Source organism: Mesoplodon bidens (assembly GCF_964165515.1).
Source record: "Mesoplodon bidens genome assembly, chromosome: 12".
In the NCBI taxonomy this organism is placed as follows: domain Eukaryota; kingdom Metazoa; phylum Chordata; class Mammalia; order Artiodactyla; family Ziphiidae; genus Mesoplodon; species Mesoplodon bidens.
In genome coordinates this window covers 54,634,704-54,778,882 of record NC_138168.1, presented here as the reverse complement: position 1 = coordinate 54,778,882, position 144,179 = coordinate 54,634,704, and positions in this window count along the sequence as shown.

Below are 144,179 nucleotides of genomic sequence, written 5' to 3'. Positions count from 1 at the left end.
GGGAGTATGGGATTATAAAACCAAGTATCATTAGCTATCCTACAGTCTGCTTCATATTGATATGTCATTTTTAGGTGTTCATGCTTATCTCTTTCTGAAGTGGATAGGAATTATATTCTCTTATTTGTATCTCCCAAACATATCACCTCACAGTGAAAGCCGTGTTGGTGATATCTTGCTGACAGGAAGAATGGTCTGTGCCAGTGATAACAACCACGTTCCTATTCCCTGACCCTGCTATTTATCTTCTGGGTGCCACCTTTCATACCTTCTATAGGCTTTCTGGGCAGATTTTAAAATGACCATGCTGTCAACCTTTTCATGTGATGAGGACATCCAGACTGCCACCCTTGCCAAATACAGAAATTAGCACTTGCAATAGCCCAGAAGTCACCTCTGTTCTGACTCAGCTGTGACCAATGACACAGACTAAAACATGTGAGAGAACTGCTGCTTGTTCTGGGAAGATACACATACATGTTTTCTAAAGAAAGAAAACTATTTTGGAATTTCTGCATGTGACAACCTTTCTTGTTCACACTCAGTAAACACATTAGCTGGATTCTTCTGATTGTCAATTAGCAATGTTTTTTTTTTTTTTTTTTTTTGCCAGGAATACTGGCATTGATGCTGTTCTTAGCATTGAAAAATCCTGTGGGAGAAATGAGGAATTTAGTTGTAGGTGTTATGATTCCCGAGTGTCTGACAGTCTTCTTAGAACAATTATAACTAATGAACTTTTCAGTCAGAAAGACTGACTCTTTTGCTGTTAGGTTTCAAGAGGAGTTTCTTTGAAAAACAAGGGCTCGGATTTAATCTACTTTCGGAGGCAAGTCACATCTCACATTATTGAGCACTTGGACTGGAGAGCTCGCAGGGCAAATGAGGCCAAGGTCAGGAGTCTTCAGACATCAGCAGCCAAGTGCTGTCTTGTAAGAAGTGATTCTGTCCCTGAGTTACAGTTCTGCCCCTGGCCCTGACTTGCTTTCTCACCAAGAGATGGTGGTTGTACCTGACACAAGGGAGACCAAGAAAGAGATCGTGAATGGCAGTGAAAATCATCATGATACTGAAATAGAGCAGAGAGCTAGACTGAATATGGATTTGTAGCTTCCCCTTTGCATTAAGCTGAGCCACACAAAATTGTCAGTTTCGTTAGTCCAAAAGTAAAATAAGGACAATTTTATACTGTTCAAAAACTTACATTTTTCTGACGATAATATAGAAAGGAGAATTTAGAGAATTCTGTTAAGTCAGCTAGTCTCATTCTTTTTCATGCAAATACAACTTTCTCAAGTTAAATGATCAGACTTATATTTTTAATATGTGGTATTCTAAAATAAAATTTTAGTAGAAACAAGGTTATACAATCTAATAAATAAACTATTTCTCTTAAGCCCAGTAAATTATGGGGGCAATATTATGTGATTATGACTACCTCCTGAAGCCAGGATGCAAGGTTCAAATTGCAGCTTGGATATGTAGTACCTTCACCTTGAGCAGGTTACTTACTCCATCTGTGACTCAGTTTCCTTACCTTTAAAATGGGAATGATAATAGTACCTATCTTGTTAGGTTGCTGAAAAGATTAAATGAGTTAATCTACATAAAACATTTAGAATGGTACTCAGTAAATATTAACTATTATAAATATTGTTACTGATAATTGCCAATCACCAAATGAAGCCATGGAAGAAAAATAATTAAATATGCAAATCCCTGTTGCTGTCATTGTTGCTGTTGTTTTCAAAATAGATTTTTGGTCTAGAGCAACTGATCTTAGAGCCCAGTACTATATTTTAGGACTGGCTGTTGGTGTTAGGCAAAGCTCATGTGCATGTTGGGTGATAACATTGTCAAAGATGACTGAAGCATTTCACATGATGAGCTTTAGAAGAGCCAAGAACTCCAGTGAGCTCTAAAGATAGATCATCAGCCTGCACAGAATTAATCTCTGCTGGTTTACAGATCAGAAGTGCAATAACCTCATGGTGAGTCTTTTAGAGGATAAGTTCAGTTGGATGAGGACAATGTTAGTGACTTGGTTGGTCAACACGCTCTAGCCCCTATCAAATCTTTGGTGTCTGAAATTTTGTCACACTGATTCCTGTCACCAGGAAAAAGGGAGCCAACTCTGTCTTGTTCAGGAATTATGTGAGGTTCAACAAATACATAGCAACCAAGTTTTTATTTGAGCAGGGTGGCAGACAAGTTCTCAATATGCTACTAGAAGAAGAAATACCTGAGATAGCAGTGTTTATGGTCAGATGACTGCTGAAAATACAAGAAGGTGGAATCTAAAAGCCAAGAGGAATTTTCAGGGCAGCAGACCACTACATTTCCCTTCTTCCACTGAAAACTGTGAGGTCATGGACACATAGCCATAAACTCTGGAAAAAAATGAGTTCCTTTCATACTGTATTTAGCAGTGGATTTGAAGCAAAAGGTCCTTGGTAATTGTTTTATTCTGATGATTTTAGGGAGAGAGGATGGTTGTGAAAACACTCGACCTCCCTGCTTCTCTCTCACTCTGTCATATTTCTTTGTTTTGACAATTCCAGAACCCTGATTAACTATACAATTACTGCTAGTTAAAGTAATTGAATATTGCTGGGGAAGAAATTCACAACTCAGGTAAATGGTTTTATTTTAAATTCACAATATTTCTCAAACGGGCACTCAATACTCCCCTACAATCCTATGAAATTTCCCCAGAGTGTTCACTTTTCCTATACCCAACACCACTATTTCATGTTCTGTCCCATCCTCTCCTCTTGTGTTCATCTGCTGACTTTCCTCATGCTTCACAAAGAAAACCAAAGCCCTCTGATGGGATTACCTTTTTCTTCTCACCAGCAAATCAGGAACCCATCTGTGTTTTTGCCCATACTCTGCTTTTCCTCCCAACCTGTCTGCTCATTCTGCTTCTCTTCAAGGGCGTAGATCAGCCCTGTTTCTTTTACATCACTAACGTATTCCTCTCTAATGGATGCTTCCCATTGGAATTATAACCTTAAAAAAAAGTCTTGATCCTCGTATCTACAATCCACTAACACATTTTTTCCTTCTCTTTACAGTAAAATCTATTGAAAGAGTTGTTTATGTTCTCTATCTCAACTTCTTCTCCTTGACCCACTCCAATAAGACTCCCCTCTCCAGCCCTCCCCTAAAAATGCTCTTGTCAAGGTCAACAGTGACTTTTGTGTAGACACATTCAATGGTACCTATCCTCTCAGTTGCATTTGATAGAAAAGGCCCCTGTCTTCATCTCCATATATCTCCTTGTTTTCCTATGACCTCAGTGCCCATGCCCTCTCAGTTTCCTTTGCCAGCTTAACTTCTTCTTCTACCTTTCAATGCTGGTATACCTTAGTATTCAGTTCTGTGGCTCCTTCTCTTTTCCATGTATTACATTCAGTCTCCAGGTAATCTCGGTTATGGCTTTACATGCTGATAAATCCCACACTTATAGCTCTTGCCCTGGACTACACCACAGATCTCTGGACTCATATATCTAATTGTAGACTTGTCATACACACTTGGCAAGTAAACTTTCAGTGTTCTAAGCAGTGCTATTAATGTATGTTTTCTCCTTTCCCACATATCTGTTTCTTCCCTATTCTAGTAAATACCATAATTTACCCAGGTAGCACAAAACAAAATTATACGTCAGCCTGTTCCCTTTGTTTTTTCACTCCTCATATCCAGTCCACCAGGAAATACTGTCAAGTGTTCTCTCTAAATTTTCCAAAGGAATTTGTACCAGATTAGTGATATTTCTTCCTTAAATATTTGGTAGATTTAGCAGTAAAACTAATAGCCAGGATTTTTCTTTTGGGGAGGTTTTTGATAACAGTTTTGCTTTATTTGAAAGATGGCTGTTCAAATTGTTCTATCTCTTAACAGTTTTGGCAAGGTATTTTCAAGCAATTTGTCAGTTTCATTGAAGTTGTCAAATTTGTTGGCATAAAATTGTCCATATTTTTTGTTATCATTGTCTGACCTGTAGAATCTGTTGTGATGCATCCCTTTCAGTATTGATTTTGGTAATGTATATTCTTTTTCCCCTTTTTTTGGTTTATCAATCTAGCTAGGGGTTTATCAATTTTGTTGACCTTTTCAAAGAGCTATGTTTATTGGCTTTATTAAATTTCTCTGTGTTTGTTTTCTCTATTAAATAATTTTTGTCAAGTTATTTTAAGTTTACTTTGATCTTTTTTTTTCTGACTTCTTAAGGTAGAAGCTCAGGTCATTGATTTTTAGAGGTTCTCAAATTTTGGGTCTCAGAACATATTTGCACTCTTAAAAAAAACAATGGAAGCCCCAAAGAGCTTTTCTTTTATGGGTTATATCTATTGACTACCTATGATTATATACCGTATAATAATTGAAACAGAACTGTTATAAATAATTAATTTTGTTAAATGTCAATAATAAACCCATTACTTGTTAACAAAGTAACATATTTATGAAAAATAACTATATTTTCAAAAACAAAAACAATAGTGAGAAGTGACATTACTTTAGATTTCTGCATATCTCTTTATCATCTGGCTTTATAGAAGATAGCTGAATTCTCATTTCTGCTTTTGTATTCTGTCCTTTGAAATGTATTGTTTTGATTGGAGTTTATGAAGAAAATTCAGCCTCACACAAATATGTAGTTGGGTTTTATTTTAATAATTTATTCAGATAATGGGGGATATTCTCCTTTAATATTACACCAAAACTTGACAATTGTTTTTCAAAGGTTACTTTCAGTGTGTAATCTGAAACCATGCCTGTGAACTTTTCATAGTCTTATTTTAAAATCTACTCATCTACCTTGAACTTTGAATGGAACTTTGAATCTCTTATCAATCTTTTTGTTTGTTTTCTGTAGTAACAGCATGCCTTGTTCAGCAGAAGATTATCAATTCACAGAGTTACACAAATCTTCCAAAGATTGACACATTTCATTGTACAATATGAAAAAAATCTCATTTGTTAATACCATCACTGATCTCCATTGATAAGCTTTTAAATATTTGGTGTTTGCAGTGGCAGATACCAGTTTCCCAAAATTATGTTTCCTATGAAAGCTTAAATTCTTTATTACTGGTAACAGTGTCAATTGTTTTCCTTGAAGTGACAAGCTCACTTCATTTATTTTTGACAAAATGTCTTCACAAGTCTGATTAACCATTCCTTGTCTATCAGTCATTATTTCAAATAAAAACAATTCCATGAAAAATGTGGCTAGGTCATCTCACAACACAAACAATCACATAGGTGCTTTTCCTCAAGACTGTCATTACATTTTGGATTTTGGTATGCACCAGAAGTGCTTTCTGTGTGATCTCATTTTGTCACACAAAATAATCAATACCTGTATACACCAGGTTTTAGATTTAATAAAGCTAATATTTTTACTGGTTTATCAATGATATTCTCAAGTAAAACTGGCATTTTTTTTCCTTTACTGCAAGTGATGATGCAGAATATAATGACTACTACTATTGTTCGGTGCCATTGCCTTGACTTGTGCTAAAGCACCAGCAGTTTTACCCACTATTGCTTTTGCACCACCAGTGTAAATGTAAACATCATGAAAAAAGCAAAGAATAACTTATCATTATTATCAATATATTTTTCTCAAAGTGTCTTGAGTGATCCCCAGGTTTTTATGGGCCACACTTTGAGAATCTCTGGCCTAGATTAATAAGAACAGGTGTGTGTGTTTATATATATATATATATATATATATATATATATATATATATATATATATACACGTTCCAAAATGCTTTTTCTACTAAAACTTTATTCTTTAATAAACAGTATTTTTAAAATTTATTGGATATAAACTTAGATATATAATATGAGCAAGATATAAGATGATTCAAATATCTAGAGAAAATTTAAGAACTTTTTCTTAGGAGTCTTAATTCTTTAATCACTCTGTAACCTAACTTCTTCTTTATGGTTGTTTTGCATGTGTGCTTTGGACAATAAATCCTCAAAGGTAAGCTTTTTACTAGCTATTTTCACTGATTTTAATAATAGTACCTGCTGTATATTAAGCTATTAGTGTATGCCTGGCACTGTATTAAGTACTTTAGATTCGCTAATTCATTTGGTTTTCACAATAATGCTATAATGTGGGAATTGTGATTCCCATCAAATAGATGAATGCCTGATAACTATGCAGCAAAACTGTGTTGAATGAATAATTCACTGCGTAAGGTTCCTCCCTCCTATAGTCACCTCCCCTACTACCACTCAATAAATGGTAGAACCAAGACTCAAACCTGGCTATCTATGAAGCCTAGTCTTGTTCCCTATCAGATGCTGTTAGGTGTCCTGATAGAGCAAATGAACTATGTTTGGCCTCTTAACTCCACAAATTAGTTTTGAAGGTTAATTTTCTGGCTTTTTTTTAAAGCAGAGAGGGGTAACTAAGTAGTTGTCATCTGAAAAACCGCTTCCTCTGCAAAAGCCCAAAGCCATTGTAGCCCAGCCCTGTATCCATGACATCACAACCCCAGGTAGAAGAAACTTCCTTTAGTAACTCCATCAGCTCACTTTCCAGCTTACTACTCTAATCATTCCAGCTGATTAGCTTAATAAATATGTTTAATAAAATGACTAATGGTTTTTTAGAGTTGTATTTTTGGAGCTAGATGTCATTTTCAAAGATTTTTTATTAGTTTCCCTTTTATTATTTCCCTCCTTCTATTCTCTTCCCTTATCCATAGTCTACACTGAGCATCTTGAAACATACAATGAACACAACTGAAGGACTTTTAAAACAAACTTAGAAAACATTTTTCTTCAGGGACCTAAACACACATAACATTGTTGGAGGAAAAAGTGCCATTAAGTTTGCTTTGACTTTTAAAGTGCCTAGGGGCTCATGGGGGAGAAATACTCAAAGCATGCAAATAAAAAGGTTTTATCCTAAGATACCTGAAAAGCCTTTAGTAATATATTGCATTTATTTTCTCTCCTACTTTTCCATATGGCAAAAAAACACAACCCCACACTGTAATAAATACTTAATTTTTTCCTCTTTCCTCTGATCAAAGTCTAAGACACTTACAAAGAAATTCTCCTCCCCAGCTAAAAGAAGAGCAAAATTCTCAGACGAGAACATAAAATTTGATAACCTTATATCTCCCAGTAGACTGAAATTTATTTTGAAACCTAAGATGATAATGTGACTGAAAATTCAACCTACTAAAACTAATGACACTCCAATATTCCTGAATGTCTAACTTTAGCATTTGGCTGGTGCCTATGAACTCACCATTTCAATAAAAACAAACAAGTTAAATCTCCTTGTCCAAGAAACTTAAGATTTAAGTGTGTTTCCTGCACATCTTTACTATGATATTTAACAAGCTAAAAATGTAGTCCATTGTTGGGAAATAAACTAAGAAAAAGTCACATAAAAGCTGTTTGAAGTCTGAAAAATGTGATTACTTTTGAGCCCATCAGTGGAAAAGTGACAATTTTTACTGCCCCATCAAGACTTCTGGTAACTTAAGTCTGTTTCTCGTTATTTTTTTCTCCATTATGCTTTAAGGCATATTTCTTTCCTCTTCTTTCCCTTTCTGAATGAGATTACTACAGACATTACCTGCCTTAGAAACAGTGGTGGTGGGGGGGGGTATATCAGGGCTGACCAGATCCTGAAGTTTATGGCATAGCTTATTCTGAATGTTCTTCAACAAAAAGGCATTTAATATTCAGCACTTTGAATATAAGGAATTGTGTTCCCTTCCTTGTGATTGATCATATTCTTATTTGCCATTGAGAAGGTGTATTGTTTTCACTTGTCAGCCAAAAAATAAATCCCTGATGAGATTTACCTTATAGTTGTCATCCTGTTGGAAAATTTAGAGGTTATAAGTAAAATTAATGTGAACATAAATCAAACCCAAGCATTTTAGGGTTTTTATCAAGAGTATTAGTTTTTTGAAATGACATTGGTTTAATGTGAATTAAAGCAAATCTAATTTATATATTTTCAAACTGTTTGTCACTCCACCTGATCCTACACTCCCTGTAGGTCACTATTTAATTTCTCCTAAGGTCATCATTTGTGAGAGAGGCTTTCTTTGATCAAAAAGACCCGCTATCTTGGCTATTTATATTTCTACAGGGCCTGTTTTCTCAAAAAAATTGCATATTTGACATATATACTTCCTAGAATTTTATAATTGTGTGAAGATTTTTCCCTATACATTTTAATTTTTTGTATCAGAAGGTTAAATTCCCTGTTCAGAATTAAAACGTTTATAACCATTTAATCGACCCTACTCTACTCAAATTTTCCCCACTGTAAATAAAGCAAACATTCTTATTCTGTGTTTCACTTTGATAATTAGGCATAGGGGGTCAATGTTGGCTCATCTATGAAAGCTAGTATGTTTAAAATAAGTGAAAAAGATTTTATGGAACCTGGAGAGTATTTGGTTATCAACACTCATGAAGACAAGTAACATGGCTAAATTTAAATGTAACCAAAGTTATTTTAACAGCCCCTTTTTGTCTGAAGATAAACAACCATCAGGACACAGATAGTCCTCTGATCACTCTGAGAGATTTTAGTTAGTGAATCGAAATCATCAGGGTACAGAGCTTTCCCTTGTCTCAGAGAGTACATCAAAAATTTGTTTCACAAGACAGAAATAACTGGATTTTTAGCAAAAATATAATATGTATTGCTATTCGAAACAAATTAACACAAAATGGAAGAAATGTTTTAATTTTATTTTCTAAAGTTACATGGAGAATAAAGAGATAAATAGGAAAAGAGAAGAGTTATTAGCTTATCCAGAGTTCTGTGCTTCACTTGCTGTTGCCAGTAAAGCTACTGAAAAAAAAAGGGTTGGGGCTTCCCTGGTGGCGCAGTGGTTGAGAGTCCTCCTGCGGATGCAGGGGACACGGGTTCATGCCCCGGTCCGGGAAGATCCCACATGCCGCGGAGCGGCTGGGCCCGTGAGCCATGGCCGCTGAGCCTGCACGTCTGGAGCCTGTGCTCCGCAACGGCAGAGGCCACAACAGTGAGAGGCCCGCGTACCGCAGAAAAAACAAACAAACAAAAAAAAAACGGTTGATGGGAACCTGGGATTATAGAAATTAAATTAGTTATGCATTACTTGGAGTACAGACTGATAATGTAACAAATATACCTAAAATACAGTGGCTCGAACAAGAAGGTTTATTTCTTTCTAACACAACAGTTCAAAGGTATGTGGGTGGTTCAAGGTCTCTAGGTGGCTCTGCCCCAGTAGGTCTCCCAAGAATCCAAGTGTCCTTTGTCTTGTTACTCTATCCTTTTCGAGGATGTTGACCTTGTCCATATGGTAGAAACTGGCTCATGGTTAAGTGCATTCTAGACAGAGTATGTGGTTTAAGAGAATACTTAGAGCAGAGAAAGGAACAGTGAAAGACTGGGCTAATATGATACGGGGTATAAGGATACGAAAGAGTATGTGGATAGAAGGGGGGTGTAGGGATAGAAAGAGAAAGGGAATTCAAAGATTCTGAACAATTTTAGGAAAAAAAGTTTTAGAATAGAACTAAAAAATAAGGTGATCTTATTAAATAATGGACAAGGCAGACTTTAGCAGTTATACTGAAGATGACTCAAGATGAGGTAGTATGGAAGATGAGATTTCTAGAGAGAAAAATAGTGCCACCTGGATGGCAGTTTTGTACATCATAAGTTGCTGAATAAATATTAATGATGTGCAGTGGCATTGGGATGAGTAGCCACTTTCTAGCCACTGGGTGCCATGTAGCTCCCACTGAGAAGGAAAGAGCAACATGGCTCTGAATGTACTTAGGCTCTTATTATTGAATTTCTGAGAAACACACTATTTCCAGGGATCTGCAAGAAGAAAGGGCTGGAGAAGGAAATACTCAGGCCCCACAATTAGTAAGATTGAGTGGAAAACAATCCTTTGCAACAGGGGTCACCAAACTTTTTCTGTGAAGGGCCAGATAATAAATATTTTAGGATTTGTGTACCACACAGTCTCTGTCACAGCTACTCAGTTCTGCCATGGTAGGGCAAAAGTAGCCATGGGCAATATGCAAAGAAACGAGCATAGCTGTGTTCCAATAAAATTTTACTTATAAATAAAAGGTAGAGGGCTAGATTAGGCCTACAGGCCATACTTTATTGGCCTCTGTTCTAAAACAATGAAATGGGAGTAATTAGGCAAAGGTTTTTTGAATTGTAAGCTTATAAAAGTTTATAAATAAGTTGCACTCTACTAGATACAAACTATTTAGAGAGATGGTAGAGAATAACTTAGAATAAACAAAGGAGTAGAATCAACAGTAGGTAATGAAGAAGATTAATGCCCTCAGAGGGTGCAGATGCTTTGGAGTAGAAGATAATAAATGTGATTTTCATTATATATAAATATTGTTGCCTCTGTAAATGTTTGGATCCTAAAACAATACTGATAAACCAGCATAAGTTTTATGTAAAAAACTATAAAACATTAAAGTTATACTTTAAATAATTTAAAGCAAACATAAACAAAAGAACAATTATTATATATTTCATTCTAAGTGTTTCTTCCTTCCCTCGCTCCCTCTTTCTTTCTTTCTTTCCTTCCTTCCTTCCTTCCATCCTTTCTTTTTTGTTTGTTAAAATTAATTTAGTCAGTCAATCCTTCTAAAAAGGACTCATCTGGTAGAGATAAACTGATTCTAAATCTGATTCCAGACCTTCAAAATGCCTTCATAATATAAAAAGTTATATCAGGGAAAGGTACAGAATTCCAGGTAGAATAAAAACTGAAAGCTATTATTCCCTCCAAAGGATTTTAAACATAAATGTTTTTTATTTATACAGCACAGTAGAGCCTAAGAACATAAATACTATTTTAAAATATTACAGTAGAAAAAAGTTTCCTATGTAATAATGCTTGAGACTCAAACAATATTTTTATAATACGTACCACCACATATTTTTCTCTCAGGTAATAAATATCATCAGATATAATTGCCTTAACTACTTTGGAAAGTGACAGTCAAGTGAATAATAGCAATTGTTTCAACACTTCACTCTAGGATGAAAAGGGTAAAATTTTCTCTGTTTGTGAAAAGATCTGCTTGCCTGAAAGTCCTGCTCTTGGTGTGTTAGCCACTCTGATTCTTGAAACTCTTAGGCAGGAGAGTTTTCGATCATGGTTGCTTCTTCTAAGCAATGGCTTGATAGTAAGTGTCCCTCTGTACTGGAGATATTATTTCTCACCAGTGAAGACTCCAATTTGGAGATCTTTAGAAAGTTGAGTGGCGTTCTGTGATAATGATGGCCTACACTTGAGGTGCTTTACACTTTATAAAATATTATTATCTAAATGATTGAATTTCAGACTTCAGACCGCTCTTTGGGGTGGACAGGGAAAAGGATGTGTTTCTTATTTTCTAAAGGAAAAAATAAATTCAAGGAGTTGAAGAAAACTGCAGTCCATAGCTATTAGAAAGAGCTGAAACAAAGACAAGATCCCAAGTTTTCTGAGACTGCCTGTCTAGTCCTCTTCTCTGTTTCAAGCCTGTCAATTTTTCTATCCCAATATATCCAAAGTCCACGCCCCTTCTCTACTTGCCACTGAGAACTGTGAGATGAACTTTATAATAGTTAAACTGGGGGGAAAAATCACGACCACAGCTAAGCATATCAAAAAGTGAAATGGCAACTATATGAAGCCTCCCATTACCAAACCTCACTATCAGCCAAGAAACTGGAGTTCTTGGCTCTGTTACTCTGATTATTAATTGTGTGTCCTTGGACAAATCAAACAACCTGTCTGGCACTCAGCTTCCTTATCTATTAGATGAAAGGATTATATAAGATCCTTCTACACATAAACATTTGAAACATTAGTAAAGTGATACACATTCCAAAATAAAATTGTGCTGTGTTGCTCCCTCTTAGAATTGCTGGAATGAACTTCAGAGTGCAATATTAGAGCTGCCAATTCTTTAACAATTTGGACTGTGTAGCACTAACTTAAATCCACCTGTGGGAATAGAGTTGGAGGCAATATACCATTTCATCTTGCTCTGTTTGTATTTTCAAAACCATTAAGGGAAGTTGGGCTGAAACAGGTTTTGGAAAAATACAGAAACTCTATATCAAACTTGACAAGAAAGCTAGCTCTATGCCATATTAATGACTTTTGATTGTATTAATAATTTCCTACTGCATTGCTTTGAGATTCAGTTATGTTGGCACAAAATAAAAAACAATATGGTTACAATTTAATTTAATATTAAGACTCCCACATGGGACACAGGTGCTTGCTATTTGAATGTATTTAACTAGTACAGTTTTAAATTTACATAATTGATAAATTACATGCTTGATTAGACTGACATCAATAGAAGTGTCTGACTAATCTGCATTTTATGAATCTCTCTGGGGACTCATCTTTCCTCTCTTATATTTGTTTATCACCAGGCCCGGATTTTAGTTTGAAGAATTTCCAAAGATAAAATGGTCAGTCTCAATAATCAACATCATCAACTCCATGCCTCTAATTTCCTCTCTCCTCTTCTCCTACTTTTTGACTTTTGAAAAGATGATTATAAGAAGGACAAACTTCCCAACAGTATCCAGCACTGCTGCCCACAAATATAGCTTTGGATCCAGCAGACAGGCCTGTGGTCAGCTCCTATTTTGCCATTCCTTTATAACATAAGGTCATCTGGTTCAATTCAGAGGCTAGATGCTGAACTGCTACTTCTCTAATTCCAGGAAGTAGCTTGCCATCCAAGCACATAATTAAAGAGGGCAGCAGCATGTGTTCCAGAATAGTGATGCAATATTTCGGGGAAGAGTGTGTTGGTGAAATCAGTAGCACGCCCACATAGCCCCTACCATATTTGTCTAACAGAAGGCTATTTTTCTTACTCTGTGAACACTTACGGTCAAGTCTATTAATTGTTTCCATATAGTATGAGTTCAATATTTGTCCATATCAAAATTAATCATATATAATCTAATGAATACCAAACTGTGTGGACTGCCAGAGAACTCATGTGTCAGCTTCCCTGGTGTGAAGAACTTTCCAGTGACCTTTATCAAGTTATTCAATCTCTCTTTGCTTTAGAATTTTGGACTCTAATCTGTAAAATGTAATGCATACCTCTTACTTTACATGGAATCATAATTAAACATTTTTAATGAATCTTAAGCCTGTTAGGAAGAAGTTGTGTATAAATACGTGATATCTTCCCACTAATTCAACTCCTATAATTTGTCAATTCTAGCAGTTAATTTTCCCTCTATGTTTTAATTAAATCTTTAGAAATGTATGTCTCTAAAGTGCTTTATTTAAAGAAATGTCTTAACAGTCCCCACTACCAAGACCCTTTCTTAAAGAATATCTGTGGAATTTACATAAGAACAATAGAGATTGTCAACCAGAAACTGGCAAGAAATTTTTGCCTTCTTTGTATCTTAATAGGGAGTGTATTTAAATACCGAAGTGTAATTTTATTTATTGTGGAAGCCGAAAGCAATTTTTTACTGAAGAACTTTCAAAATCAGTTACTGATGCACAAATGAAACACTGTCCATCCTCTCTTTGCCCCCGCCTCCAAATACCATGTCTCTTTCCTGGAAAGCACAGCATAAATAGGGAAAAAGGAAATTTAACTCCTATTATGCACTTCTTAATTACAGGGTTACATTAGTATTACTAAGAAATTCTGTTTTTTTAAAATTATGATTCCAAAGGAAAGCAAACCCAGGAGCAGATGAGTAACGGATCAGGTTCAGTTGGAAACTTTCATGTGTGTTACTTTTTAAGAAATTCTGAAAGCCTTCCCTGTACTAATGCTGCTGGTAGAGGGGACCCAAAAGAAGAAGACAAGTATGTGATGGGCTGATCTCTTACACTATCTGTAGTTGTAAGCATCCCTGGTCCTTCGAGAATATCTCTGGCAAGAGTATTTTGAATCATACCACCTCCTTCCCTGTCTGCAGTGCTTCAGGAAGTTAAAGTACTTTTTAAAAAATCTTGGGAGAATTGAGACCATCTAAACCTATCTTTCTAGACTTTTCTACACATCTAGTAGAATGAACTCCCAGCAGACTAGTCTTTTCTGAAAAGAATAGAACTTGTCATTTGCTGACAGAAGCTGAAGGACAAACTTTCCCACCCTTTCTCTAAGTCTAGATAGAAAAAATGTAGTGGAGAATTATTAAAATTCACATGATTCTGTTGAAGCCTCTTTGGAAACTGTAAAAATGGATTTTGGCATCTCTGCACAAAAATTATCTTTGACGTGTCCCTGAAATGAAAGAGATGATTAGAAAGGAAAAAGGGCAGGGAAGTGGATGGAGGGGGAAGGAAGAAGTTGCATGGCTGAGATACCATTTCAGAGAGACCTTTCTCCCCAGAGAGTATCTTAACTTTCTACTTTATTTTGCCTGTGTAAATACAGCCTCTGCAAGCTTTTCTTCTCCTTTCTTCTCCTTCCCCACTCTGGAAAGAAATACTCATTTCTCTGTAGCTGCATTTCTGAATGTAGCAATTTGAAAATTCATTTTATTATATATTCAAATTACACAACTTATTACATTGGTCCTATTTATCTGAATTTTCATTTTGGTAAATGTGAAGCAAACCATATGGAGGTTCAAGGACAGGTAAAATGAAGGGACAACTTTTCAACACTTAACCATCCTCAAAAACAGAGAACTTCATTGAAGCATTTCATTGCCTTCATCTGGAATATTTCTTTTTGATAGGGTCAAAGATTTGACAGAGAGGAAAGGCCCCCCCCCCCGCAATTTTACACAGAAATATATATCAACCAGGAAAAACTCCTTAAGTGAAAACATTCCTATAATAGCCTTCTTTATTTCCATCTCTTTATCTAATAAATTTTCTGAGACACCTTAAAAAATGAAATGGAAGAAAGGAAATGTTCTTTATAGGTGGTTCATATTATGACTGCATTCAACAAGCAGATTAAAAAATATGGTCAACACGGCTCTTTTTTAAAAATCTGCAAGTTTGTGTCATGTACACCAAAAATTCAGATGACTAAGAAATATTCCATTGTTATTAAGATATTTGGCACCATGCTGAAATAAAATCGGCACATAATTTATTGTTCAGACAGCTGAGTAGAAAGGTAAATTTGAAATATGCTTTTAGATTCCTTTAAAGGCCCCAATGACTTTCCTGTACCACTGAGGACAAGCCATATGCACATTCCAACTCTAATCTAAACAGAAAATACATCCTTTATTTTTTCACACATATAGATAGTTCTGTGTCATATAGAGTAAAACATGTATATTGTCGGTATCTCATTAGCAGGGAACACTTACAAACTCATTTGCTTTATTTTTCTTACAATAAGAAAAATTTATTTTTATTGTAGAAAACAGTATATAGAGCTACAAAAAGGAAGAAATGAAGTATCACTTAGAACCCCGTCCTCCACCACTCAGAGATATTCACCTGCTGCTGCCCTGAAGTAGGGGGAGATGCTATTAATGTGGGTTTGGGTTTAGTGTCCATGCGAGGACTGAAGAGGGCCTCGACTCATTAAGAGAAGGGAGATTTGAATAGAAATCATCTATTAAAGCCTAGATTATTTACATATTTCTGCACAGCAAATGAAACAGTTAACAAAATGAAAAGGCAAACTACAGAATGGGAGAAATATTTGCAAACCACATATCCAATAAAGGGTTAATATCCAAACTATATAAGGGGCTCAATAGCAAAAATCCAAATAAACTGATTATAGGGTAAGTAAAAGACTTGAACAGACAATTTTGTAACAAGACATACAAATGGCCAACATATATATGAAAACATGCTCAACATTATTAATCTTTAGGGAAATGCAAATTAAAACCACAGTGAGATATCACCTCAAGGTTGTTAGGATGGCTATTATGAAAAAGTCAAAAATAACAAATGTTGGCAAGGATGTGGAGAAATGGGAACTTTATATACTGTTCCTGGGATCGTAAACTGGTATAGGCATTATGGAAAAGAGTATGGAAGTGCCACAAGAAATTAAAAATACAGCTACTGTATGATCTAGCAATCCTACTTCTGGCTATATATTCAAAGGAAATAAAATCACTATCTTGAACTCCCATGTTCATTCACATTAACCAAGATAACAAAAACAACCTAAGTATCTGATGACAGATGTATGAATACAGAAAATGTGATATGAGATATATATATGTCATACACATATATATATAATAAAATGTTATTCAGCCTTTTAAAAGAAGGAAATCCTTTCATTTGAGACAATATGGATGAACCTGGAGGACATTATGCTAAGTGAAATAAGCCAAATAGAGAAAGACAAGCACCATATAATTTCACTTACATGTGGAATCTAAAGAAGTTGAACTCATAGAACCAGACAGTAGAATTCTAGTTACCAAGGGCTGGTGTGGGGTGGGGGAGATGCTGGTCAAAGGGAACAAACATTTAGAATAAGATGTATAACTTCTAGAGAACTTATTTACAGCATAGTGACTATAGTTAATAACAAGGTATTATATACTTGAAATTTGCTAAAAGAGTAGACCTCAAGTGCTCTTACCACACACACACAGAATAGTAACTATGTGAGGTGATGGGTATGTGGACATGTTAATTAATTGGATTGTGGTAATCATTTCACAATATATGTGTATATAAAGCCTTATGTTGTATACCTTAAATATAAACAATTTTTGTCCATTATACCTCGATAAAGCTGGGAAAAAAAAACTTAGTTTCTCAAAAGTTTTCATGTTAACAGAAAATTTAAATTAAAACAAAACAACTGCACAGAAAACATTTGTTTCTGTCTGGGCTCAGGGTTAGGGGCCTCCCCTGAGGAAAATAAAATCCCTGAGTTATCTTCTCCATGAATTTGAGGTTTGGGATCCCCAAAAGAGAAACTAAAAAAATTAATATTTGTTTGGGCCACTTGGAAGAAGCAAATACACCACCCATTTTGGAAGAGCTCTCCCATGGTAGAGTTAAAGTGTATCAAGAACTTCTACTCTTAGGAAAACAGTGAAAGATAATATAAAAATGTATGTTTACAATGATTAAGTACCAGAATAAGGAACAAAACATAAAGAGAACAATAGCAAACTATGAAGAAAAATAGGCTTGAAAAAGAGCCAAATAAAAATTCTAGAAGTACTTCCTCTGCTTCCCAGAGACTTCTTCATATTGGAGACTCCTCAAGACTTAGCTCTCAACTCTCTTCTCCATATTTCCTCATGCTTTTAATTATCTCTTTCCCTAAACTTCAGGCTCCTTCAATACCTTCCCTTGAATATCTAACAGACATCTCAAACTTAATATGTCCACAACTGAACCGGATCTTACCCCCAAATCTGCTTCACCCACAATCATTCCCATCTCAGTTAATGGCTCCACACTTTTTGTCACATCCACATCGTCAGTTGTTAAATCCAGTTGGCTTTACTCTCAGGCTCTTCTCTCAGGATAGAATTGTGCCACTTCTCACCAACTCTGTTAATCTCACCCTGTTTGGAGCCCCATCATCATGTCTCTCTTAGATTACTGGTCTCTTGGCTTCCATCCTTGAGCCCTATAGACTGCCCTCAACATAGTAGTCACAAGTTAATCAGATCTTGCCATTGTTTGTGCAGAATCTTTTGGTGCCTCCTCATCACACTCAGAGTATAAACCAAGTTCTTTAAAGTTCCTACAAAGTTCTACTCATTCTGGCCACCATTATTTTCTAAGCTCATCTCAGGCTAATCTCTCCTCACTCCCTCTGGTCCAGCCACACTAGCCTCCTCTCTGCTTCTCAGAAATCTGGATCCTTTTATTAGCTGTTTCTTTTACCTAGAATCTCCTTTGCCAGGTGTCCTCATGGCTTCTCTCTCACCTTTCTCAGATATTGGCTTACATACTAACCTCTCCATGAACCCTTTCCAGAACACCCTGTTAAAATTGCTGCCTCTTGCCAACACTCGATATCCCTTGTCCTTTATTTTTCTTTTCAGAAGCTATTCTTTCCAATCTACTATAATTTGCTGATTTGTTTATTGTCTCCCCAAATGGAATATAAGCTCCATATGGGTGAGGCTTTTGTATGCTTTGCTCATTGCTAATGGCAATTTTTAATTTATATTTTTTCATATAATTTATATCAATTCACATGATATCATGAACATTTTTCCATTATAATTAAGTAGTGTTCAAAATATTAATGGCTACATAATATTTAATAATTTATTTCATAATTATACATTTATGTTGACTCCATGTTTTCACTATTATAAACATTCTTTTATGTTAAGTTTTGACACTATTAAAATCATTATTTAGAATATATTACTGGAAGTAGAATTACTGGGTCACTGAGAAAGAACATTTTTGTTTTTGTTTTGGCCTTGATTTTTTTTTTATTGAGGTACAGTTGATTTACAATATTATATGTTTCAGGTATACAACATGATGACTATATTTTATAGTTATTATAAAATATTGACTATATTCCATGTGCTTTATAATATATCCTTGTAGCTTATTTATTTTATAACTAGTAGTTTATACCTCTTAAAAAACCCTTGATGGGCTTGCCCCTAATAGTCTTAAAGACATGGCTCTCTGGGATCAATGAGAAAAAAACACATTATTTTAAATAAAGTTTCTTACACAGAGTTGCACTTGAAGAAATATTTTCAAAAAACAGTATTCTGTTAGATAAAGAATGATGAAAAATAAAAAGAAAGCTAGTTTATATTTTAAACTAGAAAACTGGAGCAGAGAAGTTTACTGATAAAGGTAGAAATACTGGGAATAGCTGTTACTTTGAGTTTGAAGATGGCAACTTTGTTCTTTATTTTGGACACAGCTGTCTTTCAGGTATTTAAAACAAAATGTTTTGAAAGCACCTTGGTCTTAGATTGAAACTCCTCTCTTTTTCTCACTATAAAAATTTCTCAAGTTTAAAGGTAGTTTTTTTTTTTAAATTGTATACATTTTATAAAAACATTTGGACGCTAGGGACCTTGGGAAAAATGAGTCTCTCCCAACTCCTTCAAAATTAAATTTTAAATGCTTTCAGTTTAGCTTTTCCCCGTCTGTTGTGAAATGTTCTTTTTATCACAGGACAAAGGAATAAAAATCTGATAGATTTTTAATGGAAGTAACACTCTCAGTCATAAAAGTAAGTTAAACAAAGAAAAATTTTTGAGGGAAGTTTTTAAGGACGGGCATTTAAAATTTAAAGCCTTCATTATTCTTTTGTTGATCTTTTTCAGTTCAATATATAGTCTTTAATTTTGTGCCAAAAGACTTCTATTTTTGATTTAGTAAGAAGTTGCTTGATGGATGATGATATAGTCCATATTCTGGCTAGTGATCCATCTCAACATTGTTCTGGTGAATTTTGTACAAATAATCTTACAAAGGCTCATTCTGTTTCTTAACACCTCCCATGGGACCTGAGGTTTGGCAGCCTTCTTTTAGTGATTATAACATTTAGCGTGAGTTGAATCAGGATACAGACTGTGATGTATTCTATTTAAAAATCCATTTGTGGAGCATTAGTAGAAGGTTTATGAGAGTATTGTAATAATACTGTTTAACAGAAGGTAGGAATGTCTGTAGCTATGTGAATAAATAGAATTTGATTAGATTTCAAGAAGTGATTTAAGGTTCATTATTTCCTTATATATTTGAAAAGGCACACACACAAAAAAAAAAAAAAAAGAAAAAGAAAAAAGGGCTTCCCTGGTGGCGCAGTGGTTGAGAGTCCGCCTGCCAATGCAGGGGACACGGGTTCGTGCCCCGGTCCGGGAGGATCCCACATGCTGCGGAGCGGCTGGGCCCGTGAGCCATGGCCGCTGAGCCTGCGCGTCCGGAGCCTGTGCTCCGCAACGGGAGAGGCCACAACAGTGAAAGGCCCACGTACCACAAAAAAAAAAAAAAAAAAAGAAAAGGCAGCCAATACTTTAGTAATAGAAAAATTCAGGTATTAACTTTTGAAAACTAGTTAGAGGTATATTCTTATGGGTTATATGTACATGAGGCAGAAATATATCCCTAAATAGGTCAAATTTCTTCCCACTTTTTGGAGGAGGGTTCGGGGGGCTGGCTTTTGTTTTAGAGTGGCTCAAGCAAGGCTCAGTCCTTTGGTCTCTTCGCTTCGGTAGCTGTACTAATTCCCTTTTGCTCTCATCCAGTCCCAAGACATTAAATATACTGATGAGACTAAAATTTTTATCTCCAGTGCAGAACTCTTTCTGAACTCAGAAACATGTCCCATGACCTATATGCAATCGCTCCTTAATATTTCATAGGCCTATTAACCTCAGTATATCCAAAACTTAGTTCCTTATTCCAACTGCGCCACCTCCAATCAAACTCCTCCTATAATCTTGCCAACTCATTAAGTGGTAGGATATCTATATACCTGTTTTACCTATTTCTCAGCATAATTATTAATAGCATCCTCTTTAACTTTCAAAAGTACCTACTTTAAGTTTCAAAAGTCAAGATATATGCTTACAGATGTTAATGATAATTTTATTTTCCATGCTGTTTAGACCCCCAGGGAATAACTATAATGCCTTTCTGTCTCCCATATCCCACAACTACTTTATCAGCAAATCCTATGGGGCTTACTGTGAAAATATATACAGAATTTGACCATTACTCACATGCCCATTGTCACCTTGCTGATTCAAGCCAGCATCATGTTTTAGCTGGGTGATTGTGGTAGTTTCCTAAACTGGTCTTGCTGGCATCCAGTGTTCCCTATTAAAATGAATGTTGGATGATGTTACTGCTCAGCTCCAGAACCTCAGCTAAGTGACTAAAGTCTTGTTACTTTTTGATAGACTTCCCTGAAGTCAACATTTTGCAGCCTGCTTAGACTTAGGAGATGTATCCCCTCTACCACAATTAAGTTCTCCATCACTGTATTTTTCTTACCTATTGGAACAACTACCACCTCTATCTTGCTCACTTGCCCAGACTGCAAACTGCTACTTGATTCCTGGTCACCAAGGTTACCAGACTGGACTTTGGATCCTATACTTAGCATCCACAGCTGTGTCTACCCTCTTCCTTTGCTCTTGTTTGGCCCAGCATGTTGGGTAGGCTTTGAAGGGCCCTAATAATTCTCAGTACAGTCCATCTTGCTTTAGGTAACAAGGCCAGATCCATTTGGTTTCTTAAGACCACCAACATCTTGAAGTAAAGGAGAAAGCCAAGTTCATTAAAAGGGTGAACTACTTTGAGTACCAATAGTAGAAGTGATAATGATATTTTGCTCAAATGTAAAATTACTGCAAAATTACTTGCCCTTTGAATTTATTTGAAGAAAATATCTAGACTTGCATTTCAAATTTACAGTATAATTTTATTATTTTCAAACACCAGGGCTACCTTTTAGGTAAATGTTTCTTGGAATGGTGAATTTCCACAAAGATTTTAAAGAAATTTAAAAAGTGAACTTGGGGAAAGTACATAAATATTTCATCAAAATAATCAGTCCAAGAGAAATATAGTCTTATAAAAATGATAGTAGGTAGTTTACTAGAACCTGAAATTTTTATTCAATCCTCCTTCCTAATAAAACAGTTACGATGGCTTTTGCAAGAAATGATGTGACATGCCTATTTTTTCAATCATGCCAAATTTTTGTTCTAATATTCAAAATAAAACAAAAAATAGAAAAATTTGATGTGCCTTTGATTTCTGAGTAATTACTTAGTAGATTCAAGTTCCCCAGTTCTTGAGATTTTTATTTTACATCCTGATAAATACCTTTAAATTAATTGCATATAATCTATTTAAAATATATCTTGATTTTACACATAATGTTTCTAAACATGAATCAGTGAAGAGATTTGATTAAGCTTGGGTTTCTTCAAAATCACAGTGCCAAAACTTTTTGCCTTTTTGGAAGGGAGTACTAATGTTCAGATTTAGTACTGTCCTATAAATCATCATACATGGAAATAGAAGTTAAGCTGAATGACATCAAATTTAATTCAAATAAATGAGGTCACTTTCTTAACCCTTTGGTAAAGTGAGCAATTTGTAAAAGTTTAAAAATATACCTAGAAAATTTTTTAACAAAGAATGAGGCCTGATTTTATTCAGGTTCTGGGACAATTTACAATAGAATTAATCGATGAAGGACTAACCTTCAATCCATCATGATGAAATAGTGATTTAACTACTTTTTATGTTTTGATGTAGTCAATAAAACTTGAATGCTGGGCTTCCCTGGTGGCGCAGTGGTTGAGAGTCCGCCTGCCGATGCAGGGGACAGGGGTTCGTGCCCCAGTCCGGGAAGATCCCACATGCCGCGGAGCAGCTGGGCTCGTGAGCCATGGCCTCTGAGCCTGCGCGTCCGGAGTCTGTGCTCCACAACGGGAGAGACCACAACAGTGAGAGGCCCGCGTACTGCAAAAAAAAAAAAAAAAAAAAACTTGAATGCTGAAATTTTAACCAAGTCTTCTAACCTCATCATAAAGATTAGTTTTATTTATGGTATTAGAAATAATCAATTCTTCTTGTAAATCTACCCCATATTCCAATTACATAGTAGAAATTTTAGATCAATCCCCATGTATCTATCAGAAGCACTTCTTTACAGATAAAGAACACAGAAAAAGAATTCATTACTTATATTCAAATCCTTAAAATGTTATCAATAAAATACTCTGGTTTTGCTCCTTTTATGAATTAGCTAAGGCATCTAATAATTGGGAAGCATGTTTCCTGTGACCTTAAGGAGTGGGAAGAAGCATCACAGGAGCCTACTGTAATATCTTCAGTTTCTTACAAGATTTCAAATCAAGATGCAAAACATTCTGTCACCAAAAGGGTCCATCATGTGCCCTCTTACAGTCATACCCACTTCTCTCCCCTTTCTTCATACTTAATCCCTGCAGCCATTAATCTTGTCTCTAAATCTACAATTTTGTCATCTCAATAATGTCATATAAATGAAATCATACAGTGTTTAACTTTTTGAAATTGGATTTTCCCACTCATTATATCAAAAGTTTGTTCTTTTTATAGCTGAGTAGTATTCTGTGTTCTGTGTACAATAACTTTTTAACCATTCACCTGTTGAAGGGTATATGGACTGTTTCTAGTTGTTGGTTATTACAAATAAAGCTGCCAGTTACATTCATATGCAGGTTTCTGGGATAAGTGACCAGGAATGCAATAGCTAGGTTGACTGGTAATGGTATGTTTAGTTAAAATCTTTTAGAAGAAATTGCCTGTTTTCTAGAGTGGCTGTACCATTTAACATTTCCAACAGCAATGTGCAAGTGATTCAGTTTCTCCGCATATTTGTCAGCATTTGGTGTTGTCGCTATTTTAAAATTTTAGCCATTTTTCTAGGTACATAGCAATATCTCATTGAAATTTTAATTTGCATTAGCCTAGTGGGTAATGATATTGAACATCTTTTATTGTACTTATTTGCCAAACTTATTCTTTGATAAAATGTCTGTTCATATTTTTTGTCCATTTTCTATTTGGATTATTTATTTTTTAGCTGCTGGGTTTTGAGGGTTCTTCATATATTCTAGATAATAGTCCTATTAGACATGTAGTTTGCAAATATTTTCTCCCATTATGTAGCTTAGCTTTCCTAACCTTAACAGGGTCTTTCACAGAGCAAATATTTTTTAATTTAATGAAGACCAATTTATCAGTTTTCATTTTTATGAATTGTCCTTTTGGTGTCAAGTCTAAGAAAGAATTCTTAACCTAGTCCTCAATTCCAAATATTTTCTCTTATTTTTTTCTAAAAGACTTCTAGTTTAGCATTTTGCATTTGTGTCCATGCTTAATTTTGAGTCAATTTTTTATTATATAAGTTGTGACAGTTAAGTAGAGGTTCTATTTTTTTTTTTGGCCAGTGGCAGTCTGCTTGTTTCAGCATCATTTATTGAAAAGGTTATCCTTCCTTCATTGGATTGCCTTTGCATCTTTGACAAAAAGCAGTTTAGCATATACGTATCGGACTATTTCTGAGTTCTCTATTCTGTTCCACTGATCTATGTGTCTACCCCTCTGGCAATACTATATAGTTTTTATCATACCTATATAGCCAGTCTTGAAGTTGGGTAGACAGATTCCTCCCACTTTATTCTTCTCTTTCAAAATAGTTTTTACCTGTTCTAGTTTCTTTGCCTTTCCATATAAATTTTATAATAACCTTCTCTTTATCTAAAAAAAAGTCTTGCTGGGATTTTGATACATAGAACACTAAACCTGTATATAAATTTGGAGAGAATTAGTACTTTAACTATTTTGAGTCTCCCAAACCATGAACATGTTGTCTTTCTATTTGTTTAGATCTTCTTTGGTTTGGTTCATCACTGTTTTGGGGTTTTTGTTTGTTTGTTTTGATGGTTTTCAAATAGCATGCTACCTGAAGTACTGTATTTTTGTTAGATTTACACCAAAGTATTCAATTTTTTGAATGATTGTAAATGGTACTGTGTTTAAAATTTTAGTGCCCACGTGTTCATTGCTACTATATAGAAATCCAATTAAGTTTTATATGCTTATCTTGTATCCTGAAATCTTGCTGAACTCTTTATTAGTTTTAAGAGATGTATTGTGTGTTCCTTGGGATTTTTTACATAGACAATGATATCACAAGCCTATGGTGACTGTTTTATTTCTTCCTTTCCAAGTTATCTGACTTAGATTTCCTTTTCTTGAATTAATGACTGGCTAGAACTTCCAGCACTGTGTCGAACAAGAGTGGTGGAAGCAGACCTCCTTCATTGAATTTCAATCTGTTTCTCTCTCTAGTTTATTGAGTTTACTCCCATCTTCAAATTTTATTTAATCTTTAAGCATTCTGACCAATGATTGCTATTACTGTTGTGTGTTAATTTGCACACAAGGCTGCTGACTTGTAAGATAAACAAGCATGACTTCTATTCCTTTCAGTTCCTAAAGACAATATTAAACATTACTACAAAAATATGACTTGAGAAACACCAGTTTTAAGCTCTCTTGTCTTGGCATAGACAATACTGAATCCTTTCTGTATAAGATCATTGATATAACAGTAATAAAATAGTCAAACAGGAAAATTCCAATGGAGCCACAAGTGAACAACTCAACTGCTTCTATAAAGTGAGGTAGGAAAGGGAAGTAGGAAGAAATTTGATAGTATAAAGCAGAGAATAACTACAGAGTGAAGGTCTCACTAGTAATGACAGGAAACTCTTTAGGGTGTATGGAGCCTAGAAATTATAAAATAAACAGGCTGGGACCCAGAGGTTATTCATACTTTAGCTCCATCAATAACTAGTATACAACCTGGGCACACGTCTTTACTTCTTGAAGTCTTGCTTGATGTCTTTAATTTTAATATAAGGATAAAACTATCTACCTTAGAGAGTTAGTTTATGAATTAAATGAGATAAAGTATAATAGTTATATGGTATAATTAGTCTGGTACATAGTATTCAGTAATGATTTCATTTTCCTTTTTCTCCCATTGTTCTGCTAACCCAAAATGTTTTATAAAACTTTGCTAGTACAAAGAAACAGAGAAGATGGCATCTTGTAGAAGGTACTTGACATCATGTGAAATGAACATAGTAATGCTGTTCAGTAGAAAGTAAAAACACAAATACCTATTGATATACACATATTTGAGATATTATATTTTAAATATATGAACTGAACATCTTTATTTATTTAAATATATCTATTGAACCTCTATATTTAGATATATATACTGAACATCTTTAGACTGATATTTCTTACACAGTGAGGAAACAATCTAATATTGAGGGTGAGAAACTATGAAATAAGAGAAGGACCAACTGGTAACTAAATGAGCAAAAACAGGAGACAGACAATTGAAACCATAGTGACTCTGTCTAAGATTTACTCTAATGAAGAAAAATTGGTAGTTTAATCCAGAACCGCACTAAAATTATTCTTAATAAAACCGGTAGCTGACTATTCATTGTTAGGCTATAGCCTTATTGTTCCTGGATCTTGATAAATGGCAGATACTGATGAAGGAGAGATATTTTATTATATTTTATTTTTTATTTTAATTTTGAAAGCTTTTATGAGTTATGTTCTCTCTCTGTGATGAGGACCTGTACCCTTTTGGGTGTGACACTGCTTATATGATTGTGTTGGGTTTATTAAAAACTAAGCCATACAGGAAAGACTCAAAATTATTGCAAATGTATGGTGGTGGGATGAACTGGGAGGTTGGAATTGACATATACACACTAATATGTATATAATAGCTACCTAATAAGAACCTGTTGTATAAAAAAATAAATAAAATTACATTTAAAAATTTAAAAAAAATATTGCAAATGTCAAAGAAGATTAGAGTTGAAGTTTACCCCTGAGCAGTATTACTCTGTCATTAAAAAGTATTCATATTTACTGACTGAAATTATTGCTTCAAAAACAAGGCTGAAAGAGTGCATTTTTCTGGGTGGTTTAATAGCTGATCTTTGACTCTTACCTCTTCCAAATTTTATAAAATATTTTTGAACATTCCCAATAAAGAACTAGGTTGCAAATCAAGATGCTCCATCTGCCTGTTGCCCTTTTAGTTGGCAGGGGCTGATGAGCTGTGTAATTAGATGTGTTCCCACCAATAAAAGGGGCACATTAATGTTTTTCATCTTTTCCATTATCATACACTTAACTATGAAGCATACACTCATTTGGCATTCTAAGCGCTTTTGACTGATTTACAATGTCAGTAAAATTTAAAGATTATGCATTCCAAAAGATAGGAGGGAATTAATGTCTTAGGAAAAGTTTTTAGCATAGCCCCTCTTGCCAACATTAATTTTTTTAGCATTAGTGTGTCTCAGTGTACAGATGCAAGTAAACATGAATAAATGTAATCCAAATTAAACTGCTGAGAATATTATTTTCCATTTGGTTTGCTCTGGGTTTATAAGTAATAGTTCTTGATGTATACTTTGAAGTATGTCCTGACTTTTATTAGCAATGCCAAAATAATGTTCAAAATGCTCCATTACATGTTGTCACATGTTCACTTTGGACATGCTAGTTTTTTCTTCCCTGCAACACATAAAGATTTAAACCAAATGAAAATCAATAAAAAACAATAAAAGAAGTATAATATGAATTTCAAAGGTGGAACATCAGAGTACCTCTTGGTATTCTGGAAATTATATGTTGTCTAATAAGAAATAATCTGAGATTTTCCTCAATCTATTTTAGCTTTACTTACAAATTTAATGCACCTTATAATAAAAGCTATTCAAACAATTGAGAAAGTTTAGCTTGAAAATCTAGTTGACCAAAAGATTTGCCAGTTATATAAAATGCTCCCTACTCTTACTTAAATCACATTATGGACATATCAGGAGAAAAATAATATATGTTATTTAGAGTGTGTTATATATTATTGAAAGTAAAAATCAATATTTTAAAGTTAAGGTTTATATAAGCTTGGCAGGACTTTGCTTTACAAAATAATTAAATTTGGCTTTTAAATCATTCTTTCATTCATGATTTATAAAAGGCAAATCTGCTATTTTAGGGGTTAGGTGAGTTTTTAAACTAAATATTTAGAATCTTAGAAAGGCATTTTTAGCTGTCAGGGAAGAAATCAGATTTTTAGCTAACAAAGGATCTTCAAGGCCTGAGTAACTTTTTAGTCATGTTGCATTTTGAGTAGATGCAGACAGAATTGCTTCATGGAAATTTAGCTTGAAGAGTGTGTGTGTTTGATGCAGACAGAATTGCTTCATGGAAATTTAGCTTGAAGAGTGTGTGTGTTTGATGCAGACACACATCACTCGGTTTTCGGAGAAAATGAGTATCCACATAGGATTAGGACACATGCATTCCTAGTTAAGGAGTCAATGAGCGGAGATTGTTATGTGGCAAGTTTTTATTATGCCAAACTATAACCAAAGGTGATTTTTCTCCTTGGGACTGTAACTGGCTATTTATTTGACTCTTGAAACTCTCATGTACTGGATGAGAAGAGAATTTTCTTGGTTTTATTTGTTGCTTTCATTTTGATTCATTTTGAGTCATTATTTTAAGTTCATTTCTCATCAGATCTGGAGGAATCATTTAACCTTTGATTTTAGAATCTCATGATGTAATTATTCATATTTTCCTTAATAAAAGTCCAAACAGAAAAGCCATTAAAGAATTGGTTAATGAAGAAGCCACAAAGATTTTACACTTACCAGGAATTATTCAGGTATATTATGAACTAGACCAGTGTTTAAGTGTTCTGATAAATCTCTGGGAATTTATGAAGCTTCCCCAAATACCCCTGTGAAGGAGGGGTGTTTGGGTTAAGAGGTGGAGACAAAGTGGACAGTAATGGTGTGGATCCCCTGCTTCATTCAGAATAATTCCACCTTTATCTTTTACATATTCATCTTCTGTGTAGGCTGTCATTTAAGAAAAAGTTCAGATGAAATTTAAATACTACTGGCTGAATTCTCAAATTTGTATGCTTTGAGAAAAAGAAGATATTGACTAGAATTTAATTCAATGCAGTTCATCAACAAATCTATCAATTTATTGTCTCCTATGTGCCTAGTGTTTTTCTGAGTATTTTAAATTATTCAAAGAAATAAAACCATAAAGTATATTCTATGATTTAATAGTTTTTTTAAAAAAAACCAAAGGAAAAACTGTAACTGTAGAGATGTCCACTGAATTCTCCTTAAGTAGAGAAAAACCTTTGTTTAGAAACAAACTCAAATGGACATATGTGGTAAATCCTGAAGCCCTTATTGATTTGCTTTTCTTAACAGAGGACTAGTAAATAGTTCAACCATCCTAAGAAATAAAGAGGACTTTAAGGTAGGGGGAGTAGTTAGAGAAGAGGGGAAAAGAAGTACTCAAGGTTATAATTCAGAGAAAGAAAATGCAAATTCAAGAGAGAAGAGATGTAGGAAACAAGAAACAGTTCTGAATAAACAGTTAATACATCTGAGTAGAATGTATTAAGTTAAAATAAGCTATGACACATAATAAAATATTTCTATCTGAATTTTAAGAAATAAAATTTCTTAATTTTGTGTGGAATGCTGTGAGGAAGCCCAGGTCACATGGAGAGAAATGAGAAAGAATGCCCAAGTGACAAAAATACGGAGATAAATAACGGATTATGTTTTTGTGAAAAAATTCGCAAAGCAGACCAAGTGTAGAATATTGAGAGGACAATGTCACAAAGAAGGAATATAGCACACAGCATTTCAATATATTTGAATATTTTATTATGTAAATGGTTATCTGATTTCAATATCATGAATAGAAATAATAAGTCAATGAATATACTTGAATTCAGTTATTCAGTGGTCATTCAGACTACACAGCACAGGATCAGAGGCTCGCAGTGGCTTTCCACCAAAGCAGGGAATTGAATGATTTTCTCTTCACTCTAAATTGAGGCTCTATTTTAAGCTACCTCAGCACCTCCTCCTTTTTCCATCCTATACTCTTGAACTTTTCTTAGTGCTAATACAACCCTCCAGTAAGCACACACAAAAATAAATGTTGATGAACGAACCTCTCTAGCACATTGACAGGTGCTCTCTTAGGTGCTAAGATTACACACTTGAATAAGAAATGATTCTTATCCACAAGAAACCACATTTCAGCAGACTACATCAAAATATCCCACTCTTTCACCTGTATCTATTTTGAGGATTTTGTCTTTTTCTCAGTTGACTTTTTACCTCTTTCAACTCTTTCCTTGACATTATTTCAACATTCATGACAGCACAGTTTTCACACAAAAAAGTCTCATAGAGGGACAGACAAAGATTTCTCCAAAATCAACTTCATAAACTTATGAAAAGATTATTTATCTCCCTTCACACAGATATTCTTGGATATTGGATGGTTAATATCTTATGTATTTTATATTTTCATACAAATGAAGTATCTTTTGAAGTACCTATTCCACTGTAGCAAATAAGAAAATGAGTGTTATAATCAAGATTTATTAATAGTAATTCTTTATGACATAAGTGAGAACATCACTACAAAAAAAATTCAGATTACAAGATTTTAGCCTTCTGTGGTCATGTTCATACATGAGCGAAAAGCTTATTTTAAACCATACCATATTAAAATGGTCAAGAAATGTAAAACCCAGGTGTAAAGGAAAATGCTTCGTTTTTACTGCTTTCTAAGCTTTCGTCCAAGCAATCCTAGAGTATAATGGTTTATCTTCATATGAAACATGATTTAGAAAGTTAGAAAAATGCAAAATCTTTCAAAATAACAAGTTTGTGTTTTTTAGACTCTTTATAAATATAATATCGAAATAATCCCCTCAGACTGGATGGGCTTTAAGCATGAACTTTCCCTGTAGTAAAATACCACTGCTTTGTTTTTTGCAGAAAACACAAAGTATAAAATGTTCAATAAATTGTTTTAAAACGTATTCCCATGCTGTAGAATGATGAAACAGATTTGTAAGTTCACTCAGAGTAACAGCCTGTGTTATGAATTTGATCACAGAGTCAGGACAGTCTAGATTTCTGCCAGATATCAGCTGAGGATCTTGAGCAATTACTGAACCTCTCTGTAAATGGGATAATCACACGACTTACCCTATGGGGTAGTCATGAAGATTAAATGAGTTAATATATGTAAAGCCCTTAAAACAATAACTGACACATTGAAAGTGGTATTAAGAATAGTTTTTTGTTTATGCTTATTGTAGTATATTAAAACAAAATATAAGTACCATTGATTTGCTACATAGAAATCTCATTTCTACACCTCCTCCAGAAAGATGTTAAGAGTTTTGTACACAAGGTTTTTTTGTTCTTAAATTTTGAATCCTTTTCCCCAGCTATAGGTACAGCTCTCCCTCTCTCTCTCTGTCTGCCTCTGTCTCTCTTTCTCTTTCTGTCTCTCTCTATTTCTCAACAGGGAAATGTGCTGTAACATCCTCTTTATCTATTAATTTATTATGGCTATGTATGCTCCATAATATTACACCTAAATATTTGTAGACAACCTTTTAACTTGGTTTGCAATATTTGTTGGAAATATTTTCCTGGTTTGTCAAGGTTTTTTCCTAATTTATAAGATTTTTGACATACAGCCCTTTTGTAACTGATTTTCTTAACATATTCTTCAAGGAAAGTGTGAAAGTGATGAAATTTTGGTTGCCATCATCTCCTAATATGGTGTTACTCTTATCATTCTATCATTTTCTCTGAGATATCCTTTGGGGGAAAATATGGTCAATTATTCCTAAAGACATTTAAATTGCTGGAGGTATACAACTTTTCAGTCTTGCTTATCTGGCTGTATGAGCCCACATGTGAAGATCGGGGAGCCAGAAAATACTCACAGGCAGGCTTTGGTCTCTCTTTGTCACACTCTTTCCCATTGATGGTGAGCAATGTTATGAAAAATGTAAAGTTTAGGTCACTCCTATGAGGTGGCTGTGCTATAATTTGTATGTGTGTATGTGTGTACACAAACCAGTTTTTTCTTATGATAAATATCTGTGCATGAACTTATCAAAATTCTTGATTATCTCCTTATGCTGGGTTATAAAACTTGTGTCAAAGGTAACACACGTAAAGGGACTTTTTGTATCTGTTCAACACCTATTGTTTGGACTGTGCAGCACCTCCCTGCTGCATCTTTTGGCAATGGTGCATCATCCTTTTCTAATCATGTGATTCCCAAAGAACCTTCCATGTGCTTATTTAACTCTGCTCTTGCAGCCACTGTTCATTGGCTAGGGCCAACAATTTACCCAGGATAGGTCATTGAGTGTCTTCCCTGCATTTATGGACAAGGGGCTAAGGTGGAGCCAGGTTAGCACAAAATGTAAACACCAAAGCTACTGGAAGCCCTCATTTCCACAATGCAGAGCAAGTCAAAGTGACTTGTATTGAGTCATAAAAACAAACTGTTTTTCAGAAACCTGTAACAATTAACTCCCACTAGAGCAGAAGATGAGGGTGTCCTGATGGAGTGTTTTATTTCTCTCAATTTAATGGTAATTCCATTTTTAACTTTTTGAGGAACCACCAGATAGTTTTCCACAATGCCTGTACCATTTTACAATCCCACCAACACTGATCAGGGTTCCAATTTCTAGGCAAAGCACTGTGTTTGGCAAATATTAGGTACTGTAGCAATGAATATGTGAATCAAGGGCTTTCTTTGTAAACTTGGAGATTTCTGAGTAGTCTTTTGGCATTCAATTCACTTTTCCCTTCAGAGTTTGTGAAAGTTTGTGAAAAACCCTGTAGGCTCCCCAGAACAGCATTAACATCATGCTCTAGGAAACAAGTCCTCTTTGCTCATATGGAAACTATCTCCTCCTGACTTCTTTATTTACTGAAACCTAATAGGGCTACATCGCATCTTAGGCTGCTCTTTGTAAACTGGCTGATTTTAATCTATTGGGTTGCAGAGTGCAACCTAAAGTGTTTTCATAGCTCACACTGAGGACATTTTTACTGAATTCTTATATAACATGAGCCATATAATAGGTCCTACGAGTTCATCAAGAGGTTGATGCTACCTTCATGTCATTATTATTATTATTTTGCTTTTTGGCGCATATTGTGGGTGAGTTCTATACATGAGCTATAGTTATTTACTCCTGACATTTTACAAAATAATGCTTAAGTGATGGAGCTTGCACTTTAGATTCAGACCACATGGGTTCAAAATTCAGCTTTGCCACTTACCAGGTCTTTGATTTTATACAAATCACTTTATTTTCTAAGAATCCATTTCCCCATATAGAAAACGGGGATATATCAGGATAGTTGGGACGATTAAATGATATGGTTTATATTAAATATGTAGCGCAGTGTACGTTACAGAGTAATCAGTGATTAATATCAAACTATTGTTTTATTATTAAATATAACATTTATTTTTCCCTACTTAGCTTACCTTTAGATACTTAACTAATGTATAACATTCAAAGTGAGAATTCAATGACAAAGTTATCTCTATTTTTCTTGAGATCCAGACATCATATCATCATCTAAACAGAAGTAATTTTGGTTATTATGGTTAAATCACATGTTGTTAGTACTTTCAAACTTGAAAACTACTCAGCTTGACTTAGATATATATTTAATCCTGATTTAACTTTTATTCCAGGTTCAAGTATACATGTTTCATTTAGGGAAGACAGCTAGACAAGGATTACTTTTGGTAGATTTTTAAAAGAATTTTTCATGAAGAAAGAACAAAATAACGTCTGGACATCTGGTATAATTCTAAGCCTACAAACACATAATTTTAAACATTTTTCTTTTCCTACAGAGAACTATAAAATTGCCACACACCCTCAATCCTCCCATTTCTCATGCATAATGTATCAGTAACTTTCTTAAGGTCTATTGCATTAAGTACAGAATTAGTGAACATAATGTACTTAAAAAAAGGCTATACTTTTCTTTTTCCTTAGAACCCTCCACACATACTCCAAACAGGTTTACCCTTTTATGCTTCTAGAAAATCACTAAGACATGGGTTAAGATTTGGGGATCATGTCTCCTTGGCTGTGGTTGGGCGAGAAAACATAAAAAGGAATTGTTGGTGAGGGATATGCAGTCTATAAGTATGTACTTCTATTAGAGATAGAGGAGTCCCAAATATTGTAAGCTATAAGATCCTGCTCTGGTTTGCACTGGGCAGGGAAAGTCTAAATAAAGTCAATATAAAGAGTTCTTTGAAATTTTATTATTTTGATTAACTTGTTTTTACCATTTATGTTAATTGTTAAAGTTTCATTTCCAAAATCAGTGTACTTTGAGTGGTGATCATGCAGATGGCTCTGGCATAAGGATGGCAGAAGCAGGATGTCTCTTCATTGAGAGATGGGTATCAGCTGTGACTTGGTACCTGGAATCCAGTGCCAGTAACCAACATTTACATTTCCTGTTTTGCCTTCCTTACCTATTTTCCTTTCCTGTCTTCCAACTCTACTCTAATATCATTGTTTCCAACAACTTGTGGGAACCACACATTATTCACCTTCACTTTTGCCTCTGCATTGTAGATTCTCTATCTTAGGTACCAGTCCCTCTTGCTAGGTCTATAAATATACTAGCATCTTTACATCCCTTCACTCTGACTTCTGCTCAACCAATTTCATCATTCTCTTCCATTTTGATTTAAATTTCTTGATTAAGTAGTCCATATACTCTGTCTCCACTTTCCTTCTTCCCATTTATGCACACACCATTAAAATTCAGTAGCTCTTCTCATCTTTTTAATGAAATTGTTCTCTTACAGTTCAGTAAAATATCCTAAATATAGTAACTAGTTAACTCATTATAATATGGTTAGTATGTATGTTCATCTCTGTGGCCAAACTGTGAGCTACTTGAGTCCAGGAACTGTGTCTTTGATTTTTGCGACCCAGGCACCTAGAACTGTGTCTGGCACATGATAAACACTCAATAATTATCTGTTGAATTAAATATTCAAACTTCTTGATGAATAAAAACTTCTGACATTCTAGTGGGGAAGAAAACCAAATCTGAAGTTACCTTTTAAAATCCTCAATAGATCTTGTGGAATAAGTTAACTACCATTATCTCTGTTAAGAAGTGAAAAAATTTGTTAAAAGTAAATTAATATTTCTTGAGTGCTTTTTCCAGGTACTACTTTATGGGATTTACACACATTGTCCCATTTATTCTCTCAACAATCCTGGGTGTTCAGAATTACGATTTTCATTTTTACTATTAGAAACCTGAGACTCACAGTTTAAGTAATGTACTTAACATCACACAAGTTATGAGCAGCAGCAGGAGGATTTAAGCCAATATCTGATTGATTCTAAAGCTGATATTCTTTCCACTCTCCTTTCCCAACATGTTTAGTAACATATGTCAGCAGCCTTCCAACTTGGGTATGAGTACTCCTGGGATATCTGAAGACTTTCCAAGGGATTCATTGCTCTGGAGAGTTTTAGGGACTCAATTTCTAGCCAGGGGTGTCATGTGGGTTCTGCTTTCTACCTTTCCTTTCACATCTACCATTCTTCCCACTTTAAAAAGAAAAAACATCCTAATCTCTAATCTCACCATGGAATATTGTCCCAGAGAGTAAAAAAAAAACAAAAAGCAACTTCATGGTGACAAATAAAAAGAAAGACAGTTGACAGTCCTAAATATCAGTGTCTAGGAAGTGTTCTTTCTTTATTAAGGTGCCATCCGTGTCTCAGTTATATTTTTTTCATGGAAAAGGAGCTAACATGTTTCAAATCTACTGATGAATCAGTATTAAATCTTCAAGTGTAAGAAAAATAAGTTAAATGAATAACTTATAAAAGTTAACTATAATATAAAATAATATTCTATATTTTCTTCAACACTATTTCCTACTTCTAGATAAAACTATTTCTTCACTATTTTTTCTTAACATGGGCAAAAGTCTTCTGTCCACTGTCACTCCTCACCACTTTTTCCTCATTTATCAATTCATGTTAGATTTTGATCAATTTAACATGATGTGTGTTATGTAAGACTTAAAAACAATGACTAATACACCTTTGGCAAGCCACGCCCTAAAGTAGCCAAATACTTTCTCTTCTTTATGCTATTTTTACTGAATCCTTACTCACTCTAGCAACAAGAAATATTTATTCATGAACACATCAACCAGTTGGAAGAAATCTCCATCCATTTTATTATTAAACAACGTATTCCTCATAAAATTGTACTTTTCTTATAATAACTATCAATGTTTAGATTATACTTATATTGTTTTGGTCAATTGTACACCTATAATATTTGAAAAAAATAAATCTTAAAAAAATTTTTAACTCACAACCTGAAGTAGTAGAAAGTTAAATGAAAAACATTCAAATATATGTATGTTTTTGTTACAGCAAAGTAGCTTAGAGTGATTTTAAGCATAAAGAAATGTTACAATAGAATAAAATTATATGGGGGAAAGTGGAATGGAAATATGAGTTCAGAGAGAGAAAGGGAAGAGGTCAAAATAGTAACTTTAAAAAATTTGCTCATGTCTTTTAAAAATGAGCAATGATTGGTGTTAAAACGCTGCAATATATGTTACATTGGATAGATTAAAGTGAAAAAAGTTTATTTTAAAATGTCTATATTTAAACTGCATCAGAAATTACCACATTTATAACTATTTAAGCTTTGAAAAAATACAGATGTTAACTTATAAATGTGCCAGGGAATAGAAGTGTTTTCGGAATTCTTTTAAGAGTTACGCAAGCCAAAATTATGAAGACGACTTTGTAAAAGTGATAGAATGTGGTGGGGAGTGCCCTGAACATACACAGAAAACTCTTGAAGTCTCTGGCAACTTCCACCTTCCCTGAGGACTCACTAATCCTGTGAATTTGGGCAAGTTACTTAACTTCTGGGTTTCGTTATCCTCATCTACAAAGTGGGGATAAGCACATCCGTCTCACAGGTTGTTGGAAGAAGGGAGCTCATCTATGTAATGCAATTAGCACAGTCCTGGCTCACAGAAGCATCTCAGTAAATAATGACTACAAGTACTTTTACTGGTATTATTGTTATATTTTAACAACCAGGCTCTAATGGCTCTGGTATCAATTTGCAGTGAATTTGCAGGCACTTAGGAAGGGCAGGCCTGTATCAGTTCTCCATATCCAAATTTCCTTCACTTAGTGGGGGTACAAATGGTCACATTTTGCTTAAGTGCAAATCTGTTTCTTGTTTAAAATTCTTCTGGCCTTTCCTGTTACTGCCTCTCCAGTGCTCTTCCTTCCCCTCCCCAAACATTGGCCCTAGGCCCACTCTAAAGTTTCTCTCTTCACTTTTATCGAGAACTGCTGGTCTCAGCATGACCTCTCTACCCTGTTGACGGCCTTCATCTCTCCCCATGCTCAGTCCTGCACCCCTCCAACACAATTTAGCCTCCCTCCAACTTTGCCCCTTGGGCCAGTGGAGCCCTCATTCCATCTTGAGCAAACTCCTCATTTTTATGGAGTAACTCTATGCAAAAGTATTCTGAAAGTAAAGGTTATGCATCATTATGCATCATGTTTTAATTTGTTACAATGTTAAAGTTGTCAAAAGAAAATGCTGATAAACAGGCTGAGTTTTAAGTCAGCTTCTCAGCAAAAATGCATTATGTCAATGAAACAGCAGGAAACCAGTAGAGGCTATTGTACACTTTATTCACTTTTGGTCACTTTAGCTGTGAGCTATATCTTACACTCAGTCATGTGATGAAGCAGTAATATCTAGAAATATGGTAAGGGATTGGTAAAGAAGGAGTCTCAAATTTCTGAGAAGTGTAGAAAATATAACAACACACTTCTTTTACAGCTTTATTAATAATTTATCTAAATAAATTTATATCATATTATTAAGTCCACAAGGACAGCTGCAAAATGTCAACAGAGAAGTAGAGGAGATAGCTGTACCAGAAACATGGGATAAGAGTTTTCTTCCATTAAACAGAAATGTAGGCACCTTCCCTTCATTTGGCAATTTGACATGCCAATCCTGCCTTCTCCAGCCCTTGCCCACTTGAAACACTGTATTTTATATTTGATACATACAAATAAATATACATGCTATATATGTAAGTTATGAAGCATAATGATGATAAAACCTTTGTGAATTCACCACCTAACTTTAAATAATAGAGTATTATTTATTCTGTGTTATTTCCCTGTGCCCTACCCAACTTTTTTTTTTTAATTTTTTTAATTTTTTGCTTTATAACAAATTTAATCAGTTATACATATACATATGTTTCCATATCCCCTCCCTTTTGCGTCTCCCTCCCACCCTCCCTATCCCACCCTCCCTATCCCACCCCTCCAGGCGGTCACAAAGCACCGAGCTGATCTCCCTGTGCTATGCAGCTGCTTCCCACTAGCTATCTACCTTACGTTTGGTAGTGTATATATGTCCATGCCGCTCTTTCACTTTGTCACAGCTTACCCTTCCCCCTCCCCATATCCTCAAGTCCATTCTCTAGTAGGTCTCTGTCTTTCTTCCTGTCTTACCCCTATGTTCTTCATGACATTTTTTTTCTTAAATTCCATATATATGTGTTAGCATACAGTATTTGTCTTTCTCTTTCTGACTTACTTCACTCTGTATGACAGACTCTAGGTCTATCCACCTCATTACAAATAGCTCAATTTCATTTCTTTTTATGGCTGAGTAATATTCCATTGTATATATGTGCCACATCTTCTTTATCCATTCATCCGATGATGGACACTTAGGTTGTTTCCATCTCCGGGCTATTGTAAATAGGGCTGCTATGAACATTTTGGTACATGTCTCTTTTTGAATTATGGTTTTCTCAGGGTATATGCCCAGTAGTGGGATTGCTGGGTCATATGGTAGTTCTATTTGTAGTTTTTTAAGGAACCTCCATACCGTTCTCCATAGCGGCTGTACCAATTCACATTCCCACCAGCAGTGCAAGAGTGTTCCCTTTTCTCCACACCCTCTCCAGCATTTATTGTTTCTAGATTTTTTGATGATGGCCATTCTGACTGGTGTGAGATGATATCTCATTGTAGTTTGGATTTGCATTTCTCTAATGAGTAAAGATGTTGAGCATCCTTTCATGTGTTTGTTGGCAGTCTGTATATCTTCTGTGGAGAAATGTCTATTTAGGTCTTCTGCCCATTTTTGGATTGGGTTGTTTGTTTTTTTGTTATTGAGCTGCATGAGCTGCTTATAAATTTTGGAGATTAATCCTTTCTCAGTTGCTTCATTTGCAAATATTTTCTCCCATTCTGAGGGTTGTCTTTTGGTCTTGTTTATGGTTTCCTTTGCTGTGCAAAAGCTTTTAAGTTTCATTAGGTCCCATGTGTTTATTTTTGTCTTTATTTCCATTTCTCTAGGAGGTGGGTCAAAAAGGATCTTGCTGTGATTTATGTCATAGAGTGTTCTGCCTATGTTTTCCTCTAAGAGTTTTATAGTGTCTGGCCTTACATTTAGGTCTTTAATCCATTTTGAGCTTATTTTTGTGTATGGTGTTAGGGAGTGATCTAATCTCATACTTTTACATGTCCCTATCCAGTTTTCCCAGCACCACTTATTGAAGAGACTGTCCTTTCTCCACTGTACATTCCTGCCTCCTTTATCAAAGATAAGGTGACCATATGTCCGTGTGTTTAACTCCGGGCTTTCTATCCTGTTCCATTGATCTATCTTTCTGTTTTTGTGCCAGTACCATACTGTCTTGATTACTGTAGCTTTGTAGTATAGTCTGAAGTCAGGGAGCCTGATTCCTCCAGCTCCATTTTTCGTTCTCAAGATTGCTTTGGCTATTCGGGGTCTTTTGTGTTTCCATACAAATTGTGAAATTTTTTGTTCTAGTTCTGTGAAAAATGCCAGTGGTAGTTTGATAGGGATTGCATTGAATCTGTAGATTGCTTTGGGTAGTAGAGTCATTTTCACAATGTTGATTCTTCCAATCCAAGAACATGGTACATCTCTCCATCTATTTGTATCACCTTTAATTTCTTTCATCAGTGTCTTATAATTTTCTGCATACAGGTCTTTTGTCTCCTTAGGTAGGTTTATTCCTAGATATTTTATTCTTTTTGTTGCAATGGTAAATGGGAGTGTTTCCTTGATTTCACTTTCAGATTTTTCATCATTAGTATATAGGAATGCCAGAGATTTCTGTGCATTAATTTTGTATCCTGCAACTTTACCAAATTCATTGATTAACTCTAGTAGTTTTCTGGTAGCATCTTTAGGATTCTCTATGTATAGTATCATGTCATCTGCAAACAGTGACAGCTTTACTTCTTCTTTTCCAATTTGGATTCCTTTTATTTCCTTTTCTTCTCTGATTGCTGTGGCTAAAACTTCCAAAACTAGGTTGAATAAGAGTGGTGAGAGTGGACAACCTTGTCTTGTTCCTGATCTTAGTGGAAATGGTTTCAGTTTTTCACCATTGAGGACGATGCTGGCTGTGGGTTTGTCATATATGGCCTTTATTATGTTGAGGAAAGTTCCCTCTATGCCTACTTTCTGCAGGGTTTTTATCATAAATGGGTGTTGAATTTTGTCAAAAGCTTTCTCTGCATCTATTGAGATGATCATATGGTTTTTCTCCTTCAATTTGTTAATATGGTGTATCACATTGATTGATTTGCGTATATTGAAGAATCCTTGCATTCCTGGAATAAACCCCACTTGATCATGGTGTATGATCCTTTTAATGTGCTGTTGGATTCTGTTTGCTAGTATTTTGTTGAGGATTTTTGCATCTATGTTCATCAGTGATATTGGCCTGTAGTTTTCTTTCTTTGTGACATCCTTGTCTGGTTTTGGTATTAAGGTGATGGTGGCCTCGTAGAATGAGTTTGGGAGTGTTCCTCCCTCTGCTATATTTTGGAAGAGTTTCAGAAGGATAGGTGTTAGCTCTTCTCTAAATGCTTGATAGAATTCGCCTGTGAAGCCATCTGGTCCTGGGCTTTTGTTTGTTGGAAGATTTTTTATCACAGTTTCAATTTCAGTGCTTGTGATTGGTCTATTCATATTTTCTATTTCTTCCTGATTCAGTCTTGGCAGGTTGTGCATTTCTAAGAATTTGTCCATTTCTTCCAGGTTGTCCATTTTATTGGCATAGAGTTGCTTGTAGTAATCTCTCATGATCTTTTGTATTTCTGCAGTGTCAGTTGTTACTTCTCCTTTTTCATTTCTAATTCTTTTTTTTTTTTTTTTTTTTTTTTTTTTTTTTGGCGGTACGCAGGCCTCTCACTGCTGTGGCCTCTCCCGTTGCGGAGCACAGGCTCCGGACGCACAGGCCCAGCAGCCACGGCCCATGGGCCCAGCCGCTCCACAGCATGTGGGATCCTCCCGGACCAGGGCACGAACCCGTGTCCCCTGCATTGGCAGGCGGACCCCCAACCACTGCGCCACCAGGGAAGCCCTCTAATTCTATTGATTTGAGTCTTCTCCCTTTTTTTCTTGATGAGTCTGGCTAATGGTTTATCAATTTTGTTTATCTTCTCAAAGAACCAGCTTTTAGTTTTATTGATCTTTGCTATCGTTTCCTTCATTTCTTTTTCATTTATTTCTGATCTGATTTTTATGATTACTTTCCTTCTGCTAACTTTGGGATGTTTTTGTTCTTCTTTCTCTAATTGCTTTAGGTGCAAGGTTAGGTTGTTTATTCGAGATATTTCCTGTTTCTTAAGGTGGGATTGTATTGCTATAAACTTCCCTCTTAGAACTGCTTTTGCTGCATCCCATAGGTTTTGGGTTGTCGTGTCTCCATTGTCATTTGTTTCTAGGTATTTTTTTATTTCCTCTTTGATTTCTTCAGTGATCACTTCGTTATTAAGTAGTGTATTGTTTAGCCTCCATGTGTTTGTATTTTTTACAGCTCTTTTCCTGTAATTGATATCTTGTCTCATAGCATTGTGGTCGGAAAAGATACTTGATACAATTTCAATTTTCTTAAATTTACCAAGGCTTGATTTGTGACCCAAGATATGATCTATCCTGGAGAATGTTCCATGAGCACTTGAGAAAAATGTGTATTCTCTTGTTTTTGGATGGAATGTCCCATAAATATCAATTAAGTCCATCTTGTTTAATGTATCATTTAAAGCTTGTGTTTCCTTATTTATTTTCATTTTGGATGATCTGTCCATTGGTGAAAGTGGGGTGTTAAAGTCCCCTACTATGAGTGTGTTACTGTCGATTTCCCCTTTTATGGCTGTTAGTATTTGCCTTATGTATTGAGGTGCTCCTATGTTGGGTGCATAAATATTTACAATTGTTATATCTTCTTCTTGGATCGATCCCTTGATCATTATGTAGTGTCCTTCTTTGTCTCTTCTAGTAGTCTTTATTTTAAAGTCTATTTTGTCTGATATGAGAATTGCTACTCCAGCTTTCTTTTGGTTTCCATTTGCATGGAATATCTTTTTCCATCTCCTTACTTTCAGTCTGTATGTGTCTCTAGGTCTGAAGTGGGTCTCTTGTAGACAGCATATATATGGGTCTTGTTTTTGTATCCATTCAGCCAATCTGTATCTTTTGGTGGGAGCATTTAGTCCATTTACATTTAAGGTAATTATCAATATGTATGTTCCTATTCCCATTTTCTTAATTGTTTTGGGTTCGTTATTGTAGGTCTTTTACTTCTGTTGTGTTTCTTGCCTAGAGAAGTTCCTTTAGCATTTGTTGTAAAGCTGATTTGGTGGTGCTGAACTCTCTCAGCTTTTGCTTGTCTGTAAACGTTTTAATTTCTCCATCAAATCTGAATGAGATCCTTGCTGGGTAGAGTAATCTTGGTTGCAGGTTTTTCTCCTTCATCACTTTAATTATGTCCTGCCACTCCCTTCTGGCTTGTAGAGTTTCTGCTGAGAGATCAGCTGTTATCCTGATGGGGATTCCCTTGTGTGTTATTTGTTGTTTTTGCCTTGCTGCTTTTAATATGATTTCTTTGTGTTTAATTTTTGACAGTTTGATTAATATGTGTCTTGGCGTATTTCTCCTTGGATTTATTCTGTATGGGACTCTCTGTGCCTCCTGGACTTGATTAACTATTTCCTTTCCCATATTAGGGAAGTTTGCAACTATAATCTCTTCAAATATTTTCTCAGTCCCTTTCTTTTTCTCTTCTTCTTCTGGAACCCCTATAATTCGAATGTTGGTGCGTTTAATGTTGTCCCAGAGGTCTCTGAGACTGTCCTCTGTTCTTTTCATTCTTTTTTCTTTATTTTGCTCTGCAGCAGTTATTTCCACTATTTTATCTTCCACCTCACTTATCCGTTCTTCTGCCTCAGTTATTCTGCTATTGATCCCATCTAGAGTATTTTTCATTTCATTTATTGTGTTTTTAATCGATGCTTGATTCATCTTTAGTTCTTCTAGGTCCTTGTTAACTGTTTCTTGCATTTTGTCTCTTCTATTTCCAAGATTTTGGATCTGGGAAATAGAATCTTGGATCATCTTTACCATCATTATTCTGAATTATTTTTCAGGTAGACTGCCTATTACCTCTTCATTTGTTAGATCTGGTGGGTTTTTATCTTGCTCTTTCTCCTGCTGTGTGTTTTTCTGTCTTCTCATTTTGCTTATGTTACTATGTTTGGGGTCTCCTTTTTGCAGGCTGCAGGTTCGTAGTTCCCGTTGTTTTTGGTGTCTGTCCCCAGTGGCTAAGGTTGGTTTAGTGGGTTGTGTAAGCTTCCTGGTGGAGGGGACTAGTGCCTGTGTTCTGGTGGATGAGGCTGGATCTTGTCTTTCTGGTGGGCAGGTACACGTCTGGTGGTGTGTTTTGGGGTGTCTGCAGACTTTTTATGATTTTAGGCCACCTCTCTGCTAATGGATGGCGTTGTGTTCCTGTCTTGCTAGTTGTTTGGCTTAGGGTGTCCAGCACTGTAGCTTGCTGGTCGTTGAGTGAAGCTGGGTGCTGGTGTTGAGATGGAGATCTCTGGAAGAATTTTGCCGTTTGATATTATGTGGAGCTGGGAGGTCTCTTGTGGACCAGTGTCCTGAAGTTGGCTCTCCCACCTCAGAGGCACAGCACTGACTCCTGGCTCCTCAATTTGGGATGATGTGTTGTCTATTCATGTATTCCACAGATGCAGGGTACATCAAGTTGATTGTGGAGCTTTAATCTGCTGCTTCTGAGGCTGCTGGGAGAGGTTTCCCTTTCTCTTCTTTGTTCTCACAGCTCCTGGGTCTCAGCTTTGGATTTGGCCCCGCCTCTGCGTGTAGGTCGCTGGAGGGCGTCTGTTCTTCGCTCAGACAGGACAGGGTTAAAGGAGCAGCCTCTTCGGGGACTCTGGCTCACTCAGGCCGGGCGGGAGAGAGGGGCACGGAGTGCGGGGCGAGCCTGCAGCAGCAGAGGTCGGCGTGACGTTGCACCAGCCCGAGGCGCGCCGTGCGTTCTCCCAGGGAAGCCGCTCCTGGATCCTGGGACCCCAGCAGTGGCGGGCTGCACAGGCTCCCGGAAGGGCGGTGTGAGCAGTGACCTGCGCTCGCACACAGGCTCCTTGGCGGTGGCAGCAGCAGCAGCCCCAGCGTCCCCCGCCCGTCACTGGGCTCCGCGCTTTCAGTCGCGACTAGCGCCCGTCTGTGGAGCCCCTTTAAGCAGCACTCTTAACCCCGTCTCCTCGCGCACCAGGAAACCAAGAGGGAAGAAAAAGTCTCTTGCCTCTTCGGCAGCTCCAGAGTTTTCCTGGACTCCCTCCCGGCTAGCTGTGGCACATTAGCCCCCTTCAGGCTGAGTTCTCGCCGCCAGCCCCAGTCCTCTCCCTGCGCTCTGACCGAAGCCCGAGCCTCAGCTTCCAGCACTGCGCGCCCCGGCGGGCGAGTAGACAAGCCTCTCGGGCTGGTGAGTGCCGCTCGGCACCTATCCTCTGTGTGGGGATCTCTCCGCTTTGCCCTACCCAGGTATGTGGGGGGTTTCTTGCCCTTTGGGAGGTCTGGGGTCTTCTGCCAGCGTTTAGTAGGTGTTCTGTAGGAGTTGTTCCACGTGTAGCTGTATTTCTGGTGTATCCGTGGGGAGGAGGGTGATCTCCGCGTCTTACTCTTCCGCCATCTTACCCGGAAGTCTGGCCTACCCAACTTTTCCTATACTTTCCGCCTTATCTCCTGCCATTCTCTATTTGCTTGAGTCAGAAATGCTTTATGTAGCCTCATCCAAATGTTTCTACTCGTTCTATTTTTTTCATCACTTCTCTTGCTCTTTATCTGTTCAAATTTATCCCGTTCATCATAGGCCATGTCAGATGCTAGCTTTTCCATTACAGTCTTCTGTACCACACTCGCTCAGAGCAGTATTCCTTCTGTGTAGCAGTATTCCTTCTGTGTACCTGCTACTTCCCTTCCTGAAACAGTAACTCATGTTAGCTAATTCTTGGGTGCTTTCTGTTCATTCCTTCAGCAACTTACTGAGCACCCACCAGGTGTCAGCGTTGATTGGTCTGTGTGCATGCGATTAGGCAAGAGCTGGGCGCGCTCCTTAATAGGCATCATCTCCAGCCCTCCTTACGGTCATCCATCCTGTGTGCCAGCCCTGGTGTTATCCACAGTTTACAAATGAGGACACTGTGGCCTGGAGAAGCTAAGTGACTTGCTGAAAGTCACACAGTGAGTAAATAAGTGGGGAAACTGAGATTAGCTTCAGAGCCCACGTACTCCTAATGCCAGACTGTTCACTGCCACAGTGACCCAGCTGGCTGAAAAGTCACAGCTTAGACTATTAGACACATAGACACATAGCTGTCTTTTGGTCTGAAGCTAATTCCTAAGCCTCCTGGGTACAATCTGTTCTTGGTCAGTGTTCTTTTGAGTCTTTCCTTTCTCTGTCCAAGCAGCAGTTTTCTTCCCATTTGGCTAGTGCTGGTCATTTGTTGAATGACACTGCTTTAAAACGCTCACATTTTCTTTGATCCCTGTGGTCTAAATGGCTGCATTTTACAGACTCAGAAGCATTTAGTGTCTGTTAAGAAACAAGATAATAACCTTCAAATCCCTAATTGCCTTTCCTAAATTATTTACATATTTCAGTTACCAACTGAAAAGAGGGCCTTCATTCAAATATGAATAAAGGAAGTGATGTGGCATTTACTCAACGTTTCATTTTTTCTTCTTGGTTCTTTTTACCTCCCAGCTGTTCAGTGTCCTTTCTCTTATGTCCCCACTGTATAGCAGCCTTACCAGTCTTGGCAGAGGAGAGATGTCTATCCCAAGAGGAAAATTGGACTTTCTCCCATCATTTGCTTACAATTCACCTACCCTAAGCTCTGTTTCCAAGGATACTGGCCTTTCCATGCTGAAATGACTGTAAGTGCTAGAGGGCTCATGCATTTTCTCTTTGAGACACATCAGTACATTAAAAATACGTTCCATTTATAGCTTATTCTGATTATAAGAATAACATGCATTAACTAAAGAAAGTTTGGAAAAATTGGGAAGTATAATTTCCTTCCTCCTTATCTTTCTGCTTGTTTTATTTTTACAGAATTAGAATTATATTGTTTATATAGTTTATATATTTTTATACATGAACCATATTTTCTATTTAACATTTTAGTAAGAATGTTAAAATAATACGGTAGAATCCTGTAGGAAAATATTAATAAATTTGGCCATATAAAATTGAAATTCTTTCAATAGAAAAAATGTTATAGAAAAAATGTTAAAAAAGACAAACATCAGAAAAATATGAAATCTATAATAGATAAAAGAACTGTAAACCAAATAAAGAGCTCCCACAAACAGATAAAAGAGACGAACAAACTAATTAAAAACAAAGAACGTAAGCCATCAATTCATAGTAGAACCGCACCCTAACAGCATTGTATATTTCCAATCTTTAAATCATTTTCAATCAGGCTTTTAAAAAAGGTACATTATTATTTAATTTGTAATTCGTTCATTATTAGTATTAGGTCACATTTTTTTTTATTAGTCTCTGCTTTACAACAAAGTGAATCAGTCATACATATTAGGTCACTTTTAATATAACATTTACAAAAGGAGTTGTGGTCATGACTGGAATTTCAGAATAAAGGCAGAGAAACTATTTGTCAATGGTAACTTGCAATTATACCATGTAGGTAGCTAACTGCTTGCCTACTGGTCTGCAAGTTCCTTGATATCAGGGACCATTTCTTTTTTCTTCAGCATCTGATTTAGAGCATGGGGATAATATACTCCAGCACATATTTTTGGAAGAAAACACAGAAAACTGATGTTATCAAGGCTTTATTATATAAAGTGTGCATTGTCTAAAATTAATTGGTAGTGGTGTCACCATGGAAATAGTTGCTGTTTTACTCTTTGTTCAAAGAAATTTAATATTTCAACTTCAGCACATGAGGCATAGGGGTGTGATCAGCAATCCATAGAAATAGGGCACGATCAACATGATGTTGCTTAAGGTTTATCTGATTAGATTTTTGGCTAAGTCATTATAAGTGACCTGTAAAAGGAGACTTGGGAATAAGACGATTATGAAATAAGGCAGAGTACAAAAAGAATAGTGGAAAGAGAGGATGACCAGAAATTAACTGAAAAGTAGGGGAAATTTTAGCAAACTAAGCAAAATAACTAAAGGCAAGGAAGAGCAACTAATGAGTTATACAATTGGCATCTATTCTGCTTTATAGACTCATTCAGTACATTCATGTCTGTTTGGGCCCAGATACTGGAGTCATGGCTGTTCTTAGAAGCCATGTGGCTGGAAGCTGAGAGAATGAGTGCCCAACTATGACAGCATTGGCTGACGTGTTGTTATTTCTGTGTCAAAGGTGATGGCATGCTGAGGTGCTACCATTATGTTGCTGCAGCTTTCCTAGGAAATTTGTGATTAAATTTTAGGATGATTTTTTAGATTTTAGTTAACAAAACATAACTCCTTACTCCTTTAAGTGTGTGCTGTACATAGTGACTTTTTTTTCAAAACAGTTTGAAAGGGGAGAAAAAGAGTAAGTTTATAGTGGAGAAACTTGACAAACTCTACCTCAGCTATATAATCAAGGTTAACATCCAAGGTGGTAAGTCATGTTGATAGTATGAACCCTTGATATGATGTGGTGAAAAGCGTACTTTGCCTTTCTGTTCTTCCTTCTAATCCCAGTCTAAACATGGAGAAAATATCAGACAAATCTCAACTGAGAGACATTCTAAAAATGGTCCAGTACTTCTCAAAACGATCAAGGCCATCAAAAATAAGGAAACATAGTTTCACCATTAAGGGTCGGCAGTCTTGCTGCTGAAAAGGAGGGTTAATAGAGACATTATATTAAAAATCAAATTTTGAAAATCTTAAAAAATAAATTTTTTTAAATAAAAAATCAAACCGGAGTCACTTTTACAAACAGGGAATTGCTAACAATTTCAAAGTTGTGTTAACCTTTTTTATTATTTAACATGATCTGATCCCAATTTTTACTTATCAGTAAAAGATGTCTTTAAATATCACAAGTATTGTCAGTTATACTTTTCTTTTTCTAGCTGAATTATATTTTCTGGTACTTTATAATTCTAGAAGACAACACAGATTTTACTTAAACTGGCAATTTAAAAACAAATTCTTTATAAAGAACAAGTATAAGTTTAATTTTCTCAGAGTAAGTTTTCTGTTAACAAATTTTTTAAAGAAAGAAACTTCTCATACACGTTCTTCCTCTCACTGTACCTCTGGGTCTACTAAAAACACTCCCTAATGAAAACCTGCAGTTTTCTTTTTCATTCTGCAATGTTATGTGGAGAAGCCATTAATCAGACCACTGTTGATTTAGTTGCATGCACTGGCCGTGGTGTAATTTATCACTACAAACCTGTGCTGTGGTCCCCTTTCCTGTTGTTTCCTGGATGTTTCCTTGCCTATGACAGCATGATGATTGATTTTTTTTACTTTCTCCAGTGTAAAAGTGGTAGACACATGTTTTTGTTGCCTATGCTTTTGTATTTTATGGACAATATTAAGAATGAACACTAGGCTAACACAAACTTGAAAAAACATTGTTTTGTAAACATGTTAAGAAATCAAAAATAATTTGTGATACAATCTCCTAATATATTTCATCATTGTCCTTGAAATTAAAGTCATAATTGGAAAGCCAAATCACCATTTCTGTTCTTCTATTGCTATGTATATGCTTAACATAGAAGGAACATAGAAAACAGATTAATCCCATTGGTTTTATTAATTGGTATTCCCAAATACATATACTTGTGGTACCAATTGGGATATCAATTTTTATCTTATAGGTCTGTATTTTAAAATGAATATTCTGAAGCTCATTTTAAATTTGGTAAGAGGTCCTATTGGGACTAAAATTAAAATCAATGGTATTTGATAAAAATGTAATGAATAATGAATTAAAACAATGTCATAAAAGCAGTTAGAAAAACTCCTTAACATTATCTTGCAATAAAAAACAATAATAAGGTTTAAAGGTGCATAATAGTATTTTTGGACAATAGAAAGAACATATAGGAAGCTAGCAAAATACAGAAATAATTTTGTTCACCATGTTAAGTTGACAACATGTTGACACTCCATGAAAGCATAGACTTCCAAGATCTCAAGGACTGGAAGGAAATCCCAAGGTCAACCGCTGCCTCAACTCAAGCAGGGCTTGAGACATGGCCATCCATTCTTTACTTGAACTCTTCCGGTGAAAAGGCTGGTGACATGCTTATCAACAGTTCTTTTGTCTTGAACATCATGATGGATAGAAATTCATTACATTAAATCAAAATCTGTCTCCTTGCAGTTTCTATCAGTTTTTCCAGGTTCTGCCTAAAGTGGCTAAATTTTCCAACCACAACACTGTGAGAATCATATGGACTAATGTATAAATTGCTGGGTAAATTATTTCTCTTGTTCCTTTTTTCTTTCTTGAAGCACAGCTTTGATTATATCATTCTGCAATACAGACACTTCCAATGGCTGCCCCATTGCCTACGGAATGTAATCCAACTTCTTTGATTTCTACAATTGATAGTGACCAATATCTATCCCAAACATCTGCATTGTTTTTTTTTATTTCTATCTTCCTTGAGGCATTGATCTCTTTCTCCCTTGTATGTCAGTTATTTACACATATGTCAGTTCTCTCTTACTCTACTGTGACATCCTTGAAAGTAGGGTCTCTGCTTGATAAAATTTTGTACTCCTATGATCTCAATTTTACATGATACATTGTAGCTACTCAATAATAAAAGAATAAATCATGGCCTCAAAAAATGGACATGATCCATATGGCTTTGATCAAAACAGAACACAATAGAACCATCTCTTCTCTTGTCCTTGACACTGGACTATTATTAATGAAGCTTAAAACTGTTTTTACTATTTTAGCAGCTAAATCATGCTACAAGTTCATTCTGACCTTGCAGTCAACTCTAACTGCCAAATTCTTTTGCATGAATTGCTACTAATCCTGTATGTGTGAGGTTAATTTTTTTTTTAAACCAGAAATGTAGAACTTCATGTTTCTAGCTCTTAAATTTCTCCTTGTTTTTTCTGATCCATGCTGTCAGCCTGTTGAGAATACTTTGAGTCCTGATTACAACATCTCTCCTATTAACTCTCTCTTCTAGTCTTGTGTCATCTATAACCTTGATAGTCATGTCTTCACCTTCTTCATCCAAGTGTTAATCAAATGTTGAACACTTGCCTGGCCAAGGATGGAGTTATGGGCACTGTAGCAGACAGACCGATAGCCTTCCAGATGGCAGCAGGCCAGTCTTCAATGTTTGTTTGGTACAGTCAGTCAATCAGATATGACTATGTCTAAGTACTATCACCAAGTTCAAGAATTTTTCACCTTTCATCAAATATCAGGAGAGATTTTATTAAATGCCTTGTAGAAGTCACAATGTACTACATAATAAACTGTAGTTCTTTGAATGCCTATTTATTAAAGTCCTTGAAAGTATTGTATTTATTAAACACCTATTGAGTTTGAGACACTCTACTAGACATGGCGTAAAATTTACCTTTTTGAATACTATTAGTTCTAGACATTATTATCCTGATTTCAAAGATGAGAAAACAGAGTCTCAGAATGGTAAAATACTTATCAGTGATTTCACAGCTGTCAGTTGTCAGGACTAGGCTTCCAACCTAAGGTCCAGCTAATGCAATGCCAAGTCTATACTTAACTGTTCTCTTTGTCTTAGTCCTCATACCCAGTCCATCAGCAGCAAGTTCTGCCAGCCCCACCTCCAATATCTATATCCCAGATTCAATCTCTACTTTCATCTCCACATACTGTTCTGGTCCTAGAGGATCATCATCTCTTCCCTGGATCCTGCAATAATTTCTATCTGGTCTCTCTGTTTGCATTATTGCCCACTTATAGCCAATTCTCTACAGAACAATCAAAATGATCTTTTAATGCTAAATCAGATTATGTCATTCCTCCACTTAAACATTTCCAGTGGCCTTTCATTACATTAGCAAAAATTTTAAACATATTTTTATGAACTATATGTCCCTAAAAAAATTAGCTTCTGATTAACTCTCAACTCATTGCTACATTGCTTTCCATTTCTCATATTGTGGCCACACTGAGTCTTTTTGACATTCCTTACATATCAAAAAGCTTACTTCTTCATCCTAGAAAGTTTTTCTAGCATATTCTTTTGCTGCTGGTTTTATCTTCTATCATGTGCTCAGTTTAGAGAAGACTTCTCTCATCTCCCTATCTATTTTTCTCCTCCCAGTTGATCTTTGTTATTTCGGTCTGTATTATTTTATTCACTTCTCATGTACTTAGTTAAAATTATTGTACTTATTGATATGTTTTTATAAAAACAGTTTTTCCCTCTTAGGTATAAGCTCCATGATGGTAGAGAATTCTACTGTATTTTTTCACTACTATATTCCCCCAAATCTAGCTGATAGTAGACTCTTGGGAAATACTAGTTAAATTAATAAAAATAATTTTCTGATTTCATAAGAAACAAACTAAAGTAAAAAGTCTTTCTCCTAAAAATATCAAGCATTTTATTAGCCATGTATGTAGCAACTTAGATTAGAAAGAAGGGGAAAGAAAAAATGAGTGGGACATAATTTTAAAAAAAAAAGGAAAAAGGAAGAGCACATTTTATACCAATGATTCAGAAATACAAATGAAAATAAAACCACATTGAGAAGGAATGTACTTTCACACATCCTGACAGTATTTTTCAATTTCAGGATGTATTATTTCTGGCACACAAATCAAAGAAAATAAATGCAAGTGCAGTGATGGGTAAGAGAAGAAACGCAGACAAAGGGAGGGGGATATTGCTTTATTTCTTATAAGCCAACATTTAAAATCTTTCTTCAATAAATTACACAAATTGATCTGTAAAGCTAAGGTCGTATAATAACTTAACAGGCATTAACATCAGTGACAATAGCTCTCGAGTGTTTTTTCTATTTAAAATAATTTTTAAAACTTTTACACTTAACAAAGTCATGTTCTATAACTCCAGGAATTAAGAAGGAAACTATGATTATTGTACATCTAAAAGGCTTAAATATATGTAAATATACATAAATCTTAGACATAATTTTATAGCAAATCATTTATTAAACTTCTACACATTACTTTGTATGTTATTTATACCTAAGAATTTTATGCTGGTAAAGAGAGAGAGAGAGAGAGAATACCAAAGTACGAATATTAGGAATGAGAGAATGAACATCATTTAAGTTCTTACAAACATGAAGAGGTTAAAAGAGGAATATTATGACCAAGACTATGATCATAGATTTGACAGATTATATGACATGGGAAATTTTCCATAAAATCTACCAAAGCTCACTCGGATGTGCTCTTCTTTGGTTTTGGCCTTATTTTCTCCTATCACAGAAGGGCTTCCATCATAGGGTGGTAGTGCCAAGTATTTGTTTCTCTTTTTCTTTTTTCCTGAAAGACAGCTTTTTTGTATGTCCGTAATACCTTCCCCCCAAAAAAAATCCCAGAGAAAAATGCTGATTAACTTTTTTTGGTCAGGTACCTAACTTTTGGCAATTGCAGTGACAATTACTTCTGGCAATTACAATTACAATTCCTGGGTCACAATATTCACCCCTTTGGCCAGCAGTCTACATACTGTGATTGGAAGATTCTCAGAGCCACAAGGAGTGGGGCAGGGCATTGCCTCCAGAAAAGGGACAGGTGTCATCAGAGGAAAGGAGGGGGGTGTTTAGCTGGCAAAAATCAACGTATGTTCCAAGGAGATCTATAATTAAGGAACTTCTGTGGGAAAGTTTGGGATGCTCTACAAAGATCAATTCTGAGCAATATCAGTTTGAAATTAAGTGGTTTGCCAGGGAGTCAGACAAAACCATATTTTGTTTCTCTAGTGAATAGAACTGAAAAAGCAAGCTTATTTCCCTCAGGCTAGATAAGGGTGAATCATTAATAAAGTAAAAGTCATTGCTTTATTTGTCATAATAAATAATTGGGGACAAAACAAACCAAAACAAAAATTAAAAAAAAAAACTTATACGGCCCCTGAAAGGGTTATGAAAACATCATTTTAATGATTATAATGTACATAAGTAGAATAATGATTATCATACCACCGTCCCTTGACATTTCTGTCATCTACTAATGCCTGGGTCACTTGTTGCATTTCTTAGTGATTTTTAGTTCCTGATTCACTGCTACTTTCCCCAGTACTATTACTATTTTAATTATTGGCCATTTCAATAAACATGACAGTAATCCCTTCAATACCTCACATCTTAGATATCTGAGCCAAGATTTAATGGGTGCCAACTACAATATCCACTGAACATATTTCCTCAATGTCACTTTAAAAAATTCTCCTGGGGGGCTTCCCTGGTGGTGCAGTGGTTGAGAATCTGCCTGCCAATGCAGGGGACACGGGTTCGAGCCCTGGTCTGAGAAGATCCCACATGCCACGGAGCAACTGGGCCTGTGAGCCACAACTACTGAGCGTGTGCGTCTGGAGCCTGTGCTCCACAGCAAGAGAGGCCTGGACAGTGAGAGGCCCGCTCACCGCAACTAGAGAAAGCCCTCACACAGAAACGAAGACCCAACATAGCCAAAAATAAATTAATTAATTAATTACTTAATTACTTAAAAAAAAAATTCTCCTGCATCCAGATAAGGGGTAAGCTCTTCTGCTACAGCCCCTTCAGAAAGCATCATTGTAGTATCCATCCATGAAATGGCTTTCTGAGTTTCGGAGGTCTCAGAAGTTTTGCTTCTCTAAAGATGTTGAGGAATTGCTAATGTATCAGTAATTAATCGTCCATAACTCCTAACATAAGACAACCACATGCATTTATGTAGCATGAATAGGTTACAAGGAATTTTCATAATCTCTTTCCACAAATGATGAAATGGAAGCTTAGAGAGTAAGTGACTTTGTTTAGATCAACTTCCTTAATCTCAGCACCATTGACATTTGGGCCCAGATAATTTTTTGTTGTAGGGGGCTTTGCTGTGCCCTGTAGGATGTTTAGCAGGTTCCCTGGCCTCTACCCACTAGTACCACACCACTTGCAAAAAGCAAAACTGTGCTGGTCATTGCCAACATTGCTAAATTGCCCCCAATTGAGAACCACTGGTCTAGAAGCTGGCAGAGCTGTGACCCAAATGATCTTTTAGCTGTTTATTAGTAGGAACTTAAATGTATCTTATAAAAATTATTTTCTGAACATGAAATAAATTTGATGCACTTAAACATACAGATACAGAAACTAGGTATTTCTTAGGAACACTCCAGTGAGGGAGGTCTCTGAAAGTGCTGATATAATGCTATGGCCCAAAGTTCCAGTAAATTTATTGAAGTCCTGGATCCAAATATGTGTGTGTTTTGACTAAATAAACAATAGAAAGGCACTTTAAAATTATTTAAAACTTTGTACACTTAGTCCAATGACAAGTTAGATTCTCCCCAAGACTTAAAAAATATATATATATTTCTTTAGTGAAGTAGAAAAGGAAAGAATCACGAGAGAAAATGCAATGACCGGACCAGTCGGCCCAGCCCAAATAAATATTTCCTCTCCTTTTCTAAAACAAACACAACTCAACCAAAAGTTTATCTTTTCTTCATTTGGAATTCTATTGTGGTGCTCACATCGCACAGAAAATGTGAAATGTTAGTGAACAAGCATGCCTTGGTAGAGGAACATAAGGCATTTATTACAAACGAATTCCAAATAATTAGTGGAGGAGATCATGAAATGTTCAGAGAGGAAAAAAAGGGCTGAATTTCAAACCAGAGGGGGTCTGAGCCATTAATGGGTAATCTGCACGACTTTTGTTAATTCCCTGGGGCTCCTGTTACAGGTGGTTCATATTTCTAAGCAGTGAGGAATGTGAGAGGAATGGAAAATTTCTCCTTAACATTTTCCACTACCAGCCTTAGCATGAAAAACTGTAGAGCAGATCGGGCAGCTGGTTTATTATAACTTCTAATTCAGAGATGAATCACCACCCAGTATGCCCACCACTTGGTACTCACCAGAGATTTTCCTTTCTACATTTCCCTGGTGTAGAATTTCTTTTAGAGAAAGTTTGCAGTTAATTTTTAATATAGACTAGAAATGTTATTTAGGTTTGAAAAGACTGGAGTACTTGAGTCCATGTTCATATTTGTTAGTTCTGAGAAGGAGATTTCATGTTTTCAAAGAAAAAGTTTACATGTATTTTAATATGAAATGGCTCAAACCTCTGCCAATAGTTGCAGTGGAGATGAATTAGAAAGATATGGATTACTTTTCCTATCAATATCATCTGAGTTTTAAAAGTCCTGAAGAAGTATGTAGTGAAATGAGTTTTTAATTTTATCAAAAAAATTACAAAATATAATTTAGATGAGGTAGATTGATGAATGTGTGAACACGTACAGAATCAAGAGCTAAAACAAATCAAAACACAAGAGGTGTTTTGCTTGCCCCTGAACTAGGAAAAGAAAAATGTTGGCACTTTCATCTTTCACATTCAAATTATGCTTATATTTATTCCCATGAGCACCAACTACAGTCTCCAATTCTAGTGAAGCTGGTCTTATTTTATGAAAATTCCATGTTTCTTTCTCTGCCAGTGCTATTTTACTTTTCTTTTCCAGAGGCCTCTCACTCTCCCTTCAGCACAACTTGCCTTATACTACTTTCCTGATATGAATTAATCAAAAGCTATTTGCTGTCAGTTTCTAAATATACGTAGACCTACAGCTTTGCTCCATTCTCTGGAGATTGAAACGACGCACAGCCTGGGCTCTAAGCCTGGAATCATTAGAGGAGACCTCAAGGAGCTGAGAGGCAAAGAGGACTTTAAAGATATGGAGGGTACTTTAATAGGAAAGGAAGAATATAAACAGCATCGTTGTATCTGTTTTTTTTTTTTTTTTTTTTTGCTGTACGCGGGCCTCTCACTGCTGTGGCCTCTCCCGTTGCGGAGCACAGGCTCCGGACACACAGGCTCCGCGGCCATGGCTCGCGGGCCCAGCCGCTCCGCGGCATGTGGGATCTTCCGGGATAGGGGCACGAACCCGTGTCCCCTGCATCGGCAGGCGGACTCTCAACGACTGCGCCACCAGGGAAGCCCCGTTGTATCTGTTTTTATGTTGTTTCTCTCCTCCCTTTTTTTTTGGTAGTATCAATTTCAAACTTTTTAAGTTTTATATTAAAAACTTGGAAAACACAGTCAAATGCGTCCTTAGTGCTGTTAATGTATGATGGTGGCAGCAATTTGTGAACTATTATCTCCATCTCCAATCTCTTTTCTTCTAGCGATTCCTTCTCTCCATTGCCACTAAAATTCTTTTGTTGATATGCACATTGTATTACATCACTCCTCTGCCTTAAGGATTTCATTGGCTCTCTTTTCCCTGCAGAATAGAGTCCAAACTCCTTAGCATGTTATGCAATTAAGCTTGTTCACCGTTTGATCCCCACTCACTCTACAGCCTCATTTTCTGCAACTCCCCATCTCTTTTTCTGCACTCAAGGGCCCAAATATTTGCAGGTCCTCAAAAACATCCTGATGTTTTACATACCTCTATAATAATAGCTAATGCAGTTCTAAGTACTTTCTGTAGATTATCAAGCAACTCTTTGAAGTAAATACTATTATACACATTTTGTAGAAGTCAGAGAACTGAGGCACAGAATAATTGAGTAACTCAAAGAAGGTCACTCAGTACGTATCAAGGTAGAGCCAAGATTCAAATCCAGGTACCTTAGTCCTGAAGTTAGTGTTTTTCCTCTTCCTTCCACCCATGTCCTTCTGACACAGTTAAATTTATTCTTTAAGATCTAGCTTCAGTTCCATTGTTTCCTTAAATTTGATTTGACACTCCCCACCCTAGACTAAGTTAATTATTGTCCTCTGGGCCACTACTGTTCTTTAAATACTTTTCAAATATCACAATTATCTTACCTGTTTTTTTTTAACTCTATGTAGCACTATGTTTTTACATGATGAATAAATGAATAAATAAATAGCTAAATGAACATTCTTAATTTAGTTAATGGTAGGTACATAGCCCTTTGTTGAATTCAAGGCCATTATAAACCTTCTAGAATATCGGGGTGACAGAATGATGGGTGATTTTAATTTTTTTTTTTTTGGCCTATCTGCAAGCAATCTCAATTTTTTGGGGAAAAAATACCGTGGACTGCTTAATTTTTTAGATTTTGGGGATCTAAAATAATAATAATAAATCTTTGTACATATAAAGCATTATCCTGAATTAAGGAAGATGTTTAATTTTTTTAATTAAAAAATTTATAACAATCAAGATATACAAAATATTAAAATGTGAATTAAATACACCAAAGTGTTTTAATTTATTTAACTTAGAACACGTGAAATGTTATGTTATGGAAGAGTTATACCTTTATCTTCTACATTAGACCATCCAGTCAACAGTGAACTAAAAGTGCAGCTGAATTTCCCAGGTAATGACAATTTCATGGCCTTGACTGAGACAGGTACTAACTTTGAATCATGATGCTAACAGCTCCAACAACAGTTCCTTGTTTCATCTTGCCCACTGTGGGTGATTTTAGGATAAATAGTGTCTGGCTTAAAATATATACAGCTTCATAGCTCAAAGGCAACCCTTTGAACTGCATCCAGAAACACCCTGGTAGCCAGTGCAAGCCGTAGTACACTGATGTTAATATGATCCATCTGGTTGGGACCCTTAAGCAAGCAAGCTGCTGCTGTATTTTGTAGTAGCTGAAATGATCTAGTAGTTTTCATGATAACCCCCACCAGATCCTACTCTTGTAATATGCTGGAAAACACAAAATTTATGGATGAGCCAGTTCTGAAGAAAAAGGGGAGTCATAATGTCTATGTAAATCAGTGAAAAAAGATATTCTGGGTTTTTGTTATTACATTGACTTGCAGGTATTACAGGATTTAACATTAAATCATGTGATGCATGTTAAACGTGTTTAGGCATCAAAAAGTGGTTCATAGTCTAAGAAGGAAACTGTATTTCTTTCTTGAGCTAAAGTTTTGACATTTGGTATTATAGGCAAACAGTTTTTTCCAAAGTATAGTTGATATTCACCACAGAAATTCAGCTGTGCAGCTTAAATATTATGACATTTCTAAACTAATAAAAAATAAATTATTACTCTTTTAGTAGATAGGCCCAGAATACTACATGGGTGTTCAGAAATCAATTAAAAGTAAAATGCAACCTATTTTAGGATTCCAGATCTTTCCGCCAAAAAGAATTTATTTGGGATTGCATAATATATTGTTTTTATATACAAGTATGTCAAGTTTTTCTAAGTTAAAAAAGTGATATTTTTAAATGGGAAATATAAGTAAGCACTTAAAAAAATATGTTATTTTTTGTAGAATTTCCTCAAGTGAAATTTCTCCAACTTCTTTCCCCTTCTCTTTACCAAGCTACTAAAGAGAATTAGGAAACTTGTGTGGTGGAGAAGATGAATTTAATACTGTTCTATGAATTTTTAAATACATGGATATACAAATCGATGCTCAAAAACAAGAAAAGGGCAATGTATTTTTACTAGTTTTCAAAAAGACAGAAAAGAAAATGTCTTTTAAATTTTTTATGCTTTTTTAAAGTTACCATATTTTAAAAGAACCATTAAAGAAGAATGAAGCACCTGAGCACAAGGGTGGTTCTCAATTCATTGAGGGGGGTGGGTGGAACCCATAAGAACTGTCAGCCTCCGCTAGAATTTTCTCAAATTCTCCAGGCCTTCATTGTGCTCACCACCCATCCTACATCACCTCAGTGATGTGAACAACAGGTCTCCTGGGAAACTAGACTAAGAGAAAGAGGTTTCATTCCCCAAAGGCAGGAGGCAAAGGAGAGTTTCTATTATTAGGTGTATCCTGGAGAGCAAAGCACCAGTACCTTCTCTTGCTTTCATTCCAATGCTTCTTTAGGCTGAATTTTCCCCCATACACCAACTCAAAGTCAAATTCCAGTTCTAAGGTTGGATGAAAAAAACTCTAAGTCCCTAGCACTGTATGCAAATAAAGTTCCTAGAGGAATTGGTGTTTCTTGTTCAGCTGGAATCATGTTTACTGGGCAGGAGCCTTTTCCTCCTACTGTGGCTTCTGTCTAGAATGTTATTCCTTTTCTCTTCATCCTAGTAATGTCTGTTTATTCTCTAAAGCCTCAACTCCATATACCTCCTTTCTGAAACTTTCCCTTACTTTCCAAGGCTTAGTTTACCACTCCCACTGTTGAGTTTGTTTTAACAGTGTGGAAGCTCTAATACCCTGATATAGTTGTCCACCCGTTCTCTTAAAGTGTGAGCAGCTAGAAAGCAGGATTGCTCCTTATTCATGTATCTTCAGCACCCGTCTGGGTCAGAGTAGAAGACTCCTTGATAACTTGTTAGATTGTATTTACCTATATGGAATAAATGTGCTATCCCTCCATGCTCATGTGTGTTTATGTACAAATTCTCATGGATTTTCCACTGTTTTTTCACAACTGGAAAATCTTGAAGAAGAATGAACATTTGTAGCATTAGCAGTATGGTTCCACTGTGTAGTGTTCAGTTGACAAACTTGACCTTAGCACTATGTTGTGTCATTTTTTTTAGCACATACGTTTCACAGCATATTTCATATAGAGTGTATATTGGTGTTGTTCTAAATGTTGAGATCATTAAAATGGTTTCAAGGCAATACTTAACAGTATAGCTCAAGTATGGTCAAGTGACTTTTGTCCCAGTAAACCCCAGAAACAGTTAACGGAATCTTGCTCTTTAGCTAGTCTGTAGTCTTAGAACTCTAGCAACTTTGACCAAAGCGTCAGATACCTTTGTAATCCCACCTGAGGGTCTCTTGGCCACTGTTTCCTCCCCAAGTAGTATTATGGTGACTAACTCTGTGTGGCCTCCAATCAACTTCTCGTTTACCTGTGGCTGTTACTGTGAGGTGCTGCAGACATGCTCAGGGTCAGGGCACGTGCAACTTGGAAGTCCAGGGGAGTTACTGGTTTATGGGGCCATTGACCTTTGGCTAGTGAGAGAGAGGAAATTTTGAAAAAATTTGCTTCTTTTCTTCCCCCTGGAAGGACAGTCCTATGATGCAGCTGTTCATATGATCTTTCTGACAGCAATTCTATAAGATCAAACAATTAGTGCCGTTTCACATCAAGCAGTGGCCAGCTAGGTCATGCATGCTTTATATTCTCTCCTTCCCTGCCTCACTCCTCATTTTCTGCATTCATTCCTGCTTCCCTGGGAAGCCTCCCCAATGAAGTATTAACACATAATATTTTGCATCAGACTATTTTTTCCTACATAATCGAAGCTAAAATAGTGGATCATATTTAGTAAACACGTACTGGGAACTAGACAGTGTGTTGTGTGCTTTAAGGGATACAACATGAATAAGGCACAATGTCTCCTCTTAAGGAAAAACTAATCAGGTGGTGAAGTAGCACAGCTTGACATAGATATATAAAAAAATCATAAGACTGTTGTAATTGCCTCTAGGGTTCCAAGGAGAAAGAAAATTATCACGAGAAATCCACCTAGCTACTCAGTGTCATCTGGGTCTTAATAAAGACTTCCTAAATCTTCATTTCTTTTCCTCCTCTCCTGAGACCTGTGCATTTTAATCCAGGTACCTGAAGGTAGAAGGGCCTTTTTCTTTCCCTAACAACAAAAAAGAAGTTTACACAGAGACAGGGAACAAGGAAGTCTGTCTCCAAGCCTTAGAATTTTGGTGTTTTCCCAGCAAGGACACTCAGTGTGAATGATAATCTGCTCAGGTTGGAATCGTCCTCCATGAATACCTGGTCTGTAATGACATCAGCACCCTAGTGTCACCTTAGCAAATACTGATTGACCACTAGGGCTTCCCCACAGAGCCAGGGAAGCCTTGGGATTGTACCCAGGGAAACACTGTCTACTCGTTATTTCAGCCCCAGGTTGGTCACTGTCTCAATTTTTCACTTGAACTGAGATTGATGAGAAGAGCCATATTGTCAGCTGGAGAAAAGGAAAATACCCAATAAACAAACAGAAATATATTGCACATTCTTCATAGATAAGGAGTTGTGTAAACACAGAAAGAAAGCAAAAGAAGGTAAGATTTGGTCCTACCCCCAAATGGCTTTTCCTTTACTTTCCAGATACATCTCTCAACACGTTTATATAGAAGTTCATTTTTGTGTTGCTCTTTTTTACTATTTAGCTGCAGGCTGCTTTCCTACCATGAGCCTAAGCTGTTCTTTTCAAGTAGTGTGTTTCACAATGTGATTTCTCCTCCCTTTGTTACTGATAAAAAGCACAGGGGTTTCTAGCTCAGAGTCATGCAGTGATAATGCAGGCAGGTTTTGCCCAGAAAAGCCCTGCATTAGGTTAATACCACCTTCCCTAAAGAGTAAAATCTTCAGGCAAGCTTAAGATTGAGAGGGAGAGGTGTAGGGAAGGGGCTATACTATAATTTTATTCAGTCTATCCTGGATTTCACATGAGTGAAACTTAAAGGGAATGGTGAAATCAGAAAGAATATAAATCTAAGGCTTTTATTTATTAAATATGAAAGAGACAAAGTGTCCTGTTTAAAGACAAATGGCTTTAGCTGACATTTACTCCAAATATCCAAACTAAAATATGAAAAAAATCACTCTTCTGGTTTGTTGCCCTTTCTTGATGTAGGATCCCTTTACCCCTCTCCTCCCTAATTTGCTGGAACACACTCCATTGGCTATTGCAACCCTGGGACATTAGAGGATCAAGGATGCAGGTGGAAGAGAGAGCTCACCTTCCCGGGACATCGTATGAGTAATGTGATGAAATGTTACCATGACAGCCCATAACACATCTATTTATGGGGTTGGACTTGTCCTTAAATATTTAAACATTTTTATTTAGAGCACAGAAAGGTTTATGACTGGAAATGATTAACAACATCTAGGCCCCTGTATCTGCACCTAGAGGAACAAGAACAGGCTTTTTTTTTTTTTTTTCTTAAGGAATGTAGCACAATCTTTATTTATTTTTAATAAATTTATTTATTTATTCATTCATTCATTTATTTATGCTGCGTTGGGTCTTCGTTGCTGCACGCGGGCTTTTCTCTAGTTGTGGCGAGCAGGGGCCACTCTTCGTTGTGGTGCTGGGCTTCTCATTGCGGTGGCTTCTCTTGTTGCAGAGCACGGGCTCTGGGCGCACGGGCCTCAGCAGTTGCGGCTCGCGGGCTCTAGAACGCAGGCTCAGCAGCCGTGGCACATGTTGCTCCACAGCATGTGGGATCTTCCCAGACCAGGGCTCAAACCCGTGTCCTCTGCATTGGCAGGCGGATTCTTAACCACTGCGCCACCAGGGAAATCCCAGAACAGGCTTTTTTTTGATGTCACTGTTAAAATATCCTCTGTGTCTCCTCAGTGGGAGCTGCAAACACTATGTCCCAGGTCTGATGCAGAGATCAGAAAGAGTTACCCTACCTGGTCCTGTCTGAAGGAGGAATTGACATGATTCATGATGGGTTAATGAGCAAGGGGGATCCTTCACTTCAGTAATGTGCTTGTAGCCATGGGTCCTAAAGAAATTGTCCTTAACTAGCATCTAAGCTGTTCAATTTAGACTTGGTCTAGAAAAAGGAGGAGGAGGACAATGATGACGATGATGATTCAGAGGAGGAGGTAAAGGAGGATTCTAGAAATCAGTGCTATGCAACAGGGCCAGCTCTGTGCTTCTCAGGGTGAATTCCCCTCCTCTGCTCCTGGTGACTGTCAAGGTAAGCATCTTAGAGTTATGCTTCCATTAGAAGGTAGGCAGGTATAGTGCAAAGGCCCAACCTTGGAGCCTGGAGCACCTCCAAATCCCCTGCCATTACCTCCAGACTAGTTGATTAAAGCAAGTTCCTTCATGTTCTTGAACCTCAGATTTTTGACCCAAACTTTGCAGAATCACTGAGATGATCAAATGCTATATTACTTATAAAAATTATTCACAATCCAAAAAGCATTGACTACATGCAATTATAATACTAACTATAGGAAGGATTCACATAGATGACTTCAATGCGTTTGATAAAAGTACTTTGAGGTGATCTCTTGATTCCCCAGAAAAATGCAAAAACGTTGCCCTTCTGTGATTTGTGACCTAAGAGTCTTGGGGGCATTGCACAAGATAAAGAATAATTCTCCTTCCTGCGAGATTGGGCCCTTAAGGTTAGAAAAACAAAGACACTTCTAAATTGCAGCTGATAGGTACTGAGAAGAGAAACTAATCTCATTTTAGATTTATAGTCCCATTATAACAATATTATGACTGAAATACCAAAAATTTTAACATGCAATGTTTATGCTTTTGAAATTCTTAATGATCTTTCCTGTATAAAATGGAAAGGCTATCAGCTCAGAGAAAAATAACAAAATGTCCAAATAGGAAAGTGTGAAATATTTTGTGCAGATGCAGGGTTCATGATGCTTCCTGTCATTCATCCAAATATTTCTCACTGAGACATCCTCAGTGAATAATAGATGTCCGTGAAGAATGGTAGATGACAGTCACAGCTTCCTCACTTCACCCTGGATCAGAAGGAAGTTGAGTCTCCATTATGGAAAGTTTACAGATTAAGAAAATAGTATAGGAGATGTTTAAAACACTGACTCTTCAGGCCTTCACCAAGACTCGGAGATATCCATGTAACCCCAAAGGCTTATATGTTTATATTCAAATGGTTTTAAAATGTTATCAATAATCTCATTTCCTATTGATGATGTTTTCCTGAAGACGTCCTAAGAATATCAACTAAACTCTTTTCTTGAGAGTTTTCTCTTGCCTTAGAAAACTTAGTCTGACCCATTGTAGGCCACACCAGTCACCCCCCTCTATGGTGAGGGGTGAGGGAGCACCACAAACACAGAAGGTCTGTTCTGTGGGTATGGACTGGGTAGTGAGAGCAAGCTGGTCTCATTTGTCTTTGTATCTTCCCTCAGTCTTTTCAGAATCCTTCTCCCACAACTCCCAAACTCAGTGGCCACATTACTCTGGCTGCCCACTCCCTCTTGTCCCTTCTGTCTTCACTCTCTGTCTCCCCACTACCCTGTCCATTGACCTGGGCTCTGCACTTGCATTTGACTGTTATTTATACTGCCTTCCACCCTTGTGGGCTCTCCCACTCAGTAAACTGAAAAGCCAATAATTGCTTTTTGTCAATTATTGAAAAAAGTTTTCTACCATTGGACAAGGGAAATACTAGGAGAAAACTCCATAATGTGTAGCAAATCTTGTTTGGAAGAATTGCAGGCAATTTGAGAGTTTAAGGACGGTATTAATTTGAGTCTTTGAAATGACACTGCTTGGGTGACCATGGAAGGCAGGAAGGGCTGCCAGAGCAAGGGACTGGAGGTGGGGAATGCATGTTGGCTGTTGGATTGTGCATGTTCTGGCCTGTGCCACTCAGGCCAATTTTAAAGGCAACTTTCCCTGGTGTGGGAAAGTCTATAAATGAGGAAGGAAAAAAAAACAGATTTCATTTGGAATTTAATTTTCTGTTTGTAGTCCTAGCTCATACCTGATGTGAGAAGTAGTGCCTGATACAGAGAGCTCCTACCCAGAGGCCAGGTGCTTTTAGAAACCAGCCCTCCAGAGGACTGGCTACATTGGCAGTTCTCAAAGGTGGTCCCAAGCCAGCAGCATCGGCATCACAGGGGGACTTCAGAGAGATGTGGATTCTTGGGCCTCACCTCAGACCGCCTGAATCAGAAACTGTGGGGATGGGGCCCAGCAATCTGTGTTCTGACAAGACCTCCAGCTTAGTATGGTACATGCTAAAGTTTGAGAACCACTGGTGGAGAGGTACAGCCTTGCACTTTGTGTAAGAAGATATGATGAAAATCACAGCTGCACCACAATTCATACCCCTAATCGTTTTAGAAAGATTCTAAGGTGGCTATCCTCACTTTCAACGACCTGTGTGACCTGAGGCGCCTTAGGTAACTACGTGAATCTCTTTAATTTGATGTCATGAAATAGAATGCATGACATCAAATTAAGAGTTGTAAGGAAATGGGCAGTAGTATATCTGAAAAGTAAAGGAAATGTGAGGTAATATGTGTGAAAAAACTATTTGAAACTATAAAGCAATATGAAAATATGGGATAAATAAAGACCTTCCGTCTCTTTCTTTCTCCTTCTTTCCTTCTCCCTCTCTTGTCTTCTTCTCTCTGTCTTCCTTCCTTTCTCCATCTTTCCATTCCATCTTTCCTTTTTCCCTTTCTTCCTTACCTCTGTGTTTTTGCTATACATGTGTGTTACTAATAGTTCCTTGGTTTTTAATTAATCCTAAATGCTTGAAGTATTGAGTTAATTTACACTCTGTTAATCACTGTATTTGTGAAAAAATCAAAATGCTTTATTCAGTCCTCAAAAATATTCTTATTCATCTTAGCCCTGATGAGCCTGAGTATAAATGAATCAGAACTATTTGGATCAAATTCCCCTATTATCTTTTAAACAAAACATGGTTTTTAAATTATGGAAAAAATTCCTTGGGAAAATGAATTTCAGATTTGGGAAAGAATGTTGGATGTTCCAGCCCCAAACAATTCTGTGTTTATATCACTGCTAATGTAAAATATTTAGTGCTTTATTTATACAAATAATATGAGTGAATATCCATAAACTGCATCATTTTGTTTATGAAAAAGGCAATGCTTGTTTGATACCTTAAGACCCACTGTTATGTCCAACCTAAAAGGAATAGACTAAACAATAATAAATGAATCCCCAAAATAATTTTTAACTGTATAAATAAATAAAATGCTACAATTTGACAATTAGTATCTTATTTGACGTGTCTTTCTTTTCTTTCAGAAAGGCACTGTAATATAATGAAAAGAATATGTGGTTTGGAATTTAAAAGGCCTGCGTGTGAATGTGTGAATATGGCCACGTTTGTGGGCAACTAGCTTGTGGGCAAGTTATTTAACCTTGATGGTCACCAGTTTTCTCATAAATAATAAGAATGGTAATATGACTCTATAAAATTGTAGTAAAGATTAACTTTTATAAAACTGTGTATTATTGTGGCAGCTACTTGTTAATTTATGATTTCCTTTTATGTTTGATAAAATTCAATCCTCCTGATAAATGGAATAGACATAGGTTCAGATGAAGCCCCAATATATGTCAGGACAGAGGAGTCACACATATGAAATACTATTCTTATGTAGTATTGCTAAGTATTTATATAGATTTGTTTTGATTCCTAGAAAATACCAAAAATGCTGATAGAGAAATGAAAATACTGATGAGAAAATTGGCATTTTTGTTCTTTAAATATCAAGGAACTTCTCTGAATAAAGAAATAATTCAGTAGAATACATATGCCATACATGTAAATTTCATGAATAAACCAGAAATGACCCATTGGAATATTGCTTGCCTAGCTAGATTATACTTTAAATTATAGCATATGTAGGAAAGAAAGAATTCAGTTTCAAAAATATATAAAGCAATTAAATCAGTTATAAGTAATGTCATCAAATTATATTGATGTTGAATGCCCCAGTGAACTGAGTTAAGGAGCTGTATCCAGTCATATGAAAGAGATTTTCATTTAAATTACTGAGTTGTTCTTACCATGGCAAAGCAATCTTGCTCGTGGTTTAATTGGCTCAATTCTTACTTGAGAAATGGAGGTACAAGTCTCTAATCCTGGTTTTTATTCTTAGCCTACCATTAAATTCTCATTCCCCTGCCTCGTCTTCCTGTGCTTCCTGCCTCTTGTCTTCTTCTCTACTGTCTCTACCACTTGAAATCCTCTTGAAAGACTTCTCCAAGAAACTCTTTTCTATGATTCCCTCACCCCCTTAAATTGAGCAGAATCTCTCTGACCTTTAATTCCCCATGAACTTCATAAATTATGCTTTACTCTTATTTTGTTTTGTAACTACTTATGCCTGGCACCCTGTGATCCCTCTGGGGAATCTTTCCTTGGTATCATCTTCTGTATCTAGAACAGAATTCTAGATACCGAGCCAAGAACAGTACCTGCCACATAAAAGCGTGCAGAGTTAAATTGTTCTAGTGGAGCTGGGATGTGTTATGGGCAGTATGACATGGGTTGGGATAATTTTTAGAGCAAGAGCCAGTTTCAACTCACACGTTTGACTGAGTAAGCCATTCTGGCTATAAAGATATAGCCACACATGCAAACAATTTGCTTCATCACAGATCTATTTCATTTGTCCCATGTATACTTATGCAAAACCTACACACTTCCTTCCCAGTTTTATTTTTTTTTAAGTTAGGGCCAAATATACACTGGCCTGGGAAATATATCATTCATGTGATCTTTTTTTTTCTGGAATGGACATACTGACACTGATACATTACAAAACAGGTAACTGATAAGATCCAAACCATGAAACATGGCGTTTTTAAAATGCCTAAATAGAGCAATACCACTTTTAAAATGTGTAGCCTTATCATTAATTTAGTGTTTTTATTCCTATACCTATGAGACAATCCTAGAATGCAATGCTTAATTAATACAAAAATCTAATATCTTTTTCACAATAGGTGTTATTTCATTATAACATAGACATGAAATATTTTGAAAAATAGTGGTCTTACAACCTGGGTATGAGACGTGCTTGTTGCTATTATGTTGGTCATTGTTTCCCTTGCTTCCCTATTTCCTTCTTTCCTTCCTTCCTTCCTTCCTTCCTTCCTTCCTTCCTCTCTTCCCCTCCCATCTTCCCTTCTTTTCTTTCTTTTTAAAGAGAAACTAAATATTGAGTTCTTATCAAAAATTAATTATTTGCTTTCCCTTTCTTTATAAATTTATATGTAACTATAATTAAGAATATTTCAGAAGGTGGGGACCCACCTGGAATCACCTCCACACCGCTCTTGAGCTTCCTCTGGCAGTGACAACCTGAGCCAGTGCCTTGGTGGGGGCAGAGAGCACCCATAGCAGCAGAGCCTCCTGGAGTGGGCTGCAGCACACCACCCCATGCGAAAGCCATGTGGCTGACAGGGTCTTGGTGCTCCGTCCTCGTGTCAGGCCTGAGCCTCTGAGGTGGGAGAGCTGGGTTCAGGATATTGGTCCACCAGAGACTTTCAGGCCCCACATAATGTCAATCTGCAAGACATCTCCCAGATATCTCGGTCTCAATGCTAAGACCCAACTCCACTCAACGACCAGAGCAAGCTCCAGTGCTGGACATGCCATGCCAAGCAACTAGCAAGACAGGAACACAACACCATGCATTGGCAGAGAGGATGCCTAAAATCATAATAAGTTCACAGACACCCCAAAACACACCACTGGATGCGGTCCTGCCCACCAGAAAGACAAGATCCAGCCTCATCCAGCAGAATATGGACACCAGTCCCCTCCAAAGGAAGCCTACACAACCAGCTGAACCAACTTTACCCACTGGGGGCAGACACCAAAAACACCAGGAACTACAAAAATGCAGCCTGCAAAAAAGGAGACTCCAAACACGGTAAGTTAAGCAAAATGAGAAGACAGAGAAACACACAGCAGATGAAGGAGCAAGGTAAAAACCCACCAGACCAAACAAATGAAGAGGAAATAGTCAGTCTACCTGAAAAAGAATTCAGATTAATGATAGTAAAGATGATCCAAAATCTTCTAAATAGAATGGAGAAAATACAAGAAACGTTTAACAAAGACCTAGAAGAATTAAACAGGAAACAAACAATGATATTTGTTTCATTTACACAATAAATGAAATTAAAAATTCTCTAGAAGGAATCAATAGCAGAATAAATGAGGCAGAAGAACAGATAAGTGACCTGGAAGATAAAATAGTGTAAATAACTACCACAGAGCAGAATAAAGAAAAAAGAATGAAAAGAATTGAGGACAGTCTCAGAGACCCCTGGGACAACATTAAACGCACCAACATTAGAATTATAGGGGTCCCAGAAGAAGAAGAGAAAAAGAAAGGGACTGAGAAAATATTTGAAGAGATTATAGTTGAAAACTTCCTGATATGGGAAAGGAAATAGTCAAGTCCAGAAAGCACAGAGAGTCCCATACAGGATAAATCCAAGGAGAAACACGCCGAGACACATATTAATCAAACTATAAAAATTAAATACAAAGAAAAGATACTAAAAGCCACAAAGGGAAAGAAACAAATAACATAAAAGGGAATCCCCATAAGGTTAACAGCTGATCTTTCAGCAGAAACTCTGTAAGCCAAAAGAGAATGACAGGACATATTTACAGTGATCTAAGGGAAAACCTACAACCCAGATTACTCTACCCAGCAAGGATCTCATTCAGATTTGATGGAGAAATTAAAACCTTTGTAGACAAGCAAAAGCTAAGAGAATTCAGCACCACCAAAACAGCTTTACAACAAATGCTAAAGGAACTTCTCTATGCCAGAAACACAAGAGAAGGAAAAGACCTACAATAACTAACCCCATTAGTAGCTAATAAAATTTTTAGGCTACAGATTCCTCAAAACATCATAAAAGAAAGTCTCAAATCTGATGCAAGTATGTAGTTAAGTGATATTACCTAAATACTTATGAATGCAACCAAAGAGGAAAGAAAAAAAACTTCAAAAAATGTTCTTATTTTCTATCTAAGTCATAATTTGATTTTCTATATCTATTTGACTTCAAAGTTATGAGACTAATGAAAGTAGACACACATTAAACATGACTCTTGTGCTGTGGTCCTTGCTGAGGTGTGTTTCATTTTCTCTACCAGCCCTGCTGCCAGTGTTTCTGGGGGCAGCAGGGTCTGGTGAGAATGAGCAGGGTCTAGAAGAAAAATGGGCAGAGTTGCCCAGAGAACAAAAGGGCAAGAGAAAGAAATTAATATGTCATGTTGTTTATTATTTGTGTAGCAAAGTTTACAGATTTATTTTTTGTTTTGTTTTTCTCCAAAATTATAGGAAATATTGCAATAGCCTTTGAATATATTTAATCAGTTCTGCAAAGGAAAAGCTAGAGTCATGGCAGAGAAAGAAGCTGATCTTGTATACAGTTTCACAAAATACATCACAAAAGAAGATGAATAGGAAATTATTTTCAAGTATGAATTGAATTTACCAAATAAAAATTACCAGAATACTGTCTTTAAAAATCTTTTTCCTTTTTATTTTAAAAATTTTTCTTCCAGTTTTTCATTCTTGCTTATCCTGAAGGCATTACAATAACTAACTACAGAAAGATATTGTAGGATTTCAGATGAGATGCTCTTTTAAAAAGGTCTAACATAGAGAAAATTCTCTGAGCAGTAAAAGGGAGCGTTGTGACCCTGATTTTTCATGTTACTAAAGTATGGTTTGTTGAGAGATTTACAAGAGTGAACAAGAGATCAAAGATTTCTTCTAAATGTCTGAGCTTCAGTAAACATCAAATTATTACTTTCCAAATTTCTATTTTTTTAAAAAGCCCTTAAGATTAGAAAGTGAAATTTAATCTATGTTTGAATTATTGTCATATGTGTCAGCAAAACATTTTGCAAACTAGTTCATGTTCTTGAAGCAATTTCAGTTGTAGTATGGGAAAAGAAAAAAGGATGGGAGGAGAGGCTTAACACTGAAAATTTAAAATAATGTTTAACAATAGTTTAACAAATGAAAACCAGAAAACAATAATTTGATACTATTCTTAATGCAATGCTTTTATTAAATAAATACAAATAATGTTAGTTACATTTCACACTACTTTATTTCACAAAGTATAAATGTATCACCTAAGAAAAATGATTAAAGTAGGTTCTCTTTCCTTCTGTAAATTAATGATAAAAGGCTAAATATTTAGAATAATATCAAGGAGTCAGTTTTTATGTGTTCCTTGATTACTGTTTTGAGTCATTGATAAAGGCATATTGTCTTGGAGTAATGAACTTTAATTTTGGTAAATTTGAGGTACACTGATGACTCTGTCACTCATCTTTATTTAGCAGATGAACAGCAATGTCTGTGCATCTATCAACTGCAGAGATGTGATATTGGATTACCAATATGTGAGGTTGTGCTTTTACACTGGTGCCCAATCAGGAACATCACTTTCACCACCCAGTTTTTCTCAAACTTTATTGAAACCAAACAAGACACTGCAATTAAAAGCATTCATGCTGTTCAATGAATCAGTGCTTCATTTAAATTAATACTGGTGTTAGAAAACTTCATCTACCATGCTCTGCTTTATAACTGTTCTCATTACATAATTTAACTATACACACACACACACACATATGTATATATATAGTATACCTCTCTATTCCCATTCACACAGAGACTTTTTTTTTCTTAATGAGCAAAGATTTTTCTTTTCTTTTATTGACAGGAAGACTGGACAGTTCTTTTGGACTAGCTATTCTTCCAAAATGCCACTACCCTTTTGGAAATAAAGTGCGCAGAGTAAACATAAACATTTCATCCATTTGTGATCTTCATATTTTTACATCTTATTTCTTGGATTGTTACCTGAACTGCTACCTAATTTGATTCACTCTAGGTATAAATCTTAGAATTATTAATTTTCAAAGACCACAGTGAGAGTCAACTACAGAGCTGGGATTACAGCTATGGCATTTCTTGTCTCCTCAGATTGCATTATCTTCCAAATAAATTAATGAAAATGAAAGAAACCAGTTTTGTGAAAGGTCAGACTAAAACCAATAAAAGCCAGGAAATGCCAGTTACATTTCAGTGGGTAATGTAGTACATGTGTCATATAACTCATAATATTTGCAGAAGACACTTTCCACAGGATGAGCTGCAGGTTTCATTCAAAATTTCAGACTTTGTCTAAAAACATGTTCTGAATATGATACTTTCAATTTAATACTTAAGTATTAGGAATTCAAAGAGGTATATCAAGGTCCCAGGTTAGTGTAAGTAGAATCTGGATTATAATAATATTATAGTCTGCTAATGAAGTACTTATGTGCTAGGAAAATAGCAGCATCTCATCGCAAGGAGGAAATAAGCAAATCCCGGCAAGATGGACATTTCCTCTATCCATCTATCAAGAGCTTGTTAATAATACTGGTGCCTCAGTGTTAATAACAGCAACTACCTTTTGTTGAGCACATGCAGGCACTGTTACATACATTTTATGTTCTCTAATTCTGACAAAAGCATAGTGAGGTAGTTACTATTATGTCTACTTTATAGCTGAGTAAACTTGAGAACTAAATGGGTTACATTATTTGCCCAAGACAAACACCTATTAACACTTGAATACAGCTGTGTTTAGGCCAAAAGATACTTTACCATGACATAGTTTAAGAACTCAAGTTTTAGAGGCAGACTGGCCTCGTTGTGTATTTATTGAGTTGATTAACCTCTCTGTGTCGAGTTTTTCTTTTAACAAGTGGAGGTGTTGATAATACCTGCTTCACTGATTATCAACCCTTGAATCAAAGTTGAAATCAAAGGGGAACTTTTAAACAAAAGCGATGTTTGGGACCCATTCTTTTGTCAACTGAACAAGAATCTCTTGTTTAAAAAATTCTCAGATAATTCTAAGGTTTAGAAAAAATTAGGAACACTTGATATGCCTCACTGGCTTGTTAAGACTATTAAGATTTATATATTCAAAACACTTATTATAGTGCCTGTCACCTAGTAGCCACCCAATAGGAATTTGCTATTGATTTTTATGATATGTTTGTTGAGAAATATCTGTGTTCTCTCAACGAGAACTATAACTTCAAGTTTCTGGCATACAAGGCACAATTACTAAGCAAATAAGTAGAACTCAAACAAGCATTGACCCCATCTGGACCATGGCAATATACTCAATGCTACAAGGGCCAAACCTTGAAATGAGGGACTTGACCCTTCACCTCAGAAAACTTATCCAGTTGGGAAGACAGAACATGTGCATTTGATGACAGTGAGCTTGAATTAACTGAGGATTTGTAGTAAGGAAGGTAACTATTCACATTGGTTTTACTGGTACTAGATAATGATTCTTTTAGGATTTTTAAATTTATTTTAATTGTTCTAGGAATACATTCCCATTAAAAGTAATGCCAAAAAGCAATTGTATCCTTTTTCTCTATGTCCAATCTATTCTCCTCCCCAGAAGGGACTACATTCTGATAAAGTTCTTCTTAACTCTCCAGGCCCTTCTAGACTCTTCAATTCATTTATATACATATATATGTATTTTTGCTTTTGTTTAAATTTTACATAAATTATATAATGTATGTTCTATAACTAGCTTTTTTCACTCAGTATCATTGACAATACAGATGGAACTGCTTCATTCTTTTTAACTTCCACATAATATTTCGTACATGCATAAACCATAGTTTATTTAATCACTGTCTTGTTGATGAACATTTGTGCTGTTCCTAGGCAAAGGTAACAATAAGGCTAGTCAAAGTGTTAATATGTTTTGCATGTAAAAACATAAACAATGGAAAACGTTAAATAAAAACATCAAATTAGGTTAAACAATTTTTCTTAAAATAATATAAAGTAAACCTTCAAACAAAGTTGTATGAGGCCATTATTTTAACTGGCACACAGCTAATAAAAACAGAACTTTTAAAAGTTCTGGGTCACAGTGGGGTGACTGATGGCACTTGAATTTACTACTGGCTTTCAATGAGGAGCTTGCAAATGTATCCCATGTGTTGGCCGTTGTGAGGATAAGCCTTTGAGGAGAACTGAAGATGGGTTCTCTTTCAATTAATTCTGTAGTAATGGAAAAAAATCTTTAAATGACCTATCTTTATTTTTGCCATTAACCCAGTTTATGTATTAAGTTTGGGACTGTAAAACATGTAAAAGGGGAAAAATAGGTACAGACCTATAATGAAACAGTGTTACCAGAATAAGTTTCAAGAGAATTTTCCATGACACAAAGCCATACTCAATGTTTATTTCAAAGAACAGTAGACATATCATTTGTTATTTTCCTTGTTTCAAATAGTTGTGTGCCAGGAATTTGCAGTAGTGCCTTGACTTGAAAACCCAACATCTTTAGAAATTCCTGACATTTCTAATTATTCATTTATTCTCTCTCTTCCTCTCTCCCTATCCCCCTCCCACCACCTGCCTTTTTCTGCTGCACTTCTTTTATTATCATGACAGAAAACATGAGCACTGTCAACTCCCAAATTATAATGATCCCATCTGGTTTTGATCTTCTCAGTATCCCTTCTTTGGTTGTATGTCTGACCCTCTCCTGTTCCACATGGTTTATGTAGAATGGCAATCACAGGACCGGCTTTATTCCCCATCCTTCATCCCACCTTACAGTGGTTAATGTGTTATTAAAAGCTAGGGCAATTACACTTTCAATGTAGAAATGTATGTCCTGAGGGGAGGCAAATGAAGAAGGAAGGTGACGGGCTCTGAGTGACCCAATTGCAACACAATAAAGAGATGGTCTGTCCCTACGGTCTTGATACTAGATCCAAAGATTCAAGTTTATATGTTTCCCAAAATTTGTTCACCTGTCCCTATGCTTCTGTTATGTCCTCAGTATCTTTCTAGTAAATTTTGTTCTTAATAGAGCGATTTCAGTTGTCTGCAAATGACTCTTGATGATACATGACTTTTACATCTTGTAGACCAGGCACTGAGAAAAGATTCCTGTTTATCTCTTTTCCACCTCCATCTAAAATACTTAGCACAAGAACACAGCTCATCTCAGAGCAGAAGATGACTAGACTTATCAATTGGGACTAAGGAGTGGAGTTACACTGCAACCGTGCTGAAAGGGAAGAATATACAGAGAAGGAGTACACATACAAAAATTATCAACCACAGTGAGGCTCCTTACTCCTGCCTAGACCGTCCACAACCTCCTTGCCTTTCACCATAACTTTGCCACACACACACACTGTTCTGTTTTGTTTGTACTGCATGCTCTTGTTTTTTCTTCTGGCTGGCATATGCATTTCCTCTCCAACTATCAAATCCACTACATTTTTGGGCCCTACATCCTGATAAAGTTCTTATTAACTCTCCAAGCCATATCACTGTACTAACCTGTCAACATCTTATCCCACTGAAGACTAGAGGCAAGAAAAGATTTAGAAGTCAGAAAAAGAAAGGAACATGTGGAATGCAAGAGAAATAAAAATTTAGTATTTCTGAGACCCCCCATTACAATGGTGTCTTGGTTACATGCTCAGAGCTTTAATTTGATTTGAGTGCCTTAGAAAGCTCTTTTGGCCCCAGTCTTTCATCCCTTGGCTGTGGATAGATGGAGGGTCATTCTAATCTCTATATTCTTCTTCCTCATAGGAAAATGAAAATAAGATATTAATGTCAGCAGCTAATAGGCTACTTGCAAGGCAGTGGCTGAAGACTTTACTGTTTATACATGAACGCTGATTATTCTTCAGCTCATATCAGGACCCTCAAGGTGTATCAAACAGTGCTTGCTCTGCCTTCAAGGGAAGATACAGATTTTCTGTCCTTCTCTAATGAAAGAGAGGTGGGAAGGGAACAGTATTCCAGTTCACCCTTTGCCTGCTTTCAGGGAGAAGAATATATTGGTTCGTAAGAAAATATTCTCCAGCTTTTAATTCAGTTCAATCTGATGCAGTATTTCCCCTCATTTTCTATTGCTTTCCTTATCTCTGGTAAAATAAAAGTCTAAACTTCCACTGGCATTGATGTAAATTCTGAGGCTTCTAGCAAAACATGAGAAGGAGTCACCGTTGCTCTCAGAACCATTTTTCTGGGGGCTATCAGGAAAATTGAAGATGCAGTTATGAACTCAGATACTGGAGAAGCTGCTCCAGCTGAAGTTGGCTTAGGTTTATTCTTGTGCTGCTACAGGCATTGGGGACAAGGTGTTTGACTCTGCAATTCAGTGAATTATTGGGTTGGCCAAAAGTTCGTTCGGGTTTTCCATAAGATGTTATGGAAAAATCCAAACGAAATTTTTGGCCAACCCAATAGTTTTCTTTGTGCCCTGAGGATACCTGATCCCACCCTTTCTTCTGTTCTTGCTTCTCTTGATTGGTACAAGTTGAAGATTACAGCTTTGATCTTGTTTGCCTGTCTCCTTTGTGATGCATAATGTCTTACATATGTTAAAGTAGAATATTTATGATAAAACCACCTGGTTTCTCTAAGAACACTAGAAAGAATGTCTCATTTCCCCCTAATTAGAGTGCATAGCATGGCCTTTTTTTGTTTTTTTTTTTGTTTTTGTTTTTTTTAGCAGTAGTTCTGCTAGTGTGGCAAATTTTACAAGGTACTGTGTACCAGGCTAGATTTCACAATCATCACAAATAGCTATTACTAAGAATATAAAGAAAAATAATTAAAAATAAAACCTCTCAAGAGAACAGAAATCCTTCAAGGAAAGGAAAATGAAATGTAAAATATTAATTCGGCAAGCAGATGCATCTGAAACCTCTCTCAGGAAAGTGGAAAACACAGCAAACATCTGGGAGTCTTCAGCTGTGAAGTAAAATTACAATCATTGGTTACAGAGACTTTTCTTGCCCCTTGCTTGTAAACAGACAAGTCCATGGAACAACATATAAATAGGAGGAATCATCAAATCCCAAACTAAATATCCCTTGTCAGGATAAAAGAGTAAGTTTTGGGCAGAAATTCAGGAAACTGCTGAAAAAAATCTAAGTTTCCAAAATTTGAACTTTGGAATACAACCCAGAAATCAGCTTCTGCCTACCTCTCTTTCTTATCCTACAACCGTCCTGCGTGGCCCCTCCTGCTGAGTGAGCACAAGCACTTTGCATTCTGGGCATCTTCCGCCTGGGTGCTCTTTGTCTGAATATAAATGTGGCTTCTCCCTTAATTCCTTCAGATGTCACTTTCTCCAGATGTCACTTCCTCACCTTAACCTGAAGTAGTTTTTTGCATAACACCTATACTTTCCTGACATATTGAGTATTTATTGGTTGTCTTTCATTTTCTAAAATGTTAGCTTCTTCAAGACAAGGACTTTGCTTTGTTCACTGTGAAATTCCCAGAACTTGAGAATATGGTTAGCACATGGAAAACACGCATTAATGTTTGTTGAATGAGGGAATGAAAAGTATAAAAGAAAGAATGACAAATGCAGCATGAGTGGTGGAGGTGAAGATGCACCACCCAGATTCCCCCTTCGGTCTTCAGCCCCTCCAGGATCACCTCAGCTTGCAGACACCCCCTTGCGGGTAGTCCACAGAAGCTCTATTAGGCTGGTATTATCATTATCATTATTATTATTATACAGATAATACAACCAAGATAATTCCCCAGAATCCCAGTTAACAGGCAGGAAAGGCAGAAATTCAACCCCGAAAGTCCAATACAGATCTAACACTCGTGACTTTTTGTTTTCCATGGAAACTGCTCCTCACTGTGTGAGTAGATATTCCTTCCTATATGGAATTTAGAGTGGATGTTAAAAAAGAATTGACTTTATCATTTTGGAGCGATAAATATTTTTCTATGCCAATATTCAGCTTTACTATTTTGCAAAATGGAAAGGAATATATTCCTCATTAAAATAATTTATAAATCAGTGGGAACACTGTGTTTTTTATACATTGTTTCTATTAGTAATCTCAGAAACTTGAAATCATAATCAGTTATTCCTGAGGATACAACGGAAATTTTCCTAGATTTCTTCCAACAATAAAACCTGGGAATGAAGCAAAAAACTAGTTAGTAATTGATGAGATAAAACTAAGGCACAAGAAAATAGAAAATATACTCTTACAAGATTTAAAAGTAGATCAGAGCACACAAGAAATGGTGAAATATTATACGTACAAATGTTCATTTAATACACAGAAAACCAAAATATTTTCATGACCCTAGTTCATGGTTCTCCAACATCAGAGTGACTGGTACAATTTTCTATTGAGTGAGATATTTTATCATTTGCAACTTACAGTGTTTTTTTAGATTTTCATCCTTACTATCACAGATGGAATCACACAGCAACTGGACGCTAAAGTTTCAGTCTCATTTCCAGACATTTGTTCTTACTTTCCTATGTTTGCCTGAAATTTATTGCCAGAGGAAAGATGCTTCAAGCTATGACTGCCCATATCTGATGTTTTTAAAAGTATGAGTGCTAAACACAGCCAATTTTTGCTTACTGTAAGCCAAGAGCATTTGTTTGTTTTACAACAATTTACAAGCTACATATTATTTTAGAGATGATGAAACTGAGGCTGAGAGGTGAAATACATTGTCTTGGGTCACACAGCTATTAAGTCACAGAGGATTCAAGCCCAAGCTGCTTTAAATTCCATATCTTGCGCTCATAAACACTATCTTAAATTGAGGATAAACTAAGTTCTTATGTGAATACTCATTAGCAGCCTTTAGTTTTCAACTATTATTTCTACCTTTTGGCTTAACAGAACTTCTGTCAGAAATAAATCTAGTAGGGTTTACCCAGTTATGATGATCCATCAGAGCTCTAGCAACTTATCTTTATATTACTACTCAACTTGGATTTTTTATTTATAAAGCAAATACAATCTGCAGTAATAAATACATCTGCAATAGATGCTAAGTGTCATTAAATTATTATATAATTTAGATAGTAAACATGGTCTATTTTTGCTTCTTTCCAATAGAATACATTTGATCACATTTTTTTTATACAGCAGTTCTTATTAGTCATCAATTTTATACACATCAGTGTATACATGTCAATCTCAATCACCCAATTCAACACACACCCCCCGCCACCCCCACCCCCGACTTTCCACCCTTGGTGTCCGTACGTTTGTTCTCTACATCTATGTCTCAATTTCTGCCCTGCAAACCGGATCATCTGTACCATTTTGCTAGGTGCCACATATATGCGTTAATATACGATATTTGTTTTTCTCTTTCTGACTTACTTCACTTGGTATGACAGTCTCTAGATCCATCCACATCTTAACAAATGACCCAATTTCATTCCTTTTTATGGCTGAGTAATATTCCATTGTATATATGTACCATAACTTCTTTATCCATTCGTCTGTCAATGGGCATTTAGGTTGCTTCCATGACCTGGCTATTGTAAATAGTGCTGCAATCAACACTGGGGTGCACGTGTCTTTTTGAATTGTGGTTTTCTCTGGGTATATGCCCAGTAGTGGGATTGCTGGATCATATGGTAATTTTATTTTTAGTTTTTTAAGGAACCTCCATACTGTTCTCCATAGTGGCTGTATCAGTTTACATTCCCACCAACAGTGCAAGAGGGTTCCATTTTCTCCACACCCTCTCCACCATTTGTTGTCTGTAGATTTTCTGATGATGCCCATTCTAACTGGTGTGAGGTGATACCTCATTGTAGTTTTGATTTGCATTTCTCTAATAGTGATATTGAGCAGCTTTTGGACATCTGTATGTCTTCTTTGGGGAAATGTCTATATAGGTCTTCTGCCCATTTTTGGATTGGGTTGTTTGTTTTTGTAATATCAAGCTGCATGAACTATTTATATATTTTGGAGATTAATCCTTTGTCCATTGATTCGTTTGCAAATATTTTCTCCCATTCTGAAGGTTGTCTTTTCGTCTTGTTTATGGTTTCCTTTGCTGTGCAAAAGCTTTGAAGTTTCATTAGGTCCCATTTGTTTATTTTTATTTTTATTTCCATGACTCTAGGAGGTGGATCAAAAAAGATCTTGCTGTGATTTATGTCAAAGAGTGTTCTTCCTAAGTTTTCCTCTAAGTTTTATAGTGTCCAGTCTTACATTTAGGTCTCTAATCCATTTTCAGTTTATTTTTGTGTATGGTGTTAGGGAGTGTTCTAATTTCATTCTTTGACATGTAGCTGTCCAGTTTTCCCAGCACCACTTATTGAAGAGATTGTCTTTTCTCCATTATATATCCTTGCCTCCTTTGTCATAGATTAGTTGACCATAGGTACATGGGTTTACCTCTGGGCTTTCTATCTTGTTCTATTGATCTATGTTTCTGTTTTTGTGACACTACCATATTGTCTTGATTACTGTAGCTTTGTAGTATAGTCTGAAGTCTGGGAGTCTGATTCCTCCAGGTCCGTTTATTTCCCTCAAGACTGCTTTGGCTATTTGGGGTCTTTTGTGTCTCCATACAAATTTTAAGATTTTTTGTTCTAATTCTGTAAAAAATACCATTGGTAATTTGATAGGGATTGCATTGAATCTGTAGATTGCTTTGGGTAGTATAGTCATTTTCACAATATTGATTCTTCCAATCCAAGAACATGGTATATCATTCCATCTGTTGGTGTCATTTTTAATTTCTTTGATCAGTGTCTTATAGTTTTCAGCATACAGGTCTTTTGTCTCCCTAGGTAGGTTTATTCCTAGGTATTTTATTCTTTTTGTTGCTATGGTAAATGGGAGTATTTCCTTAATTTCTCCTTCATATTTTTCATCATTAGTGTATAGGAATGCAAGAGATTTCTGTGCATTAATTTTGTATCCTGAAACTTTACCAAATTCATTGATTATCTCTAGTAGTTTTCTGGTGACATCTTTCGGCTTCTCTATGTATAGTATCATGTCATCTACAAACAGTGACAGCTTTACTTCTTCTTTTCCAATTTGTATTCCTTTTATTTCTTTTTCTTCTCTGATTGCTGAGGCTAGGACTTCCAAAACTATGTTGAATGATAACAGGGAGAGTGGACATCCTTGTCTTGTTCCTGATCTTAGAGAAAATTGTTTCAGTTTTTCACCATTGAGAATGATGTTTGCTGTGGGTTTGTCATATGTGGCCTTTATTATGTTGAGGTAGGTTCCCTCTGCCCACTTTCTGGAGAGTTTTTTGATCATAAATTGGTGTTGAATTTTGTCAAAAGCTTTTTCTGCATCTATCGAGATGATCATATGGTTTTTATTCTTCAGTTTTTTAATATTCTTCAGTTTGTTGACTGATTTGCATATATTGAAGAATGCTTGCATCCCTGGGATAAATCCCACTTGATCATGGTGTATGATACTTCTAATGTGTTGCTGGATTCTGTGTGCTAGTTTTTTGTTGAGGATTTTTGCATCTGTATTCATCAGTGATACTGGTCTGTAAGTTTCTTTTTTTGTAGTATCTTTGTCTGGTTTTGGTATCAGGGTGATGGTGGCCTCATAGAATGAGTTTGGGAGTGTTGCTTCCTCCACAATTTTTTGGGAGAGTTTGAGAAGGATGCTTGTTAGTTCTGCTCTAAATATTTAATACAATTCAACTGTAAAGCCATCTGATCTTGGACTTTTGTTTGTTGGAAGATTTTTAATCACAGTTTCAATTTCATGTGATTGGTCTGTTCATACTTTCTATTTCTTCCTGGTTCAGTCTTGGAACGTTATACCTTTCTAAGAATTTTTCCATTTCTTCCAGGTTGTCCATTTTATTGGCATACAGTTGCTTGTAGTAGTCTCTTAGGATGCTTTGTATTTCTGCGGTGTCTGTTGTAACCTCTCCTTTTTCATTTCTAATTTTATTGATTTGAGTCCTCTGCCTCTTTTTCTTGATGAGTCTGGCTAATGGTTTATCAATTTTGTTTATCTTCTCAAAGAACCAGCTTTTAGTTTTATTGATCTTTGCTATTGTTTTCTTTGTTTCTATTTCAGTTATTTCTGCTCTGATCTTTATGATTTCTTTCCTTCTGTTAACTTTGGGTTTTGTTTGTTCTTCTTTCTCTAGTTCCTTTAGGTGTAAGGTTAGATTATTTATTTGAGATTTTTCTTGCTTTTTAAGGTAGGCTTGTATAGTTATAAACTTCCCTCTTAGAACTGCTTTTGCTGTATCCCATAGGTTTTGGATCATCGTGTTTTCATTGTCATTTGTCTCTAGGTGTTTTTTGATTTCCTCTTTGATTTATTCAGTGATCTCTTGGTTATTTAGTAACGTAGTGTTTAGCCTCCATGTGTGTGTGTTTTTTACGTTTTTTCCCCTGTAATTCATTTCTAATCTCATAGCATTGTGGGCAGAAAAGATGCTTGATATGAGTTCAGTTTTCTTAAATTTACTGAGGCTTGATTTGTGACCCAAGATGTGATCTACCCTGGAGAATGTTCCATGCGCACTGAGAAGAAAATGTAATCTGCTGTTTTGGGATGGAATGTCCTATAAACACCAATTAAAACTATCTGGTCTATTGTGTCATTTAAAGCTTCTGTTTCCTTATTAATTTTCATTTTGGATAATCTGTCCATTGGTGTAAATGAGGTGTTAATGTCCCCCACTATTTTTGTGTTACTGTCGATTTCCTTTTTACAGCTGTTAGCAGTTGCCTTATGTATTGAGGTGCTCCTATGTTGGGTGCATATATATTTATAATAGTTATATCTTTTTCTTGGATTGATCCCTTGATCATTATGTAGTGTCCTTCCTTGTCTCTTGTAACATTGTTAATTTAAAGTCTATTTTATCTGATATGAGTATTGCTACTCCAGCTTTCTTTTGATTTGCATTTGCATGGAATATCTTTTTCCATCCACTCACTTTTAGTCTGTATGTGTCCCTAAGTCTGAAGTGGGTCTCTTGTAGACAGCATGTATATGGGTCTTGTTTTTGTATCCATTCAGCAAGCCTGTGTCTTTTGGCTTGAGTGTTTAATCCATTCATGTTTAAGGCAATTATCGATATGTATGTTCCTATGACCATTTTCTTCATTGTTTTGGGTTTGTTTTTGTAGGTCCTTTTCTTCTCCTGTGTTTCCCACTTAGAGAAGTTCCTTTAGCATTTGTTTTAGAGCTGGTTTGGTGGTGCTGAATTCTCTTAGCTTTTGCTTGTCTGTAAAGCTTTTGATTTCTCTGTCAAATCTGAATGAGATCCTTACCAGGTAGAGTAATCTTGGCTGTAGGTTCTTCCCTTTCATCTCTTTAAGTATATCATGCCACTCCCTTCTGACTTGTAGAGTTTCTGCTGAGAAATCAGCTGTTAACCTTATGGGAGTTCCCTTGTATGTTATTTGTCATTTTTCCCTTGCTGCTTTCAATAATTTTTTTTTGTCTTTAATTTTTGTCAATTTGATTACTGTGTGTTTCGGCATGTTTCTCCTTCGGTTTATCCTGTATGGGACTCTCTGTGCTTCCTGGACTTTGGTGGCTATTTCCTTTTCCATGTTAAGGAAGTTTTCGACTATAATCTCTTCAAATATTTTCTCGGCTCCTTTCTCTCTCTCTTTTCCTTCTGGGACCCCTATAATGCGAATGTTGTTGCATTTAATGTCCAGGAGGTCTCTTAGGCTGTCTTCATTTCTTTTCAGTCTTTTTTCTTTATTCTGTTCTGCAGCAGTGAATTCCACCATTCTGTCTTCCAGTGCACTTATCTGTTCTTCTGCCTCAGTTATTCTGCTATTGATTCCTTCTAGTATCATTTTCATTTCAGTTATTGTATTGTTCATCTCTGTTTGTTTGTTCTTTAATTCTTGTAGGTTTTTGTTAAACATTTCTTGCATCTTCTCGATCTCTGCCTCCATTCTTTTTCCGAAGTCCTGGATCATCTTCACTATCATTATTCTGAATTCTTTTTCTGGAAGGTTGCCTATCTCCACTTCATTTAGTTCTTTTTCTGGGGCTTTATCTTGTTCCTTCATCTGGTACATAGCCCTGTGCCTTTTCATCTTGTCCGTCTTTCAGTGAATGTGGTTTTTGTTCCACAGGCTGCGGGATTGTAGTTCTTTTTGCTTCTGCTGTCTGCCGTCTGATGGATCTCAGCTTAGATTTTAAATTCCAAAAGCTCGGGCCATTCTTTCTATGTGAGGTCTTTTAGAATTCACCTCTTACCTAGTTGTATGTTTCATGATTTAACTAGTAATTGGCTTAACTGCACTGTTATTTTAATTTTATGTCTTTTTCTGTGCCCATCTGTTAATTGTGAATGTGTCCTTGACTTAATATTCTGTAAGACAAAATATTCTAGCTACCCTGTTTAAAAATAGCTTTATTGAGGTATAATTTACATACCATACAATTCTCCCATTTGAAGTATACAATTCACTGGTTTTTAGTATATTCACAGAGTCATGAATCCATCACCACAATCAGTTTTAGAACATTTACATTACCCCCAAATTAACCTCTACTCCTTAACTGTCATTCCCTAACTGCCCCACATCCTCCATTCCAAGGCACCTATGAATCTACTTACTGTTTCTATAGATATGCCTATTCTGGATATTTCATATAAATGGAATCACACAGTATATGATTATTTTTGTGTCTGGTTTCTTTCATTTAGCACAAAACTTCTTCCCAGGTTCATTTATATTGTAGCATATATCACTACTTCATTTCTTTTACTGTAGAGAAATATTCCACTGCATGTACATACCACATTTTATTTATCCATTCATTAGTTGTTGGATGAGCATTTGAGTTGTGTTCACTTTTTGCCTCTTTGGAATACTGCTACTGTGAACATTTTTGTATGTTTTTGTATGTCCACATGACTTCATTTCTCTTGGTGCATACCTAGGAGTGGAATTGCTAGATCATATGGTAACTATACATTTAACTGAGAAACTACTAGAGTGTTTTCCAAAGCAGCTGTACCATTTTACTTTTCCGCAACCAATGTATAAGGGTCCTGATTTCTCCACATCCTTGTCAATACTTGATATTACCTGTCTTTGTGATCATAGTCATCTTAATGCAGTACGCGGGCCCCTCACTGCCGTGGCCTCTCCTGCTGCGGAGCACAGGCTCCGGACGTGCAGGCCCAACGGCCATGGCTCATGGGCCCAGCCGCTCCGTGGCATGTGGGAACTTCCTGGACCAGGGCACAAACCCATGTCCCCTGCATCAGCAGGCAGACTCCCAAGCACTGCGCCACCAGGGAAGCCCCGATTTTCATCTTTTTAAACATAACTTCCTAAAAGTAGTAAAAGTACTTATTAAAAGAAGTTCAAAATGTCTACAAAGGGTATATGGCAACTAACCATTAGAAACTGAAGGAAAAAATTACACAATGGAAAATGCAACCATGTTTTCAAAACCTACCTTTTAAAATTTAGAATGAAAAACACATAGTAGAAAATTTATATTTAAAGTATACTCAAACTTAAAGGAAAAAATCTTACAGGGTAATCTATGTGATAATGATGATGATTCTCTGAATGAACAATATGCTAAGCATTCACTAGTCTGTATAAGACCCTTTGCCAGAAAGAATACAAGAGACACTGTCAAGTTAATTGTGATAAGTAATTCCAAGCAAACTTTAGCCTATTTCTAAAGCCCTTGGTCAATGTTTTGAACACCCTTAATACTCTCACAAATCAGCAATATTACAATGTTCATTATTCCTATTATATCTTCCTAATGTGTGTAGGACAGTGTATGTATAATGTAATTGTGGTAAATGTGAGATAGATTAATTGCAAAACTGATAGCTGGATATAGCAGATGATCCCTTTGCCAGGGAGCATTTGAAATGAAAGACAAGAAAGAATCATGAAGGAATGGACTTTGAGTAATAGGAAGGTATCCACCATGCAGCATTTGACCCAACTATAGTGTTTTCATTTCTTCTCCCAAAACCCTACAGGCTTATAATGAGTGCCTATATATCCTGATTTGCTTGTGCAGCCCCGGGTTATGCTTATTATCCTGTTGTCATCATTAATATCTTTCCCTTCCACTCTCAAAAGTCATCTGGAAAAATATTAAATTACATTTTCATCCTATTTATAAAAGACCTCCTATTGCAGTGAGAAATACGTGAAGAAGATACAGTGCCTGAAGAAGGGAAAATGTCAGGAATTAGGCAGGTCTTCAAATGAGGACTCTGTTTTAGATGGATAGACTAAAGAACTAAGGAGAGAAAAACCTAAGCTGATGTCCTATTCTGAATGGTGTCAGATTTCCCCTGAATGGGCTTTCTTTGTGTGCCTATGACTCCATCCCAGGTATGCTCAGAAACAGAGTTATATCCACCTGAGAGATCGTGTGGAGGTGGTACATAGGAGCACAAACATCCTGATGGGACCACTGGATTCTGTATTTTGAAAACTATTTCCAAGCTCTATTTGACAGAAGTGAAGAGATTGTTAAAATCTATCTCTGTCAAGATCTTTCTCAAAACTATAGTGGACCTGGATATACAGGTAGTTCCTTGGATTGGGCTCTAAAGAATTGCGGTGGCTGAAGCAGCAACTGACCTTGTTCTTTCCTCCTCGGGCTACTTTAAGAGGTAATTAATTAAGAGGGAGCGCTGGTGGGCAGGACATGGATTTTTTCTTCTCCCAAATCAGTAGGAATTAGAACTAATCCAAGATCCTCAGGCCTGGTTTGTTATCATGGTTAGTGGCAGGTTCTTGGTGGTAATTTTCAACAACTTCCAAGATTTACTCTAAAATATTATAGTTGTGGGCCATGAATCAAGTAGAGAATTTACTTTTTTAGAGCTTTGCTGTCTGCTGCTTAGATAATTAGCAAGATCCTATTATATGTCACACATTTAGTCACCTGGTATATAAGTTGGAAATAATTGTTGCACATATTTTAACTTCACTTTGAATTACTTTCATGAATTGCATTTGCTAATTTGCTAGATGATTAGAGAGTATGTGTCTATCAAAGAAGTTATTCCTAAAGGAAAACAAGCACATTAAGAATCCCATCTCTCACTTTCAGAATTTTCACATATGTAAAATTGAACAGATTCCCCCTATATATTTGACTTTGGATTTAGTAAAAATATCACCTTTTAGGAGTAATAAGAATAAAGTAGGGGAAAAAAATGACTAGTCTCTCTCAGTCAATGATTTTAAAACCATGAGCCATGTGTCCTGCATGAATGGACAGTTGCTATTGCTACTCTCTCTGGAATGACATAGGCACACTCTTCAATGAGATTTTTCACTAAAGGACCAAGATTTTCAAATATATACTAAGTTTTTAGCTGTTATTAAAAAAAAAAACTTCAGAGATTTAACGTTGGAAAAACTCTTCTGCCTATATATTAAGGAGTTATTATCTGAATTTGAGACTTTGAAAATGGACTTCTATCACCCTGGTCGTGTGTCCTGGAAAATGGCAAATACTATGCTTTTATGGAAAATTGTATGTGCATTCTAAATTTTAAAATTGCCTTATGACCCATTTGTGGTTAACAGTAAAACAATAAATGGAGCATCTTACTTTCTCAGAGTTAATATTCTGCACTGGTTGTTACTGTTGTCTCTAAATGTGTGTATGCTTCAATCTCTCATTCAGTTTTGGATGCCTGAGGATTGGAGAAGCTCACCATAATAGAGAGAAAGCAAGAAGTAGGAACATGTTCATACTGGTTCATACTGTATTATTCTGATTTCATCTGTCACTTGCAAATGAATATCATCTAAATGGGTCTAAAGCTTCTGCCAATGTAGGGTTAAAAAGGGCACAGAACACAAATTCAACAGCATAGATGGCAAATAGAGCATAAAACTTAATTCTGAGATAAACAGAAAAGTGAAATAGAAAGAGTCACATTTTCCATGTCTTCTGATCAAATAATGGAAAGAGAAGGGGTCATCAAATAAGATCTTGGAAACAGAAGATGCTGAGTGTGAACTATTTTGAAATCCTATCCAAACCCCAATATACATGTACAGAGAACAAGTATCTGTGTGTTCTGTTAAATGGTTGTGTGGTTTCAGGATTTGCTCCAGTTGCTGCAGTCAACAGTTCTGAGTTCTATCCTCATCCTGTGCCAAAAGGACATCTTTGTGGAGACTTGCAATGTGCCCTCAGCACGAGTCTCTGTCTTTAGTCCCCAAATCACTTTCAGTGCCCTGTATATCCTTAGGGCAGCACACCCCTTCTGAAAGCACTTTTCTCCGGTGCTTTTGTTATGTTATTACCATCCGTATCTTAGTTATGGTGGATTCTCGTTCTTTGGGAGACTGTAGTTTGACTCATGAAAAAATGTTAGGTTATGGGTAGCGAAGAAAGCCACATTCTGAAACCCTAAATGGTCACGTGGTCTCAAATTAAAGTCAAACCTGGGTTTTCAGTGCTTTTAGTTTCTTCTAAGCTTAAAAGATGGAAGATATCAGGATAAAAGTTGACTATTATGATTGGAAATATTTTCTAATATGATTAATTTTGCTGTTGATTAACACTAAGTTCCTTAATTTGGTGTACATTTTGAAAAATATTCTCACATTTTATATAAACTTGTATGAGTCTAAAAACAATAACAACAAAATACCTGGATCTGTTGTAATCTGCCTAACTTATTACCTTAAATGAGAAGGTAGACTATCCTTCCACCAGTACCTACTTCATAAATATTTAAGTCCCTTGCTTGAAGATGAACACTGCACTTAAATGCTATGAAGGATAAAACTATGAGTCCATTTGAATTTAATATTTAGAGGTGATCTAATAGAGAAATAACTTATGTCTTGGGCACAAATACAAACCAAACATGGCTTAATTCTTAATAATGAAAAATGGGAGAATATTCATTGCGTTGGTTCTGTTTTGTTCAGCCTAATTACCGTAAATCTAAAAGTTATGACTATACTTCTTTTAGTTCTTGAGCTATAGGTTGGTATTGATGGGAAATGTCTTGTAGCAAAATCAGTTCACTTTATATATTATGCTTTTGTGAGGGCAAATCAAGCTTCTGTAATAATCATCAAATAATTCCAACTCTCTTGTTAAGAAGAAAGGAACAAAATAGCCTTAACTTAGTATTTCCTCTTTCATTATTTTTACTTAAGCCTACATGTGAGCATTTCCTTCTCCCAAACCTTTACATCAGCAGTTTCCCAACTTGCCTTGCCATATTGATTTTATACTTTCATCATTAATCATATCTGTCAGATTTTTTTCCCAATGGATGGATAACTTTGCAGATTGATTTCCATCTCCAAAGTGTTAAGTTTCCTTCCATTCCCAGGGTTCAGTTCACAGTGGTGTGCACTGAAAAATGCTATGTCAAAATTCTGGGCAAATTGATTGATCTTTTTGAACCTCAATCTTCTCATCTGTTAAGGAAAAAACAAGAAGATCAAAACAGACTATATCTACACTCCCTGTAGCTATAAGTTAAGTATGTATAACATGTGACTAATGTAAATGAATATAACAAATCTCTCAGTAGGATTTACAATCCCACAAATTTTTACTACTTGTGGGAGGTAGTCAATAATATAATTTAGTCAGTAGATGGCACTGTTTATTATAGTATTAGGATTAAGAAAGCAGTCACTGAATGTCAATTACCTCAGGTAGGATTAGGGTTTAGGGTCCAGGTAGGAGAGGATTAGGTTCCAGGTAGGAGAGGAGGGTCCAGGTAGGAGAGGAGGAGTTTCTGTTCTTACATAAGAGAAGACATAGATTCTTTAAAGGTTAGAGTGACCTTGAGAAGGAATCTAGTCTATCTTCCTGGCTCATTAGATCTCTACAAGGAAAATTCTATTTCAGATATTTTTCAAAGTGGTGGATATTTTTAACATACTTCATTTATTCCTTTCAAATTTGAAACACTCAAGAAATCTTGTATCCAAATTGCATCTTTTTTTTTTTTTCATGTCTATGTATCTGGTCCTGAGTAAAATTAGGAACAATTCTTCTCATTCTTTTCCTGTAAGATCCCTCCAGGCGTATAGGGAACACTATTATTTTATGCATGTACTTTTTCTTTCTTGGGGTCTTCAGTCTGAAAAACACATCAAATTTGGGGGAAATGACTATCCACAGTCTAATGTATGAATTCTAATATTACAGTACTATCTTGAATTCTAACATACCATTATATAACATGTAAAATCTAGTATCTATAGAAGCATTTAGTTATAAAATAATCAAAATGTGTAAATGTTTATAGGACACAACATTATATACATAGCATTCCCATTAGCTGTAACCAAATCAAATCTTTTGGAGAAATTTATAGATCAAAAAACAGATTATAATTCATAACTATTAAGTACAGAATGTTGCTTTCAACTACCATCTCTTAATCTTTCCCTCATTTTGCTATTTCTTCATGAATTTAAAAGTTTCTAAATTAGAATAAATTAGTAATTAAAGTACCATATAAGTGAGCACTATTAAATAAATATTCAGAATAGTTTTTTTTTCTTTTATTTTTTTTGCGGTACGCGGGGCTCTCACTGTTGTGGCCTCTCCCGTTGTGGAGCACAGGCTCCAGACGCGCAGGCTCAGCGGCCATGGCTCACGGGCCCAGCCGCTCCACGGCATGTAGGATCTTCCTGGACCGGAGCACGAACCCGTGTCCCCTGCATCGGCAGGCGGACTCTCAACCACTGCGCCACCAGGAAAGCGCCCAGAATAGTTTTATTATAAGTTCAGAGGGTTAACCATCTTGGACAATAAAATTACTCTCTACTGTATTTTAAGTCTCTTAAAGCCAGGGAATATATTTCACTTATCCATGAATCCAAAGAACCTTGAATGTACTAGCTTAATAAAGATATACAGTGGTACATAATAAATATTGGTTGAATGAATACTTTCACCCAAGTTAATTCAATTGTTCAGGAGAATTATCAACTACACTGAAAGTATAGTTTCAGTAACTATTATGTCAAAATTTGATTTTCCTGTGATAAGTCTACTTATCATTGTGTGTTAAGACTTTTTAGTAGATATCTTTGTGTTGTTAATAAAAAGTAAATACAAGGATAAAGAAAGGAACTTAAAAATTAATCCTGTATAGAAATGTAATTAGATTAAATAATTATCTTTTATCATCTTCTGGTTATTATGAATATATTCATTATATCATATTATTCTGTACAAAATACTTTTTTCAGACATATTGTTTTACACATTTTCTTTGTGTTCTCTTACAATTATATGCTTACTTATTATTTTAAATTATTTGGAAAACATTGAGGTTTTAATTTCTTCATTTGTTTCATTTTGTTTGGGGAATTTCATATTGTACATTTTGCTGTTTTGAAAGTGTTTCTTAAACTTCAATAGTCATTAATTATAGGATCGTATATGCACTGTAATCTTTATTCTATACAATTCCTGAGATTATGTCACAAAGGACCCTCTGCAGGAAACCTAATATATCTGATTAATAAATGTACTTATTACTTAAAGAAATCACTTGATATCCTGTGATATCATTTGGTATCCTATGAATATAGTTAAAATAAATAGACTTAGCCTCTTTGAGGAGATATACAGATGGCAACAAATATATGAAAATGTGTTCAATATCATTAGCATTAGCAAAATGCTAATGATACCATGATGAGGTGGCACCACACACCTATTAGAACAGCTAAAGTAATAATAGTAAAAAATAATGACAGTATAAAATGCAGGCGAGGATGCAGAGGAACTGGATCTCACACACATTACTGGTGAGAATGTTAAATGGTACAGCCACTCTGGAAAACAGTTTAGTTTTCTTAGAAAGTAAACATACACTTATCATACAACCCAGCACTTGCAGTCCTGCACATTTATTCCAATAAAAAGGAATGAACTATTCATAATACAACAACTTGGATGAATCTCAAGGGCATTATTCTGAGTGAAAAACAATGTCTAAACATCACATACTGTATGATTTCATTGATATAACATTCTTGAGATGACAAAATTATAGAGATAGAGAACAAATTAGTGGTTGTCAGAGATTACGGATGGTGGTAGGAGAGTGCTATAAAAGGGTAGCGAGAGGGCTTCCCAGGTGGCGCAGTGGTTGAGAGTCCGCCTGCCGATGCAGGGGACGCGGGTTCGTGCCCCGGTCTGGGAGGATCCCACGTGCCGCGGAGCGGCTGGGCCCGTGAGCCATGGCCGCTGAGCCTGCGCGTCCGGAGCCTGTGCTCCGCAACGGGAGAGGCCGCAACAGTGAGAGGCCCGTGTACCGCAAAAAAAAAAAAAAGGGTAGCGAGAGGAAAGAGATCTTTGTAATGATGGCATAGTTCTGTATTTTGATTATGTTGGTCATTACCCAGATCTACACATGTGATAAAATGTCATAGAACTATACACACACATTTTACTAATGTCAATTTTTCTGTTTTTGATATAATGCTACAGTTATGTAAGATGTAACTATTGGAGAAATTAAGTGAAGAAGACATGGTACTTCTATTGTCTTCCCAACTTCCCAACGAATCTATAATTCTCAAGAAAAACAACTTTAAAAAGTCATTTGCCATCTTGTTTTAAATTCCAAAACAGACAACATCATATTTTTCCTTTCTTTCCTCGATACTATTTTTAATTATTTTATACTTTAAAATGATTCTCTTCTGGTGGGTTTGTTTCAATACTTGCTAGATTAAGCTATCTTGGCCGTCTTTTCTGCTTTTGAAATAGTGGTAAAGATTAAGGGTATGTGGGAGAAAATTTTGCAATTTCTCTACTCAACAACAAGGATGGCTAATACACAGAGTATGCTGAAGTTCATTGGGAAAAAACATGCTCATGTAGGAGTGCTTATTTCTAAGATAAAAATTTTAGGGCTTCCCTGGTGGCGCAGTGTTTGAGAGTCCGCCTGCCGATGCAGGGGACACGGGTTCGTGCCCCGGTCTGCGAGGATCCCACGTGCCGCAGAGCGGCTGGGCCCGTGAGCCATGGCCGCCGAGCCTGCACATCCGGAGCCTGTGCTCCACAACGGGAGAGGCCACAACAGTGAGAGCCCTGCGTACCGCAAAAAAAAAAAAAAAAAAAAAAAATTAAAATGTTTTCTCTACTAGCTGAAAGAGTGATGACTGTCCTTTTTTGGAAGTATAGACCATTGCTTTTGATGATTGTAAGCAGGACACTTTAAAACTAGAACTTCCTTCCCATTCCATGTTATATAGTCAAGTGTGAACAGAGAAAGAAACCATTAGGAATAAATCTTCCATTTATTCCCCAATCAAATTATGTACAGTACAATGAAATTCTTTGCATTTTTATTTGGCTTACAGATGTGTCTGGAAGGAACCTGACTTGCAGTTCAGGATGTCTAGCCATAAATTATTCTCTTCCTGATAGTGTGATAACAAAGGATATGGATTTTAACTACTGATTCTACTGCTAAGGACCCTTGAAAAACACTATTCTGTCTGAAGAACTTTTGAAGTAAAAATGTGAGATACTTATCTGCCACTCACAGATACATAGCTTAGGTCACAAGTTTGGAAAATGCTATCAATTGTATGCCATTAGATCTGCAATAATTTGTGATTATTACTTACTATCATCCTTAAGTGGTTGAAGTTATTCCTGCAGTCACTCACAAAAACTAAAATAACATCTTCAGCCCAAATTATAATAAAATACTCACTTTATTGTATATATTTGTCCATGAATATTTGGCCTAAAATTATTTTTATATTTCTCTATAGACATATGTAAAATAACTTTATGAGCTAAAATATACTTTTAAAAAACTGTCTTACAAGCCTTTTGCAAAACCTGTTGATGCCTCTTTCTATATGTTGAAGCAATTCTCTATACTTTCACTCTTTTCTTCTTCACTTATTACTGAAGTCCAGAAGTGAGTGTATATTTCAACAAATACTTCTTCCAGCTTCAGGTCTATTATATACTTTACATGAGCCAAGGGTATGGTATTGTACTTGTACCTGTCTAGGTCTCGGTCTTTATTTCCATCATGTTCTACGTTTCCTAGTGAGCTCCCTGAGTTCATAGATACAGAAAAATAGATCATTGGTTGAAAGAAGCAGGGAGTGAGGGATTGGAGAAATGAGTGAACTGGGTTGGGTTTTTTTTTTGGTTTTGGATTTTGTTTTCGGTTTTGTGTTTTTTTTATTTTAAATAAATTAAATAAAAATTTAAAAGAAAAAAATCTATATAATTTTCTGAGTTTTAGTACATGTTCCTCTTAAGAATGCAATGAGGTTGATGTTTCCAAAAGCTCTTAAATTCTGAAATATAAGAAGAATGCTTTTCAGCACTGAAACCCAAACAAAGGCCACCTAGACACAATGTGGTGAGCAGACAAATGATAATCTCTTATGGCAAATCTAAAATATGCTTTGCCCAACCATATTAAGCTGTTGGAAGAGTCACGTGATCTGGCTACTTGAAGCAAAACCTACACTGTGTTTTGCTACTTTTCTTAGGTGGAAGTCATGCCATGTTGCAGGAAGGTGTGTTTAATGTTTCATTTCTAATTACACCCCTGAAAAAGTTATTCCATACATATCATGCAAGAATCTAACTGCAAAAGAAAAAAAATTCTGGGCTTCCCTGGTGGTGCAGTGGTTGAGGATCTGCCTGCCAATGCAGGGGACACGGGTTCGAGCCCTGGTCTGGGAAGATCCCACATGCCGCGGAGCAACTAAGCCTGTCTGCCACAGCTACTGAGCCTGCGTGTCTGGAGCCTGTGCTCCGCAACAAGAGAGACCACGACAGTGAGAGGCCCGCGCACCACGATGCAGAGGGGCCCCCACTCACCGCAACTAGAGAAAACCCTCGCACAGAAACGAAGACCCAACACAGCCAAAAATAAATTAATGAAAAAAAAAATTCTGACTTAAGAAGGCTGAATAACATTTACCTGTTTAGGTATGCATTTCACCACACCCCATACCTTCTTATTTCCTCTTTCTTCTAATATAGAGCATGTGCTTTCATTTCCCATTTTAACTTAAAATTTTATGACAATAATAATTCATTACATTTACTTAGAATGAGAAATTCATCTAATGACTCATGTGTAAGGGGATGCTTACAAAATAAAAATCAGTGAGCATATTGTACCATTCAAGGGTCTCCAGAGTTACTTAGACTTGTCCTAACTGATGCTGTAAACTTTGAAATAAAGCAGAATGCAGAACTTCTGTGGTTTGTGACCCCTTCCAAAATATGGCAGAATTTATAGTCATTGCATGTGAAAAATTATATAATTATCATTATCATTATAATTTTTTCCTGTAACTAAAATTCTGAATGAATCCAAACATAGACTTGTGAGTTCATTTTTCTCTAATACAAGAAAAAATAAGAATTTTTAAAGGATTAAGTTGTATACAATTTCTGATTGTGTATCTTAGTGCTTAGAAGACTCTTGACTTTTAAAAGAAGGGTAAAAATGCCGCTATCTACTATAGAAACTTTTCTTGACAACTTGGCTTTTGGGGCCTATCAATCTGAAGACAACTATTTATTTTTAATACTAACAAATCTGAATTTGGGATATGTCTTACAATGACAGTATGTTAGCACCCTATTGTAATTTAATTGGTAGTTTTTTTCATGCCTTACAACTGATGGTGTCTTAACTTTGGTGAAATATTGCAGTTGTTAAGATGGATGAATTGATCTGACTTATTAATCCCTTTACTTTTATGTTTCTAGTAAACTTCTTTCACTTTCTGTCTTGTATCATCCTCTGGCCTCAGCCCATTGAACCTTACCTCTGGGCCACAATTCTCCTGCCTATAAAATAAAGGGGATGGAGCAAGTGGTTTCCAATGTCCCTACATTTTGAATGTGCTCTGATTTACTTCTTTACTGACTACCTAGTATCTTTGTCTTTCCTGAAGAGGGCAACCGCAAGGGCACAATGGATCCCTTCAGTTCCTTAACTGAACACAATACAAAATGTGATGGAGGTAGGTGGGAATAATTAAGGGGTAGGCTCTCACTTAAGTAAAATACAGCTTAGATCAGGAAACACAATATATTTGCCTACATTTATGTCTGATAGTCTTAAAGGATAATCCCTTTACGTGATCCAGAATTCTGGGAAGATCTATGGGAATTTGTGAGGAAGTCAAAAACTATTCTTATTCTTTTTAGGTCAATGGAGAAAATATTAAAGAGCTAATGATCTTTGTTTGTTCCTTGGTTTCTTTGAGAAAGGACCTGAGGGGTCACCACCAAGCTCTGAGAATGAAGGAGGTGAGGACTAGTTTAAGTGTCATTATACACCACAGTCAGGTAACATGGAACTCTTCTTATAGACTGTTGCCGATTTGTGTTACTCAAGCCAGAAATTGGATTCCTCCCTCCTTGTTTGTAACTCCTCACATCAAATCAATTAGAAATCCTATTGATTCTAATTAACAAATATCTCTCAAAGCTTTCTACCTTTCCCCATCACCACCGGCACTATCCTGATTCAGACTACATCATCTCTCATCTGGGTTATTACAGCAACCTTCCAAGAGGTCTCCACGTATCTAATCTTGCTTCCTCCTATTCATTACAATGAGGCTATTGTATCTGAAAGCTTTGTGAAGCATGAAACATGTAAAGTACTTCCTGGAATAAAACCTCAAAGCCACCTAGATACAGTGTGGTGAGCAGAATTATGGGCAAATCTCTAATGCCCTTTGGGTTTTATAAAGTTCAATGATTCTTTATTGCTTTTAGAAGAAAGTCCGGGTTTTTTTTAACCCGGCTTCCAACATTTTTAATGTTACAACACATCAAAATCATAATATTTAAGTGGCTCACAGGGATACCCTGAAGTGGAGGGATTTGAAGAGTCTACATTGATACTGGACTTTAAAAAAAAATCATTACATTTTATCTAGGTCATAATTACAATAAGAAAAATAAAATACAAAGTGTTAGGGAAGAAACTAAATAATTTTACTTGTATAAATCTTTCAAATAAAATCTTTCAATTTTTTTCTACTAAAATTTTTAAATCTGTAAACAGATTACAACTTTTATATTAAAATTTATGTCTCAAGTGGCTTCACCAAATTTCTAATCAAGACTTTTTAATGATGACCTCTCTGAAATATTGACAGATGAATCTGTAAGAAACATTGGTCTCACAAAAAGTAGCTAATGACAGAGATGTGTTAATCACTCTTTTTATATTGATGAAAATGACTTTTTCATCATTAACCAGAATTTGGATAACTTGAGCTACTTACATGGTCCTTATTATACTCAATTCTTCTTAAACCGAACAGCTCTTTCTTTTCTTTCATTGATCAGTATCACCTCAAAATTTCTGATGGTAATGCAAAATGATTTCTAATTCAATAAGACTTTTCATTTCAAAATTTCAAAATAATCATGAAATTTTCCCTCAAGTTGCTCTAACAGCCTGTACTAGTCAGGGTTCTCCAGAGAAACAGAACAGAACCAACAAGATATTATACATATATGGAGAAGGAGAGAGAGGGAGAGAGGGAGAGAGAGAGATTTTTTTAAGGAACTGGCTCATATGACTCTGGAGGCTTGGTGAGTGCAAAATCTGATGGGGGAGGAAAGCAGCCTGGAAACTCAGGAAGGACTTGTGGTTCAAGTCCAAAGGCAGTTTGCTGTAAAATCAGAAAGATAATTTGCTGATTACATTGCAAATGTAATGGGTGGAGGTCATGGGATGGAGGTTACACTTTTGTTTGAGTAAAGCCTTCAACTGATTGAATGAGACCCACCTACATAATGAAGGGCAACCTGCTTTACTCAAAGTCCACATTTTTTAATGTAAATATAATACAAAAACACCCTCACAGAAACACCCAGAGTAATGTTTGACCAAATATCTGGGCACTGAGGCTCAAGCGAGTTGACACATGAAATTAACTACCACAACAGTCTTAATTAGTCTTAGAATTCAAATTATGATTCTGACTAAATATTGCTAATGAGCAACTTCCCCTTCCAAAAGAAAATTTTTTCTCTGAATTTGTAAACTTTATGAATACATATTAATAGAATATTTATATGGTCCTAGAAAGCTTTAGGTTTATTTAAGTGCTTAAAAAGTTCAGTTAAGTAACCTTTTTTTTGGAGCCAATAACTTGCATTTTATTTTACTTTTGTTATTGCTCATGAATATCAAATATAATCCAGGACTAAACACTACAGTGAGGTAAAAAGTTGAGAAATTTTCAAATATGGAGTAAAATATCCTAAATTTAAATCCCATGCACAAAATTCAGAATGACAACAAGATTTATGGTTAGACCGTGCTTTACAATGTGACTCAGGTTCAGAAAAGTTAATTAAGAGACAAATGTAGAGTCAGAAGGGCAAACCCCAGGGATGAAGAATATAGGCTTTGCACTCACACAGTTTGGGGCCAAAACTTTTTTTGGAGCTAAAGTTTCTTCTTCTGCATGATGCAAATAGTAATACCTACCTCACAGGCCTGAAACTAAAAAGTAAATTAAAAAATACACGGTCCTCAGCACAGTGACTGATGCAAAGTAAGTGTTCAACAAATAGAAGCTGGTATAATTTTTGTTTATATATTTTTTCATTTTGTTTATCATTATCTTTATTATTACCCTAATTAAGGAGCTGGGATTTGATCCTGGGAATGCTTTTGCTAAAACTCATTTTCAGTAAACTATTTCTCAAGCTGGTATTTCTGTAGAACTGATCAGGAACTAAATACTACCCGAGGAGAATAAAAAAGGAAGTGAATGAAAAAAATTAATACTAAGAAAATAAATACTGCAGTCCATATCAGTCACCTCATAAAAGCCTCTTATCACCAAGATAAGAGTGGGTGGAGACACTTCACTAAATTACTATCAAAGCATTGTGGTAGCATTTGTATTAAGTGTGCCAGAAAAGGAAAATCTTTTTCCCCTTGTACATTCATCTCATTCATCTCTACAGCTGTGGAAAAAATATTAGTAAATCTGTTCTTGAAGGGCTGAGGTGAGTGTTTAAGCACCTTTTAGCACCAGCTACAGTTCAGAAACCCTCCATCAGCAACACCAAGTGACTCTTTTCTCTCTTCTGACCATTTCTCTTCTTGGCCTCTGTTTAGATTTTTCTTTATCACAAGTGCTGGGCTATTATGAGTGCAAGACCTATCACATTTTGCTCAAATCTTGTGGTGGTTACAGTGGCTCTTGCTCCTGTTGCTAGAATTGCATTTCTGATAACTCAAATTAGACCTCTGGGCATGGCTCATTCTGACCACAGCTAGTTGTCATTTCATATTTCTATCTGTGAGAGGTAACTGTCTGCTGTCTTCAAAACCAACAATCAAATAAAATTCTTTCCCTTTCTTTTAGATGTTTCTGGTATATTCCTGGGAACTGTGGAGAAATGAAACATGAAAGACAGGACAAAATCCCTTCTCTCAAAGGGCTTTATTCTAGAGCACACAGGATAACAATTGCATGAAGCCAAGAGGGACAGACGTGTCCCTACATTCATCAGGTTGGTAGTAGTTCCTTACAAGGTGGAAGGCATTGCGGTAGAAGCTGTGAATAACAAAAAGCTGTGTTATAAATGTTTCCTGCTGTCTAAGCCTGAGAATCAAATAAGGTCACCCACAGAAGAAAATGGTACATACACTAAGCCTTGAATTATAGGTTCAGTGTCAATCAGTGATGATTATTGGGGAAAAAAAATCTCACATGGAGGGAAATACAGGGTAAGAAAGAACAATGCAGAACCAGGGAACCTTAATAACAGTTTTATTATAATACAGTGGAAGAATTAAAATTATCAAAAATAAGTCTATAAACATGAGTTGATAAATTCTACAAAAGGTATTGAGTTTGTATTTGGGAGAATTTTTTAAGTGTTTTTTAAAAAAGAATTGGCATAATCAAAGAAATGTGCCACATTTATAGAAAGATTAATGTAGTATTAATGGCAACAAAATTTTGGAAGCATAGATTTGGAATGAGAAGTTGTTCCATCTATGAGCAATTGCCCAGTTTTGAATGCTTACAGTTTTGAACTAGTAAGTTGAGAATTTAAAAGAGAACATGAGTGTGATAGACACTAAGATCCTCCAGGACCTAGTGACTTTTGTAGGTGAAAACAAAGAGTGAAAGTCACCTCTGATAATTCATGAATGATCAAAATATAGCCAGTCCACAGAAAGTCGGAGGACTTGCACAGAAGTTGTGAGGAGTGTTATGTGGACAAGGGCAAGGAAAGGAAGAATTGAGGTTTAACAGCTGGTCCAGGTAGGAACAGAGGAGTAAATCTGAGGAGAAAAAGTCAGAAGACAGAAATGTAAGCCTCATCTATGTGGAATTGATTATTAAAGTCATGAGCACAGATGGTATCACTAGGAAAAGAAGAGCATATGAGAACAAAAAGAACTTACATTTTTGATCACTTTTTATATATTAGAGCCTGGGTTTGGTATTTCATATATAGCATTTCATTTATCTAGTGTAAAAAATCTTGGAAAATGTCCAAAACAGGCGTGGAAAAAAGAGGAAAAGGGCACTGAAGGAGAAGAATAATAGTGGGAGGAGAAAGGAATAAAGGAAAACAAAATTAATACGTTGTCATATTACCTAAAGCAAAAGGAAGGAAGAGAGGCAGAGGCTACTGCTCTGCATTGTCAAATTCTGAGTGGGGGGGGCAAGGGGAGGAGAGCATTGAAGATGAAACCCAAGAATAGGTTGATTTTTAATGATCTTTGAGATTCATGGCATAAATTGTGAGGATGAAAACAAGATTTCAAGGCCTTAAGAATGAGTTTGTAAAATGTTCATGGTAGCACATGAGAGACTAGTGTCTTTTCCTTATAGTCCCTTAGCACTACAGAAAACAATGCAATGTTCCCTGTACTTTATCCCTTGAGTCTTCTTCCTTGTGGTCTTTGGTCTAATTTTCGTCTGTTCTTGTGTCCGTGAAAAAGATGGCTCTAGGTACACTGGACCTTTCATTAAAGAAATGATCATAGAACTCTATTTATAAACCTGATACTAAAAATACACCACTGAATTATTTTTCTTCCTAATGATTTTGAGCATCTTCTCTGTGTCAATACTGTTGTTTTGTGTGTACTATCTAATTTATTTTCAGAATGACCTTATTGCATCATTGTTATTATTTTCATTTGTCACTGAGGCAAACAGAGGCACAGACAGGTTATTTTTCTGATACAAAAAACTCTCCAAATAGAAATTGGAAGCAGTTTTGTATGTAATGGATTATGTGTCTTTTACATTTGTGATTTAGATGGATCAGTAGTATGATCCATGATCTTAACTGCCATTTTATGCTTCGTTCTATTTGTTTCCAACAAACATCAGTGAATACTTTTCACATATGCCCCACATGGAGAAGATATGATAGCTTTCTTTATATTGAGAGTGAGCATCTTCAAAAGTGAATAAAAATGGAAAAAAGTAAATGAAACAAATTTACAAAATTAGTAATTTAGGAAAACAAAATATAAATTATTTTAATTAAATATGAAAAAAATTAAGTTCAAGACAATTAATAATTCTTATATTGTGAGCTTTTTGTCAGTGTATATTATTGTAGTAATTGAGGTGTTTTGGGATTTCATATAAGACGCTCTTTCAAAGGTATTATATTCGGTTTCTCTCTCCTTTTATACATTTATTTAATGGGGTTTGCATTTAACATTTTTCATACATGGCTATATTTCACATTGATGTATTAAATATTGTTGAGATTTTTCTTTCTGTATTTTTATAATCTAGTAGGTTATAGGTTTTTATACCTTTCTTAATTGCTTCTATTGCAAAACTATTTTTAAAAACTAGCTAAATAAAAATAATGTTGTAATAAGGTCGGAGTGAATCTATTGTTTTTATTAAAATCTTTCCAAGTTGTTCTCTTCACTTTTGTTTTGATATTCAGTCACAGAAACTAAGTAAACGAAACCTCTCTAGGGATAATAGGAATGTAAAAAATACAGACATGCATGCACACACACACACACACACACACAATGTTCATCTCCTTATAAGACACATTTAGAATATTAGACAGGTGAAGAAAAGTCTTAAGGACAAATACTGATTTTCCCATTTCGGTCTTGGAGAGTCAGGGAGAGATATCTCTTGTTTGTTTTTAGGATGCCCAAGTGTTCCATTAGTTCAGTCAAAGATTTATTCAATCATCCAGATGTTTGAACAGTTGTCCAAATGTTTTTGTCAACTTTGTGTGAAATAACTGAGTGACCCGAACTGACTTGAGTTGTTATCTTAATGCATGGCAGAGTTCAAGTGAGGAAAGTATTAATTGGATCCCAACCACATGGCCTTAACAGAGAAGTAGAAATTGGTACTCCCACATTCCCATTAAATCCTGGGGTCATGCCTATTCACTTTGGTAAAATTGAACTCAAGATTTAGAGAGGTTCTGCCCCAAGAATCTAAAGACCTAGTCTGAAGGGATCTTTTGAATATTTCTTTAGTTGTATAAAATTTGAAAAAAAAATCAAATTTGTTACTACCTTTTATATCTGTCTCACTTTAGATCAAGTTCAAAGCTGGAAATGTCACTTTAGTTTCCTTAAAATAATTTTTTGAATGAAATTATTAGGATTTCTTAGATTACCAAATGTTGCAAAACAGTACATGGAATGATAGTGGAAAGAAAGGACAAACTTTAGAAATAAACACATTTGGTTTTGCATCTTAGCTCTGCTATTATAAATAACTTGATTTATACTCAGCTTGATGTTGAGTAAGTTATTTGATTTTCCTAATCTTCAATTTTCTCATCTGTAAATTTCAATATTATTGTAAAGTTTAGCTATAATGAACATAAAATGGCTAGAACATTATAACTCATAGCTATTATGATTTTCTTAATCATAATAGATACATTTCTTTAAGATGGAGTGTGTCATATCTATATGGAATTTTAACTTTATTTTAGTGCTTATAATCTTTGTATACTCAGTTTTCAACCTGCAGCTACTTGGGGCTAGTATTCATTCATCCATTCAACAAATTTTTTAACACTAACTGTATTCCTGGTACTGTCTCAGCAATGGGGAAACAATGAGGAAAAAATAGAAAAAAATAAAAAGAAAATAGACATAGTCTCTTTTCAATTAGAATTTGAAATTAGTTTGGAAGAAAAACCAAAAAGGTAAATAATCAAATTTTTAAAATATATGATTCTGGAGTGTACTGTACTCAAAAAAGTACAGTAAAAGAAAAAAAAAGTACAGGTACTGTAAGAAAGTAGAACTGAATGGCCCGATTTAATTTGAATTGTTTAAGAAGGGTCTGAGTAAGTGCTATTCAACCTGATTCCTGAAGGGTAAGTGTGGTCAGTAGGTAAATCATGGGGAAAATGGTAATTCCATTCAGAGAAAACTGGCGTGTAAAAGTCCTGAGTCAGGAAAGAGCTTTCTGCATTGAGAAACTAAAACAAGATTGGTGGGGTTGGAAAGTTGGGACAAGGGGTGGCATGATCAGAGGGGAGTCTGGGATAATGGAAGGGAAAGACAATCAAAGTCATTTTAGAGTCACTCTTAAGCTTAATCTCGAGAGGATAGAACTGAACACTTGCTTTATTTAGCCTCTTTTCACACCTCTTCCACCAAAATCCATGTGGAAGTTAGAAAAGAACATTTTACAGGCTGAATTCTCAAAAACAAGAAAGAGAACTCTCAAGGGACTAGAACATGGAAGGAAACCCTGACAGCAGAAGGTCAAACTGAAAAGAAAAAAGAATGCAAAATGTGCAAGAGAAAGTTCTGCCTTAGAAGGTGAGAAAGAGAAAGGTATCTTCATGACGTCAATAAGTGACACCAGGGGCCACAGAGCCCAGGGCAACCAACACAATGGTGAGCTGGAGTAGCACAAAGGGGAATGTATAAAGCAAATACTGGTAGCCCCACAAAGGAAAATGGGCAAATTCATAATCACAGCGAGAGGCTGAACATCTGTCTCTCAGGAACCAACCGAGAAACCACCCGCTAATAAAGAGGGATATGGGGCTTCCCTGGTGGCGCAGTGGTTGAGAGTCCGCCTGCCGATGCAGGGGACACGGGTTCGTGCCCCTATCCCGGAAGATCCCGCATGCCGCGCAGCGGCTGGGCCCGCGAGCCATGGCCGCGGAGCCTGTGTGTCCGGAGCCTGTGCTCCGCAACGGGAGAGGCCACAGCAGTGAGAGGCCCGCGTACAGCAAAAAAAAAAAAAAAAAAAAAAAAAAAGAGGGATATGGAGGAGTTGAGTAATGCACTTAACAAGCTTGATTGAATAGCTACACAAAGAAGCCTGCACCATACCAAGAAAACTACATGTCATTTTCAAGCACACAGGCTACAGCCACAAAAATTTACCATGCGCTAGACCACAATGGGAATGTCAGCAAATTCCATAAAGGTGATATTATACAGGCTCGATTTACTTATGCATCAACAATTACAAGAAATTCCACTATTCAAAAAAAATCCCCATATACCAGGAAATTAAGCACACACACACATACACACAACTGCAAATAATTATTAAAGTGAAAATCAATGTGGAACTTATAAACTATTTGGAGCTGAATAAACAAATGAAAAGTGCTACGTAACAAAACTAGTGGAATATGACTGAAGCAAGACTGAGAAGAAAAGATATAAACTTAAATGTATCTATTTGAAAAGAAGATTGAAAATAAATGATCTTTGCTTTTAAGACAAGAATCTAGGCAAACAAACATAAAACAGAAGAAAGTGATTAATATAAATGAAAGCACAAAACAACTAACTATAAAATTTAAAAATGGATAAGTAAAAGCAAAACCCAGTACTTTGAAAAGAATAATAAGTTACTTTAGCAAATATAACCAAGATTTTAAAAATACATATAATTGTCAGAAATGAAAAGTTAAACAAGAACAACAGAGGAGACTGAAAAATTGTAAGAAAGCAATAAACTGCAGAGCAGTACATTTGTAAACCTAAATTAAACCGATAATTAATTTCCAAAAAATAAATTTCAAATGTATGTACTTTTCTGAAGCTTATTATAGTTCAAAAATAAGTTTAAAATTAATGGTAATTAAAATATATTCTTCAGGAGAATAAAAAAAAAGAGAGAGGAGAGGAGGAATCTAGCTAAAATGTTCCAGGTGAGTAAAAGCTGTGGGACGAAAGAAGTGGTTCCTTTAGGGCATGTTTAGGACTGTAGTATTCTGTGCCAGGCAAGTTTTCAGGGAGAGATGGTAGGAATATGTAATTTAATATTTATTAATATTGGTCATTACTGAAGCCTCTAAGTCCTAAACAGTCATTCTGCTTTTTTTTTCTGTTCTGGCCCAAATCTCAGAATCTAGGCTATTATGAGGGTGTTTAATTTGAAGCCCTTTGAAGCTCTATCAGACCTCCAAGAGTCAAAGAAAATAAGAATGGCTTCTAATAGTTCCCTCCCACCCCAATGAGTGCTCAGAATTAAAAAATAACCCTAATAATAATTTATACAATTTTCTAGGCTATATATACTTTCTTAAAATATTTATTTTCCTGGCCCATGCCCCTCTGACAACTGATATTAATGTTTTAGAAAAGTGCATACAGTCTCAAAAATTGTATGAATTATCATTTATAATTGAGTTGGAGAAGGGCGAGACCGTCTGATCTCTTTTCCCCACTAAATAAATGCTTTCTCATGATGATGTGAACTTTATTTTTTATTTAAACTTTTTAGGGGACAAATATGGGGTTTTTTTTTCTACCATCAGGGCTGAGAATATGCATCTAGAGGTGAATGCATCACTGGTGACTCTGAGCACCCTTCCTCTCTGACTGGGTTAAGTTTACTCAGTGTGTTTGTGGCCCAGGTAGTGCCATCGTACACCTGCTTTCTCACCCTTCGATTTTGGCTTTTAGATATTGTGCTCTTTTTACAAAGGATTGCTTGAAAAATGCAAGGCATAAATAAAATAGAAGTAAATATGATGAAAAATTATGTGAGAAATGTGCACACTTCAGGGTGGATGAGTTTGGTGGGTCTGCCATAACAAAGTACCACAGACTGGGTGGCTTAAACAATAGAAATTTCTTTTCTCACAGTTCTGTAGGCTGGAAGTCTGAAATCAAAGTGTCAACAGAGTTGGTTTCCTTTTGAGACCTCTCTCCTTGGCTTGCAGGAAACCACCGTCTCCTGTGTCTTCATGTGGTCTTCCCTCTGTACCCATCTGTGTCCAAATTTCCTCTTCTTATAAAGACACCAGTCATATCAGATTAGAATGCATCCTATAGACCTCATTTTAACTTAATTACATCTTTAGAGACCCCGCCTCTAAATACAACCACATTCTGAGGTACTGGAGGTTAGGGCTTCCATATGAATATGTGAGAGGGACACGGTGCAGCCCATAACGGGATTTTTGTAGAATATAAAAATAAAAGGGGGAGAAATGAAAAATATGGCATAAACATAGGTGATAAGACCGTTGTGTGAGCAATGAAAGAAAAATGATTTGAGAAGAATTTAAAACACTCACATGGGACTTCCCTGACGGTCCAGTGGTTAAGACTCCTCGCTCCCAATTCAGGGGCCATGGGTTCAATCCCTGGCCGGGGAATTAAGATCCCGCATGGCACAAGGTGCATCCAAAAAAAAAAAGAAAAGTGCTCACAAACTTGGCCAAATACTAGTTAAGCAGTTGAAATTAACTTCTACTTTGCCGCCGACATAACTCCACAGTACTTTGTTGTTTCCTGTAGCTCGTTGCATTAACCCAGTTAGCTGTGTGAAAAACTTTTAGAAACTGCCTGCACACCATAAGGACTTAGCAAGTATCAGCCGTCTTGGTCGTCCTCATTGTTAGCTTGCATTCTAGCACTCATCACAGTCTGCCTTTAATACGGTCCACTCATGTGTCTAGTGTCCCCAACAATCGTGAATTCCCAAAAGGCAGAGAGACTCACTTCTGTTTCTCTGTCTCAGGATACAATGTAGCCACATAGTGCTTGACACCTAGAATGTGCTAAATCAAAGTTAAACTAAAGAGGAAAAATAAAAACAAAAAACGGATTTGCCATTTCTTAATGGTTTTTTCCCCTTAAAATCCTGGACTAGGGCTTCCCTGGTGGCGCAGTGGTTGAGAGTCCGCCTGCCGATGCAGGGGGCACGGGTTCGTGCCCCGGTCCGGGAAGATCCCACATGCCGCGGAGCGGCTGGGCCCGTGAGCCATGGCCGCTGAGCCTGCACGTCCGGAGCCTGTGCTCCGCAACGGGAGAGGCCCCAACAGTGAGAGGCCCGCGTACCGCAAAAAAAAAAAAAAAACAAAACAAATCCTGGACTAGACAAATGCTCTAATACATGCTGAATGAAATACAAATAATATTTAAGTATGGAAATAAAATTTATCTTTTTTTGAGAACAAACAAAAGGAAAACCACTTACTAAGGTATTTTAGAGGCTCATTAGAAAAACAGGCAGGAGCTAAATTTTAAAGCACTAAAGAATTTTAATTTGGTAGTGTTTGTAAAATGCTTTAAAGATGCAGAGTGATGCATGTGCTTTTTTTTTGAACTTGGCAAAAAGGAAAAGGACACTTAAATACTTAAGACCAGATGGAGTGTGAAAAACATGAAGGAAAAAAAGTGAAAACTAAGTCAGCAAAAATATAGTTTTTCAGAAATAATTGATATTTTTGCTGTTATCTGGAATGACCAAACCTCCAACTTTAATAAGAGAAAATATAATTTTTTAAATATCCAACTTGTAAATGTATTTTTATTTTGAAGAAATTTAATTAGAGAGGTATGAAAAATTTTTATCATTCTTCTTTCTCCTAGAAAGTAAAACTGGGATATCTATATAAACATGAGCTGAACAGGAAAGCTCTGCTCAGTCTGAACACTTCATACTTTTGAGTGTGAGATTGGTGTTTTGGTGTGGGCTGCAGGCACTGTATGTAGCTTCCTTGTTGTATATTGTTTCCAGTGGTGGTGATGTATTTTGCTCTCCTACTTTATAGAACTCTATTACAAAACACCTGGTGCAATTTAATAGTCATTTTTGTACTGCTGTTCCATCACTTTATGGTCATATTTAAATTTTTTGAAGTAATTCAAAAATGTTAGCCTGGCATGGTTTGAAGAACTCTGAATCAGGACCTGGCTGGCATTAATGCTCTGCTCAGCTGTGCATTTAGATGTAAACAATGGGTAAGTCACTTAATTTCTCTAATCCTCTATTTTCTTATTTGAAAGAGGAGGAAAATACTATCTATTCTCGCTATCTAACGTAGTTGTAATAAGGATCATATGAGAATATGTATCTAAAAGTGCTGCTTAAATGAAATGGCCTTACCTTATTATTATTTGTTAAACAGAGCTCATAATTGACTTTTGTCAAATCACCAGCTCCCATACTTCAGATAATATCAACTACAAGAGATGCCTGTTTTCTACATATATTGCTCAGAGAAATTGTAGCAGGCAGCTTCTATGACAGGAGTTGGTATATGATAAGACATAACCAAAATTTAGAGTTGCAAAAACACTCAAAGATATCTAATTAGGTTTCCATGTGAATTTGTAAATAAGAAGACTGAAACCCAGAAACGGTTAATAATTTTCTTAAGATCACTGTGCTCTAATAGTTAACTTAGTGCTTACTATGGCTCATACATGATGCTATTGGAAATGATTGCTGGATTAGACAGGGCCTTGCTCAACCTTTTAGATCAGGGGTCAGCAAACTACAGCTCATGGGCTAAATCTGGGCCACCACTTGTTTTTGTAAATAAAGTTTTATTGGAACACATCCACATCTATTTATTTACATACTGTCTATGGCTGCTTTCATGTTACAGTGAAGTCAGAAAGAAAAACTACCATATGCTAACACATATATATGGAATCTAAAAAAAAAAAAAAAAAAGGTTCTGATGAACCTAGGGGCAGGACAGGAATAAAGATGCAGAGGTAGAGAATGGACTTGAGGACATGGGGAGGGGAAAGGGTAAACTGGGATGAAGTGAAAGAGTAGCATTGACATATATACATTGCCAAATGTAAAATAGATAGCTAGTGGGAAGTAGCTGCATAGCACAGGGAGATCAGTTCAGTGCTTTGTGACCACCTAGAGGGTTGGGATAGGGAGGGTGGGAGGGAAATGTAAGAGGGAAGGGACATGGGGATATATGTACACATATAGCTGATTCACTTTGTTGTACAGCAGAGGCTAACACAACATTGTAAGGTGATTATACCCCAATAAAGATGTTAAAAATAAATAAATTTTAAAAAGCACCATTATTAAAAAAAAAAGAAAGTAAATTCCATAAAAGCTAACTTCCTTGACAAACGTAAAAGATTTTATTTCCCTCCTTGTAAAGTAAGAAGATATGAACCTCATGGTGTGTGCATAGAATGAGCTTCTGAGACAAAGAACAAAAACTCTCAGTAAACAATAGGTTTTCACACAATAAACAACAGAAAGCAATGGATACTTCTGGAACCCTCTCCATCCTTCTTTCCTACAGGTTTGCAGACCAGGGGTTGCCTTGACAGGGAAGTGACTATACTGTCTTACTGAAAGATTGTTCTCAAGTCACTAAACAAGAATTAATTGCACATGCTTCTATCATGTTACTTTTAAAGCAGGTTATTGTAAGACAGTGCTAGCCTATGAATTCTTAAGAGAAGTGTGTCCCAAGAAAGAAAGCATAGGAAGTTTACCTATTTCCTTATTCATGTTTCTTCCCTTGCCTTTTGCCTGGTGAGGTAATGCAATAACAGAACCTTCAGCTTATTGTTTTAAGCAGAGTTCATCTAGTTCACTTTGGGTTCCTGGGCGGCAAAATGCTTGAAGACCTCCCATGGATAGAAAACCTTTGCATTGTAATCTTATTACACAACAGGGAAGGTTAGTGGAATGAGCCTTTTTTCCCCCCTCATTTTAGTTTGTCTCTGACACATAAAAATGTGACACAGAATGAAGCAGACTCAAGTCTCTGCGTGTGATATTAACTTGGAACTGCTTTTTGTCTGTCATCATTGACCATGTCACCACTTTGTCACCTGCCTCCTAGATTTTGTCAACTGTAGCTGGGTGTCTAAGATCACTTTGATCCTTGTGGAATGTGCCTGCGGGGTTTGCATGAGGGCTAGTCCACTCAGATAAAGCTATTCCTGCTGGGGAAGTTATTTTGTTTGCATTCCCTGAATTTGTGAGATTAATAGAGAGCCCTCCAAGGTGGGATGAGGAGGACTTCAAAAATGTCACGGGAGGAAACACGCCCTCTAGCTATTTGATTGTGAGATTGATTTTACGAAAATGACATGTGTAGTGACCCCTTTACACACAGCTTTTTATTTCCTCCAGTATTGTGGCTGAGCTTTCTTCATCCCAGTTTTTCTTTCATTCAAAACAGAAAAAAAGAAAGTTTTATCAAACCCCAGAACTCAATCTCCCAGCATCTGTTTACACTTCATGGAATGACTGAATATGTGTGAGAAGAAAATGGCAGAAACAGGGAGGATAAGTGAGGAATGGCCCCCTTCCTAAACTCTTCTGAGGATATTTGGTTTCTTCCCACCTTCATTCCCCTCCTCTTCAGTTCCTCCTTCCCCACAGACAACTTTACTCTTTTTGTGCAAAAGTTTGCCATTTGGTGCTCAAGGTTAATTTTAATACCTAGATGTTTCAGCTGCTAGTTCTTCAATAGACTTCAGGATTCCCTCTGCACTTTTGGTGACTGTATAATAGACATGGCGTAAACAGTAGGATTTGTTTTCATCTACAATCACAACCACAGAGTTTTGTATTTGCTTTAGAGCAGTAGCTCTCAAAATGGAAACTTTGAAAATATTTATTTGGTTAAAACCATTGGGTCATATCAAAAAACACGACTGAACAAAGAAATATGGAGAGGAAGTGTGGGGAAAGGAAGGAGTCAGAGTTCTGCTGGAGGACCAATAAAGGGAATAAACCCCATCATTTTAATATCTTATACATTTCCCTTTTCTATTTAAAAGAAAATCTCAATAAGCAGGCTAGCCTGTAACATCATTCTTCCAGGCTTCTCTGTTCCTATTTAACTACATGAAAACCTGTCTGTAAGTCCCCCACTGGGAGAGGGAAAACATTCCCTTTGCTGGCAGGTGGTCTTTTGCAAGCACTTCCCAATTGAAAGCATATGTTCCTGGGTGTGAGGAGGCTTCTGGTAAGTGGGGAGGAAGCTCATGTGGAGAATGATTGGATTATGTAGGCAAATTCAAGATAAGCATGCTTAGTCCTCCCTTCCAAAATAAAGGTAGAGGCTTTTGATACCACATAGAAGGTCTCTTCACCTTGGATCACCTCCAAGTTGAAGGTCTTCCTTCACTGTCCTACAACATAGTTCAGTGTTCACATCCTCTTTCATATTAGCGTTAAACTAAGACCCCCTTGTTTCTCTTCCTTTTCCTAGTCTTTGCCACCAAGACCAGTTAAGCTACCAATAACATGAGATTGATCTTCCTAAGGATAAGATCCCTTCCGCAGAACTCAGATTTCTTCACAGTTAATGGAAGAAAGGAGAGAGGCAATGAAGAACCAAAAGAATATCCTTTTCCTATTCAAAGAGGGGGAAAGTCTTTTAGCAAAGATTTTTTTTAAAACGAGAAATTTGATTCAGGAAGAGCAGTATGCGAATGACCATTTCAAAGGAAATCAATGAGAAAAGTTCAAGAAAATGATCATAATGAAATATATCTTAGCAATACATCTTTTACTAAACATCAGACATCTATTATGCCTTTCCCTGTCTGAACACATTTTCGTAAAGGCTCAATGTAGCTAATTCTGTTGCATTTCCTGGAATGAAGAAAGAATGAGTTTACTTCACAAAAGTTAGAATTTAATTGAATTTTGTGAAGTACAAAATCCCAAAAAACATTTTCCCCAATATCCCAAACTCTGAAAATAATTGAGGACTACACAGAGGCAGTGAAAAACTGCATGATATTAGAAATTGTTCTTTACCCCAACGCAAAATCACTTTATAAATGAGTACAGTATCTCATGGTGAAAAGAGGTCAGATTGATGCTGTTTTAAGCAACAGGTTATTTAGTTAAGATTTGCTGCATCAGCTTCCAAGCGCTCCCCCAAATGTCAATGCTCTATAATGAACATTCTATTGCTTGAAAGATCAAAGTTTTCTTTACTGGTCAGAAAAAGTGGCATCACATTTTTGCTTTTCTCCAATAACTGATTTTTGTACATTTACTATAGAAAGTGAATCTAACCATATTGAAGGGGATAGTCAGGTTACTTAGCTTGGAAAATATTGAAAATGAGGCAAATGCCTCTCATTTTCTTTTTAACAGAAGTAGCCTACACTGTACTTGCAAACCATTAGTTTATGAGTGAACTAGTTTACAATGTATGTAGTATTATATATGCATGTTAGCACTTCTAAGAGCTGCTTGAGTAAACCGGAAAAAACGGTCAAGAAAATATTGGACTGTCCTTCATTTATTACAGGCTATTTAGAAACTGGAAAACAAGCTAATTCTGATTTAAGAAAAACATAACGATATTTTGTTTTTATATAGTACTTTTCAGACATGACTTCATTATTTATCAGAACATTCTTCTGAGCGTAGGTAGCAAGGGCTTTCTTCAGTTTACAGAGGCATAAACTTGGGCATGAAAAGATTAATTGATTTCTGCTGGGCACAGAAAATCTATGCCAAAGGGAAAGAGAGACCAGCTTTCTACAAAGGACTCAGGAGCCTGCTCTTCCTCCAGTATATAGAAATCACATCATCATTAACCTTTGCAACAACTTCTTAGAATCTTTGTTACACCATCAGTATTAACCATCTCCGTGGTATTGATTTAAGAAGATTTGGGGGTTTTGCTCGTTTATTGCTTTATGCTAACACACTGCACTCACATAGAACATAGTCATTGGTTGAACAGCATTGCTTACATGTAATAGAGAAAAGATGACAATCAGTAATGACACTCGATTCCTAATTCAAGAGTGCACAAAGGGTACAGTTAAGAGTCGTCATTACTCGCTCCCAGCAAGTACTATTTAAGGGCAGAAAATCACATAATTAGAGGAACTTTCAAAGCTCCTGATTTCAAGATAACTTTCAAACATAATTATCACATTTTTGACTGGAGACATATCAAGGCCACAGACATTAGTTTCTGCAAAAATCCCCTGGTCAATAATGTGTTATAATACCCTTATAACAATATATCTTGGAAATTACTTTGCTTATTTAGTTTTTCGGGTCTGAATGAAGTAGAAGAGTGACACAATCATTTCACATTTTTATAAGTTCACTTTGACCTATAACATGGAGAACGTAGAGGTCGATGAGTTGGAAGACAGGGTGATTAGTTAGGAGGTTTTGGTGAGAATGAAGGTAAAAAATAATGGTGGCATTAATTAGAGTGGTGTTAGTGGTGATGGAAAGAAGTAGGTGGACATACACATACTTACTGGATAAAATAGATGTTTGGTTGGTTTTGGGGGCTGAAAGAAAGGAGTTAAAAATATCTCCCAGGTTTTGTTTGTTTGTTTGTTTTCAATTAAGTGGATGCTGATGCCATTCAGTGAGATTAGGATTAGCAGAGGGTCACAGATTTAGTCTGGGGAAATGAAGTGCCAGGTTTTGACATGATGAGTTTGAGATGCCTGGGAGATACCTAGGTAAAACCATAGGCAATTGAATATATGGCTCAGAGTTCAGCCTCAGTGGATATCCTCTATGAAATCTTCCATAATCACTTTAATGGAAAGCCATGTCTAAATTCTGGATGCCTCTTCATAGCTAAGATTTGAGGAGTTATCTTGATTTATCTCACAGTATCTTAATATATAGTTTAACAAAAATATTACCTAATTTCTTCAGTTACTTGTAGTCTAAAAGCTCAAATTTATAGAGTAAATTTAAAAGCAATGATCTTTTCTAAATTCATAGAATATTTGAATTATATCCCTTAATTCTGCTTCAGGCAGGTATTATATTCATATGCACAAACCCAACATTCTTCTTGGAATTCACTACTTTCTTGGTATTATGAAATAAGACTTCTAATTTTATAAACAGCAGGTGTTTGACCGGGGAGGTGATTCCTATGCTTTTGAGTCCAGAGCTCTAATGAATGTTCTAGGTTTTCAGATATGAATTTATAACCTGTCATTCATTTGTTCAGCGGGCACTATCCTAGGTGCTTTGATTTGCCTGTTTGATAAACATCTCTTTCCTTGGAGAGATTATAATCAATGGAGAAGACAGTAAATATATAGTATATAGAATATAGTATAATATATAGTATATTAAATAGTTATTTGGAGAAAAATTAAAGTTGAGAAGATGAAAAGGGAACACTTAAAGATGAGTGTTTTCAGCTTTCAATTAGGTAGTCAGGGGAAGCTTCACTAGGAAGGTGGAATTTGAGACTAGACCTAAAGGAGATGAGAGAGGATGTCAAGCCACTATATGGGGGAAGAATGCACCCTCAGCAGAGGGGACAGAAAGTGCAAGGGCTCAATGTAGTCACGGCCTCCAGAGTAAGGACACCAAAGTGACTAGAGTGGAGTAAGCAACAGGGAAAGTTGTAGTAGATGAAGCTGAAGAGGGAAGGAAGTAGGGGTTCCAGATTGTTTGTACCTTTTAGACCAAGACAGGAATGAATTCATGGAGAGTTTTAGGCAGATGAGTGACATGCTCTGATGAATTCTTAAAGGATCACTGGTTGTTATGTTAAAAGTAGGCAGTCAAGTGTCCAAATGAAAGCAGGGAAAGTTAGAATAATTCAGGAGAAAATTAATGGGAGTTTGCTGTGATGGTTAATTCCAGCAGGCCTGAAATTGGCCTGAGCTGTTTGGCTGAAGTAAGAGATGTATCTGTATAAGTATGGCTCGCTAACCGATTGTGCCACTGGATAGTTTAAAAAATAATAATAATAAGAGATGTATCTGGATGTACTAATCTCTAGACAAGGCATAAAATATACTGAATAGTAATGTTGCTTTGTAACCATGATTCCCATGCAAGTTTTAGGATGGTTTTTACCAGTTTGTCAGCATTATTTATTTTATCTACAGCAGTGAGATTGCTGATTTGTACCTGGTCTCAGTGAGACTCCTAGAGGGTTCTGACACTGGGGCTGCTTATCTACCAAAAAATACGCCTGCATGACCAGCAAAGTATAAAATATCCTGGTCAAAAATTCATTTGGGGTTTCCTGATTCCAGGGTGTTCTGCGAGGTACACACATCTGTGGTCCCTGATCTTTGAGAGAAAACAACAGAGCCCTGCAGGGGAGGATGATTGGAGTGCATGCTCAGCCTCTCTAGGATCCTTGCTATGAGACAGGCTTTGGCTAGAATGCAACCTTACCTTAACTGTTGTTTTATCGTATGCTTTTCCAATAATAAACCTTAGATTTATAATCATTTTCCCTTTGAGTTCTGAGAGTCTTCTTTAACAATTGAACCCTGACTGCCACCACCAGTGCAGGAGCTTAGACTAGACTGGTAGCAGTAGAAGTGATGAGTCAGCCAGTTGGATCCTGGATAATATTTAAAGATAGAATTGACATGATTTGCTGTTGGGTTAGATGTGAGGTGTGAGAGATAGAGCAGAATCAAAGATGACTCCCAGTATTATCAGCCTGGGCAACTGGTAGAATAGAGTTTAGAATGATGATTGAGATGAAGCCAAATTAGCATTCGTTTAACAGCAAAAAGAAAGTAACTGAAGATACATTGAGTATAGACAACTCTTCTGGGGATATCGGATATAAACAAAAGCAGAGAAAAGGGGGCTTTGTTAAAAGAAAAACAGAGTTTCAAATATTTAAGAGAACTGGTGGTATAGGCATAAAAGAAAAAATTATTTTGTTTTTAATTTTTTTGAAAATTTCTTTGGAGAAATGATTTCCTTTCTCCAAACTAGCTATTTAAAATTTATCTAACAACAGCAACAACAAATAAACACACAACATAGGAGTAAATACCAGTGTAGCACTTAATTCTATTATAGGACTTATAAAGTATGCCTTTCTATCTCTAGTATATTTCATTCCAAAATGATATTTCACTTAACAACTAAAATAAAAGCATAATAAAATCATAAGTTGAAATCCAGGGAAAATGTAGAATATTGACTCAGTTTAAGCCAAATATTATTCCCGGTGATTCTGGACCCAATATTAATCCTAGAATTATGTGGATTTTATAGGGGCAAGGCTCATAGCTAATTCAGGTGGTTTCAATAAACAACGACTGTGTGTTTAAGTGCATCCTAGGCCCTGACAATGGAGGTTGAGGTTAGAGTTAAAACAATAAGGAAGCTGCTCAAGAGAGAAAGTATCACTCCAGGGTAGAACTGTCTCATCAGAGAAAAGAAGTTATTTCTTTCCTCTTCTGAGTCATGAACTCATGACCTCCCTTGCTCCCCTGCATACCTCCCAAGGCATCTGTGAATTGAAAGATTTATATGAACTCTCACAAAGAACGTGACTGTTCTCATAGGTGTTTGCAGACAAGCAGTTTCTCCACCCGCTAATCTCCCAAGGAGGTTCCTTAACCAGGTAGCAAATTGAGGCATGGGATTGAGACAAATGCTGAAAAGTCATTTTAGAGAGGTTAACCTCAGAATGATTTAGGAAATAAAAAGAAAATAATTCCGAATTCCTGTATCCTTATATGTATGCATAGATAGATAGGTAGACATATAGATACATAGATAGATTGATAGACAGACAGACATAACCAAGTCTCTGTTATAGAAAAGGCTTCCAACACTAGTTCTTTTTTTACTTTTAGGCTATTTAAAAAATTCTTTCTACTTCCTTTTTTTCCCGTCTTAGTAAATATGTGCCAATTCTCACAGAATTGTGCTTAAAAAAAAAAGATAAAGTGTATATATTAGTGCAATTTGGTAGAAATTAATTAAAGAAACTAGCTCTTCTAAAGCCAAGCAGTCCCACCACCCACTAGCCCACTAAGCAATGCAAACAAGTGGGAATTTCCATTCAAACGGTAGTTGCAAAACATTCTTTGATATTTCAGATTCTCTGTTGATGGTAGGGCTTGTCTCTTCAGTCAAATAGAATATTTCTGTCATTCTAATGAAAAGAAAATTAAATTAAATTTAAAAAGAAGGCAGTCTGTTATTTGTCTTTAGACAATAGACACTAGACACCAGGAGAGTAATGCAAAGAGAAAAGATGTAGATCAGAAGTTCCCAAGTTTTTCCCACAGATCTCTAGTCCAACCAGATGCTCTGAGAAAATTGTATTCCATGGCAGAACATGTTTCTGCAGTGCTCCATATGCTGTCCTCTCTAGGGGATGCACAAGGCTCATTAAAATAGTAAAGACCCCCAAATCCTGAAATAAAGAAATCTATTTGGCTTCCTTTAATCCAGTGTTTCTAAAATTTACAAGTCCACAAAGGCTTCTTAAATGTAACATGCATCATGATCCTGTAGAGTTAGTGATATGGAATATGCTTGGTGTATGCCTATAGCAGACTATGCAAACATACTCAAGTGTACACAGAGCCGGGCCACAGGGAAATGGAATCACTTAGAGGTAATCAAAACCTTTGTAGAAAAACATAACCTTTTGATGCTCAGAGTATAGAAAAAAGAAATTAAATAGGTTGGGAACCACGCATCACCCCACTCAGGGATATTTTGGGGATTAGAAAAAATTCAAAAGAAACCAAGAAATGGGAAACAAAAGCCTAACAATTAAATCCACCAAACTGTATTTTTAATTAATCCTTCTGGTAGTTGTGGACAAAACTTTTCTCAGATGAGGAATATTAAGAGCACAATATTTTTCACTAAAACAGTGCCTTCTGAGCTCTGAGTTCCACTTGCCTTTGGAAAACCCCACTTCCCAGGGGTTCTAATGGGTCTTGGAGGAGGAGAGTAGAGGTTTTCAAGCGCTCATAAAAAGGCTCACAAGACTTCTTGGATATCAAATTCCTCTTACAAAACAATAATTTGTTGAATTAAGTGCCAGTGAACCAGATGGATTACATTTCCCTCACAATGTGTACAAATTAAAAAATTAAAGAGAAAAGCACTTGGTAAAACCAAATTTGTATTTTGCTGGACCTAAAACATTTAGAAAAATGGTTTGAGATGTTTGGCTAAAGCCCAGTGCCACCAGGCCTGCCTGGCTCTAGACACCAGCCTCATTGACTGAAATATTCTATTAAGCAAGCAGATGGGTGCTGGTTTGTTACTGACTTTTCCACAAAAGCAAACTATGAAATGTAATATTTCTGGAAGGATAAAGTGCTTGTGCTTCATACTTTTACAAAAGTGGGTTGACCATCTCAAGGATACTTCAGAAATAAGATAAGCTCTGGAACTTAATTCTTTAAAAAGGTTAACTGTATCAGTATAAGATAATTGAGAAAGGGAGAAAGAACTACCTAAAGAAAACAAGTAAACTAGAAAAATTGGGAGTATAAGTTTTATGAATAGCTTGAATTTCTGCCACTGTGAATATAATTATTGGGATGCTTTTTAGAGTAACATGTAATTTCATGAAACATATTTATTATGCTTTTTTTAGTTAATAAACTTTAATTTTTAGAGCAGCTTTAGGTTCACAGCAAAACTGAGTGGAAAGTACAGAGAGTTCCCATACACACACTGTTCACTCCACACACACATCCCCCACTACCAATATCTCATAACAGAGTGGTACACTTGTTACAGTCAATGAACCTACACTGACATATCACTGTCGCCTGAAGTCAATAGTTTACATTAGGGTTTACTTTGTGTGTGCTTTAAGCAAGGAGGTATCTTGGTATAATGGATTATTTACTTGTCAAATAACCAACAGTACTGCTTATAATATATTGTTAGTGCATATTTAAGGAATAAGGATTATCCTTAATCCTGGAACTAAGGCTTTTCCTTGTTTTGAAAGAAACAATTTATAATCACACATTAGTTCATTTGATTTCAAGAAGAAATAAATTATGAGAATGGAAGTTTTACATACTTAAGTCATCACAATAAACAGACAAGCCTCATACATTATCAAGTGCCATTTCTCATTTGCAATGTAGAAATAATATGTTTTGCTTTGTGTAACCCATTCTTTCTTAAGACAGCCACCTTTGGAAAGACATATCACAGGAAATTAGCTTTATGACAATGCTTTACATAGAAAATTATTGTAATAGCAAAACAAAACCCATATTCATTTCTAATAAACCTATTTTAAGTGCTTCCTTTTCACTATCATGTTGAAACCTTGCATGCACCAACTATGTGCCTCCTTTTTTTTACAAGGATGGAGAAATATATTTTGACTCCACAGACTGAATTTCTGTTTCTTGACCTAAGCTACACCCCATGATCCACTCACTGAACAGATTAAAATTCCCAAAGGAGAGATTAGAAACACCAAGATCAATTTAGAGTCTCACAGTGTTCTTGCCAAAGGCCTGATGTACACATTTCTGGCATTAACTCTGGTCCAGATATATTCCTGAGGAGGGTGACTAGTGCATGACCTTGCCGCATACCCAAAGAATCACTATTGTATTCAACAATGCCCAGAAGCCCTGGATGTACGTGGCTTTTAGTGAATTAAATGAGCTCAGAATTCACTCATATGTTTGTTATACAGCAGAAACTAACACACCATTGTAAAGCAATTATACTCCAATAAAGATGTTAAAAAAAGAAAGAAAAATAAAATAAAATAGCTAAAAAAAAAAAAAAGAATTCACTCATATGGAGCATCTTATCTGGAGTCCAAGCTTTCTGTATATAATAGCACTTTGGGCATTATTACTAGTTTAAGTTGCTATTAACTTTGCACTCCACAGTAAGAATAACTGCAAATACTTTAATTTAGTTTTCAGATCAGAGAATATAAATCTAAAAAAAAGAACAAAATGAAATGCAGCTGCAATCTCCAACTACTCAGTAAAAGCTGCCCTTTTGTTTTCTTATCTTTCTTTTCTCTTTCTTTTTTTAAATCGTGCCCTCCCAAATTCATTTTCCCTTAGCCTTAAAGCAACCTTCATCCTCCAACTTTGGCTCAGATATCCACATTCCTTTAACTTTGGCCTGGAGTTCCAGGGTTAGAGCACTTGGTCCAGACTTGGCCAATCAAGCACCTTAATGTCTCCCTTCAACTGTCCATCACCCCCCATACCCATCCATCCATAGTGGTAAATTGGGGTGTGTGACCAAAATTTGCTCAAACTGGATTTTCAGTTGTGCAAGCCATTACACATTCTTTTATGCTTAAGCTGAGTTGAATTGGTTTTCTTCTCATTTGAAACAATCAAACAAAATAGTTCTGGTATACCCTTTCAAACATTTTTCTGATGCTACTCATACACATATTTTTATTTAATGGAGTTATTTCTATGAACTAAATTTTCCAACAACTAAGTGCAAGAACTTTAGTTTGGTGATTTTAATTCTGTGATAAAATTCAAAGACTCAAAATGAACTTTAATTAGCACTGCAATAAGAACTCAAGAATTACTTAATAGCTTTCTTAGATTAATTGATTTTTCTAAAGTGCCTGCAATTTTGGGGTGCTTTCAGTAGATTTGCTGCTTTGATGTCTAACATTGCAATGCAGAGAACATTCTTTGCTTTTTTTTTTATGCTTTTTTTTTCCATCCTGTTTTTTTTCTCTGTCCTCTTAATTGCTTCTCATATTTGACTGGCCTTTATTTAGAATATAACTCACCAATATTAGACTCAATTTCTCATTAAAATGATCTTGGCTTAATTAGTAGGACAAATGCCCATGAATTGCAAAAAACACACACATCCTGTTTTAAAAGTGTTTGGTCTATAAATTTACAATTTTTCTTGATTCTGTGTGAAAACCACACCTTCCTACTTTCTGCTTCAACTAGAGAGGTGAGCAAGAATTTCTAGTCAAGCCATTGTAGGTGTGAAATATGATAATACTCAGAGAGTAGCTTTCTAGAGATTAAGGTTTAAATAAACATGAACTTGAAGACTTTCCAAGCTCTCCCCTTAGTCCTCTCCTTTTACCTACCCTACCCATGCTGGAGTGATAGGACTAGTGATAGAGCCTGGGAAAAGGAGTGAGATATAACTTTCTGGCTTCTTTTTCTTTAAAATTCATGTTACTGTACTGACCATTTATTGTTTGAACGCTTTTAATCTTTAACAGGGATAAAACCAGGTCTTGTTCACTTTCAGGAAATAAGAATGACTTAATCAAGAGAATCCACACAGACATAGTGAAAGGAAGCTTAGCAAAAACTAGAGTCTTCTATAATCAGAATTTTATCTTGACTGAAATGTTTTCAAATATTATTTTAAAATTTACTTTAATATAAAAACAACATTGATTACAATGTGAGAATATGAGTAAATATTTGTTAATTACATGTGAGTAGGTGAAGAAAATTAGTGACAAATAATTCTAATTTTGTTTTAGTTTTAACATAACATTCTCTAGAGAGAAAAACTGCCTTCACCATTTAGCATTTATAAATAGTATTTATAATATAATCCTTGAGCTTGTTTTGGGCAGACTCTGGGGCAATCTAGGAGGCTGGTGGGCTGGGTCAAACATTCTAGAATGCAGAATGAAATTTCCCCAAATCTGTTAGTGATCAGAAAATAAAGTCTCATTAAAAGAGAGGGAACTGCCTCAAGTGCATGGTCAGTCTCCCTTATAAGCCTTTTCCCACAATTTGAAATTTGCATGGCGTGGAAATCTAAAGATTGTTCAGTTACTTATTTTGCATCTACATAATGAAAAGTTGTCCAATATGAAATAAAAACAAAATTTCAACCCAAACTACTGAAATGTATTCCTATTTATCATTTGAGGAGTTACTTGGTTTTCTTCCTTTCTTTGCCTCAACACTGTTGATTGACATGCCATGAATATGTTTACATGAGTCCAATTCTCCTTAATATTTATAGAGTTTATAGAGTGACAGACTAAAATCTGAGAGAATACAAGACTGTAATATCTTTACTGTGTGCTGGTCATCTGAGGGCAAGGTTTTAAATCCACATTAAGTGAGGTAATTAGTTGGTTAGTTTTTTAATCTACACATTTACATGTAATTCTATATGTTTGTCATATATCAATTTCAAACTGCCTGACTCAAATTACATAGCCAGACATTATTAACCTGAATGATTGAATCAGTCATTTATTTATTTAAGTGCTTTTTTCTCTTTTAAGTGTATGACTCCAAATTTTGTTCTTTTCTACTTAATTCCAGATGGCTGGATATGCGTAAGTCTGTTTAAGTAAATTTTTATTGTAATTAAATAATTGCTGATAACAAGAAAAGCTCCTATTAACAAGATATAAACAGCGTCATCTTTGTATAGAAGTGGAAGGAGAAATACAAATAACAGCTTTTCCATTAGATGATGTAAACAAACATCAACAATAGCAAATGATCTCCTTTATCATGAACATATTTCGAAGGTTAAAATGAGTTTAATATAATTAAATGGTAGAAAAGTCTAAAACCCTTTTTCAGAAAGGTTCAGAGTTTTTTCCTTAAAAAGAGATGGAGTAATCTGTACCCACTTTCTGTAAGCTGCTTTGCCATTTTAAAATACTGTAAATATCTTCCTAGTCAATGCACTCACACACGTGCACACACAAACACAACCACCATTATTCTTAATTGATACCTATATATCTTAGTATTACTGAGGTATAATTAATTTGGTCAATCCTGTATTTTAGGAAATTTATGTTTCTCACATTTGTCATATTTCCAATTTGTTAAATTATAAATCATACTATGATTAATACACTTAGAATGAAATATTTTCCTAGATCCATGATGATCTTAGGGCAAATTATTTAAAGGTTGGAGTATGTGCATCTTAGTGAATAAGTTTGTTTTAAACATATGTTGACTAAACAAGTTTATTATATTACCTTATACTGTAACCAACAAAGATTATTAAACTTTTTTATATACACATGTAAATATTTTTTCTCAGCTTATCATTTTATTTTTAATTTTTTAATGTTAGTTTTTAACTTACAAAAATCTAGTTTTATTTGGGGAGAGACAGAGCTTGAGAACTGAATCTTCCCACCTTTATTCTATGATTTATGCCTTTTATATTATGCTTAGAAAGGTCTTTCTTACTGAAATATGTATATTCACCTAAATCTTATTTTGATACTAATACGGTATTATTTCTGACAATTAATCACACTCAAGAACATGGCCTGTATGTTCCTATGTATAAAATATTCTCTTTTGCCCCTCCAAAAGGATTTGCATTTAGGTCATATAACTTTCTCAACAAGTCTGTTACATAGTCATTTATATTTTTGATTGCTATTATGAATGGAATCTTTTTATCATAGTTTTTAAATAGTTTTTTCTGGTACTTACGAAATCCGTGTATATTTTTGTATATTTTTCTTTTCTTTTCCATTGACCATTACAAAATTTTTTCATTGGTTATAACAGCTTCTTAGTTGCTTCTCTTGGAATTCTTTTGGATTTTCTTATTGAAAAATCATTATGTGCATTAGACACAGATTTAACCAAATGTATAAAATGCCTACTGGGTGTTTGGTACCATCCTAAGTGCAACCAGAAAGTGACTAAAATATAGTGAACAAGGTTTTGTCCACAGCCAAGGAAAACTAAATATCACTCAGCAGGAATAATCAAGTGACATTTCCAAAGTAGCATATTAATAGGCACATGCCCACATAGTATAGTGTATGTAGTAATGGAATTCAGAAGTACTGAGAGAGATGAGGACAACAGTTCTTGGCAAGCATAGATCAGATGAGGTTAATTATAGAATATTCATAAAAGGAGATGATGTTTTGGGTAATAGTCATAGACTAACAAGAGAACAGTAGTGTTAGACAGATTCTGGGAAGATGGCAGCAGCATAGCTTTTAATCTCTTTGAATCCCCATAAAAAAATATGGAAACTAAATACAAAAATGAAAACCTCTGGGCAACACTAATAACGAAACTAGTTTACAAGATATCCCTAAGAACCACAAAATACAAGCTACAGGGAACAAATTTATTTCAGCTAAAAGACTTGGATTGTATCAGCATCTTGATGAAAAGAAGCAGAAGTAGCCAACTGAACATTTGATGGACCTGAGTCCAGGAGAGTCTCTGAATAGCTAATAGTATTTACTTTGAAGGACAGTGGGCCAATTTGAGAGTAGCAACTTCAATTAGTAGCTGAATACAAAGCCTCTGTATAAGTTTTTCTATAGTTGCTGTAACAAATTATCACAAATTTAGTAGCTTAAATAGCACAAATTTATTGTTATACTCCTGTAGGTCAGAATTCTTATAGGCTCAGATGGTTTCACTGCCTCAGGTCCCACAAGGCCCAAATTCAGGGTTATTGGTTATTCTCTAGAATAACCACTATCAATCACTTTTTAGTAAAATAATGAACTGTGAAAAAAAATGAGAAAATGACAACAAATAGGGAAAAATAACATCATTAAAAGGAAAAAATAGATTTTCATCAGATTTTTTGACAACGATGCTTCATGCCATAAGAAAATAGAACAACATATTTAAGGAAATGAAGGAAAGAAAATGTATCTTTAAATAAGTATTTACTTGGAGAACCAAAATTAAATGAGAATTAAAAGAGAGACAGCATTTGTAATAGCTAGACTCTCTGACAATGTAAATGTAGTACAACGATTTTTAAAACGTAGTAGATGACTGGGGAGAGCATATGTAAAACAATTACCTATTGTCATGAATCATATAGAATATTGTTATTCTGAGGATGTTCTGAGTGTAGAAAAAACAGTTTAATTATTATGAGATATACTAATTCTATCATCCCTTGTGTCCTTAACAACAGAACATTTGGTGTGGAATACTGAAGAAATGAGTCTACTTAGAAGAGGTTAAGTAAAAACTCATTAGTATTAAATATGCATTGAAAATATCAGTATTAAGTCATGAGATTTTATGTACATAAATTTAAATATATGTGTAAATACATATACATATATTTTCCAGTCCTGTCCATTGAAAGGCCTAGAAAAAAAATCACAAGCTTTTGGCACCCAGATTATTCTTTTGAAATATCGTTTCCCACTTAAAGAAACCAGTGTTTCAAAGAGAAATGGATAATTACAGGTTTGAAGGAGGAAATGTAGAGGATGAATCTGGAACTATCAAAGACTACTAATATCATGCCAAAGAATTTAGGAAACAACCGGTCAAGTTTCCATGAATCAGTTTGAGCTTCAAAAAGGTTAATACTTGCAATTCATTATCCTGAAAACTGGTGCATAAAAGGGAAACAAACAAGCCTTATTTGTATAAACTGTACCACTGGGGGAACAAATAGTATATGAGAGGAAACATAACTTTTTTAAAGTATTTAAACCAATACATGAAAATAAAATTATAGAATTTGAATAAATACAATTTTATGATGTGAATTAATGGATCTAGGCTTTGAGCATCAATGGCTGGATAACATCCAGAAAGAGAGACAACCAGACAATGAAGAACAAACACAACACTAACTTTAGTTGTGCCAAAAGGGTAAACATTCTGATCGAGCATCTGGATCCAGCTGCCAATTTGCAGGAAACACAGAGGACAAGGGAAACTATATTGACTCCACCATGAGTGTCCAGTCAATGAAATTCATACTGTGGGAAATTTCCTGTGTGAACACTTGGATTCTTAAACAGAAAGAAAGAGAAAGCAATAGAGGAGGGAACTAGTAGATTAATAGAAACAAAATATATATTGCTTTAAAAATGGATAAAATACAATTATAGGGTCTAGAGATGGACACTTGGTGATAAAACTATAAAGAAAGCCAAGCAAGTGATCACCATAAAAATTAGAGTAGTGGTTAGTTTTAGGGGCCACAAAAGTTTATGATTGGGATGGGCACATAGAGGAGCTTCTGGGGTATCTGGTAAAGCTCTATTTCTTGATCTGGGTGGTGTTTACAAGGGTGTTCATAATGACATGTTAAGTTATACACTGATTTTGTGAGGTTTTATTTATTTGTGCTTCATTTTATAATAAAAAATGTTAAGAGAAAATGGTGGGTGTTGAAAGCATTCGCTTTCTTTTTAATTTAATTTTTATTTAATATTGGAGTATAGTTGATTTACAATGTTGTGCTAGTTTTAAGTGTACAGCAAAGTGATTCAGTTATACATATACATATATCTATTGTTTTTCAGATTCTTTTCCCAATAGGTTATTACAGAGTATTGAGTAGAGTTCCCTGTGCTGTAAAGTAGGTCCTTGTTGATTATCTATATTATATATAGTGGTGTGTATAGGTTAATCCCAACCTCCTAATTTCTCCCTCCCCCACATCTTTCCCCTTTGGTAACAATAAATTTGTTTTCGAAGTCTGTGAGTCTGTTTCTGTTTTGTAAATAAGTTCATTTGTATCATCTTTTTAGATTCCACATGGAAGTGATATCATATGATATTTGTCTTTCTCTGACTTACTTCACTTAGTATGATGATTTCTAGGTCCATCCATGTTGCTGCAAATGGCATTATTTCATTGTTTTTTTATGACTGAGTAATATTCCATTGTATATATGTACCACATTTTCTTCACCCATTCATCTGTCAATGGACGTTGATTCCATTTCTTGGCTATTGTAAATAGTGCTTCAGTGAACATTGGGGTGCACGTGTCTTTTCAAATTATGATATTCTCTGGATATATGGCCAGGAGTGGGATTGCTGGATCATATGGTAGCTCTACTTTTACTTTTTAAGACCCTCCATACTGTTCTCCATAGTGGCTGTACCAATTTACATTCCCACCAACAGTGCAAGAGGGTTCCCTTTTCTCCACACCCTCTCCAGCACTTAATTTTTGTAGATTTTTTGGTGATGGTCATTCTGACCAGTGTGAGGTGATAGCTCATTGTAGTTTTGATTTGCATTTCTCTAATGCTTAGTAATACTGAGCATCTTTTTTTAAAGATTTTTTGATATGGACCATTTTTAAAGTCTTTATTGAGTTTGTTACAATATTGCTTCTGTTTCATGTTTTGGTTTGCTGGCTCCAAGGCATATGGGATCTTAGCTCCCCAACCACGGATTGAACCCATACCCTCTGCATTGGAAGGTGAAGTCTCAACCACTGAACCACCAGGGAAGTCCCAATGTTGAGCATCTTTTCATTTGCTTTTTGGCCATCTATATGTTGAAAGCCATTTGCTTTCTATTTTAGCACATATATACACACCTTAAATAAGAGTTTCTCACATTTATGGTACTTTATGGTTTACAAATCACTTGCATATACTTATCTCATGTGATTTTTATAATTGGTGACATTTATAGAGAACTTGTTATTACCCACCTTTTTTTGGAATTTTTGAATTTTATTTTATTTATTTTTTTATACAGCAGGTTCTTATTAGTCATCAATTTTATACACATCAGTGTATACATCTCAATCCCAACTGCCCAATTCAGCACACCACCACCCGCACTCCCCCACTGCTTCCCCCCCTTGGTGTCAATACATTTGTTCTCTACATCTGTGTTTCAATTTCTGTCCTGCAAACCAGTTCATCTAAAGCGTTTTTCTAGGTTCCAAATATATGCATTAATATATGATATTTGTTTTTCTCTTTCTGACTTACTTCACTCTGTATGACAGTCTCTAGATCCATCCACGTCTCAACAAATGACCCAATTTCATTCCTTTTTATGGCTGAGTAATATTCCATTGTATATATGTACAACATCTTCTGTATCCATTCATCTGTCGATGGGCATTAAGTTGTTTCCATGACCTGGCTATTGTAAATAGTGCTGCAATGAACGTTGGGATGCATGTGTCTTTTTGAATTATGGTTTTCTCTGGGTATATGCCCAGTAGTGGGATTGCTGGATCATATGGTAATTCTACTTTTAGTTTTTTAAAGAACCTCCATTCTGTTCTCCATAGTGGCTGTATCAATTTACATTCCCACCAACAGTGCAAGAGAGTTCCCTTTGCTCTACACCCTCTCCAGCATTTATTGTTTGTATACTTTTTGATGATGGTCATTCTGACTGGTGTGAGGTGATACCTCATTGTAGTTTTGATTTGCATTTCTCTAATGATTAGTGATTTTGAGCGTCCTTTCATGAGTTTGTTGGCAATCTGTATATCTTCTTTGGAGAAATATCTATTTAGGTATTCTGCCCACTTCTGGACTGAGTTGTTTGTTTTTTTGTTATTGAGCTGCATGAGCTGCTTATAAATTTTGGAGATTAATCCTTGTCAGTTGCTTCACTTGCAAATACTTTCATTCTGAGGGTTATCTTTTCCTCTTGTTTATGAATTCCTTTGCTATGCAAAAGCTTTGAAGTTTCATTAGGTCCCATTTGTTTATTTTTGTTTTTATTTCCATTACTCCAGGAGGTGGATCAAAAAAGATCTTGCTGTGATTTATGTAAAAGAGTGTTCTCCTATGTTTTCCTCCAAGAGTTTTATAGTGTCCGGTCTTACATTCAGGTCTCTAATCCATTTTGAGTTTATTTTTGTGTGTGGTATTAGGGAGTGTTCTAATTTCATTCTTCTACATGTAGCTGTCCAGTTTTCCCAGCACCACTTATTGAAGAGACTGTCTTTTCTCCATTGTATATCCTTGCCTCCTTTGTCATAGATTAGTTGACCAGAGGTGCATGGGTTTACCTCTGGGCTTTCTATCTTGTTCCATTGATCTATGTTTCTGTTTTTGTGCCAGTACCATATTGTCTTGATTACTGTATCTTTGTAGTATAGTCTAAAGTCTGGGAGTCTGATTCCTCCAGCTCCCTTTTTTTCCCTCAAGACTGCTTTGGCTATTTGGGATCTTTTGTGTCTCCATACAAATTTTAAGAGTTTTTGTTCTAATTCCGTAAAAAATGCCATTGGTAATTTGATAGGGATTGCATTGAATCTGTAGATTGCTTTGGGTAGTGTAGTCATTTTCACAATAGTGATTCTTCCAATCCAAGAGCATGGTATATCTCTCCATCTGTGTGTATTATCTTTAATTTCTTTCATCAGTGTCTTATAGTTTCCTGCATACAGGTCTTTTGTCTCCCTAGGTAGGTTTATTCCTAGGTATTTTATTCTTTTTTGTTGCAATGGTAAATGGGAGTGTTTCCTTAATTTCTCTTTCAGATTTTTCATCATTAGTATATAGGAATGCAAGAGATTTCTGTGCATTAATTTTGTGTCCTGCAACTTTGCCAAATTCATTGATTATCTCTAGCAGTTTTCTGGTGGCATCTTTAGGATTCTCTATGTATAGTATCTTGTCATCTGCAAACAGTGACAGTTTTACTTCTTCTTTTTCAATTTGTATTACTTTTATTTCTTTTTTTTTCTCTGATTGCCATGGCTAGGACTTCCAAAACTATGTTGAATAATAGCAGTGAGAGTGGACATCCTTGTCTTGTTCCTGATCTTAGAGCAAATGCTTTCAGTTTTTCACCATTGAGAATGATGTTTGCTGTGCGTTTGTCATATATGGCCTTTATTACGTTGAGGTAGGTTTCCTCTATGCCCACTTTCTGGAGAGTTTTTGTCATAAATGGGTGTTGAATTTTGTCGAAAGCTTTTTCTGCATCTATTGAGATGATCGTATGGTTTTTCTTCAATTTTTTAATATGGCGTATCACATTGATTGATTTGATTATACTGAAGAATCGTTGTATCCCTGGGATAAATCCCACTTGATCATGGTGTATGATCCTTTTAATGTCTTGTTGAATTCTGTGTGCTAGTTTTTTGTTGAGGATTTTTGCCTCTATATTCATCAGTGATATTGGTCTATAATTTTCATTTTTGGAAAATCTTTGTCTGGTTTTGGTATCAGGGTGATGGTGGCCTCATAAAATGAATTTGGGAATGTTCCTTCTTCTGCAATTTTTTGGAAGAGTTTGAGAAGGATGGGTGTTAGCTCTTCTCTGAATATTTGATAGATTTCACCTGTGAAGCCATCTGATCCTGGACTTTTGCTTGTTGGAAGATTTTTAATCACAGTTTCAATTTCATTACTTGTGATTGGTCTGTTCATACTTTCTATTTCTTCCTGGTTCAGTCTTGGAATGTTATACCTTTCTAAGAATTTGTCCATTTCTTCCAGGTTGTCCATTTTATTGGCATACAGTTGCTTGTAGTAGTCTCTTAGGATGCTTTGTATTTCTGTGGTATGTGTTGTAACTTTTCCATTTTCATTTCTAATTTTATTGATTTGAGTCCACTCCCTCTTTTTCTTGATGAGTCTGGCTAATGGTTTATCAATTTTGTTTATCTTCTCAAAGAACCAGCTTTTAGTTTTATCGATCTTTGCTATTGTTTTCTTTGTTTCTATTTCAGTTATTTCTGCTCTGATCTTTATGATTTCTTTCCTTCTGCTAACTTTGGGTTTTGTTTGTGTTTGTTTCTCTAGTTCCTTTAGGTGTAAGTTTAGATTATTTATTTGAGATTTTTCTTGTTTCTCGAGGTAAGCTAGTATAGCCATAAACTTGCCTCTTAGAACTGCTTTTGCTACATCCCATAGGTTTTTAGGTCATCATATTTTCATTGTCATTTGTCTCTAGGTATTTTTTGATTTCCTCTTTGATTTCTTCAGTGATCTCTTGGTTACTTAGTAGTGTATATTTTAGCCTCCATGTGTTTGTATTTTTTACATTTTTTTCTCTGTAATTCATTTCTAATCTCATAGTGTTGAGGTCAGAAAAGATGCTTGATATGAGTTCAATTTTCTTCAATTTACTGATTCTTGACTTGTGACCCAAGATGTGATCTATCCTGGAGAATGTTCTGTGCATGCTTGAGAAGAAAGTGTAATCTGCTGTTTTTGGATGGAATGTCCTATAAACATCAATTAAACTTTTCTCGTCTACTGTGATATTTTAAGCTCTGTTTCCTTATTTATTTTCATTTTGGATTATCTGTCCGTTGGTGTAAGTGAGGTGTTAAAGTCCCCCAGTATTATTGTGTTACTGTCGATTTCCTCTTTTATAGCTGCTAGCAGTTGCCTTACCTATTGAGGTGCCCCTATATTGGGTGCATATATATTTATAATTGTTATATGTTCATCTTGGGTTGATCCCTTGATCATTATATAGTATCCTTCCTTGTCTCTTGTAACATTCTTTATTTGAAAGTCTATTTTATCTAATGAGTATTGCTACTCCAGCTTTCTTTTGATTTCCATTTGCATGGAATATCTTTTTCCATCCCCTCACTTTCAGTCTGTCTGTGTCCCTCAGTCTGAAGTGTGTCTCTTGTAGACAGCATACATATGGGTCATGTTTTTATATCCATTCAGCAAGCCTGTGTCTTTTGGTTGGAGCATTTAATCCATTCACATTTAAGGTAATTATCGATATTTATGTTTCTATGAACATTTTCTTAATTATTTTGGGTTTGTTTTTGTAGGTGCTTTTCTTCCCTTGTGTTTCCCACTTAGAGAAGATCCTTTAGCATTTGTTGTATAGCTGATTTGGTGGTGCTGAATTCTCTTAGCTTTTGCTTGTCTGTAAAGCTTTTGATTTCTCCATCAAAACTGAATGAAATCCTTGCTGGGTAGAGTAATTTTGGTTGTAGCTTCTTCCTTTTCATAACTTTAAGTATTCATGCTATTCCCTTCTGGCTTGTAGAGTTTCTGCTGAGAAATCAGCTGTTAACCTTATGGGAGTTCCCTTTATGTTATTTGTTGTTTTTCCCTTGTTGCTTTCAATAATTTTTCTTTGTCTTTAATTTTTGCCAATTTGATTACTATGTGTCTCGGCATGTTTCTCCTTAGGTTTATCCTGTATGGGACTCTCTGCCCTTCCTGGACTTGGGTGGCTATTTCCTTTCCCATGATAGGGAAGTTTTCGACTATAATCTCTTCAAATATTTTCTCTGGTCCTTTTTCTCTCTCTTCTCCTTCTGGGACCCCTATAATGCGAATGTTGTTGTGTTTAATGTTGTCCCAGAGGTCTCTTAGGCTGTCTTCATTTCTTTTCATTCTTTTTTCTTTATTCTGTTTTGCAGCAGTGAATTCCACCATTCTGTCTTCCAGGTCACTTATCCCTTCTTCTGCCTTAGGTATTCTACTATTGATTCCTTCTAGTGTAGTTTTCATTTCAGTTACTGTATTATTCATCTCTGTTTGTTTTCTTTAATTCTTGTAGGTTTTTGTTAAACATTTCTTGCATCTTCTCGATCTTTGCCTCCATTCTTTTTCCGAGGTCCTGGATTATCTTCACTATCATTATTCTGAATTCCTTTTCTGGAACGTTGCCTATCGCCACTTCATTTAGTTGTTTTGGGGTGTTTTATCTTGTTCTTTCTTCTGGTAAATAGCCCTCTGCCTTTTCATCTTGTCTATCTTTCTATGATTGTGGTTTTTGTTCCACAGGCTGCAAGATTGTAGTTCTTCTTGCTTCTGCTGTCTTCCCTTTGGTGGATGAGGCTATCTAAGAGGCTTGTGCTAGTTTCCTGATGGCAGGGACTGGTGGTGGGTATAGCTGGCTGTTGCTCTTGTGGCCAGTGCTCAGTAAAACTTTAATCTGCTTAACTGCTGATGGATGGGGCTGGGTTCCCTCCCTGCTGGTTGTTTGGCCTGAGGTAACCCAACCCTGGAGCCTACCTGGGCTCTTTGGTGGAGCTAATGGTGGACTCTGGGAGGGCTCACGCCAAGGAGCTCTTCCCAAACCTCTGCTGCCAGTGTCCTTGTCCTCACAGTGAGCCACAGCCACCCCCCACCTCTGCAGGAGACCCTCCAGCACTAGCAGGTAGGTCTGGTTTAGTCTCCCCTGGGGTCACTGCTCCTTCCCCTGGGTTCTGATGCGCACACTACTTTGTGTGTGCCCTCCAAGATGAAGTCTCTGTTTCCCCCAGTCCTGTTGAAGTCCTGCAATCAAATCCCACTAGTCTTCAAAGTCTGATTTTCTAGGAATTCCTCCTCCCATTGCCAGACCCTCAGGTTCGGAAGCCTGACGTGGGGCTCAGAAATCACCCACTTTTAAATATGAGGAAACCACAATTAAGAGTCCAGATCACAGAACAAGTGAGTGTCAACCCTAGCAATTCACCTACACAGCAATTCACCCTAGCAATTCACCTAAACCCTAGCAATTCACCTACACAGCTACATCTCCACACACCTGCACCATACACATATATTCTCACACACACACTCACAAATTGGTAAATATAGACACATAGAAGATTCAGCAATCACACCCACCTCACCTCCCATCCCAGGGTTTCTATTGATAGTAAAGGAAATAACATCTGCCTTTTTGCCTACCTTACGGACACTACAAGTTATCCTACATAAGTGAGAGAGTTACTGTTTCTGAAGGATGTTTTCATAGATCTTTCATGACATAAGTTATGTACATATTCACTGTTGTTCTAATCCTCTTGCTCAGCTTTTTACAAATCAGACTCATTTTAGATAGTCTGAGGTAGAGACCGAAGATAATTATGATTTATTTGGCCTCTGTCCTTAGCCCTATTTTATACATGATAACACTGTAGCTAAAGAAGTTTAAGAAACTTGTCCTTTTAGCAAAAATATTGCAGAAATAGAATTTTGACCTGGGATTGTGTGAGGACAAATCTCCACTTCTACCCTGATGACTCCTCTGGGGTCTTTAATCCTTGATAAATGATAGAAAAAGAAAGGTTGTGCCATGAATGCTAACAGTGTAAGAACTCCATTGCCATCTCTTTATGATAGAAGATCAGGGAGAATGCTCTTTGACATAAATCACAGCAAGATCTTTTTTGAACCAACTCCTAGAATAATGGAAATAAAAACAAAAATAAACAAATGAGACCAAATGAAACTTAAAAGCTTTTGCACAGCAAAGGAAACTATAAACAAGATGAAAATACATTCCTCAGAATGGGGGAAAATATTTGCAAATGAATCAATGGACAGAGGGTTAATCTCTAAAATATATAAACAGCTCATGCAGCTCAGTATTAAAAAAACAAACAACCCCATCCAAAAATGGGCAGAAGACCTAAATAGGCATTTCTCCAAAGAAGACATACAGATGGCCAAGAGGCACATGAAAAGATTCTCAACATCACTAATTATTAGAGAAATGCAAATCAAAACTACAATGAGGTATCACCTCACACCATGTAGAATGGGCATCGTCAGAAAATCTACAAACAACAAATGCTGGAGAGGGTGTAGAGTAAAGGGAACCCTCTTGCACTGTTGGTGGGAATGTAAATTGATACAGCCACTATGGAGAACAGTATGGAGGTTCCTTAAAAAACTAAAAATAGAATTACCATACGACCCAGCAATCCCACTACTGGGCATACACCAAAAGAAAACCATAATTCAAAATACACATGCACCCCAATGTTCATTGCAACACTATTTACAATAGCCAGGTCATGGAAGCAACCTAAATGTCCATCGACAGACGAATGGATAAAGAAGTTGTGGTACATATATACAATGGAATATTGCTCAGCCATAAAAAGGAATGAAATTGGGTCATTTGTAGAGGTGTGGATGGACCTAGAGACTGTCATACAGAGCAAAGTAAGTCAGAAAGAGAAAAACAAATATCGTATATTAATGCATATTTGTGGAATCTAGAAAAAATGGTACTGATGAACCAGTTTGCAAGGCAGAAACAGACAGAGATGTATAGAACAAACATATGGACACCAAAGGGGGAAAGCAAGGGGGGTCTTGTGGTGGTGGTGGGATGAATTGGGAGACTGGGATTGACATATATACACTAATATGCATAAAATAGATAACTAATAAGAACCTGCTGTATAAAGAGATAAAATAAAATTCAAATTAAAAAAGGAAGCAAATGAAACAAAGAAGTCTGCTAGCAAGGCAACAAAATTACAATTAAATAACTATCTTTGAGATTGTTTGAGGGGACTTAATTGACATTGCATGTTACATAAATAGGGATAATAAATGGCCTGGGGATTTTTTCCTCCTGGTTTCTTATTCAAGGATCAAAAAATATTTTCAATAATTTACATTCTTATGTATCATTAAGAGGAAAACAGAAATGAGAGAAACAGGTTTGGAGATTACATGTTTTTCTTCCTCTGTTAACTCTGATGAGTAATTTTCTCTGGTCTGAAATCCATTAATAAAGAAATTTGCAGATAATAAAAAAAAATAGGATCAGCATTACGGCAGAGTGTTGTATAAAGGTGACAGCCATCGAAAAGATAATTCTAGGAATTATAGAAGCATCCCAAGAAGTAATGTGAATTATTTTCCAGGAACTCTAAACTTGGGTCTTATATGAACCTTGAAAACAAAATTTGTTTTGTAGTTACGAGCTGTGAGTGGATACACAAAACTCTCACAAGTCGTGCAATCATCCTTGACTAGCCAGTTTCAGCAAGCTCACCTTATGTAACACATCTACAAGAGTATTGCTAAATCAAGTAGGACAGAAAACCTTCACTTATAAGCCTCGACCACAACACAAAAGATGAGGAGGAACAGGGTCATTGAAACAGTTGCTTTATAATTCATTAGAAGCAAGTAGACACAAGATTCAAGCAAAGACTGACTGCAATATACATAACGTCATACCTTTGGAAAATCTTTCTCTCGATAATAGTCAATGAGTTACAACGTGATGCACAGCAATCTCTTTAGGATGCTGCTTATTAAGGATTTTTTTTTCTTCTAAACAACTATTTCTGCTACAATCCTCTTGAAGAAAATGTTATATTGAAACCAAACACTACTTTGCTGGCTTTTCATTTTACGAAGAATTCCAAACTAACAACTTGAGTTAAGGATCATCTTATGTTTAACAATATTGATTAAGCCCATAAAATTTTATGTTTAAATAAATTAAAGCCATAATAACAGAAGGTTTCCAAGATCACATGGTATTATTGTTGGAGAGGCAAATCTTAGATATTCTCTCACCAAAACTATATTTACATGAGGCAAATGTTTTTTTAACCACACTGTATTATTTGGCCCCAAATATCTTTTTTCAACCTCACTGAGACTTGTCTTGGCAAAACAAGGAAGCCAAATGGTATATCAGGATACCCTCAAAAGTATACAATACCAGGAATTATAAAGGACAGTGCCTGTAATTTTGGTACTGCAATTTTCCCCAGTAAATCCAGATGACAACCCTATTTTTCATTAGTATCTGTATTTTTAAACTCCAAATTAAGTCCTCTTAGTTGAAAAATTAATGATAATCTCATCTATTAAAAAATTAGATGATAGTATATGTTGGCCCAAATGCACATAGAATCACACATAGAATCACAAATAACTATGAAAGTAAGTGAACCCATTTTTTCTGATGAAAAACTTCCTGATGTGCAAATTTTCATTAATGTCCACATGTATTAAAAATTATAAGTCATCTTAGTAGGATTAATTCATGACTGATACATAAAGTCTTCAATAGGATTAAAATTATTTCAAGGCCACTAATTCACTAAAAGGAAAAGCCAGGATGGTTAGTGAATTTAACAATACCAAATTTTTCTGAAACAAATAAAGGATACTGTATCACATAATCTCCTCGTTCCCTTTGATTATTGGCCTGTAATTTTACCTAGGAATTTTGCTGAAAATTATAGAGGAACCAAAAACTGGACTTTGACATTCAAATTCAGATTTGAGTATGCTCAAAAGAGAGCATATGCTGTTATTCACTACATTTGAGAAACTTTTTAAAAAATAATGACTTTGAAAATTCTCATGATGAATCCAAAAAGCAAACTCTCCTTTTTCTCTTTCTATTTTTATATTCTACTTAAATGTAAGTGCATATATATTCAATACACTATTTGTGGTAGTTAAAAAAGGAAACAGAAAACCTAAAACAATTAAAGAAAGCAATAAAATCACATTTACTAGTATTATCTACAACACTCAATGTTTTGAGCAAGTCAAGGTGAAGACATTGGGGAATGTGAATGCTGACTTTTTAGAAAATCAAAAATTAAAGAAAAGAATGAGCTGGAAAGGCAGAGACACAGTCATGCCACAGAGACTTCTCAGGATGCCAGATGAGACAAACAAAACCCATGTCATCTAAGATCAAGGAAAAAAGTCCATTTAAACTCAGCCACCCACAGTGAATACAGCAACTGACAATGGATTATCAGAAGAGATGTTCATTAACCTGCTAACTAGGAAAGTATATTTTGCTATATTGAAAACAGGAAAGTATATTGTTAGAACTTGTGATAGTTTGATCCACCAGTTTGTGAAATAAATACTTATATACATTTCTAATTTTTATTGAAGTCTAAGCATGTTACCATAGGGAGATAAAAAGGTTATGTCACTAATGCTGTTTTTGCAAAAAGAAACTTCTTAGCTTTTATTAAAATAACTACATATTTTCATTCCATCCCAAACTATATACTTTAAATGTGACTTAGAAAGAAAAAGTTAGAAATCTCTGGGTACCTCAATGAACTATAGTATAATCTCCAAATCTTTACTCAAAATAGAATCATATGTATGAAGAAATTCACCATTTGAAGTTACTATCTCCTTGGCAATCAAGAAAAGTCATCGATTTCATGAGGTAATAACTCAATCAATTTGGATAAATTAGCACTTTCTTATAACTAGATATATTCACTTGTGATTCCCCCTGTCATGACAAAATATTGGAAAATAGTACAGTAATGCAAAATTGGGATACAGTATGACAAAGCCTAATATTGCTTCTCTCCTTGCTTTTCTTTTTAAAAGTAACTAAACCCCTCCCTCCAAATAGAAGTTAAAATATAGTGTATAGCATAGAGACCTCAAAGAAATTCTGGATTTTCTTGGACTTGGAGAGATGTGGGAAGATTTCCACAGTTCTTCTAAGCACTCAAGCTCTCGCCTCTTAACTTTTTATTGTGTGCCCCTTTTCACTTAATGAAAGATGACACTCTTCCTATATTACTTGTCCCAGGTACTGAATGACACATAAATTTATATATTTACAGCATAATATTTTACAAATGTAAAAGATAAAATTTTATTATAACTCAAGTGACAAGCTTGGGGATCAACTCAAGCAGGACTATTTTAAAGATGGGTCAATTTAAGTAATAAATGAAAGTAGTAGTAATAAAAACAACCTTGTTTTTGGATTGTGCTGTCAATTTTACATAGTGTCTTGATGAATAAAGAACTCCCATCAGATACTATTTTAAATAGTTTGAAGTAACATGTAAGAAAGTTTAATTCAATTGATATCTGTACTCTCTTATGAAAAGCAAAACAAAAACAAAACAAAACAAAAAGCAAAAGTTAGTGATAAATAGTACAAAGATACAAAATATTTTTTGAAATCTATAAATTATTTTTTTAAATTTTGTGAATAATTAACATGCCACTAACAAAATGGGGATTTAGTTTTTAAATTTCACGACCAATAGATGGTGCTGCAAATAGCCTCTAATTTTCTGTTCTTATAATCGGTTTCAACAACAAAATTTTTGAAAATAAGTGTTATATATTTACACTTAAAAATAAGGTAACATGGTAGGATTAATTTTCATAAATACATACATAATAAAAGTTTGGACTATAAAAAATACAGAAGGATGAATGAAGGATCAGTCAGTAAAGAGTTAAGAGTATTTGAATTTAATCTTATGGTGGCAATTACTATAATTCCCAAATGCATACTGATGTCATAGTCAGAAATGGAATTGTCTGTAGAGCACAAATCTGAGCTAATCTCAGTATTGAATGTATTGTACTTTGGTCTTTACCTTTTTAATCTGATTAAAGGTGATTCAGAACATTTTTATTTCATGAAATAAACCTAGATTTATTAATTAAAAAAATTTTCAAGCACAAAAATTTCTGCCTTGAACTCTAGGTAGTATATTCAGACACATCTCATCTAGTGGCAGATATATTAGCAAAAACTAAAGTTCAGCAATTAACCTTGTTAGGAAAAAATTATTTTCAGAATGGGTTATTACCCAATGACATGTGTGGTTTAACAATTTCTAGAGGTGTTCTCTCATAATGTATACAAATAAAAGTCTGTAAATGGGCTATCTATTGTTTTCTTTAATTCTAACAAGATATAACTTCATATACTAAATAGATGAATTGAATTTAGACCTAGCCCAAAATCCTGTTGTTTTAGATGTCTAGATATTCTTCTGTATATTTACATAACTCAACTCAAGTATAAATTGACAATGAGAGAACTCCAAATCTTTTCCCATAAATAGAGATTTGGAGAAAACAACGAAACCAGCTATTAGGAAAAAAGAATATTATCTTGGGTTCACCGACATTTTCTTACATGATTTATTGAAATTATGGTTATTAGGCTAAATGTCAAGTATTCCATATTGACTCTTTTCAGAGTCCAAGGTAAGTGGGAATATTCATATTTTGACATTTTCACTCATATTTTGGAATGGTTTGACTAAATGGAAAGATTCAGCACTAGAGAAAATTCACCTGTTCATACAGACTGTGCAAAAACAGTGTACTAACAAATAGCAAATGTCTGTTTCACCGACACAAATTGTTAAATGATTCTTCTTAGACCAGTGATGTTGATACAATAGCAAAACAGAAATTAAAAGGAAGAAAATCTTTATTACTTGGTCCCATGGGAAAAAAGAAGTAGTAGAAATTTAAAATGTTGTCCACCCTCTCTGGGTTCTACCATTTTGAGTGCCAACAGACAACTCCAGCTTTTTAAGGCTGTAAATCGTTCTTAAGTTATATGCTATCAATAAATAATTAGCAATCCTCTCAAAAGACGTCACTGATTATTTTATATTGGATATTGACTTGGGTATTGTTTCTTTCTGAAGGCTCTAGAAGAGAATCAGTTTCCTTGACTTTTCCCTTCTAGCAGTTGCCTGCATTCCCTGGCTCATTACCCCTTTTCTTTATCTTTGAAGCAAGCAGTGATTGGTCAAGTCCTTCTCACAGTGCATCTCTCTAACCTGTCTTCCTTTGTTGTGTCTCTTTGACTCAGCTGGGAAAGGTTCTCTGCTTTTAAGGACTCATGTGATTAAATTGGGCTCACCCAGATAATCTAGGATAGCCTCCTCAGCTATGTATAGGTCTTAGTCACATGAGCCAGGTCACTTTTGCTATGTGAGGTAACACATTTACGGGGTCTAAGGATTAGGGTGTGGACATTTTTGGGAGGCTTTTTTTCTGCCTATAACACCTTTTATGTAAAATTTCTAGAAAAAGCAAAAATATAGAGACAGAAACTACATCAGTGTTACCTGGGTCAGGGAGTGACAGCAGGTTTCACTGAAAACAGACATGAGAGATCTTCCTAGAGTGAGGGAAGTTATCTAAAAAAACTGAACTATGATGATATTTGCACAATTCTAAATTTTACTAAAAATCATTAGGCTGCATACTTTCAATGGGTGAATTTTATTATATAAATTTTAGTCCAATAAATGTGTTAAGTGTTTTAAAAATTAATAGATAAAAGCAAAGGAAAATAGTTTATTAGTTTATTAAATTAGTTAATATGATTTAAATAAGCACTGATTAATATGGAGGTCTTATTTGGGATTTTGATGCCTGATGAATTTCTATTTTCCCCCAGTCACTTGAATGGTATTTTGGCTTCTGTCAATAACACACTGTATTTACATTTAATGTCTCAGCTGCTGATCTTAAACATATTCTTATCATTATATCACCTGGTAGGAATGAAAAATATTATTTTGCACAGTGTGAGCTTCTGAACTCAAAGAAAGGGCAAAACAAAGACCTTTCTCTGAATACCTTCATTGGATGAATTATGAACATGTGGACAGAAACACTGGGATTACATCTCTAACTGCTTCATCCCATCAGACACATAAAACTGTGATTATTATTAAGAATCACAAAAAAGTCTGCTTGTCAATTAATTTTCTTCATAAATATATGAAAAATCATTTCTTTACAGTTTTTGTCAAGTAGTAACCCAGAACTCTGAAAATTTCTTGTCTTCCCTAAGTATGTAAATTATTATTGATGGTCTTAGTAATTCAAAAGACTAAAAAGTTGATATACATTTACTGCAGAAGTACTCAGGAGCATTATTTTACCCCAGTGAGGAAAAAAGGGACATACTCTGCCCATTTGTTAATGATGACTCATTAATTTATTCTGATGAGCCTTAAGGTTTTGAATGAGTCAGCTGGCTGAATTGTGTAAAACAGTGGATAGTACAGCAGGAAGTCTGAGGCTGACATAGTTAACTGTAGATGTTAACGCCTGACTGTGGATATTTCCATGATCACATCCATTCTGATTTTACTTTGTGCCTCAAGATCTCCTAGAACTGGAGGCATAATGTTTATACATTGTTTTGAGATGAAAAGTATATCCAAAGAGAAGATACTACCGTACCACAGAAGCATCCACCTGAAGCTTGCCAAACAATGTGGACAAGACTGAGGGAGGTCCTAGATGGTTATGCCAACATTATCTCACCTTGAAGTATGAGCATGTAAGAATGCACACTTAATCCCCTAAACACTTCCTTCAATAAATTAAGAAAGCTTGACCGTTTAGCTAATTTATTTTCTTTTATTATTTCTTTATTCCAATTTTATCTGTACCATTTTTACTATGTTGGACTTTTCAAACATCTTTTAACATTACTTATCAGATACTTTTAATTTAGAAAGCCCTGATATCTTTTCCTTTGTATCAATTGTGTTCACAAAAAAAAAAACTCTCAGGAACTAAATGGATATTTCCCTGAGAAATGCAATTTTAGAGACATATATCAATATTTATATCTAATTTTTCATCAAGTACATTTAGATGCAGAAAAAATTTTCCTTCTATCTATAACCATAAAAGATTAAAGATATATTCATTTTGAATCAAGATGCATGAATAAAGGTACAGATCCTTCATTTTACTAGGCTTTGTTGGACTGGTTCATTAATAGATTTTTGAATTTTAAAGTTCTTACCAAAGCAATTTTTATCCCTTAAAAAAAATAGACACTGAGTTTAATAACAGGTTAGATCAGTTTCTGTTACCAAAATGACTCTGGAGTTCCATGTAAGTGGAGTCAGACAAACTGTATGTTTTTTAACCCATTTCAGGGGTGCTATTAAAATATACCATGGCAACATCAAGATTGTACTTTCGACCTGTTTCTCAGAGAGTTTTTCTATCCACAATCCAATATTTGAGATAATTCCACACGGACGCTCTGGTCTTCATAAGAAACAAGCCTAGATAGAGGAGAATTTTTTTTCTTGAGAAGTGACTGAGATCAAGAGAGACTGAGAGAACTCTTGTTTTCTTTCTCTGTCTCGATTTTTCAGGCATTATGTCTCTTCACAAAATTTACTAGCTGGGTTCCAGTGTTTCCTTTGCTGGTTATTATCAGAAATATTTATTTAAAAAATGCTCAACTATTATTTATATACAATATTGCATCTTAAAAGCCAGAATAAGAAGATGTAATGGAAAAGAATCAGAAAAAGAATATATATATGTATAACTAAATCTTTGCTGTACACCTGAAACATTGTGAATCAACTATACTTCAATTAAAAAATAAATTAAAAAAAGAAGGAATAAGTGAAGGCAAAATTTTTTTTAAAAAGGTGTGGCAAAAAGAACACTGATGGGAGTCTGGAAACCTCTTCCCATTTGGTTTCCACTGAAACAAATTGTGTGATTCAGAAAAGCTCCTCACAACCTTAGCATAAATTAATGGAATTGACTAGATATATTCCAATGAAACTAAGCTCTAAAACCCTATTCCAGAACTAAAAGGTTAACAATAAATCAATAAGCAGATCGGCTGAAAAGTCACTTTTGAAATTTAGAAACTAAATTTCAAATTACAGAGCTGTTCTTGAAATCACAGATATACTGGATGGCATAAAGTAAGGGAAGAGCAAGGACAACCATGTAAAATTTTCTCAAGGGTGAGACCTAATAGAAATGTGCATAATTCTTGCATTTCCCACATCTAAGATTTTGGTCAATTAGAAAGACTATGGTCAAAAAGGGCATGTAGATGGGGCTTCCCTGGTGGCGCAGTGGTTGAGAGTCCGCCTGCTGATGCAGGGGACAGGGGTTCGTGCCCCAGTCCGGGAAGGTTCCACATGCCTCGGAGCGGCTGGGCCTGTGACCCATGGCTGCTGAGCCTGTGCGTCCGGAGCCTGTGCTCCGCAACGGGAGAGGCCACAACAGTGAGAGGCCCGTGTACCGCAAAAAAAGGGCATGTAGCTTAGATATTAGTGCTCACTTAATAAGAGAGAAATGGGAAAAATGAATTCTAAAAGTGGGGCAAAAACTTTAACTTTCCCCTTGCTCCATCAGCCCCAATGATGCCACACCAAATACTTAAAAAAAATTAATTAGAAGTAAATAGTTGTAGTTATTAGACAGATGTCCCTGAGGAGGATTTCATGGTACAATCTCAGTAGACAAAAACCTAAAGGACCTTGCTAGTATTTTATCCTAATCAGTCTTAATGGTCTCTCAACCTTCTTTCAATGGCCTTAGTTCAAAAGCCAAACATCTAAATGGCAGAACCATAAAGAATTAGTGAAATGTTCATTGGATTAAAAACTAGAGGGAAAAAAAAAACTGTTAACATTTTTCAGAACAAAAAAAAAGAGCCATTTTAGGTCAGTGGCTTTGAAATGAATATTTGCTCCTCTTAGGGGCTGTCTTGGTAGTGATTGCCAGATCCCATACCTGGCACCGTGTTTGGTGCATGGGAAAAACCTACTAAATGCTTGACTGATGAACAGACATGCTAAATAGGCTTTGAATCAATTCTTTCCCTGCTTTCTGGGCAAGTGGTCATTAACATAAATCACAAACAGTGGTCTGGGGGAATAGTTTATTTAATCTCTTGCTATAGCTCTTTCTCCAGCCTCTCAACAAGCTCTGATGTTGCTCTCTGCACCTTCCCTGACCATACATTCCTGGAGTCTCTATATCACCAATATTACTCAGGAGATAAAATATCTAAAATAATAAGTCCTTAGACCAGAATGTCTCTTAGCTGACCCACTACTTGAGCTAAATAATCAAACCTCAAAGCCCATGGAATTTAAAACTTTAGGGTTGCTGGTGCTGAATATTTTGTGCTTTTTTCCCCCTTTCTTGCACTTAAAAAAAAGTTCTATGTTCAGGTACAAATAAATATTCCATAGATACTTGTTGGATAAATGACTTTACAGTGCATACTGTAAGCTGTTTGAGGAAAGATTTTATGAAATTTGGTTGGTTGCCACAAAGCCTAAATGTTTTGTGATTCATTCAGAATTTTACCTTGTGCCATATCAGATAAAGTTTTATGAGTTTATCTACAGAAGGAAGAGCTTCTTGTCAAACACAAAAATAGGGAGCAGAGAGAAAGAGGTGGAGTTTCCTTACTGAAATCAGACGTTAACATGCTGTGTTCATTATGAACCCTCACATTCAATAAAGTTGAGAATGCCAGGGTACTGGAGCAGAGTTTTACTGAAGATCAAAACAACCTGCTTTTACAGACTTTGTGTTCTGTCTTTTCATTTCCTGTAGGTGGTTAGCTCCTGAATTGAACTAAATACCAAAGTCTCTGATTAGAGGTAACTGGTTTCCTTCCTGACACTGAAAATGTCAAAAGGTAAGCTGCCTCTGGATGGACCTAACTTTGAAGCTTATTTGTGATGATTCCAGTTAGTTTTAAGGTAGTAAGAATTAGAATATAT